Source organism: Pagrus pagrus (assembly GCF_965226575.1).
Source record: "Pagrus pagrus genome assembly, chromosome: 20".
In the NCBI taxonomy this organism is placed as follows: domain Eukaryota; kingdom Metazoa; phylum Chordata; class Actinopteri; order Spariformes; family Sparidae; genus Pagrus; species Pagrus pagrus.
The window spans coordinates 2,469,649-2,610,173 of record NC_140207.1 but is presented as its reverse complement, the minus strand read 5'-3'; the positions used below and the strand labels follow the sequence as shown (position 1 = coordinate 2,610,173).

The 140,525-nt window shown below is 44.2% G+C and overlaps 10 protein-coding genes and 1 long non-coding RNA gene across 15 annotated transcripts in view; 6 read left to right on the top strand and 5 right to left on the bottom strand.

The window, feature by feature from the left end:
• LOC311249126 overlaps positions 1-1,898 on the bottom strand; it is a 4,229-nt gene extending 2,331 nt beyond the window's left edge. The window contains exon 1 of the long non-coding RNA XR_014621120.1: positions 468-1,898. This is a non-coding gene — a long non-coding RNA (uncharacterized lncRNA). The remainder of the gene's footprint in view (positions 1-467) is intronic.
• eif5a (eukaryotic translation initiation factor 5A) overlaps positions 1-4,988 on the top strand; it is a 5,285-nt gene extending 297 nt beyond the window's left edge. For both annotated transcript variants that reach the window (XM_084339882.1, XM_084339883.1), the window contains exons 2-5: positions 1,908-2,095; positions 3,180-3,284; positions 4,142-4,273; positions 4,648-4,988. In XM_084339882.1, coding sequence (XP_084196008.1) covers positions 1,928-2,095; positions 3,180-3,284; positions 4,142-4,273; positions 4,648-4,713 — 471 coding nt within the window. In that variant the 5' untranslated portion in view covers positions 1,908-1,927 and the 3' untranslated portion in view covers positions 4,714-4,988. The remainder of the gene's footprint in view (positions 1-1,907; positions 2,096-3,179; positions 3,285-4,141; positions 4,274-4,647) is intronic.
• Positions 4,989-8,316: 3,328 nt separating this feature from the next.
• rpl22l1 (ribosomal protein L22-like 1) lies at positions 8,317-10,405 on the top strand. The gene is made up of 4 exons (XM_084340545.1): positions 8,317-8,418; positions 9,557-9,670; positions 9,933-10,054; positions 10,199-10,405. The coding sequence occupies exons 1-4, from the start codon at positions 8,410-8,412 to the stop codon at positions 10,341-10,343; spliced, it is 390 nt and encodes a 129-aa protein (XP_084196671.1). The 5' UTR covers positions 8,317-8,409; the 3' UTR covers positions 10,344-10,405.
• Positions 10,406-16,109: 5,704 nt separating this feature from the next.
• On the top strand, positions 16,110-19,720 carry slc7a14b (solute carrier family 7 member 14b; the record flags this gene model as incomplete). Its single annotated transcript, XM_084340534.1, has 7 exons — positions 16,110-16,410; positions 16,495-16,731; positions 17,142-17,359; positions 17,444-17,590; positions 17,760-17,968; positions 18,054-18,835; positions 19,329-19,720. The coding sequence occupies 7 exons, from the start codon at positions 16,110-16,112 to the stop codon at positions 19,718-19,720; spliced, it is 2,286 nt and encodes a 761-aa protein (XP_084196660.1).
• Positions 19,721-21,198: 1,478 nt separating this feature from the next.
• cldn11b (claudin 11b) lies at positions 21,199-24,111 on the bottom strand. Its single transcript, XM_084340706.1, has 3 exons — positions 23,112-24,111; positions 22,724-22,888; positions 21,199-22,152 (listed from the first exon to the last, which is right to left on the bottom strand). The coding sequence occupies exons 1-3, from the start codon at positions 23,335-23,337 to the stop codon at positions 21,893-21,895; spliced, it is 651 nt and encodes a 216-aa protein (XP_084196832.1). The 5' UTR covers positions 23,338-24,111; the 3' UTR covers positions 21,199-21,892.
• Positions 24,112-24,734: 623 nt separating this feature from the next.
• LOC311249568 (polyhomeotic homolog 3) lies at positions 24,735-40,841 on the bottom strand. Of its 3 annotated transcripts, none has more exons than XM_084340704.1 (12): positions 40,626-40,841; positions 35,806-36,518; positions 34,395-34,547; positions 33,234-33,338; positions 31,888-32,095; positions 29,150-30,259; positions 28,639-28,982; positions 28,394-28,559; positions 27,752-27,863; positions 27,336-27,456; positions 25,971-26,274; positions 24,735-24,899 (listed from the first exon to the last, which is right to left on the bottom strand). In XM_084340704.1, the coding sequence occupies exons 2-12, from the start codon at positions 36,481-36,483 to the stop codon at positions 24,745-24,747; spliced, it is 3,456 nt and encodes a 1,151-aa protein (XP_084196830.1). In that variant the 5' UTR covers positions 36,484-36,518; positions 40,626-40,841; the 3' UTR covers positions 24,735-24,744. The 3 variants fall into 3 exon arrangements, with proteins under 3 accessions (XP_084196830.1, XP_084196829.1, XP_084196831.1); XM_084340703.1 differs by having other exon boundaries at positions 35,806-36,502; XM_084340705.1 differs by lacking the exon at positions 33,234-33,338 and having other exon boundaries at positions 35,806-36,502.
• Positions 40,842-43,677: 2,836 nt separating this feature from the next.
• On the top strand, positions 43,678-46,712 carry LOC311249321 (uncharacterized protein). The gene is made up of 5 exons (XM_084340265.1): positions 43,678-44,244; positions 45,302-45,360; positions 45,458-45,541; positions 45,661-45,737; positions 45,865-46,712. The coding sequence occupies exons 1-5, from the start codon at positions 43,865-43,867 to the stop codon at positions 45,901-45,903; spliced, it is 639 nt and encodes a 212-aa protein (XP_084196391.1). The 5' UTR covers positions 43,678-43,864; the 3' UTR covers positions 45,904-46,712.
• A 2,503-nt stretch (positions 46,713-49,215) lies between these two features.
• On the top strand, positions 49,216-72,136 carry LOC311249755 (cullin-1). Its single transcript, XM_084341056.1, has 22 exons — positions 49,216-49,374; positions 59,677-60,089; positions 62,057-62,231; positions 62,870-63,037; positions 63,751-63,801; positions 63,978-64,068; positions 64,899-65,062; positions 65,151-65,313; positions 65,501-65,631; positions 66,249-66,356; positions 66,444-66,550; positions 67,361-67,409; positions 67,501-67,632; positions 67,741-67,858; positions 68,382-68,458; positions 68,696-68,814; positions 69,640-69,745; positions 69,867-69,914; positions 70,360-70,442; positions 70,535-70,640; positions 71,042-71,155; positions 71,265-72,136. Exons 2-22 carry the CDS (start codon positions 59,950-59,952, stop codon positions 71,343-71,345), a joined length of 2,331 nt encoding a protein of 776 aa, XP_084197182.1. The 5' UTR covers positions 49,216-49,374; positions 59,677-59,949; the 3' UTR covers positions 71,346-72,136.
• A 1,257-nt stretch (positions 72,137-73,393) lies between these two features.
• ezh2 (enhancer of zeste 2 polycomb repressive complex 2 subunit) lies at positions 73,394-88,595 on the bottom strand. The gene is made up of 19 exons (XM_084341057.1): positions 88,235-88,595; positions 85,767-85,890; positions 83,819-83,947; positions 83,626-83,745; positions 83,388-83,508; positions 82,606-82,785; positions 82,405-82,510; positions 81,488-81,651; positions 81,020-81,117; positions 80,628-80,865; positions 80,365-80,531; positions 80,124-80,259; positions 79,293-79,418; positions 78,950-79,128; positions 78,761-78,856; positions 78,334-78,415; positions 78,116-78,196; positions 77,913-77,997; positions 73,394-77,675 (listed from the first exon to the last, which is right to left on the bottom strand). The coding sequence occupies exons 2-19, from the start codon at positions 85,881-85,883 to the stop codon at positions 77,615-77,617; spliced, it is 2,286 nt and encodes a 761-aa protein (XP_084197183.1). The 5' UTR covers positions 85,884-85,890; positions 88,235-88,595; the 3' UTR covers positions 73,394-77,614.
• Positions 88,596-90,330: 1,735 nt separating this feature from the next.
• On the bottom strand, positions 90,331-99,588 carry LOC311249628 (caspase recruitment domain-containing protein 8-like). 2 transcript variants are annotated; one of them, XM_084340820.1, is made up of 2 exons: positions 99,541-99,588; positions 90,331-92,573 (listed from the first exon to the last, which is right to left on the bottom strand). In XM_084340820.1, exon 2 carries the CDS (start codon positions 92,430-92,432, stop codon positions 90,807-90,809), a length of 1,626 nt encoding a protein of 541 aa, XP_084196946.1. In that variant the 5' UTR covers positions 92,433-92,573; positions 99,541-99,588; the 3' UTR covers positions 90,331-90,806. The 2 variants fall into 2 exon arrangements, with proteins under 2 accessions (XP_084196946.1, XP_084196945.1); XM_084340819.1 differs by lacking the exon at positions 99,541-99,588 and adding an exon at positions 93,304-93,379.
• Positions 99,589-104,665: 5,077 nt separating this feature from the next.
• LOC311249308 (uncharacterized protein) lies at positions 104,666-110,214 on the top strand. Its single transcript, XM_084340238.1, has 2 exons — positions 104,666-105,085; positions 107,487-110,214. The coding sequence occupies exon 2, from the start codon at positions 107,572-107,574 to the stop codon at positions 109,723-109,725; it is 2,154 nt and encodes a 717-aa protein (XP_084196364.1). The 5' UTR covers positions 104,666-105,085; positions 107,487-107,571; the 3' UTR covers positions 109,726-110,214.
• The last annotated feature ends 30,311 nt before the right edge of the window (positions 110,215-140,525 follow it).

The window sequence follows — 140,525 nt, the reverse complement described above, 5'->3', positions numbered from 1 at the left end:
GCTAACACTATCGGGTTGAATCAAAGGGACATGCGGCCTTCGGCGGCGCGGTCGGTGGAAGTCGCTTGTCATTCTCTCGGCTAATTTCTGCCCTTTTCCGCCGCGCGTTCAGGATCCGTCGTCTGCGTGTCTTCCGTCTTTTTAACGATTATCGCCTAAAATAACGAGCTTACACCGCCGCCGCTGTCGACCGAGCGTCAATCCCTGCCTTTATTTGGACGGAGCTGAATGGGCTGCTAGCATGACTAGCCGCTGTTAGCATCGCGTTAGCCACCGCCAGTCGTATAACGGTATCCGCTGTTGGTGAAGCGGCGGCGCACGTTGGTCGGATAATAACCACCGCGGCTGTAAAAGCGTCTTTCTACAACGCGAGTTCAGGTAATGCAGTTCGTTCAAACGGAAAATGTAAGCTAGCACGAGCTAATGTTTGCGTAACACATCGGTATTAGCTGGCCGGGTAACGTTACCGTTATCTGGCGCAGCTGCACTTGTAAACTCCAGGCCAGCTAACGCTAACTTCTGACGGCTCGCGTTAGCTACTGTGTTCGTGTGAGACCGCTGAAATCACCGCTGCAGTTCCCCTCGGAGTTCATTTTCTTATCTGAAAATAATTAACACATCTTGGCTGCTAATTAGCCGATGTTAGTTTTTTGGCGAGTTATGAAGTTTAGCTGAAGTTGCAGTTAGCAACACACCAAAAAAAAAAAAAAAAAAAACTGCTGGTAGAGCTGAAGTGGCGCAGCCGTCCACCCTCGTGTCGAGCCGGGTTAATTGTCCGCACTTCCACATTTTGGTGTCGCTTTGTGTTTTTTTTAGTTTGACTTTAATTACTCACAGCGGACTCAATTAAATCGGCGGAGCAGATCATGAGGATGCCACTTTTCTCGAGATCTCGCGATATCGATTAGCAAGGCAGCGCTCGAACCGCACAGTGGGGCCCTGAAAAGGCTGCAGTGGTTCCGAGCTCAACCCGGGCAGGGACCGGGCCATAAAAATGTCATTTAACCCGCTGCGAACCTAAAATGGGGTGATTGCCAATCAGGTGTTCACACACAGGGAGTTTACCTTTTTGTGTTTCAGGTGCAGACTAATCAAAGTTCACAATATGAGAAAATAATATTTAAAAGTCTAGAGTGAAATAAAAGAGCCGCTCATAAATGTAGTTTAATTAAAAAAAGTGCAGTTTAATCAGAAAAAGATCTTCATTGACTGAACAAAACTAAATAAACAAACTTTGATTTAATGACTGAATAAACAAACTGCTCTTAAAAGACGACACAATTTCATGTTTTACTTGGTTTAAATATGTGGCGGACCCTGCCACCTTTCTAGCTTCAAATGGTGTCATTTTCCTGAGAACCGCTTGTTTATTCACTTACAGAAACAACGTATACTTCTGAGTTTGTATCATTACCTCAATAATATTGTAAATATAGAAATTATGAGTTTTTTCTCTCCAAATCTAGTGTCCTTTTTAACAATGAAAAAAATGGGCATATTAAAGTCGGCTTCATCAATATAAAACAATAATTTGGCCATAAATAGTGTTTTGTGAGTTAGTGTGTTTGCTACGTCTCTCTGGAGGTTTTAATTGTAGATTAAGGGGAAGTAGCTGGTGTCACGTTACTTCACACACTGGTGCGATTATGGCAGCCGTCATGTAAAAACCTCAAACTGCTGATCTTTAAAAAAAAACACAAAGGTAAAGCTCTTGCAGAACCGGCAATGGGCTCGTCCATCACTGCGCTCGTTGACCTTCTCACCCTGTCTGTGCCTCTCAGCTCTGAGTGTATTGGTTTCTAGCCTAGGTGCAAACTTAAAAACAGCTCGTAAATGGTTAGTTGACATGTGTTTGACTCTTAATCAGTGCAGAGACAAATGTATTGATGTGTGAATATCTTTTGCAGCGCCCCTGACCCATCGCACCATGGCAGATCCCGATCTTGATTTCACGACCGGCGAGTCTGGCGCCTCCGCCACTTACCCCATGCAGTGCTCTGCTCTGCGAAAGAACGGCTATGTGGTGCTGAAGGGACGTCCCTGCAAAATTGTGGAGATGTCCACTTCCAAGACCGGCAAGCACGGACATGCCAAGGTAAAATCATCCTCAAACCGTGGTTAATGTAGCCCCTTTAAACTGACAGCAGCTGAGAGGCGGCAGTGCAATGTTAAAAGGGAAAAAACTCAACCGGCGTCAAAGATGTTTGGCAGAGACGGGAGGCTCAGCTTGGGTTTAATGGTCTCAGATTTCACATCAGTCTGAGCCAAGCTGCCTGAAGTGCTGCTCTTGTAATGCACAGTCTGCTTATCTTTTTCTTCAAACACCAGGGTGCTCCCACGTGGACTTTAACCTCCGGTGGGACTTGGTCACGTTAAATGTAAAAAAAAAATAAGATTCTGGTTGAACATTTTTAAAAGTTAACATCACTTATTTAGTGATTTAAAAATGGTAGGAATACTTTGTACCTTGAAATCCCCGTGCACCTGCCTCCTAAACTGGGGGAAACATTTTCATCCATCATGTCATGACTCGTGGTCTGTACACGGACCGCAGATCAAAAATGACCAAAAACCAGAGATTCAAACATCAACAAGTATCAAGGTGGAGCGCCTGGGTTGCTTCTGGTTTTTTAATTGGTCTTTTTCACGCTTTCCAAGAGCACCGGACACAATTTATCTACATTGTGTTACAGCAGTATGTGTTCATATGTACTCTCCCTGCTAAAGGTGCAATATGTAAGAATTGTCCACCTGTCAAATTCGTACTCTAACAAATGGGGGGCAACATATCACCAAGGTAGCCACCAACTGTAGCTGCTGTTTGGTAGTGAGCATAGTTAACCGTGCAGCTAGCAGTCGTGACTCTACCACCTGAGCAGTGCTGGTGTTTACTATCGGAGTGTCACCTCTTGAGGTACAAAATGGCTCGGGCCAACTGGTTACTTCAGTAGTTATATCTGGGACACCATACAAAGATGTCCTCGACATGTCAAAACTGTTACCCCTTCAAATTAAGTTGATTTTTGTTTTAAAGGAATTCTTACACAACCTTTTTAAATAAACAGGGATTTTAGGGCCTTGTGTAAATCAATGTGTTTAGTTGAACAGCGCAGATTCACTGGGACATGATTCTTAAATACTTCACATCACTGTGAAATAATAAACATTTTCTTCTGCAGGTTAACCTGGTTGGTATCGACATCTTCACCAACAAGAAGCATGAAGATATGTGCCCCTCCACCCACAACATGGAAGTTCCCTCCATCAAGAGGATAGACTACCAGGTAAACGGCTTCATACCGTCTCTCACAAGTGTCACAGCAGTTTACCAAAGAATGTGTAACTCAGTAAGAAATGTTGGGTGTTTATTAAAGCATGTTCAGCTCTTTGTGGTCAGATTGGGACTGAGTTGTAGCGGTTGACCATTTTTTTCAGGGTTGATATTGATTATTATTAATCGAGGAGACCGATAACTGGGACCAACATACATTTACAGGAAAAAATAATCAAAATAAAATGTAATGAACTAAAATGTACTCGAGCACTGCACATACAAATTTGAGATACTTTGCTTTAACTTCACTTCATTTATTTGATCAATTCAGCTGCTGGTTACTTTGCAAATACAGATAATTCAGTGCTGATCAGCTGTTACACTGATATCAGATAGTGCTGTGGACACTGAGACAACAGAGTGCTGACCACATACTGAGGCTGCTGCACCAGAGCTAAAGTTGTGCGTTCTTTAAATAAATGTGTTTTATCGGCAATTCGACACGTGCTGAATATCTGTTGATTATCTGTCTATCCCAACTCAGTAACTTCAGGTTGCTCGCTCAATTTACATCGAGAAAACTTACTTGCTCGCTTAATTTGACCAGGAGTACATCTATCAAACAGCTAAACATTTTCAACACATCAAGAATTGGCTTGACGACTGCAGTAATTCTGCTTGTGATCCAGTTTCCCCTCCAACTCTGAGCATCATCTTCTAATATGAACAAGAAAATAGAAGTAACCAACACTTCAGTGTAATTGTAAGCACAATGCAGTCAGGACGTGTGCTGTGAGTTTGACAGTCAAGTCTTTATTGTTGCAGTAAATGTGGTCACTGACAGTTTAATGTGTCCTCACCTTCCAGTTGGTTAACATCAATGAGGGCTACATGTCCTTGATGAGCGACAACGGCGACATCAGGGAGGACCTGCGTGTCCCCGACAACGACATCGGCAAGGAAATCGAAGCAAAGTTCGATGCGGGTGATGAATTCATGGTGAGTGTAAACAGATCCACAGCACAAATGTACCAGATTATTCAGGGGTCACAAGGTAACTGATGGATCTGTGTAATTCCTGACCTGCTCGGCAGGAAGACGCCCGACACCAGAAACTAAAAGACGTAAATGACGACATGGCAAATATTTGACATTGTCGACACTGACAGCAGTGAGAACACGACACGTCTTGATGTGTCTGCCATGTGTTTATGATTGTGACATTTTTAATTTTCACTCCTGAAAGCAGACGGGGTTCAGTCCTGAATTGAAGCAGAAAGTCGTGGCTCGGGGGAAATGTGAGGCGTGCGAGCCGCATGTGTAAAGTTTCAGATGATTGACTCGAACATGTTGTGTGTGCTCACTCTCCGCAGGTCACCGTGATTTCTGCCATGGGGGATGAATGTGCTGTCGCTACCAAGGTCTTGGCCCAGAAATAGGGAGACGGACTTTGCTGCCCAGGCAACAAGCACCACCCACAACCAGTCTCTTGCATTCTCATTGGTTCTGTCACCAAAGCGTCGGCCTTCACAGACAACCTCAATCATTCTGTTGTGATTTCTCATCATTGATCTTTTTTTTTCTCCCCTTTTCGTTTCTCTTTTCCATTTGCTGTTGGGAAAGTTCCACTGCAGCTCGCTGCGTGGTCCTCCGCCTGATCGCTGAGGTTTTGTTTGGTAACAATCTACTTTATATAAAACAACTTCAAAAATAATGATCAGTTGCTCATTCCTGCTTATTTTTGCCTTCAAGTGTTGGTTTCACCACTCACATTCCTGAATGTTTAAATAACAACGGGATTCAGCTTTTGTATGATTATTTTTTTATATTCTTGAATATAGCAGGTCTAGCCTTTTAGAGGGAAGGGGAGGGGGGCAGTTTTTGAGTTGTTAAAGCAGTGGGAGGGAGGGGTTGCCCCTGTAGATACTAAATTCTGGTTTAGGTTGTCCCTCTAGCAGCCATATCGCTTTCCAGCATGGCCTTTTGCTCTGGTTCCTGAGTGGATTAGGTGCGACAAGGTCCATTTTTCTCCTAATTGCTGGTAATGGTGGTGGCTAGCACTTAGAGCACTTGAGGTCCACCCCAGCATGTCAAAGCTCTAAAACCAAGAAAAGAGAAGTTTTTTTTTTTTTCTTCCCCCAAGAAGACCAGAAACAAGCTTCAGTGATTTACCCTCGTGATGCCAGTCTCTTGTCTGTGTAGAAGTTTGAGGGGCGTGAGGGTCCTGTGCACTCACACCTCTCGTCCACCGGGGCAGTCGAGGGCTCACCCCGCTGCCCCGGTCATCCCCCAATACAAAAGGAGTGTTATATCTTGTTTTGAGAGGCATGAGTGTGTAGCGGTGTGGGCCTCCGAAATGTGGGAGGCGGTTTGCAGTGAGGCGTGTGGTTCTTTTGAGGGACTCGATCGGGTTGGGGAGGGTGGTAGAGTTGCAAAATTTTTGTTCATTCGAGGCCTTTGTCACCTGACTGGAGATGGCAAAAATAAAACGATGAAACAAATGGACAAAAACTGCAAACTATGTCTGGCTTTCTGTCTCCAATACACCCAGTAATTTGAAGTCGTTGTGGTAACGTGACGGTGTGGCTCGCACAATGGTGGATTTCTTTCTAAAGTGCTCAAATCCTAACAAACCTAATCCCAAAATGTGTAGTTTACAAGCTCAGAACTGTCAGGGTTGTAGAGGTGAAGTGTGGTGAAAGGTGTGGTTGTGAATGGCAAGACACTTTTTTCTGGTTTGACTTGTGCCACGGGATGTTTTTCAATCTAAAAGATCACACTTGAACTCTAAAATTGCAGTTTGTCAGAAAACTAATCAAGTATAAGACACTGCAAGTACATAATTTGAAAGTCGACATACCCAACAATCACGTAATTGGTGTCTGATGTAACACTGACCAAAGCCTATTCTGAGCTGCTGCTGTGAATTGGCTTTCTTAAAACTAACTTCTTCTGGGATGACTGGCTGCAATATGTCCAGACTTCTTTGGGTTTTTCACCGTTTTTTAATACTTGTCCAGGTGATTGTGAGTTGATGTTCGTGAGGAGGGTTTTACACTAAACTAAATGGTGATTTACCACTTTAAAGCTGTATTGAACTGCAAAGTGATCTTTTAAATTCAAACATGTGGTCTGTGGTACGGTTCAAACAATCAAAACAATTGTCTCGCCATTAACTTCTGTTCAAAGAGGGTTTCGCCTCTGTGTGTTTACAAGCTCAAAACATTTTTTTCAAAACTTTATTGCCATTTATGCACAGTAACAGACAATTAACATAGAAGAAAATCACCTTGAGATTGGGTTTCACTTGTCATAAAGATAAAATTGCACCATTATAGGGGTAGATCATACTTGCAGTTACCTGATGTATACCTGCAAAGACTGTACATAAAAAATAAAATGGATGAAAATAAAAAATTACGGTACAAGAATCCTAACCAATAGTCAATAACTGGTGTCCTTTTCCTTCTAAAAAAAAAAATAATGGGCACTGTTAGTTGCAGCTGTCTTCCATCATGTAAACATGTCTGACTTCTGTGTTGTGGAAGCGTTAGGTTTCATCCATTTAATCATTTTCACCAGAATATGCAACATAACACTATTCAGGTGGGCAGGTAATACTTGGTATCAGAACTTCAGTGGGTCCGGGCGGGTGCAGAAGTTGTCAGTGGCGTCTTAAAGCCTGGGCTCCCTCCAACACGGACCAGGAGGTGGACTTTAAAGCCTCACTAGCTAGCTTTCCCCCCTCACACCACAGACCAGGGGTTTGGAGCATTTGCATCCCCAAATTTCATGTAGCTGTGGCCATGTTTTTGATTGTATTTAGCTTTTTTCTGCTCACTGTCAGTGGGCCTTTTTTCAGTCCGGGTCCTGGTTTCAGTCTGACCCACAGGTGTTTTCACTGTCATTTAAACATTTAAACTTGTGTTGGCATTTCCAACATCACAAAACACAGTCCATAAATCATAAATGGCTTGGGAACCCCTGTCCTAAATGACTCAAAACTATTGTTGGTTCATTCAGCTGAAGATGTTTTCATAAACTTCAGTTTGGATACAAGTATAACCTGCTTAACCAGCAGGAGCACTCTGATAGTGAAAGGAGCCTATGCAGGGTGCACTAGTAGGTGGTGATCATGAAAAGAGCTTTATTCTTTAACAAGTTTAGAGTAGTGAAGGTGATTAAAGGGGCAGTATGTAGATTTGGAGAAAAAACTCAGAATTTTAACATTTACAATAATGAGGTGATAATACAAACTCAAAAAGTATCTTTCTATAAGTGAATAAACAAGCTGCACTCAGAGGAGAGTAAGGTCCTCATGATGGTAATAATGTGATAGAGGGCTCGAGAACTGAAAAAGCTGAAGGCAACAAGAAAAAAAGTTGTGGTTTTTCTACAAATACAAACACGACTGAAACTACGAGAGGAAAAAAAAAGCCTGTGCTTCAACATTTCCTGGATCTGTGCTGTATTTCCTTCTGTTGTGTGTCTGCACATGTAGTCATGGCAGCACATAACGTGTCTTCAGTTGCAGAGCGGAGACACGCCCGGCCTAAATGTCCTCCATGGTGGTGTGATGATGAACAGTCATGTGAGCCTCCCTGCACGCCGAGCCACACAAACCACCACAATGGAAAGAAGGGTGCGCGTCTGTCATGGCTGCTCTGACTCATCTGGATGGATTCTTGTTTTCTCTCTGCAAGTTCATACAAATGCAGCTGACTGATGTTAGCAGGTCTGAGGCCCTGGTGTGTGTGTGTGTGTGTGAGGAGGGTGTGAATGATTAACCAGGCTCAGCAGGTTTATTATCAGGGTGTTTTTGGGCTGTGGTTGACCTTTGGACTGGTCACCTGACACAGACAGCTGCTGAAACAACAGGTAAAACTTAAATTGTGAAGTTTTCAGGTTAACCCTGGTGAAGTGCAGCGGTGGCTGTTGTGTGTCCAGCACATAACAGACACATGTCCCTGCTGTGAGCTGCTCCTGGTCTCCACTCGAGCCATTTTCTCAGATTCATGTGTGGAAATGTTTATTTCTGCTGTCTTCACCATATTTGGTAAGGGCGTTCCACGCGGCGCTAACTACGTCACAGCTGCGTCACCTCCGGTTCGCTCTTTCCCTTCCGAGCTCTTAACATGGCACCGGTAAGTCCGGCCAGCTCCTCCCGACTTTACGCTTTTCGTTACTAATTCCTTCGCCTTTTTGATTTAATCCGCTCAATATCGTGTAAACCGAAGTGAAGCTTTGACTTTAGAGCTGTGTGTCGAACAATGAGCGGGTTTAAAGGGAAGCAAACCAGCAAGCTAGCAGGGTTAGCATTAGCTCGTGGTATTCTTGACGTTTGCGTACACGTGTCCCATTCATCAGCCCGTAACAGGGGGCCGATCTCCACTGGAAAACATAGCTTTTGTTTTATATCAGTGTTTTTCCTCCTCTTAACTGAATAACTTGATCCGTACATGTAAGTCTACATGTAGTATCTGACCCGCTAGTTAATTCGGCATGGCATAAATATTAGCTATCCTAATTATTAATCTTAAAATGAGTTGAGGCAGCTATATTTACATCCAATTTTCATTTTTTTTTCTATTGAAATCACGTTTTTTCATCGAGTTGTTAATTAAATCCGCATGAAACCTTTTAAGTAACAAGTGACTAAAGCTATCAAATAAATGTGGTGGAGTAAAAGTACAATATTTACCTTGAAACTATCAGAGTGGAAGTTTAAAGTGACAAAAATGTAAATATACTTGAGTAGAGTACTGTACTTGAGTAAATGTTTCACTACTTGTTGGCGTTATTATTTATTGACAAATGTTTTTACATGTCAGTAAAATTCAGGTAGTTGCTTCCTGTCACTGTTAATTTGTATCGATACTTATTATATCATGAATATAATATATTTCATGTTGGCACTTTATGTTGTGAATTAAAAGTGAGCACTAAACTGATATTTCTTGGTGTGGGTCACAAGTCGAAAAGGTTGAGAAACACTGTACTTCAACGCTGAGACGAGTCCAGAAAGATAATAGAATAGAGGGAGGAAACAATAATTAGACTACAGGTAGCTTACAGCTTTATGGTGATGAAGAATATGGTGCATTCACAGATGTCTATAAATTTACTATCAGCGAAAATGAATCTAGTGTCTAAATAGTAAGTTAACTGGTGTAAGCGGAGCAGTAAAAGTAAGAATAGTGACTTTAAAGAGGAGCAGGATCAGATCTGTGCTGCTGCTGATATCGAAGTTTCTGATCTTGTTCCCTGTTTTTAACCTGTCAGATCAAACAGAGGAGGCCGACTGTCGGCAAGAAATCCAAAAAGGGAGCTTCATGGAAGTTCACCTTGGACCTGACCCACCCTGTGGAGGACGGGATCCTGGATTCTGCAAACTTTGTAAGTCTACCTGCAAAAGTTACTGTGCTTTAAGTGTTCGACGCTGTGAATTTTGGTAAAAAAAAACCCAGTACATTTCCTTTGCATCCATGATCCTCATTATTTTCTCACACCTTAACTGTATCCATAATGTAGTCATGAAAGGGTTAATGTAGTGACCTCTGCAAGCAGCTAACCCCGTGTCTGGACTAGGGTTCCCTTCCCTAGCTCCTAATTTACTAGGGTTCTCTTCCCTAGTGTGTCACTGTGCTCTGTCCCACAGGAAATCTTCCTCAAAGAGAGGATAAAGGTCAACGGAAAGACGGGGAATCTGGGTAACATCGTCCAGGTCGGCCGCATGAAGAACAAGATCAACGTCACGTCTGAGAAGCAGTTCTCCAAAAGGTGAGATGAGATGTGTTGGAGCAAACCTCAGGAAACCTTGTGGGAAATCAGAACACTGCTGCTTCAAAAGAGAAACCAGACCAATTCATATTTTATTGCACTTCACATATCTTGGGTCTAACAATACTCCCCTTTCCCCTCCAGGTATCTGAAGTACCTCACGAAGAAGTACCTGAAGAAGAACAACCTCCGTGACTGGCTCAGAGTGGTGGCGTCTGACAAGGAGACGTACGAGCTGCGTTACTTCCAGATCAGCCAGGACGACGAGGAGTCGGAGGCAGACGAGTAGACGGTCGCAGCAGAGCTCACAGCTGTCTGTGTGTGTGTCAGGAGAATAAACGTGGAAAAACATTTCTGTCTTGTTTTCATTTTTATTGTTACTAAAACAAAATCTCTGCACATCGAAACGTGTGACGGGTGTTGAGAGCAAACACACCTCCAGTTCAACCTGAATTTTTCTGTTTTATGACGCCGTTATAGTTCATTACAGCCAAGTGTTCTGACAAAGCAAGACCGGAATGAAATGGGAATTATTTAAGAGACGCTGAACTAATTATTATATATAATAAAAACATGAAATCACTGTTATCGTCACTACCCGTATATCTCCACTGCTGTACACTGATCTGCGTTTTTACTCACCAGTCAGAATGAAACGCATTCAGAAGACTTCACCACCTTGTGATTTAATAAAGATATCTTCATTTAAAATCTATGAAACTTTACATAAGCAGGAGATTTTAAAAAAGGACAAAGGTAGAAAAAGTCACCGTTAATGAAAGGTTTATAAAAAACGGAGAAATTCAGGATGTTTTTATAACTGTAGGTCTGAGAATGAAATGTAGTCCAGGTGCATTGATCAGCAACTCGTATGTTTGAAGGTGTCTGATGGATCATTTTACAGTACTGTGATAGATGTTTCCATTATTTAGTCCACCTCATTTATATTAATTTGGACAGGCTAAATATCACCGATCCAGTTCAGCAGCACCTCAAACTACATCCTCTAAAATGAACCAACACCTGTAATCAGTTCATTTAGGATCAATTACAGACTGTTGTGTTAGACTAGTTTAAGGAAGCGTGAATGTAAACACAACATGTCGCCCTGCAGCTGACACCACTGTGCACCTGAAGATGGCTGAAGCAGTACACTCAGTGCACACTAGGTGGTGCCACAGATGTCGACATACTTACATGGAGTTTATCACCAGCATCATTCAGACCAGACTGATGCAGCTTAATGTCAAAACTGAAAAAACATAAAAAGTAATGCACATAAATCAAAATCAAGACATTAAACTTGTGATGTTGCCAAGTTAAAGTTCAAATTAATGCAGTTCAGATCAGGCAACAGCTTGACAGAAGTCTGGATGATTAACAGGCTGTTTCTTTTGTCAGTGTTATAATTTATTCTTAATTTAATGCGTAACAGTTATTAAGGGGCTTTTCACTTCATCTGTAGTTCATCTGAAAGCTCTGGAAAATGTCTGAAACCCAAAGTTCAGGTCGTAAAAGTGATTAAGTTGTATGAATCTGACATTCTCATTGCAATATAAATCACAAGGCTTGTTTATTCACTCGTTTGTACAAACGTTTGTATTATTACCGCAATAATATTGTAAATATTAAAATTCAGAGTTTTAATTTCTTGTCCAAAACTTCACAGTGCCCATCTGTGTTATACTTGAAACTTTGTAAATCAGAAGGTAAGTTTATTTGTAACGCACAATTCAGACACAAGGCAACTCAAAGTGCTTAACAGGGGCATAAAAATAACATTAAAAGACTTTATTTACGTTTTAAAACATTATTACAGAGGACAAATAACTGTCGACATCAATTAAACTGAATTCAGAGTGTAAAAATCAACCGTGTGTCCTCAGGAGCCTTCTCAGCTCGTTACTCTCCAGTTAAAACAATAAACAGGTGAATGTAACCAGAGGAGTGAGTCACACAAAATACACAACATATCAACACTTTCTATGTTGAGAAGTCACCAGAATATATTTCCCACAACTCCCATCAGACACTGTCTGGTGGGAGTTGTAGCTGCTGTCTCAGGGGGTTTCCAGTTCATTAGTACAGACAGATGAAAGAAACTGAACAACAGAACCAGAACCTTTTCCCTCTTCATGAACTATAACTGCGATGAGCCGGTGCTCTCTGCCTCCGTCCTGCATGGATCATCTCAGGCTGCCAACGAAAAACCTTTATTCCCTTAAACAGAAAAGGATGTTTTGCTTCATTGTGTGTGTGTGTGTGTGTGTGTGTGTGTGTGTGTGTGTGTGTGTGTGTGTGTGTGTGTGTGTGTGTCTGGATTCACTCCCATCCGCTCATCTGTTGCGTATAAAGCACGCAGCCTCAGGAATGCATCCACCTTCAGCTGCTCTGCGGCTGATGGCGTCTCCAATCCTTATGTGAGGAGTCACAGTTTCTAACGTACAGACGCTCGGACTGTTGAGTTCACAGTTTACAGTCAGAGTCCGTATTTAGTCAGCCTGCAGAACAGTTACTTAACTATGGGAAAGGATAAAGAAATACAATAGATGAGGAGGTGGAAGTGAAGTGCAAGAAGGTGCTCTGAACTGTCCTTGAAGCCCACGGTCTTTAGATTCGGTTTCTTTGGCTGCTCACTGTCGCTATAACAAAAAACTAAAGATGAAGGTCTTCTATGACGCTGGTATCTTGGCAATACAAGCTTTTCATGTGCCTCCAGCAGAGAGGTCCCGTCTCTGACTGATGATTTTTCAGGTATTTTCGAGTTTGGCTTGAAGTCTCCTCGAGAGAAGCTCTAAAAATGAGTTAATTACATAAAACTCAGGTCGCCTCACTGTCCATAAACGTGCTGACAACAAAATCAGCTGCCTTCTTTTCCCCTAAAGGTTCTGGCTTTAAATTTAGAAGTAGAAGACGGAGAGGTGAGGATGTAACCATGTAGGAAGGACGTGGTTCAGACCAGAGAAATCCACTTCAGGAGAGAGTCAGAGAGGAAGGGAGTCGGAGAACGAGAAACATAACATGAAAAAACTTTTAAACTGTACCTCACGTCAGATACTGCAAGATAATTTATCCCAAACATCCAGATTACTTCACCGTACATCAGCCGTGAGCGAGCGAGCAACAACAGGCTTTTTGTCTTCAGGTGAGCCTCTGACTACGCTCAGCACTCAGCAGAGACTCTGGTTCTGGTTCTGGTTCTCTCTCTCCTCTCTGTAACGTTACGTTCATGAAGTAAAGTCCATTTCCCCTCCAGCTCCAGTCAGCAGTCAACATTACAGAACAGAACCACCTCTGGATCACTGCTGCAGTCAGGCTGATAAACAGGAGTGAAGATAAATCCACTTTTAATCCCACAAGATAAAAAGTAACTCTGAGCTCTCTTCCCGTCGGATCAGAGCAGAACCTGATGAGACTGATGAGGTGTTTATTCCTCCAGAAGGTCCGGATCTGCACCTGACTCCACTCAGTAACGGCAGAAATAACATATCGTGTGTTGAACAGATCATGTTTGAGATGATGTCACCAGGATTCGTTATTTGGCTGATAATCAACCAATCAGAAAAGCCAGCAGCCTGATATCAGCATGACTGCTTCCCAGACTGGTGATGAATAATGCACCGGATTACACTGGTACACTGGTCCAGTTCTGAGCACTGGACGAAATGCTTCAAACTGGATCTGATTATCAGACCAAAACAACTCAGACGGACACGATGAAAGCTTCATGTGAACCAGCGGAGACACAGCAGAGTGGACCGACGCTCAGCTCTGATCCGGCGGGAAGGATTCACCGTTTCTCCCACAGCTGTCCTGTAACCAAGAACAACTTGTGGACAGTGTTAGTGTCTTGTTTCTCCTGTTTCAGACCATCATGTTACAACGTCTGCAGGTAACGCTGTAATCTGACTCTGTGTATCAGTTTACCAGCAGATAACTGCAACAAGACAACACATACTATACGTTCAGAAGACTCATCCACTCGCTGAACGAGTGCAGCAGCGCTGAAATGTGACTGTGTTTTGCTGCGTGATGGACAAAATGACCTCTGAAGACTGATCATGACAAAATAAATGTCCCCTTACACCAGATGTAGTGAGTGTGTTGTCGTTTAGTGTCGTCAGTGACGTCGTCTCCTAACTGAAACAGCTGCTCCTGTATATCAGCAGCTCACAGAACTGAACCAGAACCAGCTCTCCTTTCACACAACTGCAGTTGTCAATATGAGCAGATTTATTGTGATGTTCATCTTTTTTACGACCTTTTCTGAGCCCAGTCGGCTCCATGTTGGTGTTGGAGAATGTAGTTTGGAGTAAGGTCCCATGAGGTCCACCTGAAGTGGCCTGACTTCAGCTCTCTGTGACAGAAAGTCAAACAGAAGTTGTGAAGTTTGAAAGATGTGGCTCTTTATCTGGTTAAGAGGATCGTGATGCTTGAATTGCATTCTGGGAAATGTAGGATCCATACTAGGGACTATAAATCAGGATATATGGACTTCTGCTGCTTCCAGTTTGAGCCTCATCATCAACAAAACATTTTTTCATTTGCTTGTCTCTTGTGAGTCCACCAACTTTAGTGAAGTTCGTCCAGACGAGACGTTATTAACACTCGTCTCTAAGCTGAATTTTTAGCTACTAAGCTAAAAGTGTTAGCCCACCTCGACCACAGATGTAAATAACATCTTTTCAAATCAATGTGAGATCTTCAGGAGACTTATATTATGCTTGTGCGCTGTTTGGAGCCATTTTAGGTTTAAAAGGGATCAAACTCCTCCTGCAGGTAGAAAGTTGGAAAACTGATACAACTTTCCATTACACAGCTGGCAGCCAAACACACACACACACACACACACACACACACCTGGTCAGTTCCCAGCTCTGCATACAAAAACTAAAGAAGCGTCACTGTTGGCAGCAGCAGCACAAAGTCAACTCACACACACCTTCTCAGCAGCTCATCTCCTCTCTCCTATGAATGACAGACAGACAGACAGACACACACACACACACACACACACACACACACACCTGCTCAGTCTCAGGTGTTCAATAATGTATCAGCTGATCACATGCTGTCAGCTCTGAATGACTAACGCTGCCGTCTCCTCTTGTCACCATTTCCTGCAGGTCTGCAGAGGAACGTGCACTGAACCACACGCCTCCCGCACTTCTTCAGGGAAACACGACAGGTGAGTGTGTTACCTGTCTGCTCAGGTGTGCATCTTTACACTGCATGTTCTTATCAGTCACAAGTAGGAAGCTCTCTGTGCTCTTCACTGCCTTCAGTCCAACCTGCTGATGTTGGTCAGGTTCTGAGTTCAGGTGTTGATTCGAGTGTGACACAGTCGTTTCACGTTTGTAAGAGTCGTTCAGGTCTGTGTGGTTCAGTTTGAGCTTCCACAGTCGTACCTTTCCGTTGTGAAAGAAGATCCTCGGTGTTCATTAATGTTTCAGAGAGGGAGTCTCGCTCTAGTGAGTGAGGAGAGCAGCTGATGGTTTCATCATCATCAGGGCTGGACAGGTACACCTGCCTGATACTCACCTTTTATTCAAATAATCCGGTGTTAGTGAGGCTGTGTTTGGTTAATTACACTCTCACCTCTTGAGGCATTGAGCCAGAATCAGTGGGATTTGTCCCAGCTGTTCCTAAACGTACCACAAAGACAGTTTATTGTTGAGTCTCGTTCCCAGGACGTCAAATAGAGTGGACAAATGATGAAATGTAAAGAAAAGATGTTTCTAGTTATTTTCAGGAGGTTGCATTGAGGGAATTTCCTGTTTCTAAAAGCTACGAAGCCTCTTACAGAAGAGCCAATCTTCTGGTTGATGGTCTTGTCTGCTCGTGTAAGTCATATAGAGAGAAGTTCCTTGTAGTCCTCTGAACACATCTCCCATCTCTGTGTTTCCAGTCTCATCTCTCCATGTGGATCTGCGGCTCTTGAAGAACGAACCTAACAGAAGAACGATGATGAAGAGAATTAAAGAATGATAGAAACAGTGTCAGAGAACAGAAGGAGTCGCACACAAACATAGACAGGTATCAGACAGGTGCAGCAATGGCGGCGTGGCTCGGCCGGCTGTCTCTGGGCGACGCCTGGTACAACATGTATTCCCGCCTCCTGAGGACCAAACCCATGGGCTCCATGGCTCACAGCTCCGACGACCTCACCGAGCTCAACGAGGGGTCGGCGGTCGGGCTCGCCAAGGTCCTGACCACCGTGGACCTGGTGTCGCTCGGGGTGGGCAGCTGCGTCGGCACCGGGATGTACGTGGTGGCCGGGTTGGTTGCCAAAGCGATGGCGGGGCCTGGGGTCATCCTGTCGTTTATTATCGCAGCGGTGGCCTCGATACTGTCAGGTGAGAACACAGAACAGTTTAATCACAGTCTAATCTGACATGACGCCTCTTGTATCCTCTAACTGTGTATATTTTGTTGTTAAGGCGTGTGCTACGCAGAGTTTGGTGTCCGGGTCCCAAAGACGACCGGCTCGGCGTACACCTACAGCTACGTGACGGTCGGAGAGTTTGTGGCGTTTTTCATTGGCTGGAACTTGATCCTGGAGTATCTGATTGGCACGGCGGCGGGGGCGTCAGCTCTCAGCAGCATGTTCGACTCGCTGGCCAATCACAGCATCAGTAACTACATGATAACACACCTGGGCACGCTCAGAGGACTCGGTCAGTACGATCAGTACGCCCGCCCTAGAGCCTATCATGTAGACATGTGACCGCCTTTCTCTTCTTCCTCCTCTCTTCTTAGCCACTTACACACCAGCCTCCAGATGACTGACGCATCATGTAGCCAATGATATTTCAAATCCAGTAATATATAGTTTATATCAGTTTTTAAAGTCCTACACTTGGAAATTATGCACGTTTATGTTGTTTTATGCATTTTGCTCTTTTTATAGTCTGTTTTTCCACCTCAGCTCTTGTTTCTGACTCTTTTATCTGCACAGTTAAGTGTGAATAAGGAAATAAAGTGTCCCAGTGTTTTATTGATCCTTCCTCATCTCAACACAAACTTACAGTCTCTTTCTCACGTCGACGAAATATTTTAAAAGCACTGCTGTGTCTGTTTGTCTCAGGTAAGGGTGAGGACACGTACCCCGACCTGCTGGCGCTGTTTATCGCCCTGCTGGTCACAGTGGTCATTGCTCTCGGTGTGCGTAACTCGGTGGGCTTCAACAACGTCCTCAACGTGGTCAACCTGGTGGTCTGGGTCTTCATGATCATCGCCGGACTCTTCTTCCTCTCCGCCAGCAACTGGGAGAATGGCAACTTCCTGCCCTACGGCTGGTCAGGGGTGAGACTGTGGTTGTTTAAGTCACTTGTTTAAAATCCCCAAAATGACAGAAAAGAGAATAAATGATGTCTTGTTGCTGATCAGGTGATGCAAGGTGCAGCGACTTGCTTCTACGCCTTCATCGGCTTCGACATCATCGCAACGACGGGAGAGGAGGCGAAAAACCCAAACACCTCCATCCCGTACGCCATCACCGCCTCGCTGGTCACCTGCCTCACTGCCTACGTGTCGGTCAGAGTTGTTTATTCTTATAACATGAAGGAAACAAATGACTGAAAATGATTGTGGTGAATTTGGATTGTGGGTTTCCTCCTTGTAGCTACAGCAAAGAGTAAAGTGAGCAGCAGTTAGCGGCCTTTGAATTCTCGCCATCTCCCTCCCCGACCTTCCCTCTCTACAGGTGAGTGTGATCCTGACTCTCATGGTTCCCTACGACCTGATCGACGGCTCGGCTCCTCTCATGGAGATGTTTGCGGTGCACGGCTTCCTGTGGGGGAAATACACCGTGGCTGTGGGCTCCATAGCCGGACTCACCGTGTCTCTGCTGGGCTCTTTGTTCCCCATGCCCAGAGTCATCTACGCCATGTCCCGGGACGGACTGCTGTTCAGGTGAGGAGGCACGAGACAAACACACTTACGGGTAGGACGAGGTCTCCTGGTGTTAATGATTGTCTGTGGTGATGTGTGTCTGCAGGTTCTTGTCTCATGTGTCTGCGTTCACACACACTCCCGCGGTGGCCTGCGTGGTGTCGGGTAGCTTCGCCGCCATCCTCGCCCTGCTGGTGAGCCTCAGAGACCTGATCGAGATGATGTCCATCGGCACGCTGCTGGCCTACACTCTGGTCAGCGTGTGTGTGCTGTTACTGCGCTACCAGCCTGACGAACAGACCGACACACACCAGTTCAACTCCGAGGACAACGTGGACGGGTTGAAGCACCTGGACGACGGGGCTGTCCCCACCAAAGATGACCAGATGCTGATCGGAGACGACGGCGACGGTTCGTCGTCCTACCACGCCAGCGGGACTGAAGGAGAGGGGGACGACTCTGATTTCCACACAGGCCACGCCTCGCTGCTGAAAAGGCTGCTGGGAGGTCATTACTACACCCTGCGGCTGCGGCTGGGATTGCCCGATGCTTCGGCCAAACCCACTCCTGCCACCGGCCGCATAGTGACCCGCTGCACCCTCCTCCTCTTCCTCATGTCCTTCCTCCTCTGGTCCACCGTTATATTTGGCGTTGAGCAGGGAACCGGTGCCGGGGCCGTGTTTTCAGGACTCATGGCCACGATGATGGCGGGGTCCATGGTGAAGCTTTTAATTCTGATTATACAGCAGCCAGAGAGCGGGAGGAGGCTGCCCTACATGGCGCCCTGCGTGCCCTTCATCCCTGCGGCGGCCATATTGGTCAACAGCTACCTCATGCTTAAACTGTCTCCACTCACCTGGGCCAGGTTCACCATCTGGTGCTTCATAGGTGAGATGACACATGCTTCAGTATTGATTTCAAAAATAGATAATAAGAGCAACAACTGCAGGGGGAGTGTGTATCAGCTGGGTGTTTTTCATTCAGGACAATTGTTACAATTGTTGTACGAATGTTTGTACAAGATTTTGCAACACTACGCCCATGTTAATGTTTCTGAAAGTGTAAATATGAGATGTTAAAAAGCCTTTTTATTGAGGAACGATTACAGGAAAATGTAAGCTGGAAAGTAAGACTTGGACGTAGTTTTAGAAAACAGAACTTCCTCTTTGATTTTGTTGAGGCGCAGCAGAGAGAAGCACACACATCCAGACTTTGTTCTGTCAGACCTGCAGTTGGTTGACAGATGACGCAGTGAGGGAAGAGTTTCACACCTTCTGGATTTCATGAAGGTTGCTAACACGTCCCAGCTGCTCAGTTTCTCTACCTGCTGCTCTGCTCTCTGACGTCCTGTGTTTAACCGGTACCGTCTGTGCGTCCTCAGGTCTGTTGATCTACGGTTGCTACGGAGTGTGGCACAGCACGCTGGAGCTGAACGCCCGGGAGCAGCAGGCGCACGCCAGCTCCTACCAGCGCTACGACGACCACCTCGACGACACGTTCTCCCCCGACGACAACCTTTACCCCCAGGAACAGGACGAGAGACCCTACCAGGGCTGGTCTGCCGAGAGGGGGCACGACTACCAGCAGCACGTCCAGCACCAGCAGGAGAACCACTACGACGACCTAGAAGGAGAGCAGTATCAGAGCCAGTATGAGGATAATGGTGAGCAGCACGGATACCAGTCTGGACCAGGAGGCCAGTATACGAGCAGAGGCAGCAGGGCCGGAGGAAGGACCAATCATGGCTTTGATGTGGGGGAAGAGGAGGACTGAACAGAGGACGTTTCCTCTTCCTCCAAACTGAAAAATCTGATTATAACATGAAGGAAAAAGTGCCTTCTGCATGAGACACTGAATCAAATCATCTCCAAGACAAGCAAGGTCGCATCACCACAGTTTACTTTAGTATTTACCAGTGAACGCCTCCCTTTGTCTGCTCGGTGTGAAAACTTGGATATGATCGGGGGAGGCAGTGGAGCGGATTAGGGCACCTCCCATCACAGATGTTTCATTGAGTGAGACACGCACCTACCCACCTTTTATCCATCAATACCAGTGAATCTCCACCGACATCTGCACTCCATCCTGGTTCTTACCTTCAGCCTCAGTTTGCATGTTTGTGTGACGCAGGGGAGCTGCGATACAAAACTCCCTCTGGAAAAGGGAAGATTTTGTGTTTCTCCGCTCACTCCAAATTTTTAAACACCACACTGGCTACCCACAAAAGGCCGGGACAGTTAGGCCGGGATCACACTACAGGAGTTTCCGGTTAATTTGAGCCTGATTCCCTCCGTCCCACTCGGAGGAGAAATCTGTACAGAAGTTCAGCCAAGATTATCTGGTGTTGTGAGTCGTCTTAAACCTCCCGAACGAGTCCCAGATTTACTTAAAGTCTGGATTAAAATCGGTTAAAATCTCAAGTTAAAGAATAGACAGCTGTAGTGTGTGATGCTCCATTTTTTTAACAATCGTGTAGTGTTTGAGATTAAAGGTAGAGTCAGTAGGATTTGTCCCAGCTGTTCCTAACGCACCACAAACATAGTTGATAGTTGAGTCTCATTCCCAGGACGTCAAATAGCCACATGTTGGGTTGGTAAAGCGTCCGAGCAGCAACAAAGAGAGAAAATAAGAAACTCTCTGCAGATACGAGACACTAACACGCCTTTTCTCCCCATTCCAGCCTCCCTCTCTGTCTGTTCACGTCTTTTACGTCTTTGTTTCGTCTCCCTGCGTCTGCCGTGCGTGATGTGCTCTGATAGGTCGACATCAGTCTCGTGATGTTGGGAAGGCGGCGTGCGATGACGCCAAAAAAAAATTACCCATAGTTCCACTCAAATGCATCAAACTAAAGTAACAAGGCTGTTTTGAAGCTGTGAGGAGGAGAAAGTTCAGATGTTTGTGTTCAGATGTAGAGAGGGAAAGTCACAGAGATACTCAAGTAAAGAAGTAATTGTACTTCTCCGTATGTGTGATACAACCTGATTTCAAAATCATTTAGGATTTTATATCTCCTGTAGTGTGAGTCCGGCCTGACTGTGTTCAGACTGTCATCAGCTCCTCTCTACTCTTTAACTCACCATTGTTGCAACAAAAGAGAAGAATTGTTAAACTGTAAATCTGGTTTCCTGTCACCGTTCACATTATTGCTGAAGCCCTGAGAGTTACTTCCATGTTTGTTTTTCTTGTTTGAGTGAATGGTGTTTGAGCGTTGTATATTTCTTTGTGTTGCAGGATTAAATGTCTCATTTTGAGTGAAAGACTGAGACTGTTTATTTAAAAACTTTTATTATCTGTAGCATCACACAACAATTTAACAATACAGAAACACAGCTGATAGATTTTGATTATAATGTTAAAATGAAGTCAGAAATTGCAACAAAAAAAAAGTGACAGATATTGTTACATAAAATCACCTTCGAAGAATCTGTGTGGGATTAAATGAGAGCAGGTAATCTCAGTCTTCTAACAGGTAATGTGTAGGAAACATGTTCATGCTATTCAAAGAATAATAATCATTAAAAGAACATTAAAGTTACAAAATCTAAAATGACAGAAGATCAACTCATAAAAGAAAGTTTGCTATTTTCAAGCCACAGAAAAGCACAAGAAAAGCACATTTAAGAACAAAGTTATGTCCGTACACTGTCTGACTGCAGAGCCTACAGGGTGTTAACGCTGCAAATCAATGAAACTGCATTCATTCCCTCAATGTTGGACACTTTTATGGCCCTAAACACTTAATATGTTGTTTAATTTGTCGAAACATTGTCAGATTTTGTTGAATTAAAGGCAAAAAGTCACTAAATTTCAGTCCAATTTTTAAATTACGAGGCAAAAATATAAAATCAGACCTAATAATGAGCTTTCAAAGTTGTTTCAGCTAAATGTAAAAGGAGAAATACAAGAACTCTTCAGTCTATAAAATGAGGAACTGATTCTGACTCTTCACACTCGTGCACTCTTGGCGTGGTTGGCGGGGGGGTCCAGCGGCATGGCGGTGCCGCCCTGCCTGGAGTAGTAGAAGCTGTTCTCCCTTCTCGGGGTGCCGGGGTCGGTGCCATGGCAACACAAGATCATGGAGCCACCCAGGAGGCAGAGAGCGGCGCCGACCCAGCCGGCGTACAGGGAGAAGCCAAACGACATCAGACCGTCGCTTTGGTGGGCGCCGATGGGGAACCAGATGGTCGATACGATGCCACAGATGGCTGGAAGATACAGAGAAGGAAACATGAAGTTATATCTGGACCTGCAGTCGCCATCTAAAGCTTTCATGTGTATAAGTCTCTGTACAGTGTCTGTATCCATCTGGCTGTCTGTCCCTGAGGCTGTTTCCAGGAAGTACCGGCCTCTACACAGGAAGCAGGCCCGTCTGACAGAGGAACCCGGGCAGGATGAGACCTGGTCTGACAAACACTGACCCTCCTTCCACAGCTGGGAAAGACCCGAAACTGTACATCCTCAAACCAAAACCACCATCTTCAGAGAGCTTTAAAAACTCTTTTAGTCTGTTGTGAGACTGAAACAGTTCTTGGTAGACTCTGACTTTAACACACAATATGTAATTTCTGCCACTAGGGGTCTCTCTTCCAGCTCCGGAGGAGACAGTCAGGTGCAGATCCAGACCTCCTGGAGAAATAAACACCTGGAGTCTCAACAGTCTCATCAGATTCTGCTCTGATCCGGAGCCTTTACCGACGGGAGGAGAGCTCAGAGATTACTTTTTAACTGTGTGTGTGTGTGTGTGTGTGTGTGTGTGTGTTTGGGAGGTCTCCTCACCCATGATGATGAAGAGGACGCCTCCCACTCGGGCGCGGCGCTGCTTTATGGCGGAGGTGTCGTTCTGCAGCCGGACGCAGGGCATGGACATGAGGACCAGCAGCATCCCGGGGAGGCCGAGCAGGCTCGCGCAGATCATCAGAGCGCGAGACGTCTGGATGTAGGCTGAGAGAGAGAGGGGAGGGGGGGGGTTGGGGGTTATAACTGAAGCATGTGTTGGCTCACCTCTGGCACTCACTCAGACAGTTACAGTCAGGAATGCGCGCACACACATTGGATCAGAATGAGCTTTACGCGCAAACTTTACGCACACAGCAATTTGTATTTTTAAACAATACAGTCAGTTATGTGATATGATAATTATAACCCATCCCTCCCTGTGTCTCACCGGGCAGAGTGAGGATCTGGTTGAGGGCCTGACAGTGATAAAGCGCCGGGGAGATGACGCACTCCGCCCAGAGTCCCCGGGAGCCCAGCTCGTCCATGCGCACGCAGGTGGCCACCGTGTAGTCGCAGGTCCGTACCCAGTCGTTGGTGGCCGTGGCGACGATGAGCCCGACCCAGCCCGCACAGCTCGCCGCGCTGCCGGTGATCTGCCTGCACATGTGCGCCATGGAGCCGCCGTGCGTTTTTACGCGCTGATCTCCGACAACAAAAATCAAATAGTCTTCAAAAGGCGTGACAGATTAAAGTGTTAAGATATTTTTCTTTTTTTTCTGCTGTAGTATAATTTAGAAATGTCTTGTTTGATGCTCCAGAAGCTGAAAAACGAATATTTTTAAAGGATTCAGACGCAGATTTTTTAAAAAACTGTTTAGTCTTAGTACGCCGATGGATCCCTGAAGTCCTCACTTGTAACAATATTGAACAATATTTATCCAAATGTGATTTTAAGTATTTTAAATCCAAATCCTTTAAAAAATAGTAGAAATGAAAAAGTAATCCTGCTGCGTCCCGTTAGTGCGCCCAAGGCTGATCCGCAGAAAAATGCCTAGAGAAAGATTTATCACAGGGTATGGTGAAAAACGCACCCTCAGCCCAAACTTTTAGCCAATCAGAGCGCATGAGATGCGAGACCCTAACCTAAACCAGACCTGGAGACAGACAGACAGAAAAACAAAACTCCATCAGACATCAGCAGACACACATGACCTGCAGTATGTTAAAGTTTTTGGATCTGGAAACGCATCCGGAGGCGACTCTGTGACATGAATCCAGATCAGTTTGGTTAATAAAACACAGATCTCTCTCACCTGTCTCTCTGTGGCCCTCTGCTGGCCACTCCTCCGCCCTCACACATCCAAAAAATCTTCTCATTTCACCCCAAGCAACAAGATAAATCAGCCGTTTTGATTAATTATTCATTTATTAAATAATTTCAAGCAGGATACCATAAAAATGTGACGATTAAAGACACCAGTCTCTACCCTGATAGTGACTTTTTTTTTAATCCACAGACATGTTTTTGTCCAGAATATAGTGATATAAAACATTAAACTTTCATTAATCACTTACAAAGTCTACGTATCATCATCGTTATTGTTATTTTTTTTTTTTTTTTTTACACACACCGGTTATGTTAGCTACTGGATAGATTTGTCATTGACGTCACGTTCTAAAAAAACTAAATAGACAAATTTTATATATTAAATGTTCAAAATCCTTCATGAAATAGCTTCAAATTTACACTCTCCAGCTGCATGTAAAATGTACACAAAGTTACAAAAACCCCCCCAGCTCTCCTGCTACAGTCAGAGGGCCCAAAACGGATGAAATTTCTTCTGGACTCTGGTGTCTCCTGCACAGCTCCTCTGCTCCCGTCTAAGGCCACACCTCGATTTATAATCTCATAAATTACCGTGAATCTCTTTTTGTGACTTTGTTCTGTCATCCTTGGTGTCAGCTTTTGTTTTCTCTGTAACCTCTCCGTGATCTTCCAACGTTTCTCTGTTTTCTCTCACTTCTTTATTGCCTGTCTTCCTCGTTGCTCTTCACGTCTGTCGTCCGTCTGTTCTTCGCTCTCATTGGTTCTTCAGGGAGTTGATGTGAGCGCAGATCTTGAGCGCCGGCCCCAGTTTGATGTTCATGCTGGTCATCAGGTGGTCCTCGGTCAGCAGCAGCAGAGCCTGGCCGTCGATCTCCTGCAGCCGGAAAGCCTCCGCCACGTCACTGCAGCCTGAGACACAACCACACCGAGAAGGTTAAAGGAGCAGTCTTTGTTTTCATGTCTGAATGAACTGAATGCCATCTTTCTAGCTTCAAACTGTGTTGTGGGACCTTATTTTAAACGTACCAATATACAAAACACGAGCAAATTAAGACGACATACGTGTAATTTACTAAATTAACTGCAAATACACAACACAGTCCTGCAGCAGCCCGAAACATTTATATTAGGAAAAACCTGCAAAAACAGAAACGATGCAAAGTCAAAAACACACAAAACACAGAAACTAATTCAACAGAAGAACGCAGCACATCGAGTCGCCACATCAGAACTGCCCTCTCCATCGACTGCATGAACCAGGACCGGGCCAGAACACGTCGTGTGGCTGATGGTGACGTTTAGTCTGCTCACCTCATTCAGACCACTGAGGTGAAGTAAAACTTTAATTCTGAACTGAAATTCTGAAATGACACTTTAGTTTTGAACCCTGTGAGGACGTCAAAAAGACTGGTTCTGCCTCTCCAGGCGTCGTCAAAGACGGTGAAAAGACGTCTTCAGGACATGTTTCTGCTCAGGGGGACATCATGAGGAGCTCTGTGGAGGCTAATCTGAAGCATCATACATCTCTGAACTTTTTCTGTCATTCTGTGAAGATGCAGGTTCAGTAAAACACTCTGATGATTGTTTTGTGACTAATAATCCTCCTAAAACCTTCACGAACGTTCACAATAGACTCATCTACGTTTTTCTGAAAAGCGCTTTTGGGTTTTGACAGATTTGAGTTTGGGAACGACACCAAAGTTTCTCTGTGTTTTGTTTTTCTTCCAGATGTTTCACAGCGATGACAGATGGCGGTTAAAAGTATGCACGTTACCTCACCCAGCGGTTAATTTCAGCGCTTTGCGAAACACTTAATTAGATGAGCGGAGCCGTGCTCGACCCCCCGTCATCTGCTGACGATTAAGACACTCAGCGTTTCTATAAATCAAGCTGACGCGTTAACCCGGGCTGCCAGCTCCAACGAGGCTGAACGGCGTCTTTGTTTATCACCTCCTCGTGTGCGGTAGCGTTCGGGTTCACCTGGCAGTGTGTGTATGAAGGCGGTCACTTCCTCCACGCTCCACTGGGACGGGGCGGGTTTGAAGGTGGTCGTGGGCATGGAGGTGGTCAAAGCGGGAGCCGACGCCCTCCTCGCTCTCCGTGCAGCCCGTCGCTCCATCCTGGCTGTCATGGCAACGGCGGGATCCTCCTCTCCACCATCATCGTCTTCCTCCTCTCCTCCTCCCTCCATGTCCTCCTCTTCCTCCTCCTCCTCATCCTCCGCCGCCGCCACCTTCTCCTTCCCCTCCTTCTCTCGCCGACCGGCACTCCAGAGATCACGAGGCTGCGGGGAGAAGAAAGACGGACTGAGCTCTGAATCGTGGACAGAAGAGGTGAGTTAGGAGGACAGGTGAGTTCATCCCTCATTACTTTAATACTTCAGGATGCAGCCTCGTGAATGTTTGATTCTTAAAGGGCAACGCCACCAATTTTACACATTAAAGCGTGTTTAAAATATGTGAAAAAAGAAGTATAAAGCCTTTTGTAGCCCCAGGAGAAGCTGCATGCACACTGCCTTCAGTGATGTCACTCAGTGTGTTGCATTGTGGGTAATGTAGGCACTTTAGACACAGAAGCAGACAGGCTGGTACAGCCATGCTGCCACAAACTGACACTTTTTACAAGGAAACAAACAACTTACTGTTTTCATTTCATGCTGAATTTAAAGAAGGAGACAACGATTCAGAATTTGCTTTGGCAAAGTTTCACAGAGTTTGTTGAGTTTCTCTTCACTCATCAACTCTTAAAATCACGTAATTTGTTGAGGGAGTCTGGTGATGGCGTAGCTAGATAATGACAGTGTGTTCACAGACATCTGCTGCTAACACTGGCAGGTTAACAGAGCACAAACATGTCATTTACAACACAGACGGTGTGTAATTTATTCTGCCTGATGGCTTCCAAACAACCCTCCAAACTTCACATCCCATGAGCCACCGGTGCTCGTTAACACCTGTGTAAGAGGATGGAGGCGTAATCAGTGTGATCAGCTCCAGTTTGGTAAAAATATGACTTGTTGTAATATACTGAGCCGGCAGGTGGACGACAGAAGAGTGGAGTAAGAAGTCTTCAGCAGGTGAGTGTTGAACAGTCAGGGGACATATCTGGGATAATCAATTATACATTTAAACACGCTTAAAAAAGACTTTTAGTTGTTTCTGTGGGTGGAACCTGATCTTGTGCATCCTCAGTTTAAGAGGAGATGCAGATGTGGTGAATTTAATATCTTCAGACTGTCGGTTGGACAAGCTGAGCAGTTCGAAGGCAGTTTGAATTAAATCACTCGAGCGAGTAGTGAGGTTTCTTATCAGTGTTTTCAGCGTGTGGTTAGTTCACTGTCCCTACCAGCCGCAGTAACAGAGGTTTCCCAGGAACAGACTCCGCCCTGTTCAGAGCTGGGCGGGGCCTCTCCGAGCGACTGCCCGCGCTCAGGGCCCGCAGACGCTTCGTCAGGCGAACGTTAAACCTGCCAGAGGGAGAGGAAGGACAGACAGACAGACAGAGATGTTTGATGTTGTGTTTCCTCTTTCTGCTGCTTTGATTCACACTCGTATCTGTTTCTAGCACCTGTGTCTCCACACACACACACACACCCACACAAACACACACCCACACACACACACACACACACACACACACAAACACACACACACCCACACAAACACACACACACACCACATCCTGTCAGCACGGCTGCTGCATTTCAGAAACAGTGTCTTAAGGTCACACAGTGCGATCGAGCCAATGAGATCAGGCCTCACCCGCGAGCACAGGAAGTGGAGCAGAAGCGTTTGGACCGCATGAAGTTGTGTGCGTGGCCTCTCTTCCCACAGAACTGACAGTGCAGCACCGTCCGGTCCCTGTGGGCCGACCCTGTACCAGAGACACAACACAAGGCGTTAGTCTTTTTCTGATGCACAAAGTGAAGCTGCAACAGAGACGAACATGTTAGTTTATCTGGGAGGACGAGGAGAAACCAGTGAGACTGAGAGACATGACGAGATCCAACAGAGAGGAAAGCTCTTTGTGTGTAAATATTAAAACATTTTGTTTTTAATAATCTAGATATTTGGACTGCTGTCCGGCTCGTCCAAATCCCCCAAAAATATCAGTTTTATGTGGAAGACTGAAACCACCAAAATCAACTTAAATAAAAAAATGATTAATGGCTCAATTAATAAATGTTGTGCCTTTTTAAAAGCACCAAACGGACATTTAAACAATATATTTTAGCGTTAATTGATGTAGAAAATGCAACAGAAATTCATATTCCTGTTTTCATTTCATGTATTCATTTTTAAATTGATTCATGTTTAAGTAAACGTAGATAAACGTGTGTGTTCGTGACCAGGTGGTTTTCAGCGTCACTTTCTGTCGATGACATCGTCTCGTGAGGCTCTTACTGTTCCCGGGGTCGTCGGTGTCTCCGGCCTCCTCCTGCTCCGAGTCTGTCGAGTGCTCGGCTTGTTTCGGCGTCTCCGTCACGGGCAGCGCTGCCTTCCCATTGGTCCCGTTGACTTGCTGCGGTTTGGTCACCTGCTCTGGAACCAGCAGGGACGAGCGGTTCACCTGCACGGTGAAAAGGTACGTTAATAAATAATCTGACACTGTCTTGTAAGTCTGTGTGTGTGTGTGTGTGTGTTCGTACAGGAAACGGTTGCAGCCCCTCCTGGATGACGAATCCCTCCACCAGGTGAGTCAGAACCTGCCGTCCCTCAGGCCACGCCCTCGGCTCCCAGTGGCTGATCAGCGATTGGCCGAAGCTCTCTAAATCGTCTTCCGATTGGCCGAGGGGCTCCGTCTCCGTCTCGACCCCGTCCAGGTGCTGCGGCTCGCCCGCCGCCGTTTTGTCGACCTTCTCCGTCTCGTGCTGCGACAGGCTGAGGTCGGTCGGGTGGGCGCTCTGAGCCGGCAGGAGGGGAGGAGGGTTTTCTGCCGAGGGGGTGATGAAGGGCGAGGAGGGGGGAGACTGAGAGGAGAGGCTGGACAAGGCTGGCAGGAGGAGAGAGAGCGGTCAATACGTTTTGTTAAACACATGCGTGTCCACATACTTTTTACATACGAAGGCTTAACGACTTTACAAGATAACTGTGCTGTCGGTCTGTGTTCATGTGTGTGTGAGGGAGCACAGGTGCGTGCACAGGTGTGGCTGGCGGTACCTGACTGGTTGTCAGACTGTGTGGACATGTTCTCACAGAAGTCCTCCTGGCTGACCGGCTGCAGGTCCCGATGAGACTCCGGTAGCCTCTGACTGTGGACAGAGACGTCCGGGACCGGAGCTGGTACTGGGACAGTTACTGGGACAGTTACTGGGACAGTTACTGGGGCTGAAATGAGACCCAGGACTGGTTTTGGTTCCACGGTGGAGTCTTTAACGGTCTCAGGTGACGGGGTGGGATCCTTGTTCCGGTACTGGTGGAGAATCTGACCGGTCAGGTTCTCAGACTGGTCCATAGCGGTCTCTCCTTCCTCCTCGTCCTCCATCTTCTTCTCCTCCGCCCTCTCTCTGTTGGTCTGGCCCTCCTCCATCACCTCCATCTGTTCTTCTTCTCTGACTGTTTCCACTTCCTGTTCCTTCTGACTGACGAGGCTTCCTTCTCTCTCCGGCGAGAGCTTCTCCTCCTTCACCTTCTCTCTTTGGTCATCTTTCTCCGGCGTCGTGTCTTTACCCACACTCCCCTCCTCTCTGACTCCTTGTCTCAGCCCTCGTCCTCTGTCCCGCTGCTCCTCGCTCTCCTTCGCGTCTCCTTTCTGTGTCACAGTCTGAGTTTGAGGACCAGCCTGACTCGGAGGGGATGTCGGACTCAGGAGAGACGGAGGCGACTGCAGAGGGGAGGTGGTTTTTGGCAATGTGGGGTTGAGAGGAAGAGGAAGTGCGTCTTCGCTGCTCCGCTTTGATTGGCTGGACAGCTCGGGCGGCTCTAAAACCGGACGCGCCGGCTGCACGGCGTGGGTGAACGTGCCAGATTGCGGCTGGCGGCCCGACGAGAGGGCGATGATCTGCAGCTGCCTCGCTGCCGAAGGCGAGCGCTCCAGATGCGAGGAAACGGACATGGGGTTGGTCACAGATAAAGAGCCGTGCTGCGATTGGCTGGGCCCGAGCATCGTCTTCAGTCCGGCCAGCGGCCTGCTGATGGGACAGGCGTGACTGCCGGGAGCAGCGGCGATCGGTTGGAGGGTGGAGGTCTGCCTCGGCGACGCCGCTCTGTGCCCGTTTGGAGAGTGAAGTCTGGGCCTCAGAGGGACGGCTCGGACCGGAGAGTAAAGAGCTGAGGGAGGAGAAGATGGAGAGAGAGGAAGACGATGAATGAAGCTGCAGGAGACACTTAAACCCAAATGTTTCCCTTTAAATAAAAGTGAGAAAACAGCTTTCTGATCACTACATCCAGCTGATACTCGAGTTTACAGGCTCATATTAGCTGTTTACATGGAGCCCAGTATATTTAATAATCAGATAAACGGCTCGACAGAACCAGAGCCAGTCTACGGGAGCCCTGAGGGGCCAGTCGTCCATTCGTCGTCTGATCTGAACTGTTTTCTCTCCTGTTTTTATGACTTGTGATCTGGTGGAGGGAAAAATAAGTTTTGCCAGGAAAATCTTTGAGTTCCTTAATTTTTTTTCCATCTGTGAAAACATGTGGGGAGAAAAAATGTTCAGGAGGGAAAAGAAAAGGTTTCCATGCATCCGTGTTCCTCCAGGTGAGTCTGAGTTTCTCTCTGCGTCTGAACACGAGGTGAATCTGTTACGTGATGCAGGTTATGTAACGTGACCGTCGTGTCTTTGTTTTGGCGAGGAGTGTGTTACGTTTGGTGCTGATCTGCCGTCAGTGTCACGGGGGGAATATTGTGTATTATCACTAGTCAGATGAAGGATTAACATTTATAGCCTCACATGTCGTATTATTCAATATTCTGATATATGAGCACATCAGGTCACAAACACAGGAGGGAAAATAATTGAGATCAGATTTAGAAAATGGATCGGCACAAAAAAATTATTCTCCCTCTGCCCCTCAGGGCTTCTGTATCGTAATCTGGCTGATAAAACTTTGAATATCAAATATAAAACAAATTTTAAGGATTGTTGAACGCCTTTGTTTATATGTGGCGGACCCTGCCACCTCTCCAGCTTCAAACAGTGTTCTGGGACCTTATTTTCCTCTGAGAGCAGTTTGTGTTATCACCTCATTAATATTGTACATTTTAACTTCCTGAGCTTGAATTTCTTTTCCAAAACTGCATAATGCCCCTTTTTTTCACAACTTCTGACCAACATACTGATCAGAGGGAAACGTTTCAACGTGCTAACTACAACAATAAACTGTATTACAGTACCCCAGTTTGACTTTATACATTTCTTCCTCATCTGCTCATTACTGTCTTTACAGTATTTTGGCCTATAACTGCAGAAATGCTCCAAAATAATCACAAAAACAAGAAAAATCTGAAAACGTCACATTACTCGCAGCTTACTGCACGTTTTCTTCTCCTTGTTCTTGTGACTGGATGAGATTAAAGATAATTGCTGCACAAACTGACAAACCAATTATGACTCGGCTCGCTGCACAACACGAACACCCGGAGGAGCACTGTACGAGTGGATCGGGTTACCTGAGGAGGAAGTCTGACCGTCCTACCATCAACATCTCTGCTTGTTTATATTGGTTTATATATCCAGTTTTATTTTGAAGGTGGGACTGAAGTGTTGTTTGAGCTGACTTTAAATATTTTCAGCTTTTTGGTAAATTCATGTTCAAGTATAACAACAACAATAATAATAATAAAGTAATTTTTTTTAGTTAGTAGCCCAACGATGGGAATAAAAGTAATTCGCTCCGACAGTGACGAGCACCATCTCCCACCATCATCACACCCTGGGACTTCCTCTGGGACCTACTTGGAGGTGGGACGGAGAGGTGGCGGCTGGGCGTGGTCGGGCTCTCCGTTGCCGTGGTGCTGGGCTGCGGTCGCGGCCTGAGAGGCGGGAAGAGGGGGGCGTGAGGGCGAGAGAGGGGGGGCGGGACCGAGGAGGAGGGCTTGAGGCGGAGGGAGGGGGGGATGGTGAGGGCTCCTGGGGGAGGAGGCCTCAGGGTGAGACTCTGGAGCTGGAGGGGAGACAGAGGAAGATGTTCAGTTAGAGCTCAAACACATCGTTACACCTCCAGGCTTTGATTCAAGGTGTTCCCTAAACTCCTCCCCCAAACATCGCCTGTCCAATAAGAGCCAAGCATCTGGAGCAAGCAGGTTTATCAAGCTTTGGATCTCTGGACATGTTGAAGCAGCAGACATGGAGCTGAAGACAGAGACAGTCATTTAAAAAGAGTCGCGTCCTGTTTCTTTAGTGCACGTAATGGATTTAACAGTTTATCTGCTCTAACGTGAGCTGCAATCATTAGCATGTCTACAAACAGAGAGTTTAACATTAACAGCTTTGTCTTTCTGTTGGATTTGAAGAAGTTTACTCTAGTTGGCACGAAGGTGCAGAAGACAGCCAGCCTGTCTGCTGCCTGGGACCAGCGTTTTCCACGATAACAGGGCGACTTGTGCTGCGTATGTTTCATCAGTGAAGGTCTAGGTTAGCGACTTTATCGAGTGAATACTACTAACACCATTATTACAGCTTAGCCTACTTAGCTAACGCCTGTAAGGGCTTGTAAGTCCATGAATGTTTCAGTAGAGCAGGAAAAAAACTCTTCTGCCTGTTCGTATTTCTTTAAATCAATGGCAGTCGTCTCGGGTGGTGCAAACCCCAGGATGCAGCGTGGGTGACCCTGCAAAGTGGTGTCAGGGGGGGGCCTGGCATTAAAAATGCTAAATTGCGGCAAAAGAAAAGGTAACAGTAGCTAGCTTGCTTGGGTTCGTACTCTCCGTGACCAGGTTAGGGTCACTCGCTATTTCCAGTGTGTAGGCTGCGAGCTCGGAGGGGGTTGTTTCCTGTAAAGACGGGGATTTTGAAACACGCATCGCTTTCCCCTTAAATAGCAGCTCACCGACACTATAGACGTCACTGGAAATGTAGAAATGATACGTTAGCTCAAGCATCTTTTTCTGCATCATCTTCTTAATTGCATTATGCAAAATAGACATCTGTTATAGGCTAATACCAGCCGCCCGACGTTTCTGTCAGGCTCAACAACTGTTTCTAAACTTAGTGACAGTTGTGCGACAGTAACTGAGGGGGAGGAGCTTAGCGAACAGTCATACGTGCACACAGGAAAAAGTCCGATTAGCTCGGCTGCTCACCTGAGCGGAGGCAGGGTTAGAGGAAGTGGGAGAGGAGGAGGAGGAGGAGGAGGAAGAGGAGGAAGAGGAGGACAAGGCAGGTCGCATAGCAGACGTAAGAATCAGCTGCAGGAAGGAAGACGAGAGAATAAACAGAGGAGGAGACAAACAGGAGAGCACGGTGTAATCATGTTCAGGCACCGCAGACGACTCAAAACCACCTCGACTCTGAATCTGGTCCCTTCAGATCTACAACACGTTTTTTAAAAACTGTTTCACGTGTTTTTAATGTTTTCCAGCTGCTCATCTGTGAATCAGTAACGAGGATTTTAACTGTCTTCCTCACTGTGTCACTCGTCGGTCGGGTCAGCTGGATTAAACTTTCCTCTCTGCTCATTTCACTCAGCCGCACTTCTGAAGACAGATTATCAAGTATTTTATTGAGTGTTAAAGGAGCAGTCTGTAGTTTTGGTGAAACATGTTAATGAGCAGAGAAAGATCCTCATTGGCTGATTCCTTTCTGCCTGAAAAAAAAAACTAAATAAACAAACTCTCTTAGTTGAAACAAACTGACCTTAGAGGACAACACAATGTCATTACTTTGTTTACATGTGGCGGACCCTGCCACCTTTCTAGCTTCAAACAGTGTTCTGGGACCTTATTTTCCTCTGAAAATAGTTTGTGTTGTTGTCCTCATTAATATTGCAAATATTAAAATTCAGAGTTTGAATTTCTTCTATAAAACTACACAGAGCTCCTTTAATCTTTATATTTAAAAATAGCTTCTGTTTGAAATGTAAAATAATTGTTGAGCTGCTAATATTAACTTTAAAAAGTCATGTAAAGAGGAGTTTCAGTGGTATCGCACGCCTTGTTTGAACCTTCAGGGGCTCCGTAGTGAACGTGATTACGCCATCTTGTTCTGCAGGATCGCAGTCTACATACTGTCTTTAAATACCAAATATTATATTATCATACACTGATGTACAACGATGTTTCCGAGCTTTAAACACTGACATAAGGCTGACAGCGTCTGTATTCCCTACAGACCCTGAATGCATCATGCCTCTGACCTTCACTCTCCCAGCTGCTCATTTTAATACTGCTGCTCTCTGAGCCGGCCGTTGCTCGCAGCAGATTAAGCCTATAAATCTATGTAAATGTGAGTGTATCTGTGTTTACCATCTGAGCTCGGAGCAGCACCTGGTCCTGGCCCGACCCTTTGAGACCTTTCCCCAGGAGCAATGTCTGCTGGGACACCCTCTGCCTGATGGGGGAGAGGCTCTGATTGGCTCGCACAAGACCAGGTGTGCCAGCAGGATGAGCCTGTGATACCTGGAACAGAAAGGAGGAGACATCAGGAAGAGGCTCAGAGCGAGAACATCGTCCTAACAAAATCCACATTCACGTTAAAGTTCATTAATGTAACTGCAAACCTCCCGCTCCTCTTCACTGATTGGCTGGCAGTGTCGCTGACCACGCCTCTTGCATATCTTAGATAGCATCTAGGCAAAGCATCCCCATTTACATATCCTGTTTCATTAGAAGCAGGATGTAAAACGAGCAGGAACCAACTGGATTCAGAACAAATACTGAATAATCATCGTTTTCCCGCTCTGCTCCGGTTCAGCCTGTTTTTAACTCGACTCACCGTCACGTGGTCGGTCGGCCTCCTTACCCTCATCACAGAGGAGGTGGTTTCCTTTATACAGTTCACCAATCAGCCATGTGACTTACAGAATAACATCATCTTTTTAAACTGTTTTGTTAAATTTATCGAGCGTCACACTCGAGGTGACTCCAGAAAAAAACGCCTGAAAACCAGTTAAACCAGATTAGAGAGGGCTATTGTTGACAGTGCCAGCTGATAACCGTGCATGACGCTGGATTTCTGCGCATACACAGATGGATTATTGGACAAAACTGTGTGTAAGACTGATTTAAAGTGTATTTTTTAATCATATTTCTTATTTCCTGTCCTTTCCTGAACACGTTGATGAGCCACACTGTGAATAACATTTTGACAAACGGCTAGCTGCACGCCGCCTGAAGTGGGTGTACAAGCCCGACCGCACATCAGGTCGAGGGTGTAAATGATGTCTTTGTGAGTCAGTTTGGGATCTCTGGGCTTCATCAGACTTTCATTACAGCAGACGTTGTTGTTGTTTTCAGCTGCTTCAGTTGTTTAGCAGAACGCTGCAGAGCTGTTTTGCTGTGAAGCTCCAGAAATGTTTGGTGGAAACGGGAGGAGATACTGACTGAATGTTTGGGTGAACTTTTCCTTTAAGTTCAGCTCTTTGACTCTGACCCAGTGTGACAGGACTTTAACATGTTCCCTCTAAGAGTCTGAAGACAATCCATCCAGAAACACAGACGGTGAAGGATACAAACTTCTTCCCTTCTTGGAAAATGATTCAGTGTTTTGTTTTGTTATCTTTCAACAGAGCCAGGCTAGCAGTTTCCCTCTGTTTCCAGTCTTTGTGCTAAGCTAAGCTAACTGTTTTCGTTTAATCAGACCGGTGTGTGTGTCTTGAGTTAAACTCCTGTTGCGTGTGTGTGTGTGTGTGTGTGTGTGTGTGTGTGTGTCTGTTACCTGTCTGCCAGGTGGACTGGCTGGTGTGTGGAAGGGCGTGATGGGCGTGGAGGTCGGCGCTGATACAGGCCTTGTGTTCCCGTTGGTCAGGCTGGTGGAGGTCTTGGTTGATGTGGTGGTGCTGCTGTGCATTGCAGAAGAAGAAGAGGAGGAGGAGGAGGAGGAGGAGGAGGAGAGGAGGGACGAGGTGGTGCTGGCTACAACAGGAGAAGAAGAAGAAGAGGAGGAGGAGGAGGAGGAGGAGGAGGAGGAGGAGGAAGGAGGGAGAAGAGAGGTGGAGGTGGAGGTTTGCGTGGGAGGAGATGTTTTGGAGATGCCCGTCGGGGAGGGAAGGATCGGGCGAGAGTACGTGCGGAGGGCGGGGGTTGCGGTGGAGGTGAGTTTAGGTGGAGTGGGGACGAGGATGTGAGGAGACGGAGCGCCAGCCGTCGCCGCCGCCACCTTTGGCCCGTGGGCCGCTGAGACGGAGGGAGCAGGGGTGAGAGGGGGAGGAGGGGAGGAGGTGGTGGGCGTCAGCGTGGGCGCTGGGGAGTCCAGGAGCATGGGGTTGGGGGTGAGCCGAGGAGGGGTGGGGGCGGTGGGGGTGGTGGCGTCCGGCGTGGTGGAAGCCTGAGGGCTGGTCCCATTGGTGGCCTCGCCGTGCTCTGATTGGCTCTGACGAAGCAGCTCCCTGTCCATCCTTCAACACTGTAACACACTGAAACACACACAGACTGATCACAACACAGCTGATCACAACACAGCTGATCACAACACAGACTGATCACAGCACAGCTGATCACAACACAGACTGATCACAACACAGCTGATCATAACACAGCTGATCACAACACAGACTGATCACAACACAGCTGATCACAACACAGCTGATCACAACACAGACTGATCGCAACACAGCTGATCACAACACAGACTGATCACAACACAGCTGATCGCAACACAGACTGATCACAACACAGCTGATCATAACACAGCTGATCATAACACAGACTGATCACAACACAGCTGATCATAACACAGCTGATCACAACACAGCTGATCACAACACAGCTGATCACAACACAGACTGATCACAACACAGCTGATCACAACACAGCTGATCACAGCACAGACTGATCACAACACAGCTGATCATAACACAGCTGATCACAACACAGCTGATCACAACACAGCTGATCACAACACAGACTGATCACAACACAGCTGATCACAACACAGACTGATCACAACACAGACTGATCACAACACAGACTGATCACAACACAGCTGATCACAACACAAACTGATCACAACACAGCTGATCACAACACAGCTGATCAGTGAGGAGGAACAGCTGTAGGATCAGAACCAGTGTTTTTTTACTGATTTCCTACAAAATACATTAATTTAAAAATGAGATACTTTGGATCTGATGCAGCATGTAATCTGCAAAGTAACTAGTAACTAAAGTAAGAGTAAAAGTACAATATTTGCCTCTACAATGTAGTGGAGTGGAAGTATGAAGTAGCAGAAAATGGAAATACTCAAGTAAAGTACAGGCACCTGAAAGTGTTCTTTAGTATAGTACTTGAGTAAATGTACTTAGTTACATTCCATCACTGTGTACTATGGGTCCACTGAGTATCGGATCCAATATTCAGCGTGTGTTTTATTAAAGGAGTCAGTGTTTTTATCTGATGGTCGATAAAATAGATTACTTTACTCTACTTTGGCTCTGATGCAACATGTAATCTGTACTTCAGATGTACTTTACTTGAGTATTTTCATTTTCTGCGACTTCACACTTTCACTCGTCAACATTCTGAAAGCAAATCTTGTACTTTTTAACTCGACAACATCACAATTCTACTTAAGTACTTGAGTAAATGTATTTAATTACATTTTCATCACTGCGTATACGTTAAAAAAGAACGAAGAAGAAATGTTTGTACAAGACAGGGCCGAGCCTTTGGTCCGCTCAGGTTAGCGTTAGCAGTTAGCGCTCTCGTGTGAGTGGTATCGACCAATCACATCGTTGAGTCTTTGTTTTTGTGGCAGTTAGTCTCCTTCCCGACTCCCTCTCTCTCTCTCTGACTCTCCTGGAAGTTAGAGCGACAGGTGAGCAAATGAAATGCACCTTTACCTCGAGGAAACTTGTGGATTTCTCTGAGTTTGAACAAGTTCACAACTCAACAACGTATAAAACAAAGGTCTAGCTGATTTCAGACATTTGAATGCAGAACACGTTATATCTTAAAGTCAATTAATTGAGCAGTTAACTGTCAAAAAGACAAATAATTAAAACGTGAGGCTTTTTTCTGGGTGGGCGACTTTCTAACATCAGCCAGCTTACAAATATTATCTTACACCTGTCGTCGAGGAGCAAAGACACATGTTGACTGAGTCCACACCTGAGGATAAAATCCACACTGAGCTCAGAGAAACCACATCAGCGTTTGTCGACGGCGGTGGACTGAACGTGCTGTTTGGAGGTCACGACGGGGAGACGGATCCTCTGATGGTAACACGTTAAAGACGGGCTGACACACGAGACGTCACCGTTGCCTTCAGACGAGTGTTTTGGGTCGGAGCCATGGCAGCGGCTAATGTGAGCCGACACCTGAAACATCATCCCACAGGGACTTTAATCATGATTTATAATGATGTGAGCTCACGTTTTACCTCCTGATGTCACTGCAGCAGTCTGAGCTGTGACTGAATGTGGAGTTTATGCAGTTTATTATTTATTTTAGAGCAGTTACAGGGCTGAGAAATATATTAATACTATATCGTTATTGTGATGTAACGTAAGCGTTGTGTTTTCCTGGTTTTAAAGGCTCATTACAGTAAAAAGACGTCATTTTCTAACTGCTGTACTTATTCTCACACTTGTCTTTACACACTAAGTCATTAAATCCACATTACTGATGATTATTGATCAGAAATCTCATTGTGTTTATATTTTATTTAAGTTCCAATAATCATCTCGACAATATTGTTGCCAAAAATATTGTGATATTTGATATTTGGCTCAGTCTAAACATGTATTTCAAAATATCGAGGTATATATCGTGTATCGTGATATGTCCTAAAAATATTGGGATATTATTCTAAGGCCATACAGCCCAGCCATATCTGAAACTGATGATTATTTTCATTATTGATTAATCTAACGCTTATTTTCACAGTTAATCGATGGGGATCTGGTTCGATCTGTAAACGAGAGCAATCACAAGTTCTCAAAGCTCACGGAGACGTTTTAAAAGTTAGATACTTGATTTTAGGGCTGATACTAAAATCAGAAGGTAAAAAAATCCCAATATATTGATAAGTATCATCTTATTTATTGCAATGATCCCTCAGATTCAGTTATCAAACACTTGTTGTAGTTTTGGGGTCGACTCTTAGTATAAAGTTTAAATGTGTAATTTGCGTTAACTTTTAATACTTAAGTACATTTAATATCAGATACTTTAAGACTTTTGACTGTAATATAACACATTATCTTTACTTAAGTATGACTTTCAGTACTTTTACAACACTGATAACCAACACAAGTGCAAATATTACAGCAATTAAAGCTGAAACTATCACTTATTTTCAAGTTCTCAAAGCCGATATCGATATTAGGAAGTCAAAAAATATCAGATTTACACACATTTCTTACAATCATCCCTCTGATGCGGTTATCGAACACTTGACAGAGGATATTTTACAGCTTAAACCTCGAAAAGCAGCATCTTCTCCTGCACAGTAATCTCTAAAAACATTCGTTTTCATATCTGGTGACACCTAAACCGACACCCAGATATCTGCCACCGCCCGACATCGACTGACAGACGATCAATCAGTCGGACTCGACTGTTTTTATCTGAGCAACAATCAGAAACCTGTTGACAAAACATGAGAAAGACAAAATGAACCCAGCGATTCTTTGTCATTTCTGCACAAAAAAAAAGCCTTGAATTATTGATCGTACGCAAAATTGTTGCCAAATTATTTCTGTGCATCAACGAGTCAGTTAATCGATCATGTTTCTGTACAAATGTTGTAAAGTTTGTCCGTTAATCGTCAACAGAAAAGCTTTGGGAGTCGACCTGTAGTATAAAGTTTATATATACATTAGTTTTCTTATCTGGTGACACGCAAACTGATGTCTATACATCTGTAATACGCCGATATCAGATGATAATATCAGTCAGATGATAAATCGATTATAGTCTATCTGATCAACAATCCAAACCTGTTGATAAAAACATGAGAAATCATAAAATCGTCACATTTGACGAACTAAACCAGCGATTATTTGACATTTCTGCACTAAAAACGCCTCAAACTGTTGATTTTAAGCTAAATTATTTCTGTGCATCAACAAATCAGTTAATCGATCATGTTTCTGTGTGAATTTGTCCTTAAATAATCGATAGAAAGCAGTTAAACTGAGGAATATCCAGACGTGACACAGTGTAACTCCCTCTGAGTTGTCTCTGCACCGCAAGTCTTCAGGAATCCTCATCAAACGCAGGTTCCGTGGTTTGATCGGGGGCTAAAATTCACGCAACATCACCACGCAAGCAGGTGCCACTCCACGCGTGGCGGGCAGATGCTGACATCTGGCCCGCAGCTCGCTCACTGACTGCGGCGGCGTCACTTCACTCTCATGAGTCACAATACACGTCGGTGACAGTTAGGCCAGAGATCATGCATGTGACTATCAAAAAAAAAAAAAAAAAAAAAAAAAAAAGATGGAGCCAGGCCTTCTCAGAGGAGAAGTCTCACGATCACAACATTTCGGGGGATCGTCACGGACGCGCTGTGCGTAAAGCTCTGCGGTCACCTACCCTCTGAGATCGGCGTCGTCCTGCAGCTTAGCCCCGGTGAGGTCCATCCGACAGCGGCCGCATGTTGGCGAAGTGTGCTGCTGTTATCTGATGAGCGGCTCTGGGCTTTTTCAGCAGGGTCGACAGGCTGAAATGGGCGTGTGTGAAGCCTCACTTCCTCGTCTGACAGCGCAGGAGCTGTGGTGGAGTGCGCGTCGCCCTCCCCCCTCCCTCCCCCCTCCCTCCCCCCAGACAATAACCCGGCAGCCTCCCCTCCGCTCGGAGCCTTCAGCCCCTGCAGGGACGCACAAACGCAAAGTTGCGGTGCGAGACGGGCCCGGTTATGATGCGCACGGGCTGCTGCGTGTGTCGCACTTTGATTCGGAGATCATCGCACACACCCCGGGCTTTCCCCGCGGAGCGCACCGTGAATCCAGCAGCCAGGTGCGGGGAGGGGAGGGGGGCTCCTGTCGGCCGCCGGTCTCCGGTGAACCACCGCCGTCACACCTGCCGGCTCTGCGGTGGGAATCAGCCCGGCTCGGGGCCACCGTGCAGCGGCTGCGAGGGGCCTGGTTAGTCCGCTGCTGGAGAAATGCAATGGAAGGCAGTTTTCATAAGAGGGCAGAGGCGAGACAGCACCACTCAGAGCTCAGGAGGACCGAGCCCGGCGCCACAGCTGCTGCAGCCGCTGCGCGCGTTACATGTGTACTCGAGTACCACAGCATACAAATACTGCGTTACAGCGACAACAGTTAGTGTGTGTCAGGTTTAAAGATCAGTATCTGCTCTTTATGCAGACTGGCTCCTTCACAGTGTAACGGACAGTGGTGGAATGTAACTGAGTACATTTATTTAAGTACTTAAGTACAATTTTGATGTATTTTACTTAAGTATTTCCATTTTCTGCTGCTTTATACTTCCACTTTATTACACTTTAGAGGCAAATATTGTACTTAGTTAGATGTAGTGGAGTAAAAGGAACAATATTTGCCTCTAAAATGTTATAAAGTGGAAGTGTAAAGCAGCAGAAAATGGAAATACTCAAGTACAAATGTACTTAGTAACATTCCATACTCCCTCTCCACTACATTTATTTGATTACTATAGTTAGTTACTTTGCAGATTACATGCTGCATCAGAGCCAAAGTAGTGCCACTTTAAATTCATTTAAACAATAAAATAAAATATCAGTCTACCATAAACACTGTGGAATGTAACGAAGTACATTTACTAAAGTAGTGTATTTTTTTAAAATTGTATTTATTTTATCAGCAATAAAATAAAGAAAGCACTGATTCTGATATTAAAAACGATCAATTTGGGATGTAAAAATCAAGCAAGTGGATAATCAGTCGGTATATATGTATAATTTACTTTTACTTGTACTTAAGTACACTAAGAAAATGATTTTTGACACCTAGGTACAGTTAATATCTGATACTTTAAGACTTAATTTAATATTTTAACACAATATCTTTACTCAATATGACTTTTGGGTACTTTTTACAACACTATATTATATACAATCGTATATATTATATATAATGTCAGTTGTTACTGTCCTTACTAACTGGTGTAACAATAATATTCCCCAAATAGTTAGTGGTTGTTTCCATCTCAGATACACAACACTTGATTTAAAAGCTTTAAATAACTTAAATTATTCATCTTTTTATTATTTTTTAATGTTCTGTTGTTTTTATTTCTTTGAAGCACTTTGAAACTTCCATATAACCAAAGTTTATTAATTCTTCTCACTGGTTGTTTTTTATTAAACGTGTTTGGAGTCAGAAGTTTATTTTTGTGTTATTTTATAATTAATTAAAATATGAATGATATATTTCGGCGCATCGTGTGACAGGATGTGGTCATGTGACCTGCGGACGGTCTCGTGTCAGTAATCGGATGAGCTGCGGTCATTGGACAGACTGAACCTCCGCTGCGTCACTCACGTTAATCTGCGGCTGCGTCAAGTCAGCACAGACAGGAAGCGCCGCACCGGAAACCAGGCGGCGCAGCCTTCAAAATAAAATACAGGTAATACAGGTGATCAGATAGTTTAAACGTTCATGTTGTATCCGGTTCACAGCACAGTCAGTGCTGTTGCTGCAGGTGGAGGTGATGGTTTCCTGGTTATCTGAGCGATTTTATTACGGTTGCTGAAGAATGACGCTCTTACCATGTTGTGGATTTATCATGTAGTGTAGAAGAAGTGTGTTCGAGGCACAAAATGGTAGAAATAGTCTGAATAATTGATGTTGCATAAAACAGGAACGACATGTTTATGATGTAACTTTCATATCTGGAGGTGGAGGGATGTGTTTCAAAATGTGTGAGCGTCACACCACTTGATACTTTTAAAAAGACCTTGAGGCAATTTTCAGCTTGTTTGTGGCAACAAAAACTTTATATTTTTATGTCTCCAGCTGTGACAAAACCAGGTGTTTTTATCAAGACCCCGAGATATCACAGACCATGTTTGTGTGGACCAAACCAGGTGTTTGAAGCCAAAATGTGTTTTATTTCTAACCCTAACCACGTGGGTTTTCTTTATTCACTAGTTGACTGATTAATCACTTATGGACAGTTTGTTGTCAGGGTGGGTTTTGATGCTGTCCAGAATAGTTCATAGAGTCAATTTTGATATTGAGCCAGAAATAAATGAAGGCTGAGCAACTGAAACCAAAAGTGCACGAAGGCACCATCTTCCCATAAATCAGCAATCAACTGTTTTGGATTTCTTTCCTCATTTTATTGATATTCTTGACATTTACAATCATCAAACAGTTTATTGTTTATTAACTGTTACACTGTCTGTGTATTTTATTTTTCTTAACCAAAACAAAAACACAAAAAATATCAAAAGAGAAGTTTAGTAATGACCTCATATAACCAGACATCACTGACGTCCTTGACGAATATGAATCACGTAACAACATGGCGATTCGTACAAATATAAAACATAAATCACAATCGCCTCCAAACAATCCAAAATACATAAACAAATACATAAGAAGTTGTGTTGTCATCACTAAACGTTTCAATAGTGCTTTTATTTTGAAAGTTCGGACCGGAAGTCCGTCCCTGATCGGTGTGGTCTGACACTCCAGTTGCTAGGGCACACGCTCCATAGCAACCGAGTGACTGAAAGTAAAGTTGAGATTTCACGTTTTTTGTCTTTTAATCGGAGTTAATTACAGAAGATGACGTCACTCCTCCACGACCTGAGACCGGAAACAGAAGCGTGTCCCTGAATTAAGATGCCAGCCACACGAGTCATCAAACCAAAACCAGTGGAGGCTCCGGGGAAAACCCTCGAGAGGAGCAGACCGGTGAAGGTGAGAGCGGTGACCGGCGCTCGGGCGGAGCTGCAGCCGCCCGCTGTGCGTAAAAGCCGCGCGTCGAGCTGCCCGAGGTGTCCGCAGCAGAGGGGCAGGTGCGAGCGGAGCACCGGGCCGCAGCGCACCGCCCTCAGAACAAGCTGCGAGAGGAGAGCCAGGTCCAGCTCCGTCGCTCCCAAAACCACCGCCAACTGGTCCAGAACTAACCCGGTTGGTTCAAAATGCCGGGAGACGAGCGCCGGACCGGCTCAGAGGGAGCAGAGGAGCGTCAGAGCTGAGACCAAACACACCGGCCACAGGTGAGACAGGGACAGACAGACCTCCTGATGATCTGTGACATCACAGGTTTTATGGTTATTAGACCTTCCAGCTCCAGTCTCCATGTGGAAGATGTTCACAGAGGTCACCTGCAGGTGTTTCCTCAGCGTGTTAATGAGATAATAATAATGATAAACCTTATTTATAGTCACAGCGTCCGGTACAACACAGATCCAGACACTTTGGGGGGTTTTGCACGATGACTTCACACTGAAGCATCAGTGTGTGTGTGTGTGTGTGTGTGTGTGTGTGTGTGTGTGAACAAACATGTGAGGCAGGTAAAGTGTCCTGAAGTGTCTCCCTGCTGCTGTCTGTGACCATCTGTTGCAGTGGATTACTCCCACACGCTTTACCTCCCACTGTCACCACAGACCTGCAGGTGAACCTGCTGCCTGCCGCTCACCGTAAACATCCACAGCAGCAGAGGCTCGTCTGTCTGGTCACGTCAGCAGCAGCGAGCCACATGCACTGTGGACACGCAGGCACCAGGATTCATGTTAACGGCAATATACGTTTGTGCAAACCACAAACAGGCCGAATCTTCTCATTCTGTGTCAAGACAACACACTGCTGATGCTCTAACAGTTTGGTTAGGGTTCGGATAGACCATGTTTTGGCTTAAAATACCTGTTTTGGTCGCCACACACAGCTGGAGAAGTACGGTCTTTTCGTCAGAGATATCCATTTTCTTAAAGGTTTTGTCACCACAAACGCGTCCAGAGACGAATCATCTTCTCATCGAAAATATCTGTCTCGTGGTGCCACAAAAACGGCTCGAGATCAACGGTCATCTGGTCAAAAATATCTGTTTTTGATGCCACAAACACGACTGGAGGTGTCAGACTTGGGATCAAAAATGTCTAGTTTTGTTGCCACAGACTGCTGCTGCTTCTGTCCCGACGTCTTAAACATATCCAGTGGTGTGACGCTTACAAATATTGAAACAGCCTTCTCACCTGTACCTATGTACCTGCATATGACACGTCCACGTCGCCGTGCTGCAGCGACAGTAAACCACAGTGTGTTTGTCTGTTCCAGTCACAAAGCTTTCACCGTCATCCCCCCGAACCCCAAGAAGAGACGCGAGATCCAGAGAAGTGAGTCGCCATGTTTCGTCTGGGTCAGTCATACAGCATCTATATCACTGTTATATCACTGTGGTAATTGTGGTGTGACGTGTGATTGGTTGAGCAGAGGCGGAGGCGGAGCTCGCCGCTTTAGAGGAGCTGCGACTGAGCAGAGCGATGGCGTACGTCTCCATCAACCCCAGCACTGTTGGTGAGACGCACACACACACACACACACACACACACACAGGAAGATTTTAATGTTGATTGATTAATATGTTTACATTAATCTGTGTGTGTGTGTGTGTGTGTGTGTGTGTGTGTTGACAGGTGGCTGTATGAGTCTGGAGGAGGTCCGGTTGAAGCAGCAGCAGGAGATGATGCAGGCGAAGAGGAAACAGAAACCGGTATTATTTGTGCACCGAGTATTTAAAGGTTTTATCGAGCCATGAACAAACTGACCCCAGCACACAGGAGGTCTAATGTGTATTCTGTTTAATATCAAAGTAACTCCGTGTTTGTTCCTCGTCTCAGATGAAGACGCAGCTGATGGAGCAAACATCCGTCCTTTAAAGACGAGCGTCCCCTCTCGTCCCGTCTCGGCCGGCAGCTCGACTCTCCTCCCTGCAGCTGCTGATCGCTCAGCTTCAACCTGGATTCAGCTCTACGGAAGCCCGGAGGGACAAGTGAGGACGTGTTTTCATGGTGATCCATTCTCTGCGTCTGGTCTAAGGTTTTGTGTCTCCCGTCAGCAAAAACACACGCCTTCACTTGTCCCTCCGGGCTTCCGTACAACTCACATGTTTAGATACAAAACTTGAATTAGAAACGTGTTCTCATTCAGCTCTACACTTCATGTTTTGTACGTAGTCGTTGAGTTTGTCACGTGTTGTGTGTTTTTTATATGTCCTGTACAGATCGTACACTTTAAAGGGTCAGTTCACCAAAAATCACAACATAAAGCTTTTCACTCGTACCACTGAGAGAGTCAAAAGCTGTTTTTATTCATCTTTGGATCGATCCAGAAAGCACCAACAATGATTAATAAACTCTTAACGAGGCCTGAACTCGAGTCTCATCAAGCCTTATGAGAACGGTCCCACATCAGACTTAAATAATTATTTCAAGACTGAAATCAGAACTTTTTTGTGAATGTTTTGAGATGTTTGTCTTTAAGATGCTCATTTCTGCTGCAGCTGAAATTATTTTTTTATTATGATTATCGATAAACTTGACAGCAGTGAGTCTTCCCAGAAGGGTCCATTTGTCATATCATTGCTATTAAACGAGCCACAGAGACGAACGGGCTCATACTCTGATCACTTCCACAGTTTTCTTGTGAATTTTGTTCTTTGTTGGGAAAATAAAACATTTGATCCACACCAGAGGTCTGATGTCCCGTCTGTGGTCGGAGCTGACTGTGATTAAAACAGGAAGTAGGAAGAGGAAGAAGAAGGAGAAGAAGAAGAAATGTATTCAGTTTATTTCTATGATAAAAATAACTTATTAAAAGTAAATTCGATTTAGTTCAATAATTTCACTGTTACAAAACAATGAAACTCTTCATGAAACATTTATTAATTGTAAAACCATCCAAATAATGTTTATAAACAAAACACACAGTATTTATTTGTTTATTTTTTTTACCATTTATAAAGTATTGTAAACATCAAAAGCAACTTTCCAATAAACAATTAAAGGTTTATGAAGCATTTCATTGCTTGGTAACAGTGAAATAACTGTTAACTGAAGTTTAATTAACTATTTGCCATTGTTATCATATATAATTGTTGATTTTAATGACGTGACAAATGTTATAAAGTGTTATTATATATGTGTATTAAGGTCAAAGACCCCACCTGAACACCTGTGGACACACTTTAATGTGTAAAACTGGTGGAGTTGCCCTTTAAGCCCATTCTTTGTGTGTTCCTGTCGTTCTCTGATCCACCAGCAGAGGTCGTGTTCTGCCTGGTTCTGGTTCGGAGGCTGTGTAGGTGCGCAGGGTGGGAGACGAGAGACACGAGACACAGCAGCGTGTTTAATGATGATGTCCTGTGAGTGAATATTATAGAGAGATGATCGATATCATAATCAGAGGGTATCAATTAAAATAAGGTCAGAGCCAAACTGCATGCAGGGAACACACACACACACACACACACACACACACACAGATAAATGTCAGCATCGTGCCTCTGTCTCGCGCGTGCATAATTAAGGTGTCATATTAGGTGACTGAAACGGCCAAACGCGCATGCGCAAGAGATATTGCAATATCTGTAGTCCGAGTAGCTGTAATTGTTTTGTGCGGCCATGATTGTAGTCCAATGGAGACGCCATTCTGTGACGCGGATGCTGCATTCAATGGATCCTCGTCAGCTCCGACGTTTCAGTGTCGAGTACCTGGAGGTGAAGAGGTGAGTCCAGCAGACAGGGAGTGTAATGAGTTTTAAGTTTTTGATCCTCTACATATCTGGAATTATATCAGAAAATACCCAGAGTTTATTACACCAAAATATTACAGATTATATCATAAAAGACACAATTTTAATTACACATTAACATGAGACTATAGTGAGGTAATATGAGAACAAAACAAACATGTAGATCAGAAAAAAATGTTTTAAAAAGTGTAAATACTTCTTTATTGAAGGTTCATAATAACATGTAAGATCTCCAATGAAGAATATCATTTTTGGTTCATGAATCATCCTTGAATAAAGTAAAATATGTAAAACATTTCCACGATGAATAAAGACGTTGATTTTATTTATCGACAGAAAAACAAAACAAAACCAAATTCATATGGACATAAAGCAGTGAAGCTGGAAACTATAGCAGAAACTTCAAACTTAAAGGGATAATCTGGAGTTATTCTTTCATTTTTAAAAACATGAATCAGAAAAAATCTTGGTTGATTCCCAACAGATACACACTATAACCCTAATTTCATAATACATATCTTTACAACTCCCACTTGTTTATATCTGTGTCTTCTGCATAAAAGAAAAAGAACCTGACAGGAAGATTTTTAAAGAACGCAGCACTTTTATTAATAATAATTTAAGACATTTTAAATCACATTCTTTATCAATTTTATGGCTGTGGTTGTGATGTAATGTGTCAGTCTACTATGAAATAAAAAAACGATTTTATTTATTTTATTTTTCATAAAAACTTGTAAAATCTCCAAAAAGCTGCTCTGAATCTTTTTGTGTTGACATGTTCCTGATATTAACCCTACACTGTGTATTCTATATCATCTTATTTTTATATTCTTTGTTTTTCCTACTATTATCATTATTAACATCTTGTAATTTACTGAAGCAGACCTCTGATGTGATGCTATATTACAGGGACACTGTGTTCAAACTCAGAATGAAGGTCAGAAATATGTATTTAGTTTAATAGTGACTCAACAAGCTGTTCTCAGAGGACAATAAGGTCCCAGAACCCTGTTTGAAGCTAGTAAGGTGGCAGGGTCCGCCACATATAAACACAGGAAAACAGTATAAATTGTGTTGTCCTTTAAGGTCAGTTTGTTTATTCAGTTTATTCAGTTTATTTAGTCATGAAAACAAATAGAGTTTGATTTTTCAGTTTGTTTGGCAGAAAAAAAAAAACATTCGTCAAAACTACAGAATGCTCCTTTAAACTTCCATACTATCTGTTGTTCTGTATTGTTTGTTTTTTCTGTATTCTTGAAGAAAAGAGAAGCTAAACGTCAAACGTGCCACAGATTAATTTTCTCCAGCACAACTCAGTTGTTTGTGAGGAAACTATGAATCATTTCCGACCTGAGGACGTTTCCAGCTGCATCGTGCGGCTCTTGCTGTGATGCCCATATTTCCGACGGCGCCTGAAGGCGGCATGATTCGGTGGCTGCTGAGCTGATCTTTGTGCGAACGAAGCAGAGCGGTCGCAGTTAGCAACGGACAGCAAACACACACACAGGGACGAAAGACGGCCGAGGAGACAGCTTCTGGACCCGAAAACCCATTCATACAACGACTACACGGCGACAGCGACGGCCTTAAAATGGTAAGAAGACACTTGTGGGTGGTGAACGTAGGCTGGTGGCGCTATTTTCTTCCTGACAATCAATCTAGCCGAGAGCTAGCTGGCTAATGCTAAACGGCTAGCGAACTGTTTTCCTGACTCATTATTGAGCAGCTCGAGAAGCTAGGCTGCCATTTTACACCAACAACACAGCCGCTCCGTCTGTCCCGGGCACTGCGGTTAGCTCGGCCGGGACAGCGTCTACCTGAAATATAACCCAAACACTTACTCTGTGTTTAAATTGATTAAGAGTGTGGCTCAAATGGAGGTTGTACTTTGATTGAAAGCTAATCCACCCAGCGCCAAGCAGCCAAGCTAACGTTACCTACAAGCTAACAGGCTAATCGAGCCTGAGAGGCTAATGTTAGCTAGCAGCATTGCGTAGCAGTGTCTGACACCATTCGCAGCTCAGCGTTGGATAATCTCAGCAAATATTTCCAAAAGCGGTTAATGAGTAGCTCGCTCGTATTATGTGGGATGATTACAGTGAATTTGCGGAGCTGGAGCTCCCGCAGCTCGACATTAAACAGAGCAGATCGGCCCTCTGTGGAGTGAAGGAGAGTGATTTGAACCTGACACAGGAGTCCTGGAGCACCTGGAACAGACCTGGTGGGCACCACTTCCTAGGCCTGGAGGTGTTTGATTGAAAAGGAAAAAAGAGGACAAGTTTCTCATGAGACTGAAGGCTCAGGACCCCTCTGCTGGAGGAAGATGTTGTTGTCTCTGACTGACTCCTTCTCCTTGATTTTGATGGAAAGCAAACAGTTTGGTGTTCCTGGATGCTAAATCTAAATCTACATCTGTTACTGTTTTGTCAGGGAGGCTTGTGAATGGTTAACATTGATGTGTCTGAGATGATGAATCACACCAAGTTTGCTCTATAGTGGACCCCTTGTTTGCTCAGAGATGCTGTTGTTATTTTTATACTTAAATTGGCTGATATAAATGTGCATTTATGGAGGATCTGGTTGTTTTGAACCTGACACACACTCAGAAGAAATACCTGGAAGAGCCATGGTGTGTTGAAATAGTTATTAACTCATCAGGACATGTTCAGAAACAGCTTATCTATGGATTGTATTTGTACTTTTATGTTGTGTTTCCCTTATAATGATCGGGATCTCTCTGTTGGAGGAAGATATCCTAAATCTTAAAGGGGCACCCTGTAGTTTGGGGGGAAGAAATTCAAACTTGAATAAACAAGCTGTTCTCAGAGGAAAATAAGGTCCCAGAACACAGTTTGAAGCTTGAAAGGTGGCAGGGTCCGCCACATAAACAAACTAAAACGGTATAAACTGTGTTGTCCTTTATGATCAGTTTGTTTATTCAGTCACGACAACAAAGAGAGTTTAGGCAGAAAACAAAGTGAGTCAGTGAAGATCTTTCTCTTCTCATTAACATTTCTTTCCTCAAACTACAGACTGCTCCTTTAACGCTGATGGAGAAGTTGTCTCTGGGATGATGAGGTGCACAAACCTGCAATCACACCAACTTATATTTTATCTTCTGTAGTTTTTGAGCAGGGTTTTCTCTGTAGTGCATCCTGTGTTTGCTCAGAGATGCTGTTTTTTATTTTCATACCAACATTGGCTGATATAAATGTGCATTTATGGAGGATCTGGTTGTTCTGAGCCTGACACGGGGCTCCCACACTCAAAGGAATACCTGAAATAGTCACTGACAGGCCTGGAGATGTTCGCAAACAGCTTATCTCTCTGTTGGAAGAAAATATTGATGGTCGCTCAATTTCTTTTTCTCAACTAAAAGCACATCTTTAATGTTTAAGTGAAGGAAACACTCACGGTTGTCATAGGTGGTTGTGCTGTCTGTCTTGGTTCACAAAGCGTAGGAGCTCAGCAGTCTGTCAGATGATTTATCTTTCTTTGTCTTACTGATCTTTATTTTTGTTTTTAATTATTGTATATTGGCAGATAAAGTAATATTTATGGAAGAGGTTTAGTATAAACACTGGAACAAAGGAGGTGAAACTTAACAGAAATGCCTATCTGTCCTTCAGAGGACTGTGGGAGATGATTTATTTTTAATTTTTAAATTTTTATGCAGTCAAATAGTGTAATAAAAATCATACTGTGTGTAGTATTGCTTTCTGAAGCTGTTGAAGCCTAATACTGATTATATGTTGACACATCAGTCTGTTTCTACAACAATACTGGTAATAAGAGGAAAATTCATGCCAGGAAATATCTTTTCATGGTCTTTATGGGGACTAAATGTGAATCATGTTCATATTGTTAGCTTGCAGCCCTTCAGATATCATCCAGTTTTTATTCTGAGGCCACGTCTGATTGGTTTTAAAGCGGCGTCTTTATGAGGGCGCTACAGTTTTCTTTCAGTGTTTATTTTGAGTGATGAGGTTTAATTGTACACGTGCAGACGCGTCGTATTCCCTCAGCATCAACATGTTTGAGTGGGAGGACCGTAGGGTGGGCGTATGTTGGTGTTCAGAGTTGTGAAGAACATCTACTGTTGGATGATGATTTTGCATGTGTGCCATGTTAAACAGCTGCAGACTCATCCTTCCTCACATACACGGTTATTCAGTGATGCTCGTATCCTCACTTACATTTGCTCTACCATATCTTGTGGAGTAGGATCACGTATATTCAGTCAAATGACCCCAAAATACTCATTGCACTGCGAGATGTCTTGACAGTTAGAGGTGTAAAGATGCACTGACAGGAATCTGAAATCAGTTTCAACATTAAGGATGTGAATACACTGTTGCATGGGCACATACTTCGATCTAATTGTAGTGTGAACCGGGCGATACCCGGATCCTGATGTTGCAAAGGAAAACAAGTGGGTTTTTTAAGAAAGAAGACTAAAGTCTGGCCATCTGTGAGGTTTGTAGGACAGCTGTATGTACACCGCTAGCTGTTAACATTCACCTGGTGCAGGCTACAAGTAGTCTGGATGCTAATACAGCTTGTACACGAAGACAAGAAAACACAAGACAAAGATTCAGATATCAAACACTTTGTCCAGCTACAGCTCAGCGAGGTCTGAGATAATCATACAGAAATAATTTCACATTTCTCCAGCTGACTGCCAGAGTGAGGCACCTGGGCCTCGCCGTGTGAGTTTATGAAGATCTTTCTCCTCTGATTAACATTTAATCCCCAAAAACCTACAGAGTGCACCTTTACTACAGCGAGCTCATTATTAAGTTTACATCTGCTTCCCCGTGAGACCACATGTGAGCCCAGCTTCAGTCTGCAGAGCCGTGAAGCCGAACCCCTCGCTGCTCCACAGAGCGGTGTTTATTCAAAATGTATTAATATTGAATGAGTCGCTTGTCCAGATTGCACCACGTTCGACACTGCACTTCCCTGAGTGTGAAGTGTGAAGTAGATTACATGAAGGGTTCCCGAGATATGTGAATAACATTCAGACAGACGGTCCTTGCTTTATAATTAGATGTTGCATCTTCACATGTAATGTAAATGGATCTGTTTGTGTTGTCTTCACTGATGTTTGGTTACATGTTGCACCTGATCTGCTCCTTCACAACAGCTCACTCACACCCGCCGACTTCAGTGGACTGATGCTCGCTCTGCTCAACTTCATGCTGGCACGCGTGACTGGAATCCGTCCGCATTAGTGTTTGGCAGCAGAAAATGACCGGTGCTCCTTCTGGGGCAGCACTATTGGCTAATCAGCAGTATGTAAACATGCTGGTGTCATTAGAAACAGCGCGCTGGATGATATTGTGTTCAAACATGCAGCGAAATCCAGTTTTCAAGTCGTGTCAGTCACGATCGGGGCCGTCCTACCTCCACCTCTACCCGGCCTGACCCGTCCAGGTCCGTCTGCTTAATATGTACAAGGTGCTGCGAAGTGACGGCGCTCGGGGCAGCAGAGTAAAGTCAATCCAACGGGGCTGAGAGTCTCTGCTTGGCTGCTCTGCTGAATGCTGAGCAGAGCAACAGAAATCAAAAGCTGCTTACGCTAATGAAATGTCCTCCTCCGCTGCCTAACCCGGCACATGATCAGTTGCGTGCACGCACACACACACACACACACACACACACACACACACACACACACACACTTTACAAGCATGTCAGTGTTGAAGAAGGGCTCATCAGTGTGATTCAGATTCAGCTGTGGCTTCACTGCTCCCCATGACTCACCCTCAGTTTTGATGTCTTTGTTTTGGTCACTACGACTCAGATTTGAGGAAGGCGACCAAATGCTGAAATCAGAGTTTGATATCTGTGGTCCGACTCTGCGCTCCGTCATCAGTGACGGCAGGTTCTGATGTGTGCGTTTGTGTATTTTGCATTGTTGATGTTTCAGATGTGGGGTATTGGGTTGTTGAGTCTGGCCAGGACACACGGTGACCAGAGTAATCAGATTTACCGGGCTGAGCTTTTTTTCCCACGAGCGCCGCGCTCCCTCTGTTTCTCCACCACTCCCTGCATCCTTCCCGTTCAGCAAATCCCTCTCACACACTCCGGTCTGGCTCCTGAGTTGTGATTATACCCACTGCTGCTGCACTATGAGGGCAGTTCAGACATATTCATTGTGGGAGAGTAGAAACCAGCAGCTGGATGCAGGTGAAGTTTGGCTCGGTTTGTCTGCCAGACATCTACTACAAGTCTTAATATGAAGGTGGACGGCAGATAGCAGGGTAAGAACCTCATTTATTTTAAAGGTGCAGTCTGTAGTTTTGGGGAAGACGTTTTAATCGGAAGAGGACGATCTTCTTTAACCTGTTTGTCCGTGCTGCAGACTGACGGCAGCTTCTACACAACAGGATCGTATCCTGTTTTCCCGCTCTGTCCCCAGTTAGTCTCATCCGACCCCCCGTGGAGAGCTTTTTTTTTGGCGGTGCCAGACACTTTTAGTGCCTCAGGCTGTGTAATCAGTCATATTAATACTTTCCTTCTCCTCCAACAATGAAGTGTAAGAAACCATCTTGATGATGTTAACCGTGAAGCCCCCGGGGGACATTAGTCACAAAAATGTGGGCCTGGGTCATATCGCCTTATTATACATGATACATATGTCACAGGGAGGCAACATGTGGATATTTCTTTTAGCCGTAATGGTTACAGATAATTATCTGCTTGTCAGGGCCGATTCGATACTGATGTGGCTTTTTCAGGGCTGATACTGAAATCGATTATAAGAAAACTGATATTTGAGACTGATGTTCATTTGCAGTAAAAATTAAACTCTGTATCAAAAGTGGTGAAATAAACCAAAGTACAATTAACTCAAGTACTGTTCTTAAGGACAATTTTAAGGTACTTTACTTCAGTATGTCCATTTTCTGCTACTTCTCCTCTCCATTACATGTATTTGATACATTTAGTTACGTTGCAGATTCAGATTATCAGTGTTTATAGACTGTTAAGTGAGACACTTTACTAGTAAGATGTTGTTGTGGGACAGAGAAACACATTTTAAAATTAGTTTATCAGCAATCTGAAAGAAAAATCACAGATACCGATAATCAGAAACTTGCTGAATAGTGGCCCAGATAACTGGTCACCTTCAGATGATTAATAACTTCACATTTTTGTACTCAGCTGTTTGTCGGTCAGCGCAGCTTCAGTGTTATTATTGCTTGTGACATGAAACCAGTCGGATAGAAACATGGACGGGCTTTCAAATACTGATTTGGACGTTGAATATCATGACAGCGGTAGAAGCTTTGAAACTTGTAAGCATTCGGTCAGTTGTATCACTGATTGATCTGCTGATTAGTTTCTATATTAGTTAATGAATCTTTTTGACTTTACAGTGTCAGAAAATGAAAAAATATATAATTTTGCATCGACCAACAACCATAAAAACCTAAAGATGTTCAATTATTATTTAAGCTGGAACATGTGATTGTGTTATACATGTTATATTCCTGCTCCTGGCTCCTTCGTAACATCAACCGTCCCAGTAGACGGTCAACAGCACTTGTTGACAGACACATTTAGGCACGTTGTTCCCTGAAACGAGTCACGACCTTTGAACTTTGCTGCCTTCCCGCCGTGAGTGAAGTAGAAACGCGGCGACCGTGGCGCCGTTGTTGACGATCCGGTATGGGATTCCTCTTTCACAACAAACTTTCTAGAAACTGTTGTCACTCTACCAGCTCTCGACATCTTGTTACTCCTGGTCACGTGGTCGTGGAACTGATTATAGGTCAGATACTGTAGCGACACGTATCCATCGCTGTCTGGTGTGGGAATCTGAAATCTGATCCCAGCGCTGCCGTGAAGGGCACCTTTCTTCACCACCAGTGAACACGAGCACCGGAGACGGAGAGAATGAATGCTCTACCTTGTGTTGTCGAATGGCTACCGGGAGGTATTGTCTGCCCTAGTTGCCATGGCAACTGCAGGAGCACCTCAGGTAGGGCTGCCTTCCCGAGTTCGGCGAGGATCTGCTGAAGAGGAGCGGAGGATGAAACGGGTCTGGAGTCTGGGCCGAGCTGTGTGGGCTCGCTGCCGACTGGCCCAGCTCTGCGTCCATCAGCTAACGCACCACCCAGCATCCTGATCCAGTATGAGCCAATACTGGTGAGGATCGGGGAGTGGGCATCACTAGTGGGAAGTTTTTAAGTGTAGGTAAAAGTTTTTTCTTTGGTAATAATATTACCCAGTCAGAGGGTAATATTACACCCTGTCTGAATGTATTAAGCGGTTACGATGCAAAATATACAGATGGGTGACAAATTAAAGGTCTTAGTAAGATGTTTGCCCGCTACATGCTGCCAGAATAGCTTCAGTACGCCTTGGCATTGGTTCTCTGGACTCCACTGGAGGGATGAACAACATTTATCCAAAAGATATTCCCTCATTTGGTGTTTTGATGATGGTGGTGGAGAGTGCTGTCCTGCCGGATCTTGAATGTCGCAGCAGGTTGTGAAGAAATGTAGTTTTGTGTAGAGATATTACAGGGGCAGCAGGCAGCAGGCTGCAGCTGCAGTGCTGTGGTCAGTCTGTGGCGGCGGGGGGAAGGGATGCTGGAGACGGAGGTTGGGCGTGGAGTGGACGGCAGATCTCAGTGACTGATGAAGACCGAATCCAGGTCTTGATGGGCCTGGAGCTTACTGCTGCGTCAGGGCTTTTTGTCTGCCTCAGTGCTGCTCTTGATCATCTTTCCCACCGTGTTCCTCAGATAACTGGAAGTACAAAATGTACTACAGTATCTGAATTTAAGAAAATGTACTGCTTAATTTTTTGGAGTCTCCGAGAAATTGTTTCCACAATAGATCTTATTATTTCTGTCGATGGAAAACAGGGAAATGTCTTCTGCCTTAATACAAATGAGGTAAAATGTCTCTCAGATAGAGCTGATGAGATAAAAAAGGTCATATTGCGATTTTTTTTGACAGATATTACGATTGTGATGTGATTCATGACGAGTACAACGATCATTTTTGCATCACAAATTGTATTTTCACCAAAAATTGTATTTTATTTGTTGGTCTGGACCAAAACAAACATGTTTTCTGAAAAAACTTCTTATCAGTTGTTGTTGTTGTTTACAATGAATTGACTTCTTCTGTTGTGATATTAGAGTTGTTTTCAAACTGGAACTGTGATACTGAAGACACAGCTGGTCCTCACATCTAATTTAAGGAGTCGTGGTTTCTGGACCATGTTCTGCTTTGTATTTTGGGACGAGTCCTAGAGCTGAAATGATTAGTCGGCGGTTGGTTGACAAAAAGTTACACAGCTTTTGTGATAGTCGAATAGATTAGAAATAGAAATAATAATCAGTTTTCTGTGCAGCATAATGACCCAAAACCATATTCCAGTGTTTTGTTCTCCCACGTCCTGAGCAGCAGCAGCAGCAGCGTGTTTGCAGCTCCGTATGACTGAAGCTGCTCAGACGTCAAGCGCTCTGTCGTTGTCCGGAGGCAGCAGCCAGGACTCGTCAACAGGGACAGGAAGTAAACAGCAGGTCAATCAGCTTCCTCCCCTCTTCCACTAACAGCCCATTGCACTTGGATCACGTCCTGAGTCCCCGGCCCTAATAGCTGTGAATGGTCAGTGATGGGCAGCGCTGCATGCCTGCTCCTTCTAAATATAGCAGCGCTGCCTACATGTACACAGCAGTTTCTACCCAAACACCCTCCCTGTGGGCTCTCTCATACTCGCAGGCTGCGTTTGCACAGCAAGGCCCAAACACTTGTTTTCTTTTTCAATGGCTGTTCTCAGATGTCCTGAGATATCAGTAATAACAACGATGTCCTGTCTTGGTTTACGTAACTGTGTATATTTTAACACAAGACGGCCACTTAAATATTTGTGCTTAATTTGTAATAAATGTGCAGAATTTTAGTTAAAACATCCAAAAATGATCACCAGAGTATGAAGAAACAAGTGTTGACGTTCTGTGAAAGACGTCTATGTACCGTGTTGCAGAGAGGTCTTCTAAAGTTAGCATGCTAACCAGCTAGCCCCGGCCCGTCCTGTCTCCTAACACCACTTTGTACCTCAAGAGGTGATAGTCTGATAGCAACCCTGGTTTCAGCTGGGAGATGTAAAAGCAGCCACTTCACTACTTAGTCAACAAAAAGGAAATATCACTAACAAACTAAAACGAGCTTAATCTCCGCGTTAACCCACCTGAAAACACGCTTCATTCAAACTGGACGGAAACTGAATCAAACTCGCCAACAGTCTTTGTGTGCGATGTGAAAGTATTCTGGGTCTACGTGCTGTTTTCACCTGCTGCTGCAGCGAATCCTCACCGTCGAGAAAAAACTGTCTGATAGTCTAACTATCCAAATGTCATCTCTAATTTAGATCGGAGCAATCCTTCTCAAGTTGCATGTCGGCTGTATGACTTTGGATTTGATGTGGACCAAGAATCCTCGTGTGACCTTTTGGAAATTGAATTATGTCTGAATGCTGTTATTTCATAACAATGTGTCACATGACAGAAAAAATAACTCTGGATCTCTGTCATGTTTAATATGAACTTAACATTTAAACATGCAAACTTTTCCCACAGCAGTTAATTTTCAGATTTTTTAGGTTCATATCAGAAGCCGAGTAGATTTTAGTGAATTCAGTGCGTTTCCCTGAGTCGTGAGTGATATTAAGCTTTTATCTCCTCATTTAATTTGACTTTTTGTTCCATTTGTTTGTTGAATCAGTGCAGACGCTGTTCTCTCGCTGTCTGCTTCCTAATTTATACCAGATTTTAGATTTTCACTGTGACTCTTGACTTCGCTTCCACTCTGCTTCAATTTACGAGCCGATGATCTGCACAGATATTCATGTCTGCAGTTAAAAGTCTTCCTTTTGTCACCCAGCCTGTGTGTCTCCTCTCTGTCTCTTTGGCGTGAAAGATGTTGAAGCAGCAAACTCGGGTGTTGATTTAGCGTCTCCTCTTGTCCCGACTGTGGGGATGAAATTACAGCTTTAGGTTCGTCACTTAGCTTTAATGATGTGGCCTTTTTGGACCGTCATCAGCGCCACTGTTCAACCAGCTGCCTTTACTCATGACCTGACCTCATAATAATTGTCATTTTTACCCTCTGTGACTCAGATAGGGGTCTACTCCAACTCACGTAGGCCATCCCAGGTCATGTCATGAATTATCTTGAGAAAATTAATGTAACAACTTCTATTAAATTAAGGGAACCTTGTCAGATCCTGTAGTTGTTCTCCAGATGTTTTTTTAGAGACTAGCTAACCTGAGTGGAGCTGAGCACCGAACTCCAGCTTCAGGTTCAGCAGCTGACCTACTCAACGCATTTCAAATCTGGTCTGGTGAAGAAGCTCGGTGCAGTGAGGCTTTTCTCCACGCTGGAGACATAATGTTAGTAATAAGACGGTGGAGTGCTCTGCTCTCATCTCAAGCAGTCGGTGGTGTCGACGTGTCTTTTAGCAACATGTTAAAACACTGTGCTGGATGAGGCGTTCAGACGAATGCCTGAGAGTAGAAATTGGCTCGCAGTGGCCTGAAATGAACGTGGTAGACTGGGCACCGTCTTGACTGGACTGGTGAAGGAAATCAGGGAGGCGTTGAAGTGGACTAATCTGTCATTAGCTGAGTGACGTCAGGGTCTGGTCAGCACTGTGTCTACGGGGATCAGGGCCAGGTGTCAGCAGATAAATCCATATAACCTACCTGACTAACTGCTAACGCAGTGCTGTTGAAACTGAGTTTGCTCTAATTGCTTTTTGATTCTGGGATTCACCAGATTTCTCATCACACTTTGTGCTTTTTGTGTAGCTTGTTTCCTGACAATAACAAAGCTAAAACAAAGATGGCTAATGAAAATGTTTTTCTTTGCAGGTCATCTGGTGAGGAGTGCCAAAGCTTTTAGGTGGAGGAGTGGCAGACAGCGCCACCCAGGCGTGCAGAGTGGGACTGCATCCCGCTCACAACCGACGACCAGCTTCCTGAAGCGCTGCTGCCGCTGCCAGATGGACTGCACACTCTGAGAGCAGAGCGAGTCAGGACAGAAATCAACTGAGGAGAGGAGCCGGGGGAGCAACGCTCACCGGAGCAGGAAAGGGAGGGCATTGTTCGGTAGGGAGAGGAGAGGAGAGGACGAGGGCCTCTACGATGTCGTCAAACAGGACCCAGAACCCCCACGGACTGAGACAGATAGGCCTGGACCAGATATGGGACGACCTGCGGGCTGGCATCCAGCAGGTGTACACACGGCAAAGCATGGCCAAGTCACGCTACATGGAACTCTACACGTATCCTGAGAGGGGAGATTATTATTATATTTACCTGTAGAGCTGAAACGAGCACTTGGTTCATCCCAACAGAAAATGAAAGGGAACAGTTCACCCAAACATGAAAGTCAGTCACCATCTTCTCCCTCCACACTGATGGAAAGTCAGCTGAAGTGTCGTAGTCCACAAAACATCTCTGGAGCTTCACAGCAAAACAGCAGCATTCTCCTAAACAACAAGCAGCTGGAGACTTGCACATAAAATGGCTCCATACAGCTCGTCTGGTGAAATCCAAATCTACAGAAGCCCGGAGATCATAGATTGATTTTTAAAAAGACATTATTCACACCCTCCATGCATGGTCGAGCTCATGAACCCACTTATGACGGGGGGAGGCTAACTATTTGAGCTTAGCAACTACAGTGAAGATTCAGGCTTTAAAATAAAAGTGTACATAAGGTCTTTTCAGATCAATGCTGCAACTCTGTTTTGCTGTGAAGCTCCAGAAATGTTTTGTGGATGACGAGACTTCACCTGACTGTCCATCAGCATGGAGGGAGGAGATAAGTGAACTGTCATGATAAGTAATTCTCTGGTTATAACGTCATAAATGTCTTAATATAATAGTGAAGTGAAGATATTTGTGTTTTTGAATGTTGGTCAGACAAAACAAGCCATTTGATTTCTGTCAGCAGTGCAGGATTTAGACATTTTATAGAAACGAGCAACTGAGAATGTGACCACACACAAGTGTAAGTGTTGAGAAGAAAAAAGCAGCGCTGCCTCTAATAGAGCGCTGCAGGGATGGTGCGTTTTTGTCGGCTAACCTGGAAGTTGGCATCGGCCCGGTTCCCTCGACAAAAAGCCTTTTGGATTTTTCAAGCTCTGTGGCAAACGTACGTTCATGATGCTTTGTTGTTTTAGGCTATAAATGTAATACATCGCAGTCGTATGACTTCCTGCACTATATAATACACACTTAATACAATACTCATACTCAATACTCATAACAGATCAATGTACAAGTTGTAGAGTTAGAGTTGGAGTCGGCCTGTAAAGAAGGACTAGTTAGTCTCTGTGTTCGCTGTGATGATGTTTAATGTTCCAGGTGTTTTTTATGTCGGAACAAAACTTGAAGATCTATTCGGCTTGTGTTAACTACAGACCTTATTTTAGACATTTAAACAAAACCCACTGACTTCAAGACGAGGTACGAGGGTACTCTATATCTGATGAGTCCTAGAGTTTATCTGCAAGACTCATCTCACCTAAAGCTCTGAGAACTAAGTGCTGGTCACCCTACAGTGGCAAATAATACTATACCAGTATTTTACCAGTCGTTTAGTCAGTAGCTACCCTTACTGTGTGTTTGTTGTAGTGTACTTGGTGGCACTGGCTCGCTACTTTCTTCGTTCTCTAACCTGTTTCATAGCTCTTTGCTCAGGTAACGAGTTACAACAAAGCAGGCCGGACTGAAGAGAACAGGAAACACGCAGCTGCTTTACATGATCACTGATCTGATTCACAGATTGTCTGTCAAAGGAAGTCTTCTTTTTTTAAAAAACCCTTCAGATTGTCATCAACCGTGTTTTAAGGGAAGTGCAGTTTGTGAACAATCTTGCAAACATGACATGCACAGTGTGCGCGATGCGAGTGTAAAGCACAGAGACGATTTTCTCTGATGGCGCGTTTTGTTGTTTGACACCTCACTTCCTCTCACACACCTTCCCAGCACTGAAGGAAAGCAGCCAGCCGTGTACTGTAATCCTGCCGCGCCAGGCAGAAGGAGCAGCTCTCATTTTAACTTAACACAGGCTCAAACCTGTGAATGACATGCTGGTCACATCGCTGGTCACCGATTATAACGAGCTTTGTTGTTGTAGAGAGAAGTTCTGGATGGAGGAATGAGAAGTTTACTCCTCGTGACAATGAGAGCAAGATGAGTGGATGTGTAGCGTCTCTGTGTTTGTTCCTTAACCTTCCCTCAGACATGTATATAACTATTGTACCAGCGTCCACCAGTCCAGCCAGGGCAGGGGCTCTGTGCCTCCAGCCAAGCCCTCCAAAAAGTCCACCACTCCGGGTGGGGCTCAGTTTGTAGGCCTGGAGCTCTACAAGCGACTCAAGGAGTTCCTGAAGAACTATCTGACCAGCCTGCTCAAGGTGAGCACACACACACTCCAGAAGACCTCATCACTGGATCTTAACACGTCTGTGTTTGTATGAGTTTGTAGACACGCGTCACATGGGGCTTTTCCACCGGCACTTTTGGCTGCGCTGTGTCAAACTGTGCAAAGTTGATTTGCTGAGACAAGCTTGAGATGGACCTCGCAAACATGTTCAACCCATGACGACCCTCTTTCTCTTCACACGTGTTGCAATACTTAAATACAAAACCGGAGAGAAAGACACTTTTAAAACTCTTAACTCACAGTAATTTTCTCTGAGTCTCTTTAGTGTTTCTCCTGAATCTACTTCATAATAAAAGCTTTTAAATAATTAAATAACGGGGGGCTTTTATTGTGAAGAAGTTATATTAAATGAAACGTAACTGAATTAGCAGAGCCACTTTGTTAGCGGCGGTTCTTAGATAGTACTGCATGGGTTGGGACCAGCGCGTCATTGGTTTAAGACAGCCAGCCCAGCCGTGGTGGAAATGCGAATCCCTGCTGCGCCGAGTCAAACCGAGCCGAGCCAGCACGTGTATGGAAAAGCCCCAACAGATACTGATGCACCCTCTGCATATAACTAATATCCTCCTCCTGTGTGTGTTTTGTCCTTCTCTGTTGTTTTCTCTCCAGGATGGCGAGGATCTAATGGATGAGTGTGTGTTGAAGTTTTACACCCAGCAGTGGGAGGATTACCGTTTCTCTAGTAAGGTCCTCAACGGGATCTGTGCCTACCTCAACCGCCACTGGGTCAGACGAGAGTGTGATGAGGGACGCAAGGGAATCTACGAGATTTACTCGGTACGTCTAATATCTGCACAGGCTTCTGTTCTGTTATCAGCACTCAACAGATACATGTTTTGGACCATGTAAAGTTTTATTTACATCTGATCTAAGCAAGTTACAGCCATTTATTATAACGTCATCCTCAGAGGTTTTCAGTGCTTAACAGGTGTAATCCTACATGTTATTTACCATGGAGATGTGAGATCCAGAAAGTAAATAGAAAGGTTATTAAATCATAACAAAGGACACTGAAGCAAAAGTGACAAAACTTGAACAACCAAAGCACCTCGGCTACAAACATCGCCTGTGGACCCAGAGGATGAAACTACATTTCTCAGAGCGCCAAACAAGACGTGTGATACCACTGAAAAGCTGAGAAACTCCACTTTACATTAGTTTTCAAAGCATATGGAGAAGAAGAGTGGTTCATAAGTTACTCACCGTTTTAAAACGAAGGATATTTTCAGCCATTTGCTGCCTGTCGACGTCTTTGAGGGAAGAGTTGGTGATTCTTAGTTCTGGTTTGTCCGAATGAAGATTTTAAGACCTTGAAACTGATTATACAAAACCTTTAAAGTCATTTATGTCCACGCACGCTGGTGTGATGGGGTCATACCGGTCTGCAGGAGCTGAGACAACTAACAGACATGCAGACTGAAGTCTTGACCTTGTGTTAACCTTCTCACTCTTGTCCCCCTCCCCTCTCCTACACTGCTGTTTCCTCCCAGCTGGCACTTGTGACCTGGAGGGAGTGTTTATTCCGACCCCTCAACAAACAGGTGTGTTGAGTTTCTTTTCATAAGAGTGGAGTGAGAGAAGTGGCACAACAGTGACTAACAGTCGTCAGTGTTATCTTGTTTATCCGCCTCAACCTTACCTGCAACATTCAGTATATTCTTAATGAGTCACCTTTTATTTTTTGTTGGTGCAAATAATCCTAATCTTTATTTTTCAGGTAACAAACGCTGTGCTGAAGCTGATAGAGCGAGAGAGGAATGGCGAGACCATTAACACCAGACTGATCAGCGGTGTGGTCCAGTCTTATGGTAGGTCAATAAGAAATGAAGACAAACAACCAGATAGAAGAAGCAGAGAGGACTAGAAGGAGGGAGCGTTTAGCAAGTGTCTCATGGCAGTAAAAGTACCGAACAGGTTCCAGTTCGATCATGAATAAACTGTGCAGCTCCTCAGCTGATCACTATCACTATACTGAAGAAGGTTAACCATTAAACAGGAAGTTACAGTGGCAGCTCACCTGACTGTTTAGTAAAACTAGCTTTTAAAAAGAGTAAATCCAGATTTACAGTTAGACGGAGCTCCGATGCAGAATTGAAAATGGGTCTCTGCTTAGTAAAGCAAAGTTTATTGATGTAAACCGAACTGAAACAGAGTTTTCTCTGTGTGGAGCTGCTGCCCAAATTGAAATAAGTACATTAAAATCAATTTGTGTGCCGTCAGGACCTGGACAATATAAAGGAGGGAAACATAAACTTTCAGCTGCTCTGTATTTCTTCATAAAATGTTGTGTTGTTAGCTTAACTGTTAGTCATGTTAAGTTTCTGCTGATGAAAAAACAACTGATTCTGCTGCTTCATAATAAAAGCTTGTAAAATACCTAAATAATGGGCGACTTTTATTGTGAAGAATTTATTGGAAATTAAATGTGCGTTTTACTGAATTAGCTGAGTTTTGTTGTCTCAGATTCTTGTATAATACAGCCGCGAGGAAGAGTGTTTACTTCTCCTCAGTGACATGAACGTATGAGACCCAGCCTATTAAGAGATTGAATAGTGATCACTGACTGTTGATGTGACGTCCAGCAGACTGACGGTGTTAGTTCACCTGCTCTTGTGTCTCACCTGTTCTCCCCCTGCAGTCGAGCTGGGTCTGAACGAGGAGGACGCCTTCGCCAAAGGCCCGACGCTGTCCGTGTACAAAGAGTACTTTGAATGTCAGTTCCTCACTGACACAGAACGTTTCTACACGCGTGAGAGCACAGAGTTCCTGCAGCAGAACCCCGTCACCGAGTACATGAAGAAGGTAGACGGTCCTCACTCGGTCTGCACACAGTTCATGGCAGGTTTTTATTAAAGAGCTGCTTTTAATACCGTGTCCTTCCCTTCGTCAGGCGGAGGCCCGTCTGCTGGAGGAGCAGCGGCGTGTGCAAGTTTACCTCCATGAATCCACCCAGGACGAGCTGGCCAGGAAGTGTGAGCAGGTCCTCATAGAGAAACACCTGGAGATCTTCCACACCGAGTTTCAGAACCTTCTGGACGCCGACAAGAACGAAGGTAAACCTGCAGTTTGATTTTAGTGTGTCGTCACATTTTGGCCTTTTTCACCTGCAGCAGTTTTAAACATCGTTGCTCCAACTTTCCCCATTGTTCAAAATCTGAATCATCTCACGTCTCTGACTAGATCTGATCAGATCTACTGTCCAAGTTAGAAATATCTCTCTCTCTCTCCGTATCTCCTCAGACTTGGGTCGGATGTACAACCTGGTGTCGCGGATCACAGACGGTCTTGGCGAACTGAAGAAACTTCTAGAGACTCACATCCACAACCAGGGCCTGGCCGCCATCGAGAAGTGTGGAGAGGCTGCGCTCAACGTACGGACCAGTTTTCACCTCCGTTAACGATTCTGACTAGTTCACTTCAACATGTCGACTAAGACAAAGATGCCAAACCTCCTTCAGTGTGTTCGGCTTGTTTGTAGCCACTGAACAATAAGAAGAGGCTGTAGACTGAGACGTCAGGAGGCTGTTTGCTGTTTTGAATCTGTTTTGTTTCTGGGTGTTTTTTTTACATTACAATACCCAAGTCCTGCACCTCTCGGGGAACGAGAGGTGCTTGATCTTTTAAAACGCAGCATGTTGTCGTGCTCAGAGGGTCAAACGTTCATGTAGATGGATCATTTCAAATAGTTTCTGTGCCTTCAGCTGCGAGAGCTGCATGTTACAGCTGAATAAAACAAATATGAGCTCAGTGTCGTCTCATCTTCACCTCTCACCAGAGGGAATACGATTTTTCTTATTGAGATCATTTTAACATTTTTAGTTTAAATCTAGGAGGTCAGGAGAGCTGAGGGGAAAATAACTTGGCTGTTTTTTTAAATAAGCTGATCAGCCACATAAACTGTCTGAGAGTAGTAACGGGGTAAAATAAACTTAAAGAGAAAAAAGAAATTCATCCATGATGGAACCAAAGACGTGTGTGTTTCTTCCAGGACCCTAAAGTTTACGTCCAGACCACCCTGGACGTCCATAAGAAGTACAACGCCTTGGTCATGTCTGCCTTCAACAACGACGCCGGCTTCGTGGCAGCGCTCGACAAGGTCGGTAACCTGTCAGCTCTCGAGCTATCAGGGCAGTCAGAATAACTTCAGGTGCGACTCTAACGCGGTCCGTCTGTCTTTTCTCAGGCATGTGGTCGATTCATCAACAACAACGCCGTCACCAGGATGGCTCAGTCGTCCAGCAAGTCTCCAGAGCTGCTGGCCAGATACTGCGATTCTTTACTGAAGAAGAGGTGGGTGTCAGTTAACACAAACATTAAGAGAACGTTCGAATCGATCTTCATTTGATTTGATCCTACTGATTCATAAAACCCTGATATTAATCTTCAAATATACCTTTTCTTGTCGATGTGGGGCAGAAATTAACACCCAAATTCAGCGAGTAAATCTCTGAAGGCTAACACAGTCATGTGATTAAAAACTAGTCTAATACATTTTGGTATCATTTATGGACGAGCTGCTTCCGTCTTCTGCTGTTTGTCTGTTCATGGTGCATTCAAGTGCACCTCATAAAGTCAGAAATCTATAATTGAATGACCACGAAAGTTATTTAAGACAGGAATGCTTGTTTTTGACATACATCGGCCCACATCTGTCATTACTTTCATCTTCTGTCACTGCAGCATTTTTGATAATTAGCTGCTGAAATCATGATATCAATTTCATTTCTCTTTCATATTCAAGAAAAATTGGTTGTAACTGAAATATCCCGAAATCAGTAGTGGCACTCGGCTCTGTGAGGCTCAGTGTTGGAGTTTTATCTCCAAGATATTTAAACATTTATGACTTTATTCAGTCTTGTACAAGTTAAATCGGATGAAACGTATCGATATGTAGAAATCTTAGAAATAACATCCTGCAGCTGACAGGAGAATAATATCTGCTCCGGATCAGAAGCTCGTCATCGACCTGATGTTTTCAGGATCAATAATAAACAGGAAGTCCTAAAGTTGTTAGGATGATATAAAGTTTGAACACCAGACGCAACATGAAACTGTGTTTTCACCAACTGAAGCAAATAAACACTGTTTTTTTCTCTTCAGCTCTAAAAACCCAGAGGAGGCAGAACTGGAGGACACACTCAACCAAGTGGTGAGATACTCAACATGCACCGCTCCAGTGCATCGAGTACAAACAGAGGTCAGAGGTTCATTCATGTGGGTTTTTGTCTTTCCTCCTCCAGATGGTTGTGTTCAAGTACATCGAGGACAAAGATGTCTTCCAGAAGTTTTATGCGAAGATGTTGGCCAAACGTCTGGTCCACCAGAACAGCGCCAGCGACGACGCGGAGGCCAGCATGATCTCCAAACTCAAGGTGTGACATCACGCAGTCTGTCTGCATTAAAAACACCCGCAGCAACTCCAAACTGTCCGGTTTCTACCGACGCCGACTGAATCTGCTTTTGTTGTTGTTGTCGTGCAGCAAGCGTGCGGCTTCGAGTACACGTCCAAACTGCAGCGAATGTTCCAGGACATCGGCGTCAGTAAAGACCTGAACGAGCAGTTCAAGAAACACCTGACCAACTCTGAGCCTCTGGACTGTAAGTACACTCTCAGACACCTGTCAAGGTTTGTAAAATGCTTCATTTTAACTGTGTTACGTAATTTTCAACACTATCTGGTGTGTTTTTTTGTTGTTGACACAATCACTCGTGAACCAAAAACCTTTAATATCTGAAGTGAACCGAGCCCGTCGTCATGTTTGTTCGTCTCCTGGCGTCTCACAGCAGACCGACTGAGCCGTAAATTGGCTCCTCATAAAATAAAAGTCAAGAAAAGCAATTAATTGATGATCAAAATAGTTATTTTCTCGACAAAAACATGAACTGACTAATCGTTATAGCTTCGGTAGTGTTGGCTAAACTAAGTTGGTCTAATCTTGCGGTGGAACAAAGTAGATAATGATTTGTTTTATTGTTTTGGAGCTTTTTATGTCAAAGCAGCTCGTCGTACTCGTCACACGTCGTCTCAGACTACACAAAGAACCAGCTGAACTCTGTTGTGTTAAAGCACATAAACCCACATATCTGTATTAAAACTGATTTCTTTGTGTGTGTCTTGCAGTGGACTTCAGTATCCAGGTCCTGAGCTCTGGGTCGTGGCCTTTCCAGCAGTCCTGCACCTTCGCTCTGCCCTCTGAGGTAAAAACTAATTAGACCTTTAAACGGCAAAATGTTGAACCCAGGTTTTAAACTCAGTCTCACTTTACATCGTGTGCAGTTTGAACAGCAGTCCTGTCGGGGGGACACACAAACATCACAACCCCTCTTTTAGCTCGAGGCCTCACTCAGACCTTCTCCACGGCCCCTGCAGGTCCCCGGACCTCAGGTTGAGAAGCGCTGCTCTGACCTCTCCTCTTTGTCTCCGTCTCTGTGCAGCTGGAGCGAAGCTATCAGCGCTTCACGGCGTTTTACGCCAGCAGACACAGCGGCAGGAAGCTGACCTGGCTCTATCACCTGTCCAAAGGAGAGCTGGTCACCAACTGCTTCAAGAACAGGTGCGCAGTGTTGTGACAGTGTTGGAGCCGACAGGTAGAGGGCGCTCTCTGCTCTCTGTGGTCTCGTCAGCTTATATGTGACTGGATGAAACAGACTGAAGGATGTTTAATGGCCTCATGATGTGCTTTTATTCTCCTATTAACCACAAACCTGTCCTGATCACTTGGAGCTGTAACCAGCTGATTACGTATCAATACTTCTTCCATAAAAACAGCTCCAGCAGACGTCATTCTCCTCCAACGCTCAGTGTTTTGTTGATTGATTGATTGATCATTATTTCTGTCCAGTTCAGGATATTTCAGTTACAACACCAGTTTTTATTGGATATTAAAGACTTTAAAAGTATTAATGCTCACATTGACAATTTCATTAAAAAACACCCATGAAGGAAAGAACGATGAAGATACTTTTTGGATTGTTTTTCTGCAGCATTTTTAATAATCAGGTGCTACAGTGTTTCATAAAAGAAAAAAATTAAAAAGAAGAAAAATGTTGCTGTTTAAAACAGTTTAAGGTATAGATTTCAGAGTTTACAAGGTGTACTTGAACGCACCATGAAGGACAGAAGATATTTAAAGGTGGTTTCTTCTTCTTCGATACTTGACGTAGTGAACAGCTGTTAGAGCTGCAACAAGAAACAATCTGAAGTCGTCACTTTGGGCTCTGGGAAATTGTGACGAGCATTTTTAACAATTTCTTAACATTTTATCGACTAAGCGATTAATCGATAATGAAAATAATGGTCGGTTTCAGCCGCAGCTGTGAGGAACGGGCTGTGCAGCTTGAGTCTTTTTCACACTGACCCTGTTGGTTGTGGTTTACAGGTACACGCTGCAGGCCTCCACCTTCCAGATGGCCATCCTGCTGCAGTACAACACAGAGGACAGTTACACCGTCCAGCAGCTCACCGACAGCACACAGATCAAAACTGTGAGTACCAATAAACATCCTCACAAACTCTAATGAAGCTTTAAACCACGACAACACGACACGAAATTCATAGAAATGTTTGATTTTCTTTACTAACTGAAACTTTCGTCTTTAATTTCAGGACATTCTGGTTCAAGTTCTTCAGATTTTGTTAAAATCAAAGCTGCTGGTGAGTAAAATAAACTCTTCTTCCTTCTCTCAGTCAGACTTTACACAAGTCTTCACATCAGAGTCAGTTCAGCTCGACAATCATTTACATGTCCACGTCGAGTCTCATGGAGCACCCAGCTGCTCGCCTTAAATTCTCAGTCTTCGTTCCTGCCGGCGCCTGTACAATGCATGAAAATGACACCTGAACCTGCAGGTGTCTGCAGGTCCTTAAAAGTCTGAGAAGACAGAAACATGTTATTCTCATTCTGAACACCAGAGGGTGCCAAATAAAAAGTTGAATGTGTTTACAGGCTGAAAATTCTCATTTTACTCTCAGTGATAGATTACCTTCATTCAAGATGTTGTCATCCAGCAGAGCATGTTATAAAATCACAGTCTGTCTCTTACTGATGGTTTGGGTTCAGCTGCCTCCCTCATACGACGTCTGTCCGTCTGTCTCTCAGGTGATGGAGGACGAGAACGCCAACGTGGACGAGATGGATTTCAAACCCGACACCGTCATCAAACTTTTCCTCGGATACAAGAAGTGAGAAACTCGTCTGATTCCAGTCAAAGTGTCGTACAGACGCGACGCAGGACGTTCATTAACCTCACGTTGTTCTCGTCTCTGCCCCACAGTAAGAAGCTGAGGGTGAACATCAACGTCCCGATGAAGACGGAGCAGAAACAGGAGCAGGAGACGACCCACAAGAACATCGAGGAGGACCGAAAGCTCCTCATTCAGGTCCGTTTGAACTCTTCACCTCCTTTCGTTCAGTCTAGAAAGTGGATCTTCTGCTGGTCACTGTGAAATGTGCAGTTTCATCACAGAGCTGCAGACTCACAGGGTTTGAGGGTGTCAGGTTGGCTGCAGGAACATCTGCCACAGCTTTTACCTGAGCTGATGGTTTCTGACCCACCTGCACCTCTAAAATCTGCTAGTGAGCACACTGAAGTTGTGTCTGATGTGCTTTAACTGATTTGTTGTCAAAATCTGAGAGAAAGATTCTTCTGTGTGCTCAAAGTCTTAAATCTTTTACTTCAACTCGTGAAAAAATGGCAGTAAGAAGAGTTTGAGTTTGAAGACCAAACAGGAAGTCTGCTGTGTTGAATCAGGACTGATTGTGTGTGTATGTGTGTGCGCAGGCTGCCATAGTGAGGATCATGAAGATGAGGAAGGTCCTGAAGCATCAGCAGCTCCTGGCTGAAGTCCTGAACCAGCTGTCGTCTCGATTCAAACCCAGAGTCCCCGTCATCAAGGTAACACACACACAAACACGCACACACACGTGAGCGTCAGGTGTTGGTTTGTGTTCCTGGTTTGTGTTCCTGTCCTCATGTGTGTGTTTTGTCTCCCTCTTGTGGACAGAAATGCATCGACATCCTGATAGAGAAGGAGTACCTGGAGCGAGTGGACGGGGAGAAGGACACGTACAGCTACCTGGCCTGAACGCCTCCCGCCCGCCGGCTCTCCTCAGTTTTATTTTTATTTGTTCTCTTCTTCATTTTTTTTTTTTTTTTTTAAGTTTTATGTCTGAGTAATAAAGTGAGGATCCCTCTGAGCGGCGGACATGTTGTGAGTGTGTCGCCGACCACGTGACCGCCCTGATGTGACAACCAACCACCGACCTGAGGGGCCGAACTGTCTGCTCTCCCTTCAGCCATGAAGGAACTAAACCCCTCCTGTTGAGACCGGGAAACCCCGTCTACACGCTCGCCTGTCCCGTCCCATCTGTAGGACTCAAACACACACACACAGACACACACACACACACTTCCTTGTTGTCATATTGTAAATAACAACCACAGACTCTAAGAGGAAAAAACAATCCCTACTCCCTTCTTTACATAGCGTAATGAATTAGCCTACAGCCAATCAGAGGAGAGCCGCATCCAAAGGTTTCTGCATGCTACTGCCTACCTGCACCACAGTGACCACGAAAAGATTAAAAAGTAAAAATAAAAGTCGAGTCACTGGGCAGCCGACGCAGTCCACCGTACGACGACGCGAAATCGACGCCGGTCCTGTTTTAAATTAAAGTCTGCGACTGATCCGGAGGAGGAGGTGGTGAGTTCAGAGCCGCCATGACGCTTCTTTATCTGCTGAAGTTGTCTCTGTTTTGGTTTGAGGTCGGTTGGGTTCATGCAGGAGGCCTGTTTCATTACTGAACGGTGGACATTTGTATAGTGTGGTTCATTTTCTAAATGTGTGATAAATAAAATAAGGAAAGATTTCTCTAACGCTCGCCTCCACGAGACTCTGTTCACACCCGAGACACTGACACACCTTCACCTCCGCTGGAGTCGCGCCTCTTCTGGTCCACGGGGGACCCGATACACAACACTTGAGCTCACCAAGTCAGTGAAGTCAGTTTGTCATTAAACTTTACTTCCTTCTCTGAGCTCAGTCGGCTCCGTGTTGGTGACGTGTGTTGAGTGAGACGATGTCGTTCACTGAGCGCTTTAACACAAAACTACATGAGATTTTACTTTAATTATGCCAAAATGTGACTTTCTTGACTTGGAAAATTATCTTGAGGAACATCAAACGATCAAACGTTTATTTTTCTCTCCTCGTTGACTTGTGAGTGAAGATCCCAGGAGGGAAACGGGAAGAGGCGTGACTTCAGCTCTGTGTAGTTTTATTTTGGAGAGTAGAAAGAGGAAGTGGGATTCCCTCTGGTATCTGCTTCATATTGAAGAGTTTAACATCTTTAAAATGGAAACATCAGAGGAGAGGCTTGAAATGAGTCATCTTTAAAGGGACAGTTCACCTGAAGTGTAAATCCAGTCGTCTCCTCCCTCCATGCTGATGGGGTCCACCAAACATTTCTGGAGCAGATGTGCAGAACTTGCCTTAAAAAAATCATGTTTTTAAGTTTCTTTTGGTATCAAAGTAATCTGGTGATAGTCGTCTGTATATCCATGAGCGCACAGCAAACAGGAAGCGCTAACCGCTAATTCGGCTAACTTTAAATGGAGTTTGATTTTTAATTTTTGGTAGTTTTTTTCTGTTTTAAATCAAGACTCCAGCTACTTCAGTTGTTTAGGAGAACGCTGCAACGCTGTTTTACTGTGAAGCTCCAGAAATAGTTTCATTTTTAGGTGAATTGTTCCTTTAATAGCAAACTCAAATGCATATTTTACCCATTTTATCCCCTTTTCTCATGATTTTTTTTTTCTTTGACTTCTCAAAAATGTCAACTTTCCAACTCAGCTTAAAAACGGGTGTAAATAACATCTTTTCAAATCGGTGTGGGATCCTGGGGGCCTCTGGAGCCATCTTATGTTTTGTTTTTCTGTGTGAGACTTTGGTTACAAAGTTGTTTCTCCAATGTGATCGATTGGGATAAGATGTGACGAGCTGATCGATCATTAAGTGTAGCCGCAGTCGGAGTTCCCCCTGAACTTTAAATGATGCATTAAACAGCAGCGGTCTGTACTCACCTCAGCTTCCTGTTGAAAGTGTTAGTTTGAATAAAAACAGAAAAACGAATCAACCATTTATAATATTTTAATCTGCATCACTTTGAACAACAAAATCCCTGTAAACATTACAAAATCAGCACCTGTGTCATCGGAGGAAAGAAGTGGTCCTGGTTTGACGAGAAGAGGAGTGAACAGTTAACGCAGGCGGACGTCTGAAACCATAAATAACCCGCAGCTCAGACTGCGGTCGGGTCGGGAGACTCTGCTCGAGTGGTTCTGACCGTTCAAGACTCGACTCGTGAATCTGTTTCACTTTAACTGATGTTCAGACTCTTCAGAGCTCGCGGGTCGGGCTGTTCCTGTCAGCCAGCCCGCTGATCTCTGTGGAAGTCTTAGTGCCAGAAAGAAGAAATCAAGGAGTAAATAAAGTGTCGACAGTAAAAACATGATGAAATTATCAGAGAAGAGTCGACTTTATCGTGTTTTTATTTTTATTTCCTCTCACGACTTTCTGAAAGTTTCAACCTTTATCTTGATTTTGACTTTTCATCTCATGATTGAACTTTTATCATAACTTCAACTTTTTATCTAATAATTACAAACGTTCATCTTATTTTCAGGAACAAAAATGAGCTTTTTATCATTTCAACCTTTTCTTTTATACTTTCGTTGGTAATTATGACTTTGTCACAAAATCATTTTAACTTTTTATCCAAACATTTTTCTGTTTTTCATCCTTTAATTACAACCTGTTATTTCATCATTTCAGGAGCTTTTTAACTCAACATTTAAATTCTCTCAATTTGGACTTTTTTCCTCAAAATGGTTACTTTCTCTGATAATTTCAACTTTTTCTAATTTTGCCTTTTTATCCAATTTAATGACTTTTAACGTCACAATTATGAACTCTTAGCTCATATTTACAGCAGGAACTTCTTCTGAGGTTAAGTTTTTATCTTGGCTTGTTTTTACTGGCAGAAATGATCTTCCACAGATCGGATACATGAACATGAATGTTGAAGAGCTGCTGGTTGTCGATCATCCAGCGGTCACAGCTGAAGTTACGTCTGAGTTTTAAACATCAGTGAATTTTCACAGGAGCCGATTTCACTGATTGACACGTCGGTTAATCAATGAAAACAGCTGCTGGAGAGTTTGTTTGAGTGGAAACAGGTTCAGAATCACTGGTTCACATGAGGTCTTTAAATGCATCGATCAGGAACATCAGGAGGCTCAAAAATCAGCAGTTGAAGGTTTGTGACCTTTTCTTAAACAAAGTGAGGGTTTCTACACATTTGTGTTTGGGATCAGAGCTGCAGCCAACGATCAGTCGATCAATCGATCGATTCAGTCCCTTTTCAAGCAGAAATATCTGCTGCTGTTCTTAAACGTGAGGATCTGCTGCTTTTCTTTGTCCTTTATGACGGTGAAGTCTTTGGGCTGTGGACTGTTGGTTGGACAGAAAAAGCAATTTTAAGATTTTGGAAAAATCGCTGAGCGTCTGAATCTTAAATGATTAATCGATTGATCATCAGTTGCAGCCCTCTTTCAAATATTCACCAGATGTGTCAGAACATCATATTTGCTATTTTCATGCACATAAATTTGACTAAATCTGACAAGTCAGAGTGAAAGTCTCTTCTCCCAACCTGGAAACTTCCCAGAGTTGATTTTCCAAACAGCTGAGGACGTGTAGGGACCCCACGAGTGAAGCACCAGGTGTCAGAGCCCCTGAAGTCTTTTATCTATCGACCAGACGTCACAGCAGCACGAGACGTCCGTCTGTCTAATAAATTACAGGTGTAAGGTAAGAAAGTGGAGCTCAAACAGGAACATCTCCTCAGCAGGAGGATGAAAATCTAAATACAGAGGCTGGTATTGCTTCAAGTCGGTCAGACGTCGGGCCAAGAGCACCAGAATTCACATCAGAAAAGATAAAGAGTCAAAGTGATTGTTGGTACGTTATTAAAAGGCTTATTTAACAAGAGGGACTCCGGAAACCATCAAGATTATATGATACTGATTGGACATCACGTGGAGGCGGCAGTACGAGGTCCTCTGAAGGGAGCACCAGACAGACGAGGACCAAAACTTCTTCATCATGCAGGAAGTTAAAAATCAGACAGGACTGGATTGAAGGCACGGCAGAGAGCGGGACGCTGCAGGTTAGACGTCTACGAACGCCTCACGACGAGTTCACGGTTTGAAGTTTCCCTTCACGCTCTCACTGTGCTCGACTCGTACTCGGTCTGTTTGTCGACGCGACAGAAAACTGTTGAAGCTACGACAAGAAACTTTCATTTGTTCTACAAAAGATGAGGACGGTGATCTGTCCGCTGTGATCCACGTCTCCAAGATCCCACCCGCTCTGAACAGACCATATTTACACCTTTTTAACTGTAGCTGCTGAGCTAAATGTGTTAGAGTGGGATCTCAGGTACGTTCTAGTTTTAAATTTAATCTCTTCTGGTTTTGGACTGTTGGGACAAAATGAGACACCTGGAAACACCCGACTCTTCTGTACGTCCCGACTACTGAAGCTAACTCGCTGCAGCTCTGCACCAGCTGATGGTGAAACAGTGAAACAGCTGTGTTGACGTGGATCTGTGTGAGTATGAGTGGAGCACAGTGCTGCTGGGAAACCTTCAGCAGGCGGCGGAGCGTCAGAGGAGAACATGAATAAAAGCCTCCGTCAGTGTCGGAGGGGGGTTCAGGTTGAGTTTGGTAAAAGCAGCGCTGCTCAGTCAGGAGAGCGGCACGAGATCACGACAAGAAGACGAAACGTCAGCCGGACTGAAAGGTTCAGAGTGAGTTCCCAGTGGTGGTGAAGTAGTGCTGGTTCAGTGTGTTCACGTTAGCACCTGACGCTGAGGCGGCGTCACAAAGCAGCGTCAGCGCCCAAAACAAACATGGCGGCTTGTGTCCGCCCACAGTGTTGATAAGATGTTAGTCAACCAGCCTGATGACGCGTCTGCTGCTGTTTTTAGTGGCAGGAGATCACGTTACCTGAACTGAAAACAATAACAGATTTTTCCTGTAGGCCCTGAAGGCATCATAAGGTTTTCAAAATAAAAGCCTGACTGGAACTTTTCTAAATTATTTTTTCACACTAAACTGATCAGCAACACATTTAATATTCAATTAACTGTTTAGATATTTTGATTCATTCTAACTTCTCAAATTGTCTCAAAGTTTTTGATCTTAACTGAAGATCTTTGGATTTTAGACGGTTGGTCGGGCAAAACGAGACGCTGAAGAAGTCTAGAAGAATTATTTTGAGAACAATTACAGAAAGCAGCAAAAAATGAAATGATTATTTGATCAAAAGAAAGTTGATCATTTCAGACTTTTTTCAAATAAAACTAGAATTTTCCTGGTTTTTACTTCTGAAATGTAGTTTTCACTGAATTAGCACATTTTCTCCATTAATCTCTTAATGTTTTCGTCTATAAAACGTCCAAAAATAATGTTTTCAAACGATTGTTATCGTCCACCAACAGTTTAAAACCTAAAAATATTAAATTAATGACAATATAAGGCCAAGAAAAATAGAAATACTCACATAGAGGATGTGAGTATCCTGCAGTTTTAACTGCAGGTAAACTTAAGTGACAGATGCTCTCAGCTCCGTGTTGAACTACAAGTCGAGACGTTTTCGCTCTAAACACTGAAATCTGTGAGAAACTGAGTTGAGTCTGGTGTGACGCTGCTTGGTGAGCGGCCTCGTGTTTTACAGACAGACAGTGATGTGGCACTCGGAGGAGTGTGTGGCTGGTTCAGTTCACACTGTAGAAAAACACACAACATGACACCTGAGCCACATGTGGCACACAGTACAGAGTCCAGAGAGCGGCTGGTGGAGGATTTTGGTCCCTGAAGCTCGAATTGAAAAAGCAGAAAAGTGTTGGGTTCGTCTCCTCTCACCTCTAAAAAAACCACTTGTCGTTTAGAAAGTCAGTGTGTCGGTGATCGGCACCTTCAGCTGAGGAAGATTCACGAATCCGAGACTCCCGCCTCGACAGAAGAGGAAGATTTTTTTTGTCGACAGAAGAAAAAAACCACAAGAAGAAAAATGACAAACGGATATGAAAAGTATTTTTTAAAAAAGACTACGGTGGCAAAAAACAGAAAGAAGAAAAAACAGCATCAAAATTCGGCTTCAAATATTCCCAGTTTTCCTGAAGCTTTCTAACATTTTGACGAGTCGTCTTGATTTCCTGAAGTGAACGTGTGTTTGTGTTTGAGTGTAAGGCCTTTGTGTCGTCGATCCACAGGAGGTAGAAGTCCGAGTCAGGCGATCTCCAACTCCCGCTCGATCCCGACGTACTTCAGAGCGTCAGCCTGGCTGTACCTGAAGCACAGACACGCAGAGAAACGTTAGCTCGGGAGGCTTCAGTGGGTTTGTTCACTCAGACGAAGCCTCTGACTGAACTCGCTGCACTTTTTAGATTTGAAACTACGGAGCAGATTCATGGATAATTAAAGCAGTTGCTCTTTGCAGCCCAACATGCAAACTATTATTGGTTATTGTTTTCTTGAATAATCTTTGAGTCAATAAATAACAAATCAAACTGCGGCCGTTTCTGACCTGTAGTCAAAGAAGAGCTCCTCTCCGGTCTGGATGGCTCTCTTAGCAAAGATTCCTATTCTGTGATCTCCGTTCACCATCATCACTGCAGAGAGAAGAAGAGTCAGCACAGATCCACAGAGCACCAACAGGTGTGCTAACATCCAGGTGTTCATATATACAGTCTGTCACGAGGCTGCAGCTCATCAGTCACAGCTTCTTACCTTTTGCATAGCAGTTCGGGTTCACTGAATGGTTTGCAAAGCGGATCTTGTTGCCTTTCCTCGTGGCGTCAACAACGAAGTCTGTCGGGAACAGAAAACAAAATCAGTTTTTGTTGTCGTTAGTAATCTAAACTGATGTTATATCAGAAAATATCACTTCATTAAAAGCTTTTCAGGCCTCAGCGTGAACATAAGAAAACCAGACGTGTGAGTTTCACCGTTGTTGAGGTTGAAGAGGAAGCTGCACATGTATTTGTCGTAGACTTTCCCTCTGCGATCTGCTTCATCCTGAGAGATGATCTGCAAAGACAAAGTCACATTTTCCACTTTAATCCTTCGTCTTTGGTACAACATGTATTAAAGTTATTTGTTTATTGCAGCACACTTTGAGGATTAGCGTCAGATGTCTTTAAAGCCCAAACAGAATAAAAACAGCTCCATCTCAACACAAACAGAATAAACAGGCCCAACCTGAACTACATTTTAAATCAGCTGCAGAGGGAAGTTTAAACTTTTTCATAACACAGACTTTAACGTAGACGATGACAGATATCCATCTTCAGGAGAGGAAGCTGATCAAACACGCGCCAGAAGAGATAAAATATCCGACGAGGAAGAAGAACGTCTCTTCATCATCTGTCTTACCTCTCCACAGTACTCAGAGATGAACTCGTTTTTCTGGACCGGCTCTTTGATGAAGATGCCCCAACCTGCCACGTCTGACGGGGCCAGCAGCAGATGCTGAGACACAACAAGAACCGGAACGTCACGTCTGAGCTTCAGATCAGTAATAAACTGAAACACAGATGGTTGGTGTGTGTGTGTGTGCGTTACCTTCTTGGCTCCTCTCTGGATGGAGCAGTTCTTGCAGGACACGTTCTTGCTGTCCCAGTGGTCTGCAGCGCCGCAGGTCAGGCAGAGGTCGGGGTCACACTCCCTCACTGCCAGGTAGCACGGACACTGCTTGGTGTTGCACTGAGCTTTGCACCGACAACCCGGGAAACGGTTCTGACCTGAGTCCACACAGCAGCGCCGGAAAGAGGAAATGCACACGAGCAGAGTTCAGTTTCAATCTGAAGTTTTACTGCAGAAACTCGTGAGGAGTGTGTGTGTGTGTGTGTGTGTGTGTGTGTGTGTGTGTGTGTGTGTGTGTGTGTGTGTGTGCGCGCGCGCTTACACTCAGAGCTGCACTGGCAGAACTTCTCGCAGAAGTTCTGGGCGGTGACGCAGGGACAGGAGGAGTCACAGGGCTGCCGCGGGTGGTCACACGGCTGGTAGTTGTAGACGTGATTGGACGAGCCGTCTGCATGAGAAGAGACGCAGCGGTCAGACAGGATGTTCACGGATCAATCAAGTGTGACAGTTTACATACTGATCAAGTGACTGTCGGCCATTTTGTACCGCCCCTGATAAAGGCTGAGACGCGTAGGCGTGTTTTTAATGATGTTGTGATTAATTAAAGGCTTTTTAACTCATCACCGTCATTAAGTGCCTCAGATCTCCAACCTGACGAGCACCAGAGGGACACGGTTTTCCACAGCCGAGCAGCAAATCCTGTTTCATGACTGAAGTGTGAGCTGCAACAGTCTCAGCGTAAAGAGTGAATGTAAAGGCTTTAAATGTCTTAGTCTGGAGGCAATGTGTACGGAAATTCATGATTCTCAGGCGTTTCACAAACATGTGGACGGTGAACAAAGCACCATAATTTCTCAGCTGTCGTCTGGAAGAACCAACACTTCATCTCCTCCCACCATCAGAGAACGTGAAGACCAAGCGGATTAACTTGAAGCTGATTATTAACCACAGCCGTACATTAGATGTGGGAAACTGTTTCCTTGTTGCTCTTTGTGGAGCCAATGTTAACGTTCTTCTTTCGTGGTGTTACGCCTTATGTTTGGTTATTTCGTGTGTGTCAATAAAAACAGGACTGTGATGACATGTTTGGGTTTTTTCTGGACCCACATTAATGAACCCTCCCACATTACAGTTTGTTGCAGTGACCTCTGACCTTTCTTCAGCTGGATCTTCCTGCAGTGAGTGGCCCACAGTCTGTGTTTCCTCTTCTTCTTCCTGGGCGGCGTGTCCTCGTCCTCAGTAGGAGCCCGAGCGATGATGCTCGACTCCTTCACCCTGAACTCGTAAACCTGCACGACACGATGCTCGTTAAGTCCATGTGTTCAGAGTTTCTTTTGCCTTTACCTCTAACACATTGTGAGTAAATGTTAAACTAGTCATGACTGTTGGCTCACCTGTCTGCAGGTCTTGGTGCCGATGAGCCGGGCGATGGCGCAGAAGTTGTCGTAATACGTCCCGATGAGAACCCTGAACAGAGAGGCTTCGGCCCCGCTCCAGTCCACCGCTTCAGCCTCACCGGTCAGCTTCATCTTCACTGGAGTCTGACACCGAGAGTTTCCCTCTGCACACACAGGAGATAATCGTTTCATTTCAAATTAATCAGTTCGTGTTTTACACAGCGTCACAGCTTCTTTGGATAATGAGCGAGCGGTTGTACCCGAGCTGCTGGTGTTCTCGTCCTTCTTGTCCTCGTCGTCTTTGTCGTTGTCCCGCTCGTCTTCTTTGCTGCCCTCGCGGTCGCTGTCCGTGTCTTTGGTTTCTGAGGAAACGGTGGGGGTGCTGGGCCGGCTGTTGCTGTTCGGCAGCCGTCCGCGGCGACGGCCCACCGTGCGTTTGGAGGGCGTCTTCGCCCGCTCTGCAACCACGCCTGCCGGGAACTCGTTGACCATCCCGTCCTGAGCAATCACAGCATGACAACAGTGATGTACAACCTGCTGGTGCTGCAGTTTAATCTAAGAAGACTGTGAAGACTTTGAAATCAACACTACTATGTTATTAAATGAATGTTTCAGAAGTTTGACCCTTTAATCTGAGAACCTGCTGACTCACCTGTACCAGGTACATGTAGCAGTCAATGCCGCAGGGTTTAGTGTCCACCAGGTTCTCCAGGTTCTTGCGCTTGTAGGTGTTTGGAGTAGCATGAAAAGCTAAAGGAGGAGATGTGAGATGGAAGAGATGTGTCCTGTGAGTCAGGTGGGAACTTTAAGGACATTAGACATTTTTTTGGTATTTTCTCAACTTTACTAACAAATCATTGAACAAATATTGGCCAAACACTTCTGTTCAATACTCAGCTCTAAGATCAACAGCCTCTTTCTGAAAGTCATAATAGTTCAGACCATCGACCCTGAAGTCTCTTAAAACTCTCATTTATGTAGAGCGATATCTGAGTGGTGCCTCTTTACTTTTGTAAGCTAGTAAGATGGCGTGTGTGTGTGTGTGTGTGTGTGTGTGTGTGTGTGTGTGTGTGTGTGTGTGTGTGTGTGTGTGTGTGTGTGTGTGTGTGCGTGTACTGACGGTGGAGGAAGCAGTCGTATTTGAAGCAGCGTCTGCAGAACAGAGTGTGGAAGGAGTGCAGGCTCTGCTCGCGCTGCACGGAGCGAGCGTTCGGACCGTCGATGTTCGGGGTGCATTCTGGGGGCAGCGCGCCGGGCAGCTGCTGCTCCGTCAGCTCCTTGTACCTGAAACACAGCCACAGAAATTAAAGTCGCTCATAGTCTCGAACTGAAGGAAAGAAATGTCCTGAGACAAACATGCACACACACACACAGCAGAGTTTCTACCGACTCTCCCTGTCAGAAATATTCTTCATCCCGTCAGTCGAGCCTTTGCTCTGTTTTGCGTGAAAGTATTAAATCAATTTATCAAAGATGAAAAGACTCATCGTGTTGATAATATCGACCTTCTGATGACGAAATAAGATTTTATTTATACAACAGAGTAAACAGTCTCACTTCCTCACCAGGGGAAACATCTGCCGTCTCCAAACAATGGAATTATGGGAGTCACACGTTGTCGTAAACAATTTGCCGCCAAATAAAAAGATTTAGCATCATCAAAGGATATTTCAACGTAAATATCAACCGCAGTTTGAATAAACAACTGTCAAAATTAGGTGTGCGACTGTTTTGTCTTTTCACAGCCGTGTAGAAACTCTGATACGTGCACTGAAACATTTTCACAAGGATTCCTACAGTTACGGCTGCTAGAGAGACACGATCAAGGCAAACTTCTGCAGGACACTTTACAAAACATGTTATTCTGAAGAAAAGTTAAAATTGGACATTTAACAATACTGGAGTTTAAAAGTTGTATGGACAACATGACAGAAATAAATTAATTAAGAGTATTAACTTTCTCTGGAGACGCTTTAGTTAAGTTGTCCTTCTGTTATTGTCACAACACCAACACGCTCTCACACAACAAACACTCACTTCTCTTTGAGCTCCTCTGTGGAGCCCTTGTCGGGGAACATGGAGGAGATGGCTTCAAAGATCTTGTCGGAGGGAAACTTCTTGGTGCTGTCGCTGCTGGTTCGGCCTGGAGACGACACACGCACGCTTTCCATCAGAGCACAACACTAAACAGCAGCAGCGTGCGGGCAGCAGAAAACACGTCAGTCAAAAGGGACTTACTCTCATTGTTGATGAGCCCGTCCTTGCGGGGGTCCTCTGGATGCTCCTTGCTGTCACACAACTCCATCTTGTCTACCTTGAAGTCCTGTTCTTCCTCCTCCTCATCATCCTCGTTGTCACTGTACTGAGACAGAGCGCTGACCAGCTCCACGAATATCTCGTCGTTGATGAAGCCGCACTCTGAAACACAAGACGTGATATTATAAACTGCTGTGCAGAGTTTTGTTGACTGATCAGCTTTAATGAATTACTTGAACTGAACATCCTGAATCACATTTCATCTCCACGCCAGCTGTTTGTTTTCTGAATGAAACTCCATCACAGATTTTAAACGCAGTGCTATTTTCAGTCTCAACACCAGCTAAGACACTGATCCGTTCTGTGTCAGTACATAGGAGGGGTTTCCTGGGTGTCAACATCTTTCCAGCACTGACGGCTCGGTCATTGTTCGACTATCTATCACTTCTAGATGTGTGAAGATCAACAGATCGTTGGTTTCATGTCCTGACATCCTTCATTTACAGTTTTAAATTCTTCTTTTCTGAATCAGACTTAATCCTGCCCACTTTTTGCAGGTTACAGCTCATTTATGCTTTTCAAACCTCAATTTGAATGATTATAGATTCAGAATCAGAACCATGTCGGCCCTGATCGTCAGCTGGTGCAGAAGAAAATATTTTGTTCCGTAAAACAAAAGGAAAATTACTACGATGAGAAGTTGTCGTCATAATATTTAGTCCGGGAACTGGCCTTGTGCACCACCATTAATCTCTGACTCTCACCTCTGTCTCCGTGGACTTTGCCGTCATAGTTCTTGATCAGCTCTTCTATGAAGGTACCATCCTGGTCCAGGATCTCGTCTCCCATGTAGGGGATGTTATGGAGCACCGTCTCATCCTCCACCTGATGCAACAAATGCAAAGCAGACGAGATTATAAATGTCCAATGCACTGATGCTACTTCTACAACGAGACACAAAGAACTTTAAAGTGCATTTCACACAGATTTCCACACACACACCATGAAGTTCTGCTGCAGCGGCGACCACGAGTACATGACCGGGACCGAGGCCACAGCGTTGAGGGTCTTCAGGGGGATGACCTGCCGGGGGAACTCAGAGAAGCCGCTGTCCACCGTGCACTGTGGAGAAAAGCAACAGTCAAAACACTTTCTCCACGCGTCTGTGCACGATGGAAGATGTTCAGCTGCTCACCTCTCGGGTGCCTCTCAAAGAGCCTACCGACGTCATGATGTGAACTGGCTGGATTCGCCTGGTCTTCCACTCCTGGTTCAAAATGTCCGTCCGGTCATTGATTTTCTGACGGTTGGTGTTGAACATGCTCTGGAGGGTTGACCAGAAATTTAAATTAACCATAAAGTACAAAAGATGAGAAACGTACCAGACAAAACTGAGCACTTACCACTGTAAAACACACGGACAGAAAAATTATGCACCAAGCGAGTGATGAAAAGTTTACTTTAGTGCCGTTATGCGACCCTGTAACCTTATGTAGCTGTAAGGTGTCCTGAGAGACTACAAACATGTGAACACATCACAGAAACTCATTGCTGCTGACTAGAGAGGAAATGAGAGTGTGAGCATTGCTGAAATGCAAACTTGATATTTCCTGTTGCTACTTTGCATGATTAAATACCTCCAGTGAGAAAACAGTAGATTTTATTGTCAAGTCTCCACATCGCTGATCGACACTTGCAGCAGCTTGGCTACGCTTGCTGTTAACCAAGGTTAGAGGCAGGTCTAAATGTAAATCAAGGTCGACAGAGAACATCCGCTCTTTGAACCTTTGCTCTTGAGCCAACATGAACAAGAAGTCCTTTAAATGCTCAGAGTACAACGGACAGTTAAAAATCTACCATTAATGTCAACTGTGCAAACTCCAGGGCTCGACCGTGTGAGCATTTCACTCACATCTGCAACTTAAGATAGACGTGTGCAGACAAAAAAACTAAATAAAACCTCACTGTGCTCGGTCAGTGTTTTCCAATTCACCACAAAACAAGTTATGAAATAATGTACCGACACGCTTTGCGCTCTGAGCTAGAGGAAGTTATTAAGCATGTTACGACCACTCCCTTTCTGCTCGCCATGACGCAGTTGATCACTTCCTGCAGGAGCTGGCAGTCAGGGAGGGTCGTTAGGGCAAGGTGCCGACACCTGGCCAGACCTCTACCGAGGTTATAAATGCCAGCTTGGTCTCATTGTCTCTCTCTCTCTCCTGGGCTCCACACCGCTACAGGTTCTGGGTTCGTTTTGGTGTCAGCAGCACACACACGCCTCACTCATCCACACACTACACTCACTACTGATGCCGCTACTCTCACAACTCAAGCTTTTTGTAGATAGTTATGTGTTTAAGTTAAGTTGGCACTTAAATCCTGACTTGTCTCCCCTCTTTGTCACATACATTGAGCCAGTTTGTGACAAGTGGGGGCTCGTCCGGGATCCAGAATTAGTTTTAAAATCGGCTGAAATGTAATTTGGTCTTTACTGGTAAATTGGTCCGTTTTAGGTTGGTGTGTGTTTCCTCCTGTTGCAGACAACGGTCTTTGGTTTGCCTTGTTGGAGTGCACACTAGTTGTTTTTGGACACAGCTGTCTGTGCTGTGGTTATTCACCAACTGTTTTGGGAGGGGAAATGTCAGGTTGTTAGTACTTCCTGTAAGAAGGTTGTAGGAGATTTAGGAGAGGTTTTTGGTCCCTTTGTTTGTCGTGAGCTTGATTGGACTTGACTGGGGTTTTGTGGTGGTGGTATTTTGGTGTCTGTTTGAGCAGGAGTTCCTTCTCCCCTGTTAGGCTTGGCAGCAGGTTCCTCTAGGGGACTCGTGGTGACTACTTTAGGCAGCGAAGGTGAAGGTGGGTAGAGCTTTTAGCTCGGGAGCATCTCCGTGGTTGTGAGAGGGTTGCCAGTCTTCTGGCAACCCTAATCTTTATTTCACGAGTGTGACAGTGAGAAGGAGACGGACGGGGAAGGCACCAAAGGATTTTTAACAGAAGAAGTTTCCGGCAGCAACTTCCAGCACTGGTAGGAAATAGAAATATAACCCACAGCGGCAGAAAACATTTTGGAGAAAGTTGAAGCGGCTTGAAATAACAACTTCTGTGAACATCTGCTCAGTGTGAAGGTCGGCGTGTGGACAAACCTTGACCTCGTCAGCACGTCTGAAGCGTTTGAGCTGCCGAAGCCGCATGTACTCAGACTTCACCCTCCTCTTCCAGCAGGCAGGACCTTTCTCCGAGCGCTTCCCTGTCAGCACCATGTTCAACCTGCAGACAAGCAGGAGGAGGATGAGGTTACTAAACACTGAAAGCCTTCACAATTTACATTTTCACTCTTTGCTTGGACTTCTTGACTGGATTGGGGGGCTGAAACATAAATAAACCAACATTATGACCACATGAAGGCCTGCTGTTGACCAGCTCCAGTTCCACCAGCCTTTCATGTATTCATCGCTTCCACATTTCAGACTTTAACATAAGTTATTATCTTCCCCCCACTGATATAAACCAGTCCTCTGTACAGGTGCAGTCAGTATGTCTGCTACACAGAAATATATTTTTAGCTCATTTCACAAAACCAGTCCTTTTTCTTAAACTAAAAAACAATGGAAGCCTGAAAATAAATATCCACTTTGTTTTTATTTACGACAAAACAGAAAACAGACATATATCTCTGTGACTTGAATATAATGAAATAATGCCCGGGTTTAAAATGCAAAAACAATATTTACACGAAGCATCAACTGGCCTTGATACCAGGTTGGTAAGGTGAATTGAAACATCTGTTCTATAAAATGTTTCCTGAATCTGTAAAACCTTGAGAAACGGTTGAAGGATGACTTTAAATGACTTTCTGCATTAAAAAGTAAATGTAGTTTTCTCTAACTACTTGTATTAAATGATGAAGAGTAGCTATGTGCAGTAATATAGAAAACAGCCTCCGCTCAGTTCTCACTTCTGTGTTCAGGCGTGAACGTCAAAGATACTTCAAACGCAGGTGACGGGATTTTTCTGTCCCTCCTATCGAATCCTCTCTTCACTGGAGGAAGTTAAACAGGAAATCCATGTGTTCACTTTTTTGTTCTTTCATAACTCTGCGAACTACAACAGTTGTGTGTTCACTTGTAGCAACAAGATCCGTTTGCCAGCTCGACAGGCGGCGTCAGTCGCTGCCTACCAGCCTGGCTGGTCTGACTGAAATCTCACACTTTCGATTAGACATGTCAGACGGCTGTCATGGAGACATGCTGGTAAGCCATGTGTCAGATTGTGAGAAATGTGGAGGAATGTGGTGGTACGACACACTTTGACATACTTAATCTTCAAACTACAGACCGAGTTGAGATTACAAGCAGCCAGTATGCAAATATAATGGAGAGTTTTAGTAAATGTTTCAGAGTCTAGCACCTAGGTTATCTCACAGGACACTCAGTTGCCGGTTTGTGAGTATCTAGACTAGTTTTACTGATATAAATGGTGTAAACAGTATCAGAACCATGTATATTAGATATAGATGACTCTCTGTTCGGATCATATGATGTTGTGAGTTTAGCGTGAGCAAAGTGGCTGAATATGGAGTTACGTCGACAAACGAAAGCAGGGTAGAGCTTTTACTTCCTCTCGGTTACAAATCCTTAGCTGGCACAGATCGATGATGACATTAATCACTTTTATTTAAGTTCAATAATCACCCTGGATTCATGAATACTCTCCCCAGGGATGGTTTCTGTCTGTCTCTCACGCGCCATCTAACTAAACACTTGTAAAATGTAACAGCAATGAAAATGGTTAAAGGGGAACTATTTCGTTTTGGAGAAGAAATTTAAATTCAGAATTGTAATATTTACAATATTAATGAGGTAATAATACAAAGTCAGGAAATTTTTTTTCCCCCATGAGTGAATAAACAGGCTGTTCTCAGAGGATAATGAGGTCCCAGAACACTGTTAGAAGCTAGCGAGGTGGCAGGGTCCGCCACATATAAACAAAGTAAAACAGTATAAATCGTGTTGTCCTTTTAAGGTCAGTTTGTTTATTCAGTCATGAAAACAAAGAGTTTGATAATTCAGTTTGTTTCGGGATTAAAGATATCAGTCAGTGAAGATCTTTCTCTTCCGATTAAAATGTCTTCGCCCAAACGACAGAGTGCTCCTTTAAAGCTGTGTATCAACATCAACTAGTCCGGGTCAGAACCGCTCAAAACCAGCATTCTGGACGAGCACAGGACGAGCTAGCTAAGCTACAAATAACAAGCAAGCTTCAAGCTAACGATAGCTTGGCAATGTCGTGCCAAGTTTGTATCCCCTCAAACTGTGTTTCACCTAGCATGTAAACCGTTTCACCGTGATCCGAGATATTAAAGGCTCGGTTTACACTCCGTCACGAAGGTTTCCTTCCCGACACCGACGATAAGAAAGTTGGTGTCTTTTTTACGAGGGAATCAATTCTGACAGGGACACACAATTTGGCACGACACCCCGGCGAGCTAGCTAACAGTTGGTTAGTTAACAAAGATTGAGGCATCCACAAAGCATTAAGAGCAGACCCGGGTCATTTGAACCGCAACGAACGTGCTGGACACAAAGACAGCAGCTCTGACAGCTTCTCTTACCTGCGCAGGAGGCTCAGTCCTCATTCAACGGAGTGATTCGGGATGAATATGACAAACACGGGCAAAGTCGTCCTTTGTGTTGGGGATTAGCTCGCTCCGTGTTCCGGCTAGCTGTAACGTTAGCTCGGCGGCTAGCTAGCTGTTAGCTCAGTAGGAGGGAGCGATTCACTTTGCGCGACACCGGCTTTACGTATCCAGAGTCGGCAAACAGAAAAGCCGCCGTCGTCCCCACTCTGGCGCTGGCGTTGGCACAGAAGACGCAGTGTTTGTGGGTAAATCACGCCGTTTAATTTCACTCTGCCTATAAACAATTTGACCGATTTCAATGTTTCCGCCTCAGCACGGCTGCGGTTCAAACTGCTCACCGTCTCGCACTCACCGCCCACTACGGCTGCAGCAGATTCAAGAGGCGCCAAACGTTTGGACCAATCACAGAAGCCGACGTTCGGGCTTCTCAGTATGGCGTCACGCGATAGGTCGGATCGTGTTACGATGCTGGCCAATGAGAGTTAGAGCTGCGCCGGGGGGCCTGCAACGGGGACATGTGGACAGGTTCCCTTTGTTCTCTCATGTGTCAACGGAATAAAAACACTCAACATGTCGTCTGACAGCTCAAATATGAACCATCGTGCTTTACTTTTCGTTTTCAAACAGAGCCGATGACGCGCGTGAGCTGTCACATTCATGTCGGCGAGATAAAAGCATGTGAAAGACGGATTGTGAGTTTGTTTTACGGACACCTGAAGGCACAATGTTGCATTTACTGTCGTTCAACCCTGTGGAAATTTACACCGCCACCTCGGCAGCGTCTCAACAAAGAGATGCTGTCTCCTCCACCTGCTGACAGCTCAGGTGAGAGCAGCAGCAGCGGTGTCAGCTATTCGCCTCGAGCCGGACAGCTCCGAGTTCAGCCGCCATGTAAGTGGTTAAACGACAAACAGCGTCAGTTTGTTCAGAAAATACACGCGAAGGCTGCAAAGCAACGAGTTCACTGATTTAATTGTGTGTCCGCAGCAGCAGCAGGGCAGGGGTCGGCAAGTTTGTTTAGCCCCGCCCCTTCCCAACAGCCATTGGCTGACGTTCGACGCTGTCTACATGCTGCGTTCACAGCCGTTGGACATACAAGACACGGCGAAATCAAAGTGTATTCATGAGGTGAGGACTGAACATTTATTCACCGCAGCCCAGGCAGACTGTGGAGGAGATGCGGGTGTCACAAAGGACTTTAACTAAGTGAAGTGTATCTGCTATGTGTGTAAGTGGACATGTCTTTTAAATGATATGTGGTTATAGTGATGTTTAAGATACATTTTGTGTTGTTGTATTCAGGAGACCCTCATTGCCTGTTTATTACCTGGTGGATACCCATAATATCAGCTATGGCAAAACAACCTTGTTAAAGGTGAAATATGTAAGAATAAGTCACCAGTCAAATTCATACTCAAAACAAACAGGGGGGAGCACATCACCAGATTAACTGTTAAATATCTGTAGCTGCCATTAGCTAGTTAGCTGGATTAGCTGTGCATCTAGTGGTCCAGGGTGGGAGCTTGGAGCACAGGAGTGCTGGTACACAGTACATACAGTAGATTTCTTCACATTCTCCTGATAATTTTAGGTATTTCTTGAATGTTTCCAACTAAAATTCATACATATTGCACCTTCAAGTTCAATAATTAGGCCATATGTAAATTCTGGACGAGAGCGTGCTTCAGTTTATTTGTAATTTCACCGACTGCTGCAGTTTTAGACCACATACCCACATGTGCAACCCTACATTGTGGCAATACAGATGGCTGAGATGATAAAGAATTGCACCTGATGCTTAAACCAATTACTGAAGCATGTCCTGACCCCAAATGACATATTATTGAACACTGCCAAAGCCTCCAATACGTTTACTTTCTTTAATAAGACTCCTACTACACATGTTCCTAGACTAAATATCTGATAGTCTGATGTGGTTTTTCCACAAAACAATGTCAACTTTGCTTTGCAGAGAAAGATTGAAAACACATGAAACAGTAACGCACTGATGAATAGAAGCAATCGATACTGACAGCGATAAAAGTACAAACAGATGAAGCCCAAAATAGAAACACAGTTAAAAACCTTGAACCGTAAAACAGATTAAATTGTGTTGTCCTTTATTCAGTCATGAAAACAAAGCAAGTAAATTAGAAAAATGGAAATTTAAAACTCAAAGTCCATCAGCTGAGGAGATTATTCGACACAACTCGAGAACAGCCTCTAAAAGGACCTTGTGGTGAGATTGTTTTGTAGAGCAGATGGCTCTAAAGCTCCTCAAGGTTTCCTCTCATGTTCAGTCTATGAACAGGAGATTCCCCTGAAGCACATGAACTAGTTCACACGGCCTCAACAACAGGAAACTCAATTGAACCAACCAGCTGCAGTCTGCTCTCATTAGCTCTCATATTTTCCATTTACTAAACATTTCATAAGGAACAATTCTTACATTTACAAACACATTTTTACGAAAGCACCGTTCATGGTACGATCTCTGAAACTGTGTGAACCTCCTACACTTTGTGTTCTGGTCCTTCATTCAGCTTCAGACCAGCCCGAGATGTTCACAGAGGAAGGGGTCGAGCTCACAGAGGAACTCAATCATCTCTGAACCGGCAGCGTCACCTTTCCTCCTCACTGTGTCAATAACAAAACGAGCTTTGTCTCTTTTGTTTTGCATCTCGTCCGCTGACTCCCTCTCAGAATCAGTCAGCACCTTTTTCTCAAACAGTTTGTCCAGCAGACTTTTGAGAACAGGTCCTGATATCCCCTCGATGAAGCTGCTCCGTATCTCAAACAGCCTCTTGTTTGGAGGCAGATTCAGAGCGCTCTGCCCACAGGACTTCTTTAGTCCAGCAGATGAAAGACAGACTCGTCTCTCCCAGACACTGTGTCTGTTGGTGTCTCTCAAAAACAGTTTAATATGTTTCAGGATTTTCTCCAAATCCACCTGGAATGATGGGATGTAGTTGTCATAGTTGTCACAGTCAAATTCTGCTGTTGTTGGTTGAACCAGAACTGAGTCGTCTTCAGGACAAGTGGACAGTGTGTATTCCTGCTTTGGCAGCAGTTTACAGTGTGAGGATGTCTCTATGTAGAGCTCATCTCCAACTAAGTTCTTCCTGGTCCGCCGCACATTTTGGAGCACAACGTTACCTGGTAGCATCAACACATTGAGGAGAGATTCAAGATCTTGATCATCTGGAGACCTGTAGAACAGCAGAACCAGCGCTTGGACCGGCTCAGGAGGTGAGTCTTCATCCTTGACGTTACCATAACCAGAAAACCCTGTGATGTTGATGATCACATGAGTTTCTGTTATCTTATGAGGGGGGATGAACTCGACGCCCTCATCCTTCACGTGAGCAACTGACAAGAATCCACATCCAGCTGTGGAGCGGATCTCACAGTGTGGGAGATGAAGCCGACACACAGACTGCTGCAGACACGTGATGTCAAACAGGGGTCCTGCAGGCTTCTTGTGATGTTGGGCCAGTAGCCTCCTGTCCCAAGAGACAATCCTGTAAACCACGTGTCCTCCTCCCTCCATGTGGAACACCAGGCCTGTCACACTGCACTGGTACAGGCCTGGGCAGGAGCACAGGAACCGGTAGGTTTCATCGTTCTCATCAACAGTGATATCAGGTGTAAACTCCTCAAAGCTGCTTGTTAACAGCAGGTCAGGTAAGCTCTCTGATGTTCTGAAGGTCTTGTTCTCTGCAGAGCTGATCTGACTCAGTGAGGGAACGCTGTGAGAACGAGGCAAACAGCTGGAGCCTCTTTGACTCCGACCAGGATCTGAGGACTTTACAGCTGTAACAGGTGCCTCCATTTTAACCAGGGGGTCAACGTAATCTCCTGGCATGCTGTCAAACCCCAGAGACAGCTCAGACAGCCCAAATGCTTCTTGACAGCCAGAAAGGCCCTGGGGAATTAAGAGGTTACCACGAACAGTGGAAGAAGCAGATTTACGTGTGCATAAGAATATAGGACGCTCTTCTAAATAATTCTCTCCATAGAAGGGACTCATGAGCATAGTTCCACCATAAACAGGGGAAGAAGCAGAACAACATCTGCACATCCTGGACAGGGCCCTCCTGATCCTTCTGGCTGCCCTGCTGAAACATGATGCTCGTCTTTTTCTTCTTCTATGTTCCACAGTTGACGCCATTTTGCTGCATTCACAGTCTGAGTCGTCGGGCTGAATAAGCAACAGAAGCAGGAAACGGCTGAGTTTCTTCTATCTCGTTCTGACTCCCTTTTTCAGCCCCAGCTCTCCATTTGTGTGTCTCCTTTGTGTTTCTTCTGCTCCCTGAAATAAAATGACAAAAATTAAAAAAATTTCCCCGCAAATCTTTCAGTTCATTTATTCAACAAAATACATTTCCGTCCAGATGTTTAACCCCAAATACCACGATGGATAACCTAGTTTACTAGTATACAGTATGTTTCCAGGAAATTAAAATCTACAAGGTTTATAACAAAAACATGAATGTCAAATTGTGACTCTATGAGAAAATCTGAAATAAACTTGAATAAACCAGGAGGAGTCTATTAAATCACAGTTGTTCATTCACCAGTTTCTTGTCAGCTCATGATTTATTCACCTTCTTTAAGACTCAAAAAACACAGAGTCCGTAAAATCCAACTATCAGATCAATTCTGCTAAGTTTAATTAGACAATAACATCTGCACAGATGATCCTGATGTCACGCTGCTAAATGTAAAAAGACGAGAAGAAGCTGATAAACGTCACTGCATCAAATGCTGCTGAGAAAACAACTACAGTCTGAAACTTCCTCAGAGAGGTTTTCTTAATACAGCAGGATACACACATGATGTACACATTGGACAGTATTACAATTCATATCAAATAAATAAACCATAATGTTAACAAACAGTGTTTTCCAGCCAGCTAAGCCTTTCTTTGTGTGATGTGAATAAAACTGAACCTTCCAGACAAATGACTACAAACACATCTCTGATTGTAGATTTTAGCTGTTAATTAAGACGTTAAAACATCAGTTTTGTGTCCGACTCACCGGTGAGCTGCACTCGATCAGATCACTCTTCAAACAATGAAAAGAAAAATCAGGCCAGAGAAGGTTTGTGGTTGGTTTTTATACTTCTGATTCAGTACGTTCTTCCTGTTCTGATTTCACAACAACAAGCTTAACAGGCTGAACGTTTAACACCTCTCAAATACTTTTCTGTAATGATTCAGTTCAGTTTGACAAATTGACTAAATCCTGGAAAACATACGCTGGAAGATGCTAGAAGCAGAAATACTTGTGTTGACTGGTGAACTAAATATTGAGATCTAGTGAGCTGTCGCTTTGTTTTTTGTTTTACTTCTTATCCTCAGGACCCCTTTTTCCACTTTTTGCCCTTTTCTTTTTTGCAAATCATTCGGTTTTTGTATTTTACATTTAACAATCTTACAATTATCATACATCTGTAAAACTTGAATAAAAATTGACCTTCTTTTATACATTTCAACCAAAGATAGTCTTGCTCTTCTCAGAGGTCACCTGACCAAATCTGCCTAACATTCATCTTTGTAGAGACAACAGTGCTGAGAGAAGATGACTGAGCTGAAATCAGCAAACATTCTGATGTAGGTGTTGTTTCTTGGTCAGGGTCTGTGACGACTGGATGGAGGGCAGTGGATATGGATCTGTGGAGAACCAGTCCTTAAGACTGTCCCCTGCAGACTTTTTAGGTACAAGGACGATGGTGGCTGTCTCGAAATAAGTGAGAACAGTCTCATGTGAGAATGAGACGTTTAAAATATCAGTAAAAACATCGACTAGCTGATTGGCATATTTTTAGTGAACTGCTAGGGATGTTATCAGGTCCAGCAGCTTTACTCATACTTACTCTGAACAACATTTCTCTCATATCAGCTGTGGTTACTGTCGGTGGAGGCAGAGTAGACTTCACAGCTGAGTCTTTGTTGAGGAAATCAAAGCGAGCATAAAATGTGATCAGCTAATCCGGCGGCGTGGCCTCATACATGGTGGGGCTGCTCCTGATTTGTAGCCTGTGATGATCTGGATTGCCTGCCGCATATCTTTAGTACTACTCGTGTTGAGGTCCCTCTCCACTCTCCACTGATATCTCCTCTTTTCCTCCTCGATACCAGTTGTGGGTCTTACTCTTGTGGTCAGGGGTGGACTTACCATTAGGCAAAACTAGGCGGTTGCCTAGGGCCCCAAGTTCCTGAGGGCCCCATACAAATCCTCATACACTTATGGTTAATACAGTTATTACTTATTTGCGCACATTGATTATGTTTTTGATTAAAATCCTCTGCCAGCAGAATGCTAATCGTATTATGTGTGTGTCCGGGCCCCCCCTTCAGTCTCCACTACATTGGAAAAGAAGCTACCCCAGCCGTGCTGAAAAGAGGAGAAAGAAGGAAGAAAACAGAAAGCTGATCTCCAAGTTACAGAAAGTGACGACTGTCTTCACTGCGGCTGCTAGCAGCGGCAGTAGCAGCGGCAGTGGCAGTGGCTAGCAGCATGTATGTAAATATTAGCATTTTAGCTCAATAGCTTCCAGGTCATGTGATCAATTGATTCAAAATCATGTTGGGATCATGTAACTACACTGGCTGCATGAGATACGCCTCTTGTTTTTACGTTTTACATCTCTAAATATTTTTTATTAATTTTTATATGTAAATATTAGCATGTTAGCTCAATAGCTTCCAGGTCATGTGATCAATTGATTCAAAATCATGTTGGGATCATGTAACTACACTGGCTGCATGAGATACGCCTCTTGTTTTTACGTTTTACATCTCTAAATATTTTTTATTAATTTTTTAATGTTTTATTAATTTTTATATGTAAATATTAGCATGTTAGCTCAATAGCTCCCAGGTCATGTGATCAATTGACTCAAAATCAGTGTGGGATCATGTAACTACACTGGCTGCATGAGATACGCCTCTTGTTTTTACGTTTTACATCTTTTCATATTTTTTATTAATTTTTAGGCGATATTTAAATATTAGCATTTTAGCTCAATAGCTTTAAACACAGTATCTCTGCTTTAAATATCCCACATTTTTATTTTGAAAACAGGAAGTCGGTACACGCTGTAGCCGTCTTCTCCGTGTGTTTACTGTAAAGTCTGCGATACGGGTGCACTTGAAATGTGTGAGTGGCTGCGAATGTCTGTCGAATATCCAACTTAATACTAACTACACTGACGTAGAAAGTCAGGCTACCTGGTAAGTTTTGGAAATATGTCTCAGCACAGCATGGCTCTGATCGATCCGAACTCCATCCAGGGAACAAGCATTTAAAAGTTGTTTGCTTGTCGTCTGGCCAACAGACCTGACCAAGCATGAATTCAGACTTTTACAAGACGTCATTATGATGTTGTTATTTCAGCGTCCTTCTGATCCACTTATTGCAGTCAGATCACAGAGAAAGCGTCATTTACAGATGAATCCAGTCTTCGTCTACTTGCTGGTCACAGTTTATTGATTTTAACACACCTATTTAGAAATTGCCACTCGGCGGGGACAGATGGACAGGCTGAGAACTGGGTACCAGTCGGCCTGAGGTAGCGCTGGAAGCTGCTGTCATCCAGATGCTGAAATTCACTGAGTTGGGTGCCATGACCATGAGGTCAAACAGTCTGAGACCACTAGTCAAAATACTTTTATTTTGAATTTTAGCTTTTTAGTGAAAAGTTGAATCTTTAAAAAATGTCCTTGAATGTCAGAATATCTTTGTGGTTTGTCCCCCTTTTGCTTTAACGACAACATTCACTCAAGCTGGCATGGACTCCACAAGTTAGTGTTAAGAGTCATGATATCCCAGCATGACTTTGTGTTGCACAAAGCTTCTTGTGATGTCAAAGAACGCTTGACTGATGTTGAGGAAATACGGTGAAGGGAAGTCCATGAAAGTCCTCGGTCCTCTTTAGTCTTCAGGTAGTTCTGTCGAAGCCTTGAGGTGTGTTTGGGCTCATTATCCTGTGACATCTTGAATACAGTCTGTTGCACTTCTTATGATGTTTGTCGCCTGATTGTTATCGATCACTGAAGCTTCCCACGTTTGATTTCAGCACTTTTGTCTGTTTATTTTGCTTACAATTTGTATTTTTGCCGTTGTATTTCTTGATAATAACGTGATATTGTTTTGAGGGATAAACACAAAGTCAGAACTCTGAGAGAAAAAGCCAGAATTGTAGATATGGACGGTTTTGTTGAGTCTATTTAATATTTTTTAACTAATGAATCTTTATAACATTTTTAACCAGATATGTTGAATACAGTCTGTTGCACTGTTTTTATGACGTCTATCAGCTGATTCTTAATGATCACTGACGCTTTGTATGTTTGATTTCAGCACTTTTGTCTGTTTATTTTCTTACATTCTGTGTTTGTTGCTGTCGTGTTGTTTTCTGTAAAGTCACCAACAAGAACCAGGTGTCATGATGATGTCACTTATTGTCAGTGGTGTCAGTAACACTGTGACTCTGCAGCTGACGCACATTTATTCCAGGTGAGATCATGACCTCATGTGGGTGAAGAGAAACAACACTTTCCAGCCTGGTGTGAATCTTTCAATTAATCTTAGAGGCACTTAGTTTCCCTCCTCTTATTTTATTGTACAGTAAATGATCTCATCTTACTGTATCTCAAAATAACACCTGTCTTTAGTTGATGTTGTACCTTCATCAGCCAGCAGGGGGAGGCACCTTATTAATAATGTGAGCGAGCTGTTGGGACTCAAGTCACAACTTTACTGTCATGAAACAAGATGAGAAGCTTCTGTTTAAAACGCTGCTCTGACAAATAATCACACGTTTCTGGTTTTATATCATGTATTTGTAAAGTCATGTCTCGTTCTTGTTTATGTTAAAACTGAGTATCATTTGGTATAATGATTTTTTTTAACTGTCAGGTGTTGAGTGCTTTGTTTCCAGTGAGGAATGTGTTTGTACTGTTTATCATTGTTACTGTATTATTGAATATTCATGTGAATAAAATACTCTCTAATACTGATATTGATCTGTGAAGTGTGATATTGTTGGACTGTCAGGTTGAGGTTTTCCCTCATTGGTATTATTGAATGATTTACATTTAATTTAAAATCAAATATTTGTAAACTTGAAGACATTTTAGACTTTTAAAATGAAGAAAACTTTACCTCGAGGATTAATTTTCTTCAATCAAGGTGATCCATCTTTTAGCCTCGCAGTAAGACAGCATCTAAGACTGATGACGTGTCAAAGTGTTTGTTTTTCCTTCTGATTTACGACTTAAAACAAGATGTTTTAAAAACTCTTTCACTTAACAAGATATTCTAGATGCATTGTCTCAAAACAAGTTCATACATCTCACTGACACGTAACCTGCGAGGTGATGGTGTCTACGTGTACCTGCCCTTTTTATTCTGCACATTATTCAGATGAATGCTTGTAAAACCGAAAGCGGAAACAGGGGCTCACTCCTCCAGACACATCACCGGTCTAAGCCTGCTGGCTGTGGGAACATGCACTGATGGAGATATTCTGCCCTCTGACTTCATCCCATGAAGGACCACAGCTGTCCAGAGAGGATCCGACAGACCAGCTCTCGACTTGGTGAGTGTGCGTCACCGACACCGAGGTCATGTCCTCTGTCTGTCTCTGTCTGTCCTCTTCTCTGGATCTTCGTTAACAATGTTAATATATAGTTAATATATAACTGAACACCGTGTTTTGAATGAAGGTTGCCATCATCATCTCGCCAGCCGAGCTGAACACCACATACTGTAAATGTGACCAGTTGCGCGCACAGTCTTTTCATTCAGGAAATTAAGGGAGCGGCTGAACTGTGCCTGTCCCACAAAACACTGAGGCTACAGAGTTACTCCACAGGAGCAGAAGCAGCACAGCACCTCCGCTCAGGTTCTGACTGAGCTCACACATGTTTAATCTGTATGAATTTAAAACCCGACGTGTCCAAACTTTTGCGCACAGACTCAGCTGGAAGTATCAGCGACGATCGTCCAGTTCGGTAAAGTTGGAAAGTCACAGATTCGATCAATAATTCATGCGCGAAATTAAAACACAAACGACGACTCTTTCCTACCGTAGTGAGGTAGACAACGAGCTACAACCGTATTTTCATCAAAACGAGCGGGCTGGACAAATTAACATTGGTCTCTGTGGTCAGCCGTCTATGAGACGAGGGCGCAGGGACCGTCTGCAAAGTGCAACACCGAAAAGAGATGCTCCAAAAAATATTCAATAACTTCACTATTATTCACTGTAGTGTCACCAAAATCACTCCGCACATCAATAGTCTCCTGCTGATTATACTACAACTACAAGGACATTGTTTCAAGAAGTCCTTGTTTTACTAAAGAAAAGGTTCAAATCAAACCGTTCAAAGTTCATCTTTCTTACCTGTGCCCTCCAAAATCAACAAAATATCAAAGTTCCTTTCAGCAGCTTTAAGATAAATTTGGAAAGAAACAATATTGTATACTGGAAAAAGTTTCATGGCTCAAGTGATGTGTTAATCCAGCTGTAACATTTAAGAAGTAATGTGTAATTTATGCAATATCGAAATAATGACTTTGAATTTGACACATTTTAATTTTACAGTGTCTGTAGTTAAGTACTCTTCTTCTTCTTCTTCTTCTTCTTCTTCTTCTTCTTCTTCTTCTTTGTAAGCACTAGTGTAGAATTTTGTTTTTAAACAACTTTATACTTTACACTTTTAAAAGGATTTCCATTTTTCATTTTCCGTTTTATTTTAGTGCCTGGGACCAGATGAAAAACAGGACAAGCTGTTTTAAAAGTGTCTATTTAAGATCAAGTTGAAGAAGAGAATAGATGGAGCAACAAAGGGCAAAACCTTCACCTCCCCTCTCTGATGGCGACGACACAGACAGTTATAAGAAGGCAGCTGACACACCACAGGCTGAGGAGGGAGGGCTGAAAAAAGATGGAGATCAACATCTGTCGTTCTACAAATTTCATGGAGGTCAAACTCTGCCTCTTCATCATTATCAAAGCGGGCTTCAATCAGGAATACATTCTGTCCATCATCTCAGACCTCAGACATTGAGACATTCACTTGAACCGTCAGACTTCTCATACGACCCGCCACTGAGCTGGAGCCCTGTTGGCAGCAGCCGGATGGAAGGTGAGACTGTCGAGAAAAGAGACGAGGCTGCACTCACATCAACAGTCCATAACGACCCAGACAGAGGACGTCCTGCCATGTTGGGTCATTCTGGTAAAACTGCTCGCCCGTTACTCACCATGCTGCAACGAAGCATGCCCCTTCATCCTTCTGTCACTGATCCTCCATGTCCAGAAAACAGCGCCAGGAATCTGCAAGACTCCACAACTGGAGAAAAACAGAAAGAACAAGCAATTCCCAATGTACTGACTCAACCAAACCTGTTACATTTTTCATCATTATCACAGTGGGATGACCGAAGTCCTTATGAACTTCCATTTTCCTTTAGAGGAGCAACACCAGACCATGACTTACCTTCTTGTAGCACATCCTCACCAAGTCAAATGCCCTCTGCAGAGAACAGGACCTTAACACAAGTTGATTTATCTGACATTACCCTGGAGTGCTCTGCTGATATGACTGCTGATACTGACTCCTCTGACTCTGATTGTGACGTCAATGAACAAAGCGAATTGAAGTCAGCTGTGAAACATAAAAGACAATTCTTTGGCCACAGCTCCAGAAGAGAGAAACATTTGAAGAAATCGTCGCCTACTGTTGCTTCTACAGTTGATTCCTCTGACTACACATTAGATCAACCTTCACCTGGTACCTTCAGAAAAACAGGACTGATAAAGACTACCTTCACTGGAGCAGGTGCTACACAAAGACACAGGCATGATAACATATCTAATGCCAGGGCAATTAAGCGGCGGCTCACCTCGGATTCTCCCAGTTTCCTCTCTTATGAATCTAGGATACGTCCTGACCTCCCGCTTCTTTCTCCTGAACTACAACAACAACGAAACAAGCACATCACCTCAACTCAGTCTGGACATAACTATGTCAGACCTCAACATCAACAATCACTTGAACCACCTGGCCTCTCATACAACCAGTTGTCATACATGTTCCCCTGTTCATATCAGAGTGCGCTCACCACAATGCCAGGAAGCATGGCCCTCAATTCTACAATCTCTAGATCTCAGTCTTCTGTAGAGGGAACTCCACATCCAGAAAAAAACCCATGGGTTGGTGGGAGCTTCAGTTTGACTGGTGAAAGCCAAAAACATGGCTTGGTGGGACAGGAACACAACGAGCCTGGAGGAGACGGTAGTGCCCAAGAAGAAAGGTTTCCACCTGTAACTGCTGGGCACTACTCAACTGAAAACCCTTTGTATTTCGATTCTCCCAATAATCTAACCCACCCGTCCGTTTCTTTCTCCCCTTCATCTAACTGGAATGTAAGAAGTTCATATGACCCATCAAATGAAATGTCAGGCAGAGGACATTTTCTGCCTGGCTCCAGTTCAACACAAAACCCTTACGTGCAAAGGTCAGGGGTGTACTTGCTACGTCAGAGGCCCGGCATTGCTTATTGTCTACCATCTCAAATCCTGGCTACCTCCCCTCAGTTTCCACCTGTTATTGGCGTGAAACATGAAAAACAACTCAAAAGCCACAGCTCCAGATGGAAGAAGAAAACTGAGGAATCTTCCCATAGTGTTGCTTCTACTGCTGATTCCTCTGACTACACGTTAGATCGACCTTCACCTGGTCCACTCAGAGAAACAGTGATAAAGACTCCCTCCACTGCAGCAGATGCTCCACCAGGACACAGTCATGATAATACCAGGGAAACTCAGCTGCATGCAACAGCTGGTCCATACAAACTTCAACACTTCACCAAAGACAACAAAGATTCAGACTCTGCTGCATTTTATGAAGATGAGTTATCTGGTAGCACAGTGGGCTTTCACGATACACTGCCAGGAAGGATCACCTTGCATTCTCCCAGTCTCCGCTCTTATGGACCTTGGATACATCCTGACCTCCCGCTTCTTTCTCCTGAACTACAACAACAACGAAACAAGCACATCACCTCAACTCAGTCTGCACATGACTATGTCAGACCTCAACATCAACAATCACTTGAACCACCTGACCTCTCATACAACCAGTTGTCAAACATGTTCCCTGTCTACAGCAGCAGAAAGGAAGGTGAGATTGTGGATAAAATGGATCAGACTGAACACACACCAACAGTCCATCGTCCTCACAGACGATATTCTGCTTGGTCTGACCCCCTTTCCTCTCATTGTTCATATCAGAGTGCGCTCACCACAATGCCAGGAAGCATGGCCCTCAATTCTACGACCTCTGGATCTCAGACTTCTGTAGAGGGAACTCCACATCCAGAAAAAAACCCATGGGTTGGTAGGAGCTTCAGGTGGACTGGTGAAAGCAAAACACGTGGCTTGGCGGGACAGGAACAAAGCGAATCTGGAGGAGACAGTAGTGCCCAAGAAGAAAGGTTTGCACCTGTTATTGCTGGGCACTACTCAACTGAAAGCCCTTTGTATTTCGATTCTCCCAATAAGCTGACTCACCTAAACCTGTCAGATTTTTCCTCTTCTGTCCCGCCTTCATCTAACTGGAATGTAAGAAGTACATATGACCCATCAAATGAAATGTCAGGCAGAGGACATTTTCTGCCACTACTACTGGCACTACAAAGACCTTTGGTGCAAAGGTCAAGAAGAAAAGCTAAGGAATCTTCCCATAGTGTTGCTTCTACTGCTGATTCCTCTGACTACACGTTAGATCGACCTTCACCTGGTCCACTCAGAGAAACAGTGATAAAGACTCCCTCCACTGCAGCAGATGCTACACCAGGACACAGTCATGATAATACCAGGGCAATTGACCTGCATGCAACAGCTGGTCCATCCACCTTTCAACACTTCATGGATCTTGATGACTCTCTTTCTGATTCTCAAGAAAAAGTAGACCTGGTCTTTGCTCTTCAGGACACAGATTATCATCACCTCTACTTCGACAACTGTAGCTACAGCTCTGCTTTCCACACTGCAGGAAGTGGAGAAAATTTAAATGACAAGCCTCAGCCGTCTGAATGTGAGGCAGGAGGTGACTCAGATCCTGGTCGGAGTCAAAGAGGCTCCAGCTGTTTGCCTCGTTCTCACAGCGTTCCCTCACTGAGTCAGATCAGCTCTGCGGAGAACAAGACCTTCAGACCATCAGAGAGCTTACCTGACCTGCTGTTAAAAAGCAGCTTTGAGGAGTTTACACCTGATATCACTGTTGATGAGAACGATGAAACCTACCGGTTCCTGTGCTCCTGCCCAGGCCTGTACCAGTGCAGTGTGACAGGCCTGGTGTTCCACATGGAGGGAGAAGGAGACGTGGTTTACAGGATTGTCTCTTGGGACAGGAGGCTACTGGCCCAACATCACAAGAAGCCTGCAGGACCCCTGTTTGACATCAAGTGTCTGCAGCAGTCTGTGTGTCGGCTTCATCTCCCACACTGTGAGATCCGCTCCACAGCTGGATGTGGATTCTTGTCAGTTGCTCACGTGAAGGATGAGAGCGTCGAGTTCATCCCCCCTCATAAGATAACAGAAACTCATGTGATCATCAACATCACAGGGTTTTCTGGTTTCGGTAACGTCAAGGATGAAGACTCACCTCCTGAGCCGGTCCGAGCGCTGGTTCTGCTGTTCTACAGGCCTCCGGATGATCAAGATCTTGAATCTCTCCTCAATGTGTTGATGCTACCAGGTAACGCTGTGCTCCAAAATGTGCGGCGCACCAGGAAGATAAATGTTGGAGATGAGCTCTACATAGAGACATCCCCACACTGTAAACTGCTGCCAAAGCAGGAATACACACTGTCCACTTGTCCTGAAGACGACTCAGTTCTGGTTCAACCAACAACAGCAGAATTTGACTGTGACAACTATGACAACTACATCCCATCATTCCAGGTGGATTTGGAGAAAATCCTGAAACATATTAAACTGTTTTTGAGAGACACCAACAGACACAGTGTCTGGGAGAGACGAGTCTGTCTTTCATCTGCTGGACTAAAAAAGTCCTGTGGGCAGAGCGCTCTGAATCTGCCTCCAAACAAGAGGCTGTTTGACGTCCGGAGCAGCTTCATCGAGGGGATATCAGGACCTGTTCTCAAAAGTCTGCTGGACAAACTGTTTGAGAAAAAGGTGCTGACTGATCCTGAGAGGGAGTCAGCGGACGAGATGCAAAACAAAAGAGACAAAGCTCGTTTTGTTATCGACACAGTGAGGAGGAAAGGTGACGCTGCCGGTTCAGAGATGATTGAGTTCCTCTGTGAGCTCGACCCCTTCCTCTGTGAACATCTCGGGCTGCTCTGAAGCTGAATGAAGGACCAGGACACAAAGTGTAGGAGGTTCACACAGTTTACGAGATCGTACCATCACCAGTGCTTTCATAAAAATGTGTATGTAAATGTAAGAATTGTTCCTTATGAAATGTTTAGTAAATGGAAAATATGCGAGCTAATGAGAGCAGAGTGCAGCTGGTTGGTTAAATTGAGTTTCCTGTTGTTGAGGCCGTGTGAACTAGTTCATGTGCTTCAGGGGAATCTCCTGTTCATAGACTGAACATGAGAGGAAACCTTGAGGAGCTTTAGAGCCATCTGCTCTACAAAACAATCTCACCACAAGGTCCTTTTAGAGGCTGTTCTCGAGTTGTGTCGAATAATCTCCTCAGCTGATGGACTTTTGTCATGGAAATGTAGAGTTTTAAATTTCCATTTTTCCAATTTCATTACGCACTTACGAGACACAACGGGGGCTAATCTTTATCCTGGTATGTTCATTATTATCATAGATTTGACTTTGTTAGCACCAACCTGAGTGATGCTGTGTCCTGTGGTATCTCTGTGGCTAAATGAAGAATATTCATGATGTGTGTGTTTGATTAAAGGGGCAGTCTGTAGTTTTAAGAAAGAATTGTTAATCAGAAGAGATTTTTGCTGCCTAAACAAACTAAATAATCAAACTCTCTTTGTTTTCATGACTGAATAAAGGACAACACAGTGTATACTGTTTTACTGTGTTTATATGTGGCGGACCCTGCCACCTTTCTAGCTTCAAACAGTGTTCTGGGACCTTATTTTCCTGTTGAGAACAGCTTGTTTATTCACTTATGGAGAAAAGTCTGTATTATTACCTCATTAATATTGTAAATATGAAATTTCTGTGTGAATTTCTTCTCCAAAATAGGGCTGCAGGATATGGTCAACAAGTTATATTGCGTTTATTTTGACAGATATTGTGATATAATTCATGAATATTATGGATGATTACATTTTACTTCGCAAATTTCATTGTCATTGAAAAACGGGCATCTCTGCTGGTCTCTGCCAAACAAACACGTGTTATTACATCTGGAGAACAAGCTTTATAAACCAGAGCATCTCTGCAGCACTAACCTTCACTAACAGACACGTTTTACAGAATGCACTTCAGTCATATTTCGATTAATTATGCAGCCCTGCTCCTAAACCACAAGGTGCCACTTTAAAAGTAAATGGACACACAAAAATGTGACATGCGCACACGTCGCTGCTCAACCTCCCCCGCTCCTCTCACTCCAGGGTTTTTTGAAAGTCGCTTGTGAAACCGAAAGTAAACTTCAGTGGAAACCTGAAGCCGACTGCGGACACCAGGACGATCCGGCAGAGGTGGAGAAATGTCCAGCTGTGTCCTCCGACCAGATCCAGCGAGGGACTACATCTGTGAAGACAACACGCCGATGCTGAAGACATCTCTCGTCCTCACTCGGTAAGAGACAACACTGACGTCAACACACACTGAAGTCCACAACTTCCTCCGGCCGCAGCCACCGGGGAGGACTCCTCTGTTTATTATCCGGGTCCTGTTCACATCTTTAACACAGAAACTCCCAGAAGTGTCAAATTAAACTGAAGAAATGCTGAAATCACTGACTTTAACGACTTGTTCAGAACAAAGACGGTCGTCATCGCGCCGGTAAAAGAAAACAGCTGTGCACGAGCAACACGTCACACTTCTAACGGTCAATCTAACGGTCCCTTCGTACTGTGATGCGTTCACTGTCACCACGTGTTTGCAAGACAGACAAAAGACACTAATGCCGCTTTTCCACCGACATCAGCGGGTCTACGCGGGGTGTTTAAACGCGGGTCAACCAGTTAAAAATCACCCGTTGACCCCATTCCCACTTCCCGCTGTCCGTCTGTGATGTTTACCTGAAACCAGTGGCGGATTTAAGAAATGTGGGGCCCAAGGCAAAGGCAGGCATGGGGCCCTCTGAAATGAAGAGACAACACACAAAACAACAGGTCAATTATACAGATAGATACATTTTAACAGAATACACATGTATTATGTGTTTTACCTGGTGTCCCTCTCTTCCTGTCCCTTTTTCACGTTGTCTCTCTCCCTCATTCTGAAAACAAACAGTATATTTACTCAAGTGCTGACGTAGACATTTTAGGATTTCATGCAACTTCAGTTTTGTCTGCTCCGCTGTATCTCAGAGGCAAATACTGCACTTTCTACTCCACATCATTTACGTTGCTGGTTACATATTTCAAACTCTTCCTGCCCAGTGAAAACCATGTACCCTCAAAATGAGGATTTAATGCTAAAACTGTGATAAACTGAAAGAGTCTTCCTTTGTGGGGCGACTTCTTCAGCCAAAACTCTTTAAAAAATCGTCTTGGGCCAGCTGGAAAATACATCATGACAAGACTTCAGTGAAGTTGGTTTTAAGTTGGATATTCGACATTCGCAGCCACTCCAACATTTCAAGTGCACCCGTATTGCAGACTTTACAGTAAACACACGGAGAAGACGGCTACAGCGTGTACCGACTTCCTGTTTTCAAAATAAAAATGTGGGATATTCAAAGCAGAGATACTGTGTTTAAAGCTATTGAGAAGCTATTGAGCTAAAATGCTAATATTTACATATAGCCTAAAAATTAATAAAAAATTATGAACAGATGAAAAATGTAAAAACAAGAGGCGTATCTCATGCAGCCAGTGTAGTTACATGATCCCAACATGATTTTGAGTCAATTGATCACATGACCTGGAAGCTATTGAGCTAACATGCTAATATTTACATATAAAAATTAATAAAAAATATGTACAGATGTAAAATGTAAAAACAAGAGGCGTATCTCATGCAGCCAGTGTAGTTACATGATCCCAACATGATTTTGAGTCAATTGATCACATGACCTGGAAGCTATTGAGCTAACATGCTAATATTTACATATAAAAATTAATAAAAAATATGAACAGATGTAAAATGTAAAAACAAGAGGTTTATCTCATGCAGCCAGTGGAACTGCACTCTATCCTTAACAAGTTAATTTTAATTTCATTTAGATTTGAATACAGTTCCTAAAATTGAACAGTGTATCTCCATCTTGGGGGTAGTAGTTGTTAATAACTTCCTTAAGTTACATAGTTTCTGATGTTTTCTCAGCCTCTGTAGCAAATAGAAACAAAATTCAAAGCTTACTTCAAAATGACTCATACGCTTCCGCCTTCAAGGAATACTTATCGATATAGGGGGAAAAATCACCCCTTGGACAGTTTTGATACTCACTAGTTTATCTCTACACGACGGACCCTCCCCAACAGGTGTCGACGTCCTCGTTGTTGTACCTGCCGGGTGTGGGTTGCATGCCGCTGCTACTGCTGCTGCCGCTGCTACTGCTGCTAGCCGCTGCTACTGCTGCTGCTACTGCCACTGCTACTGCTGCTGCTACTGCCGCTGCTACTGCTGCTAGCCACTGCTACTGCTACTGCTTTATGGGGGTGTGTTGCATTGACGCAAAACTGAACCATAATGGTAAGTAATGAAAAAAGAAAGTTATTGTTTCAAATTTGAACAAAAAGTATTTACAAAGCCTCAACAGGTTACAATGCATACCATTTGAAATCTAAAAACATTTTTAATAAAAACTATTTTCATAACCATATTCATAAAGCCATTTAATAACTATCATAACCTGTTAAATAAGAAAGTTATGTCAGATTCCAGTGTTCTGTTGAAAGCATCCCAGTCATCGTCATACATTTGAAGTTAGTTGTAATAAAGTAAAGTTCAGGCTGTCACTGTTCACTGTAGCTATAATCTGAAACAGCTTAACAAAGGTTTTAATTTTCCATCCCCTGCTTTGTTTTAGGGTCTGGGTCCAGAAGAAAGTCACAGAGAAGCTGGTTTTAAAGGTTTCTACTTGAGATTGAGTTGAACACAGAAGAAAAGAAAAGATGGGACAAAAAATGGGAAAATATGGAGATGTGTCGTTTTATAAAAATCGAGGATGTCTCTCAGGAAAACAGAGGACTCCAAATAAGACGTTCTCAGAGGAGGGTGTTCACGACATCAGCCCCCCTTCTTCTCCCTCCATCTTGGGACCTCATAATTATAATCGGCGGCATAAATTGAGGATACATCTTCACGGCTCGCGACCACCTCCTCTTACAAGACGCCGGAAAAAGACCATCAGCTCAGCCCAGTCCAGACGTACTACCACCAGAATTAAACGTCAGCTGTGTCTTGAGCTATCAGGCCTCTCTTACAAGCAGTCGCTCAACAGCTGGAGCCCTGTCTGCAGCAGCATAAGTGAAGTTGAGGTGGTGGAGAAAGAAAACAGGAGTACCCCGGAGAGAGTGTCAGAACATGGCAGCTCATCTACCAGCTCTCCTCTCTTTGCATTGGATAAGCTGCCAAACAGAAATGTCAGCAGAAATCCTGGAGATTCCCCCTCTTCCATCTTGAGTGCAAATGATGATGAAAGTTCTTCTGAGTCTAGGATACGTCCTGACCGCCTGAACAAACCGACTCAACTGACAGATAACTTAGATTCCTTCTCTTACCCCGGACAACGAGGCGAGCAGAGCTTGAGCCCCGTCTGCAGCAGCAAAACCAAAGTTGAGACTGAGGTTTTATCAGCATCCCGGTGTGACACCGACAGAGAAGATCCTGTTTTGTTAGTCCCTCTTTCAGAGGAACCTCTCTCAGCTGATGACTTGAATCTCATGTTTGAGCTGTTGTCTGTGCAGCCTGAAAGCACATCAGCAGGTGACAGTGACGCCCTGGTTAAAATGGAGGCACCTGTTACAGCTGTGAAGTCCTCAGTCACAAACACCCAGCCAACCCGTCCTCACCTCCAACTGTCCTCAGATCCTGGTCGGAGTCAAAGAGGCTCCAGCTGTTTGCCTCGTTCTCACAGCGTTCCCTCACTGAGTCAGATCAGCTCTGCAGAGAACAAGACCTTCAGACCATCAGAGAGCTTACCTGACCTGCTGTTGAAAAGCAGCTTTGAGGAGTTTACACCTGATATCACTGTTGATGAGAACAATGAAACCTACCGGTTCCTGTGCTCCTGCCCAGGCCTGTACCAGTGCAGTGTGACAGGCCTGGTGTTCCACATGGAGGGAGAAGGAGACGTGGTCTACAGGATTGTCTCTTGGGACAGGAGGCTACTGGCCCAACATCACAAGAAGCCTGCAGGACCCCTGTTTGACATCAAGTGTCTGCAGCAGTCTGTGTGTCGGCTTCATCTCCCACACTGTGAGATCCGCTCCACAGCTGGATGTGGATTCTTGTCAGTTGCTCACGTGAAGGATGAGAGCGTCGAGTTCATCCCCCCTCATAAGATAACAGAAACTCATGTGATCATCAACATCACAGGGTTTTCTGGTTTTGGTAACGTCAAGGATGAAGACTCACCACTTGTCCCGGTCCAAGCGCTGGTTCTGCTGTTCTACAGGCCTCTGAATGAGCTGACATCCCTTCTGAATGTGTTGATGCTACCGAGGAACGTTGTGCTCCGGGATGTGCGACGCACCAGGAAGAAATTAGTTGGAGATGAGCTCTACATAGAGACATCCCCACATTGTAAACTACTGCCAAAGCAGGAATACACACTGTCCACTTGTCCTGAAGACGACTCAGTTCTAGTTCAACCAAAAGAAGCTGAATTTGATGAGGAGTCCTCTGATAATTATTTCCCATCATTCCAGGTGAGATTGAAAACAATCATGTTAAATATGAAGACGCTTCTGAGAGACACCAACAGCTCTCACATTGTTTGGGAAAGAGAGGTTTGTCTTCCGTCTGCTGGAGTAAAAAGACCCTGTGTGCAGGGCAGTTCAGACCAGATTCTGAAGGACGTACGGAGCAGCTTCATCGAGGGGATATCAGGACCTGTTCTCAAAAGTCTGCTGGACAAACTGTTTGAGAAAAAGGTGCTGACTGATGCTGAGAGGGAGTCAGCGGACGAGGAGCACAACAGAGGAGATAAAGCTCGTTTTGTTATCGACACAGTGAGGAGGAAAGGTGACGCTGCCAGTTCAGAGATGATTGAGTTCCTCTGTGAGCTCGACCCCTTCCTCTGTGAACATCTTGGGCTGCTCTGATCATGATCATGTTGACCTGGTGGTTAGAAACTGATCTGAGCTCAAACCCTGAACTCTGACTTCAATCCCTAAACTCTGAGATCAAACCCAGATCTGTGATGAAGTGTAGATATGGACAGTTTTTAAATGTTGAATCTATTTCAGTTCATTTTTTTATATGAATGAATCATTTTATAACCTTTTAAACCAAATATCTTGAATGCAGTCTGTGTTTTTATGACGTACATCACCTGATTCTGACCGATCACTGATGCGTCATATGTTTGATTTTAGCACACTGTTTGGTACTTGATGATGTCTACAGTTTGCGACCTACAAACAGGAAGCCTCAGTATTTGACAAGTTGAGAAAGAGACTCAGCCGTCAACCGTCCTTTAATGTGTCATCATAAATCATTAGATTGAAACTTGTCTGTCGATGTGAGAGTGAACTTGTTTGTGGAAAATGATCGTCGGTGTCAAATAAAGTATGAGCAGGTGATTACTGTCAGTGTTTGTTTGTGTCCTGACTGTGACCTGATATTCACAATGACGAGCAACATTCAAGTGCTGAAAAAGACCTTTTTGTCCATTTATCTGCCAAGATTTGCATCTAATGTCACAAATATGAACTTCTCAATTATGAGTCACATCAGCCCAGAACATGAACTGGAAACAGTGTTTACCCTGAAGGTTTTGAAAAGAAACTTAAGAGGTGCATCCGTGTGTTTTTCTGGCATATGTGAGTGTTACTGAATGTGAAATCCTCCATTTTCAGTCACAGCAGCCCAGAACGTGAGCTGGTAACTGTTTCACATTAAGGTTTATAAAGAAACTCACAAGGTGGATGCATTATTTGGCAAGAAAGATTTTGGACCTGCCGAGATTTGCATCCAGCTGTTGTCTGTTCAGACAAGCCAGTTTGAGCTGCAGACACTCAACAAGCACACCAGAGATTTTTAATAGAGATTGCTTTGTGTTAAAATCTGCTGTGATTTACTGAGTGCTGGAGTTACAGATGGTGTTACCACTTAATGACTTTAATGCACAGCTACAAATCTCTGAACACATTCATGATACACCAATAAATCCTCCTGTAGGTGTGACGACAGCAAAAGTCCTTTAAACAGCCTTAAAATGTCTTAAATTCAGTTTTAAGTCATGAATGTAAATTCTTCTGTATCCAAAATGAGACAAATCTCAAACTTACAGTCCAACAAATAATGCACTTTTAGACCACCGTGTCAATATTAGAGTATTTTATTGACATGAATATTCAATAATACAGTAACAATGATAAACAGTATAAAAACATGTTTTCCTTCTTTTTTTTTTGTGGTTCCTGTTTCACCCACTGGAAACAAATCATCCAACACCTGAGACTTAAACAACATCAAAGTACCAAATGATCTTAAGTTTTACATTCATACATAAACATTCATGATCTAAAACCAGAAACGTGTGATTATTTGTCAGAGCAGCGTTTTAAACAGAAGCTTCTCATCTTGTTTCATGACAGTAAAGTTGTGACTTGAGTCCCAACAGCTCGCTCACATTATTAATAAGGTGACTCCCCCTGCTGGCTGATGAAGGTACAACATCAACTAAAGACAGTTGTTATTTTGAGATACAGTAGGATGAGATCATTTTCTGTACAATAAAATAAGAGGAGGGAAACTAAGTGCCTCTAAGATTAATTCAAAGATTCACACCAGGCTGGAGGTCATGATCTCACCTGGAATAAATGTGCGTCAGCTGCAGAGTCACAGTGTTACTGACACCACTGACAATAAGTGACATCTAAACAAAAGGGCCACCTGAATACAGACACTCTACCTGCTGTACCTGAGAAGTGCCATTCATTTTTAGTTGGAGGTCGATTGAATGACACCTGGTTCTTGTTGGGGACTTTACAGAAAGCAACACGACAGCAACAAACACAGAATGTAAGAAAATAAACAGACAAAAGTGCTGAAATCAAACATACGAAGCGTCAGTGATCGATAAGAATCAGCTGATAGACGTCATAACAACTGTATTCAAGATATCTGGTTAAAAATGTTATAAAGATTCATGAGTTAAAAAATATTAAAGAGATTCAACATTTAAAAACTGTCCATATCTACAATTCTGCCTCTTTACTCAGAGTTCTGACTTTGAACTCAGGGTCCTGGGATTGGGGATGGAGTTCTGGGAACAAAGTTCTGGAAAAAGGGTCAGAGTTCAGACTTCTAGGAAAACGGGTTGGAGGTCTGGGATTGAAATGGGAGTTCTGGGTTTAAGTGCAGAGTTCAGGGAGGTGGGGGTCAGAGTTCTGAGTTTGAGGTCATAGTTCTGGCTTGGGTCTCAGAGTCCTGGATATGGGTTCAGGACGGTCAGAGTTCTGGGATAGAAGTTAGAGTTGTGGAGGAGCATGATATCTTTTTTTCTCTTTTTGTCTCTTTCGCTTTGATGATCAGTTTCTAACCTCCAGGTCAACATGTTCTGACAGTATCACCTGTTCATTCAGGTAACCATCAGGCCAAGATGTTTACAGAGGAAGGGGTCGAGCTCACAGAGGAACTCAATCATCTCTGAACTGGCAGCGTCACCTTTCCTCCTCACTGTGTCGATAACAAAACGAGCTTTATCTCCTCTGTTGTGCTCCTCGTCCGCTGACTCCCTCTCAGAATCAGTCAGCACTTTTTTCTCAAACAGTTTGTCCAGCAGACTTTTGAGAACAGGTCCTGATATCCCCTCGATGAAGCTGCTCCGGACTTCCTTCAGAATCTGGTCTGAACTGCCCTGCACACAGGGTCTTTTTAGTCCAGCAGACGGAAGACAAACCTCTCTTTCCCAAACAATGTGAGAGCTCTTGGTGTCTCTCAGAAGCGTCTTCATATTTAACATGACAGTTTTTAATGTCACCTGGAATGATGGGATGTAGTTGTCATAGGACTCCTCATCAAATTCTGCTGTTGTTGGTTGAACCAGAACTGAGTCGTCTTCAGGACAAGTGGACAGTGTGTATTCCTGCTTTGGCAGCAGTTTACAGTGTGAGGATGTCTCTATGTAGAGCTCATCTCCAACTAATTTCTTCCTGGTGCGTCGCACATCCCGGAGCACAACGTTCCTCGGTAGCATCAACACATTGAGGAAGGATGTGAGATTTTGATCAGACAGAGGCCTGTAGAACAGCAGAACCAGCGCTCGGACCAGCTCAGGAGGTGAGTCTTCATCCTTGACGTTACCATAACCAGAAAACCCTGTGATGTTGATGATCACATGAGTTTCTGTTATCTGATGAGGGGGGATGAACTCGACGCCCTCATCATTCACGTGAGCAACTGACAAGAATCCACATCCAGCTGTGGAGCGGATCTCACAGTGTGGGAGATGAAGCCGACACACAGACTGCTGCAGACACTTGATGTCAAACAGGGGTCCTGCAGGCTTCTTGTGATGTTGGGCCAGTAGCCTCCTGTCCCAAGAGACAATCCTGTAAACCACGTGTCCTTCTCCCTCCATGTGGAACACCAGGCCTGTCACACTGCACTGGTACAGGCCTGGGCAGGAGCACAGGAACCGGTAGGTTTCATCGTTCTCATCAACAGTGATATCAGGTGTAAACTCCTCAAAGCTGCTTTTTAACAGCAGGTCAGGTAAGCTCTCTGATGGTCTGAAGGTCTTGTTCTCTGCAGAGCTGATCTGACTCAGTGAGGGAACGCTGTGAGAACGAGACAAACAGCTGGAGCCTCTTTGACTCCGACCAGGATCTGAGGACAGTTGGAGGTGAGGACGGGTTGGCTGGGTGTTTGTGACTGAGGAGCTCACAGCTGTAACAGGTGCCTCCAATATTGCCAAGGCGTCGGCGTCACCTCCTGCCTCACATTCAGACGGCTGAGACTTGTCATTTATATTTTCTCCACTTCCTGCAGTGTGGACAGCAGAGCTGTAGTTCGAGAAGAGTTCATCCAGAAACTCCTGATATAAGTCGGATAATTCTGCAGGAGACTGAACCCTGAAGTCTGGTTGTTGATGGGGGGACAGACCAGCCGACTCAGTTGGCCAGGTGTTTGTGACTGAGGACTTCACACCTGTTCGAGATGTCTCCATTTCCAACTGTGCATCACTTTCAGCTCCTGACGCGTTTTCAGACTGCACAGATCTGCAGCTCCATCTGTCGTCTAATAATAAATCAGAATCAGAAGAGTCACTGAGATTCACCGTGAAGTATTGAAGGGTGGATGGACCAGCTGTTGCATGCAGCTGAGTTTCCCTGGTGTTATCCTGACTGTGTCCTGGTGGAGCATCTGCTGCAGTGGAGGGAGTCTTTATCACTGTTTCTCTGAGTGGACCAGGTGGAGGTTGATCTAACGTGTAGTCAGAGGAATCAGCAGTAGAAGCAACACCAGTGGAAGATTTCTTTGATTTCTTCTTCCTTCTGGAGCTGTGGCTTTGGGATTTTCTTTTTTGTTTCACAGCTGACTTCATTTTGCTGCGTTCAGAAGTGTCACAATCAGAGTCAGAGGTATCAGCAGTCATTTTAGGTATATGCTTCATAGATAAGTCTAATGGCATGTCAGACAAGTATGCAGCCTGTGTTAAGGCCCTTTCCTTTGCAGAGGGTATTTGACTCAGTGAGGATGTGCTATAAGAAGGAAAGCATTTCGCCATTGCTACAAAAGAGGAAAATGAAGGCTCTTGAGGGCGAGGATCAACAGACAGAGGGTTTTCAGTTGAGTAGTTCCCAGCTGTAACAGGTGGAAACATTTCTTCTCTGGCACTACTGCCAGCCTTTTGAGGGTCAGCGTGTATTTGTGTTGAACTGGAGCCGGGCAGAAAATATCCTCTGCCTGACGTTTCATGTAATGGCTTCTCTGGACTGGCTGTTTCCCTGGTATTATCCTGACTTTGACCTGGCCTAGCATATGCTGCAGTGACAGGATTTATTTCCCTACTCTTTCTACAGAATAACTCAAGAATAGATTTTTTTTTCTTTCTCCCAAAGCTGATCTTGTGTTTAGTGTCACAATCTGAGTCAGTATCAGCAGTCACATTAGGTGCACACTTTGCAGATTGTGCCGTGACCCGACCCCGGACAAGCGGAAGATGAGATGAGATGAAATGAGACTTTGCAGATTGTTCTGGCATCTCCGAACAACTTTCAGCTGGTGTAAAGGTCTCGCCATATCGTCGGGCCAATTGAGAAAGGACGATGGACTGAGACCTGGTAAGTGGATTGTCATATGATGGGAAATAAGGAGGAAAATATCCTGGGTCTAACGCTACACCTGCTCTCGGGTAAAAGGTGACACCAGATAACTTAACCCTCTTTTCTCTGTCATAAAATGCAGCAGGGTCTGAATCTTTGTCGTCTTTGGTGGAGAGCGGAACGGTGGACGGACCAGCTGTTGCATACAGCCCCGTTCCCCAGGTATTATCCTGACTGTGACCTGGTGTAGCATCTGCTGCAGTGGAGGAATACTTTCTCTTATTCTTTCTAATCATTAACTCTACAGAATCCAAACTAGAGGGAGCTCTCGTTACTGTTTTTTCTTTTGTCCAACCAGAAGTCGTATTAGGTATACACTTCGCAGATTGAAATGCTGGTGTTAAGGTCTTGCCATATCGGTTGGCCGAATGAGTATCAACGATGGACTCTGGAGAGCTGGTAGGTGGAGTGTCACTGAATGGGAGGTAAGTAGGAGGAAAATATGAGGGTAACCTTTCATGTGATGGTCGATATGGACTTTGGACAGTATTCCAGTTTGATGTAGGTGAGGAAAAAGGGGAAAAAAATGGGGGTCTGGGTAAGGTGGTATATTGTGAGTTGCTTGTTCTTTCGATTTTTCTCCAGTGCTGGATCCTTGGAAAACAGCTCTGTGCCCTTTTTGATGTTGTAGTGAAAGAGGAGAAAGATATTCACTTCTGTACCTAATCAGTGAACTGAAAACAGGGAGAGAGAAGGCAGATTTGGGAGGCAAACTGATGACTTTTTTTCTTGGCAGTTCATCTTGAACAACCTCCTCTGAACACTTCTCATCTGCAGTCTTCTGTTTTTCTGAGACGGAAGTTTGACCTCCTTGATTTTTGTGTAACGACTCCTCTCCCTCTTCATGCAGCTCTCTCTCCTCAGTCTCTGGTGAGTCATCTGCCTTCTGACTACAGTCTGCGTCGCGCTCAGCAGAGAGGGGAGGACGAGGTGTTCCCTCTGTTCGCTCCATATCCTCTTTTTTTGTTTGCCAACTTGATCTCAAGCAGAAACTTTGTGTTTTTCTTCTGGTCCCAGAGCCTAAAATAAAACACTGATTAAAATAATTTTAAAGTTGTTTTAAATTTTAAAAACATCTTACATGTTTACCACATATAACACAGTTGATAATCATAATAATATAATGATCATGGGCTAGACGTCTGAAAATGTACTCCTTTTTTAACATTTAAACTTTGACCACACTATTTGCTGTGTCAACGTTGCTGGTTGTTACGGAAGAAGTTGTAAACAGGAAAACCAATCACAACCACAGACACGTGCAACTGACGGTCACCAAAAGTCATCCTTTAAAAATAAGTCTGTGAGGTTATTTTGTCCTGTGTGTGTGTGTGTGTGTCTGTGTGTGTGTGTGTGTGTGTGTGTGTGTGTGTGTGTTGTAGCTGTGTGTGGTTCAGTGTGTGTAGACATCAGTGTTGTCTCTTACTGTCTTCAGGAGGGTCTCTGGGTCGGTGTGTTGTCAACACCGGTTGGTTCTGACAGCTGTAGTCCCTCGTTGGATCTGATCTGAGGACGCAGGCGGACTTTCACACCTTTATCTCTGTTGTTCCTGTGTCTGTGACTGTCACCTGTCCTCAGCTGACTTCTAACTGCGTTGTCACGGTGCTGTTGTGGGTTGTACCTCCGTCACTACATTCCAACTTTCGGTTCCACAAGTATTCACGTTAATTTGTCATTCCAGTTACACAGGTGTGTGCCCAGTGGGCCACACCTGTTTGGGCTGTGGGCCAAGTTTGTAGTTCTGTTCTGAAAGGTCTGACTCAGTTTGAGATATTACTTGATTAAGGGCTGGTCCTGGTTTGCTTGATGCAGTGGGAGAACTCAAACTGGTCAAACTGGTTATCAGCTGCAAGCTACCAGCATGCTGTATTTTCCAGTAGGGTGTGTTTCATCTGATGGTTTCAGCTGCCGTTCTTTAATCTGTCTTGTAACCACAGACAGAGTCATCTTTTAAAACAGATAAATAAATAAAAGTCTGTAGAGTTATTTTGTGTTTTATATTTCCATTGTCAAGCAGTCAGTGTGTGTGTGTGTGTGTGTGTGTGTGTGTGTGACATTAAGTTATGTATAGTTTAGTGTGTGTTGACACCACAATGTGTGTGATTGATACATATCACCATAAATAACATGTAGGCCTTTACAAGACTTCACAGACATCTTTGTCTAAAAGTCTATCAAGTCATCTTTTTCCTTTGAAAACAGTCAGTGTGTGTCTTATCTTTAAGATGTGTGTGTGTCTTTAAGCTGTGTGTGGTTCAGTGTGTGTGTCAGCTGTAGTCCCTCGTTGGATTTGATCTGAGGACGCAGGCGAAGATTTCTCCATCTCTGTTGTTCATGTGTGTCTGTGACTGTCACCGGTAGTTTTACTTTTTGTAATTAAATACTCATGTTAATAAAATACTCAAATATTGGTACTGACATTGCTGTATGAAGTGCGACACGGGTTGGGTTCAGAAGCTGTAGCAGATCTGTAGGATTTAAAGGTTTTCATAGGTGTTCATAGATCTTATCGGAGGAAAGCGATACTGTTATTATAGTTCCAGGTGAGATTTAATGAGTGAAAGTGAAATAAAGCTTTTCAGCTTTTTTTTTGAACATGTAAGACTTTTAAAATGATGTTTTAATGTTTATCATCATTATCATACTTGAGATTATGGATGTATTTTGGATCTGTATCCCACACCAGTCCAAACAGTAGTGTGTGCCAAGGGAAGTACCATGTGTTGAAATACCCTTCAGCACCGCGACACGGAAGCCTGAGGTAAATTGTGTAAGCTACAGGTGACAGTCACAGACACACATGAACAACAGAGATGGAGAAATCTTCGCCTGCGTCCTCAGATCAGATCCAACGAGGGACTCCAGCTGTCCAAACCCACCGGTGAAGACAACACACCGACCTGGAGAGACTCCTGAAGACAGTAAGAGACAACACTAATGTCTACACACACTGAAACACACACAGTTTAGAGAGACACACACATCTTAATGAAAAGACACACACTGACTGCTTGCTGGTGGAAATCAGGGGAAAAAGATGACTTGATAGACTTTTAGACAAAGATGGCAGTCACGTTTTGTGACGGCCTACATGTTATTTATGTTGATGTATTAATCACACAGATCATTGTGGTGTGCAGAACGATACTTCAGAGAGAGGAACTACCATCACCACTGTAGTCTCTAAAAATCCCCGGTGATGGGAAGTACTTCTTCTTCCACCTGTCGTAACATGCAAACTATAACTCTATAAAAGCTGCTACTGAAAGAGAGTTGACATTGATGATGACTGACCACAAAATCCAAATCTTACTTTCCATTTTACATTTCAATACATTACATTACATCATATATACATTCCATTTCAATCTTACATTTCTTCATTTCATCACACATGCCAGTGAATACTTTATATACTATTGGGTAGTGTAATGAGATGTAGCAGAGTAGAAGCAGAGGAGAAGTGCGACAGTACCTGGATGTGCAGTTCATTTAGGAGATGAGCATGTATGTTCATATGAGGCAGCTGTCACTCTGTTTGCTGTTGATGTAGAACCACGTCTGCAGTGTAGTCCTGACATTTTACTGATTAACTTAACGATTATACAGAGTTACATCAGGTTACATTCGTGTTTGTTTCATGTCCATAATCATGTTTTCTGTCAAACCTCAAAATGTTAGAGGAAGCTCTAGTTTGAGGAACTAGAGCTATAACCCAATCACACATCCTGTTGTGCTACTGGCCTATATGTTTCACTGCACAGTGGCAGTGATTGCAGTTAGCTAATGTCGTCTAGCTGTAGTTGGCTGGGTTGAACTCTCTGGGCCAGTCTGACAGAGTAATCAACGCCAGGGCACAAACAGGGACATTTCTGAATCAAGTAACCAAAGACAAATAAAGCAATTGTGATTCAGTGGGACACTTGAAATGAAACTCCCTAAAATACCTCAGTCTGCACCTGTGTGTGTGCTTTCTCAAACTTACAAATTGTAACCTGCACACTAACATAAATGTGAAAACAACAAACAACTTCATACATTTAAAAGGATTTGATTTTTTTTCATTGTCTGCTTTATTTTAGGGTCTGGCGCCAGATGAAAAACACAGGAGCCAACACGAAAAAAAAGGTGTTTCAAAGATTCTGGAAAGATGGAACAGAAAAGTGGAAAATCTGCCCGTGCCCTCGCTGCTGGGTATGAGGCAGGAGGTTGTGAGAGGACAGGTGACGCTCCAGAGACGCAAGAAGAGCTGAAGGAAAAGTCGTTATCCAAAAATCGAGCAGGTCAAAGTTCCATCTCAGAAAAACTGATGACTGCAGATGAGAAGTTTTCCGAGGAGGGTGTTCAGGATGAACTGTCAGGCACCAGTTTAATGTCAAAATTTGTCTTCAGACTTAGACAGCAATTATTTAAATCATTAAGACTCAACCAGTTACTCAACAGGAGCCGTGTCTACGACAGCAACACTAAAGATGAAGCTGTGGAGAGAGGATCTGGCAGGAATTTCAGAAGTCAATCTATACCATGGTATGTCACTGATCATTGCAGCCTCAGCTTTCCTAACCCTCCTTCTTTTTCCAAGATGTCTCCCCGCTATGACTTCATGGCTTCGTATCTAGATAAACACTGTCTGGCTGGTCACGGTTCCACCCTCAGGTCTGGAGAACGCTTAACACAAGGTGAATGTGGGATTCCATTGCAGTCAAAAAGAAAGCCTGGAGGTGACTTTAGTGCTGAAGAAGAGATGTTGCCACCTGGTCCTGCTAGGAACTACTCAACTGATGACTCTCTGCTTGTCAATTCTCACCTTCAGCAACCCTCAGATTCATTTAGGAGAGGAATAGGAGTCTGCTACTTGCCTTCTGATCAAGTACCCTCAATGAGACAAATAGCTCTTGCAAAGACCTTTACGCTATCTGAATTTTATAGGTATACATCTTTGCTTTGTAGAGGTAGTTCTACCTCTTCCCCTGTCCACACTAATACTTACCCTCAGCCCCTCTCTTTGGTTCTCCCTCCTCCCTCCCTATCTTATTTAAGTTCTCAACCCTGGGAGGGAAACTCCAGATGCCACAGAGTCAGAAGAAAGATAAAATGTGGGAAAGATTCCCCTGGTGTTGCTTCTACCATTGATTCTTCTGAATACATGTTGGCTCAACCTCGAGTCAGAGAAAAGGGCAGGAGAATAGATTGCTTGCTGGGAGTCGATCAGGATAATAACCCGGACTCGACTGTCTGCGCTGAGGAAAGTGGAGGACAAGATGCATTTGAGTTGTTGTCTTTGCAATGTGAAAGTGTGTCAGGAGGTGACAGTGGTGCCCTGATTGAAATGGAGAAAGAAAACAACATGAGAAAGAAAACAAATGACAAAGATTCTCCTGGTGTTGCTTCTACTGCTGATTCCTCTGACTACACGTTAGATCGACCTCCACCTGGTCCACTCAGAGAAACAGGACTGATAAAGACTCCCTCCACTGCAGCAGATGCTCCACCAGGACACAGTCAGGACAATACCAGGGAAACTCAGCTGCATGCAACAGCTGGTCCATCTGCCCTTCAACCCTTCACCAAAGGTGATGATGATTCAGACTCTGCTGAAGAAGAAAGGGTTGAGTCATCTGGTAGCACAGATCATGGATTATCAATGACGCCTGATCAGGAATATGGAGGCGATTTACCTCCCGAGGTTACTCAATTACTTCTTGACTCTGTGGCATTAAACCAGTTCTCACCTCCTCAGGACACAGATGCTGATTGCATCACCTGTAAAGACAGCTCTACTGTCTACACCGCAGGCAGGAGAGAAAATATAAATGAGCTGTCGTCTGTGCAGTCTGAATGTGAGGCAGGAGATGACGATGACGCCCTGGAACCAGGCTCCAGCTGTTTGCCTCGTTCTCACAGCGTTCCCTCACTGAGTCAGATCAGCTCTGCAGAGAACAAGATCTTTAGACCATCAGAGAGCTTACCTGACCTGCTGTTAAAAAGCAGCTTTGAGGAGTTTACACCTGATATCACTGTTGGTGAGAACGATGAAACCTACCGGTTCCTGTGCTCCTGCCCAGGCCTGTACCAGTGCAGTGTGACAGGCCTGGTGTTCCACATGGAGGGAGAAGCAGACGTGGTCTACAGGATTGTCTCTTGGGACAGGAGGCTACTGGCCCAACATCACAAGAAGCCTGCAGGACCCCTGTTTGACATCAAATGTCTGCAGCAGTCTGTGTGTCGGCTTCATCTCCCACACTGTGAGATCCGCTCCACAGCTGGATGTGGATTCTTGTCAGTTGCTCACGTGAAGGATGAGAGCGTCGAGTTCATCCCCCCTCATAAGATAACAGAAACTCATGTGATCATCAACATCACAGGGTTTTCTGGTTTCGGTAACGTCAAGGATGAAGACTCACCTCCTGAGCCGGTCCGAGCGCTGGTTCTGCTGTTCTACAGGCCTCCGGATGATCAAGATCTTGAATCTCTCCTCAATGTGTTGATGCTACCAAGTAACGTCGTGCTTCAAAATGTGCAGCGTACCAGGAAGATAAATGTTGGAGATGAGCTCTACATAGAGACATCCTCACACTGTAAACTGCTGCCAAAGCAGGAATACACACTGTCCACTTGTCCTGAAGACGACTCAGTTCTAGTTCAACCAACAACAGCAGAATTTGACTGTGGCAACTATGACAACTACTTTACATCATTCCAGGTGGATTTGGAGAAAATCCTGAAACATATTAAACTGTCTTTAAGAGACACCAACAGACACAGTTTCTGGGAGAGACGAGTTTGTCTTTCATCAGCTGGACTAAAAAAGTCCTGTGGGCAGAGCGCTCTGAATCTGCCTCCAAACAAGAGGCTGTTTGACGTACGGAGCAGCTTCATCGAGGGGATATCAGGACCTGTTCTCAAAAGTCTGCTGGACAAACTGTTTGAGAAAAAGGTGCTGACTGATGCTGAGAGGGAGTCAGCGGACGTGGAGCACAACAGAGGAGATAAAGCTCGTTTTGTTATCGACACAGTGAGGAGGAAAGGTGACGCTGCCAGTTCAGAGATGATTGAGTTCCTCTGTGAGCTCGACCCCTTCCTCTGTGAACATCTCGGGCTGATCTGATCATGATCATGCTGACCTGGTGGTTAGAAACTGATCTGAGCTCAAACCCTGAACTCTGACTTCAATCCCTAAACTCTGAGATCAAACCCAGATCTCTGATGAAGTGTAGATATGGACAGTTTTTAAATGTTGAATCTATTTCAGTTCATTTTTTTATATGAATGAATCATTTTATAACCTTTTAAACCAAATATCTTGAATGCAGTCTGTGTTTTTATGACGTTCATCACCTGATTCTGACCGATCACTGATGCTTCGTATGTTTGATTTTAGCACACTGTTTGATACTTGATGATGTCTACAGTTTGCGACCTACCAACAGGAAGCCTCAGTATTTGACAAGTTGAGAACGAGACTCGGCAGTCAACCGTCTTACAAATGGGACCTTTAATGTGTCATCATAAATCATTAGACTGAAACTTGTCTGTCGACGTGAGAGTGAACTTGTTTGTGGAAAATGACCGTCGGTGTCAAATAAAGTATGAGCAGGTGATTACTGTCAGTGTTTGTTTGTGTCCTGACTGTGACCTGATATTCACAATGACGAGCAACATTCAAGTGCTGAAAAAGACCTTTTTGTCCATTTATCTGCCAAGATTTGCATCTAATGTCACAAATATGAACTTCTCAATAATGAGTCACATCAGCCCAGAACATGAACTGGAAACAGTGTTTACCCTGAAGGTTTTGAAAAGAAACTTAAGAGGTGCATCCATGTGTTTTTCTGGCATATATGAGTGTTACTGAATGTGAAATCCTCCATTTTCAGTCACAACAGCCCAGAACGTGAACTGGTAACTATTTCACATTAAGGTTTATAAAGAAACTCACAAGGTGGCTGCATTATTTGGCAAGAAAGATTTTGGACCTGCCGAGATTTGCATCCAGCTGTTGTCTGTTCAGACAAGCCAGTTTGAGCTGCAGACACTCAACAAGCACACCAGAGATTTAATTAATATAATTACAGCAGACATTTCTCCTGAAGTATGAATTGAGATCGCTTTGTGTTCAAATCTGCTGTGATTTACTGAGCGCTGGAGTTACAGATGGTGTTACTGTGATGAGAATTTTGTACTACATGTAGAGGAATGTGAATTGATGTTACACAGCCCCCTTAAGAGAGACTGCTAAGTGTGAACTGTGACCTGTAGCTTGTGACCTCTCCTATGACCTTGTTTTATTACTTGTTTTGAAACTTTTTATGACCTAAGTAAGACACTGAAGGTAAACATCCTCCTCTCTGTAGGAAGGCTTGAATATAGTGATAACACACCCAGAGTGAGAGAGAGAGAGATAAATACCCTGACTCCCTCTTTAGACAGCAGTCTTCACTTTGTAACTGATCTGCGTGTTGCTCTGTGAATGCTCCTCTTGTACAAGATTAAAACCCTTGTTTGAACTTTGAGCTGACTCCGATCTCCTTCCTCCAGTTCTAAATGAACGCAGAATTATTTTAACAGTTACCACTTAATGACTTTAATGCACAGCTACAAATCTCTGAACACATCCATGATACACCAATAAATCCTCCTGAAGGTGTGACGACAGCAAAAGTCCTTTAAACAGCCTTAAAATGTCTTAAATTCAGTTTTAAGTCATGAATGTAAATTCTTCCGTATCCAAAATGAGACAAATCTCAAACTTACAGTCCAACAAATAATGCACTTTTAGACCAACGTCACTTTCAATATTAGAGTATTTTATTGATATGAATATTCAATGATACCGTAACAATGATAAACAGCATAAAAACATGTTTTCCTTCTTTTTCTTGCGGTTCCTTTTTCACCCACTGGAAACAAATCATCCAACACCTGAGACTTAAACAATGTCAAAGTACCAAATGATCTTAAGTTTTACATTCATACTGTACATAAACATTCATGATCTAAAACCATAAACATGTGATTATTTGTCAGAGCAGTATTTTAAACAGAAGCTTCTCATCTTGTTTCATGACAGTAAAGTTGTGACTTGAGTCCCAACAGCTCGCTCACATTATTAATAAGGTGCCTCCCCCTGCTGGCTGATGAAGGTACAACATCAACTAAAGACAGGTGTTATTTTGAGATACAGTAAGATGAGATCATCAAGATGAGATTGTTGGGGACTTTACAGAAAGCAACACGACAGCAACAAACACAGAATGTAAGAAAATAAACAGACAAAAGTGCTGAAATCAAACAAACGAAGCGTCAGTGATCGATAAGAATCAGCTGATAGACGTCATAAAAACTGTATTCAAGATATCTGGTTAAAAATGTCATAAAGATTCATGAGTTAAAAAATATTAAAGAGATTCAACATTTAAAAACTGTCCATATCTACAATTCTGCCTCTTTACTCAGAGTTCTGACTTTGAACTCAGGGTCCTGGGATTGGGGTCGGAGTTCTGGGAACAAAGTTCTGGAAAAAGGGTCAGAGTTCAGACTTCTAGGAAAACGGGTTGGAGGTCTGGGATTGAAATGGGAGTTCTGGGTTTAAGTGCAGAGTTCAGGGAGGTGGGGGTCAGAGTTCTGAGTTTGAGGTCATAGTTCTGGCTTGGGTCTCAGAGTCCTGGATATGGGTTCAGGACGGTCAGAGTTCTGGGTTAGAAGTTAGAGTTGTGGAGGAGCATGATATCTTTTTTTCTCATTCATGAGTTAAAAAATATTAAAGATATTAAACATTTAAAAACTGTCCATATCTACAATTCTGGCTTTTTACTCAGAGTTCTGACTTTGGACTCAGGGTTCTGGGATTGGGGTCGGAGTTCTGGGACGAAGATCAGGGTTCTGAAAAAAAAAGCTGGGGTTCTGGGTTTCAGGTCGAAATTCTGGGAAAGAAGTTGGAGGTCTGGAAAAAGGGTCAGAGTTCTGGTTATAGGCTTGGACTTATGACTTTTTCCTCCTAATTCTAACTTTTAAGTCAGAGTTCTGATTTTGGTTCTTATAGTTCTGGGTTTGGAGTCGGAGTTCTGGGATTGAGCTCCGAGTTTTGGGAGAGGGATCAGAGTTCTGGAAAATAAGTTGTGGAAAAGAGTTCTTGGGAAACTTTTCTCTGTAAACACCGGTCGACATGTTCTGCCTGAATCACTTGTTCATTTAGCTTCAGACCAGCCCAAGATGTTCACAGAGGAAGGGGTCGAGCTCACAGAGGAACTCAATCATCTCTGAACTGGCAGCGTCACCTTTCCTCCTCACTGTGTCGATAACAAAACGAGCTTTGTCTCTTTTGTTCTGCATCTCGTCCGCTGACTCCCTCTCAGGATCAGTCAGCACCTTTTTCTCAAACAGTTTGTCCAGCAGACTTTTGAGAACAGGTCCTGATATCCCCTCGATGAAGCTGCTCCGTACGTCAAACAGCCTCTTGTTTGGAGGCAGATTCAGAGCGCTCTGCCCACAGGACTTTTTTAGTCCAGCAGATGAAAGACAGACTCGTCTCTCCCAAACACTGTTTTTGTTGGTGTCTCTCAAAAACAGTTTAATATGTTTCAGGATTTTCTCCAAATCCACCTGGAATGATGGGATGTAGTTGTCATAGTTGTCACAGCGAAATTTTGCTGTTGTTGGTTGAACCAGAACTGAGTCGTCTTCAGGACAAGTGGACAGTGTATATTCCTGCTTTGGCAGAAGGTTACAGTGTGAGGATGTCTCTATGTAGAGCTCATCTCCAACTGAGTTCTTCCTGGTGCGTCGCACATCCCGGAGCACAACGTTACCTGGTAGCATCAACACATTGAGGCGAGATTCAAGATCTTGATCATCCGGAGGCCTGTAGAACAGCAGAACCAGCGCTTCAACTGGCTCAGGAGGTGAGTCTTCATCCTTGACGTTACCATAACCAGAAAACCCTGTGATGTTGATGATCACATGAGTTTCTGTTATCTTCTGAGGGGGGATGAACTCGACGCTCTCATCCTTCACGTGAGCAACTGACAAGAATCCACATCCAGCTGTGGAGCGGATCTCACAGTGTGGGAGATGAAGCCGACACACAGACTGCTGCAGACACTTGATGTCAAACAGGGGTCCTGCAGGCTTCTTGTGATGTTGGGCCAGTAGCCTCCTGTCCCAAGAGACAATCCTGTAAACCACGTGTCCTCCTCCCTCCATGTGGAACACCAGGCCTGTCACACTGCACTGGTACAGGCCTGGGCAGGAGCACAGGAACCGGTAGGTTTCATCGTTTTCACCAACAGTGATATCAGGTGTAAACTCCTCAAAGCTGCTTTTTAACAGCAGGTCAGGTAAGCTCTCTGATGGTCTGAAGGTCTTGTTCTCTGCAGAGCTGATCTGACTCAGTGAGGGAACGCTGTGAGAACGAGGCAAACAGCTGGAGCCTCTTTGACTCCGACCAGGATCTGAGGACAGTTGGAGGTGAGGACGGGTTGGCTGGGTGTTTGTGACTGAGGACTTCACAGCTGTAACAGGTGCCTCCATTTTAACCAGGGGGTCACTGTCACCTGCTGATGTGCTTTCAGGCTGCACAGACAACAGCTCAAACATGAGATTCAAGTCATCAGCTGAGAGAGGTTCCTCTGAAAGAGGGACTAACAAAACAGGATCTTCTCTGTCGGTGTCACACTGGGATGCTGATAAAACCTCAGTCTCATCTTTGGTTTTGCTGCTGCAGACAGGGCTCAAGCTCTGCTCACTTTCTTGTCCAAGGTAAGAGAAGGAATCTAACTCATCTTTCAGTTGAGTCGGTTTGTTCAGGCGGTCAGGACGTACCCTAGACTCAGAAGAACTTTCATCATCATTTGCACTCAAGATGGAAGAGGGGGAATCTCCAGGATTTCTGCTGACATTTCTGTTTGGCAGCTTATCCGATGCAAAGAGAGGAGAGCTGGTAGATGAGCTGCCATGTTCTGACACTCTCTCCGGGGTACTCCTGTTTTCTTTCTCCAACTCAACTTCACTTATGCTGCTGCAGACAGGGCTCCAGCTGTTGAGTGACTGCTTGTTAGAGAGGCCTGATAGTTCAAGACACAGCTGACGTTCAATTCTGGTAGTATGTCTGGACCAGACTGAGCTGATGGGCTTTTTCCATCGTTGGGTACAAGGAGGTGGTCGTGAGCCATGACGATGTATCCTCACTATATCCCGCCGATTATAATTATGAGGTCTCAAGATGGAAGAGGGAGAAGAAGGGGGAGGACTGGGAGCCGAAATGTTGTGAACACCCTCCTCTGAGAACGTCTTGTTTTTATAAAACGTCATACTGCACTTTTGCAGGCCTGGGCAGGAGCACAGGAACCAGTTGGTTTCATCGTTCTCATCAACAGTGCTATCAGGTGTAAACTCCTCAAAGCCGCTTCTCAATAGCAGGTCAGGTAAGCTCTCTGATGGTGTGAAGGTCTTGTTCTCTGCAGAGCTTATTTGACTCAGTGAGGGAACACTGGAAGAACGAGGCAAACAGCTGGAGCCTCTTTGATTCCGACCAGGATCTGAGGACAGTTGGAGGTGAGGACGGGTTGGCTGGGTGTTTGTGACTGAGGACTTCACAGCTGTTAGAGATGTGTCCATTTCTATCTGTGCGTCACTTTCAGCTCCTGATGCATTTTCAGACTGCACAGACATTGTGTCAGATCTATTTTCTCCACTTTCAGTGTAGAATGCAGAGCTGCAGCTACGGCTGTTGCAGTCCTGATCTCTGATCAGGTCTAGTAGTTTCTGAGAATCAGAAAGAGAGTCATCAAGATCCATGACGTGTTGAAGGGAGGATGGACCACCTGTTGGATGCAGCTCAGTTTCCCTGGTGTTATCCTGACTGTGTCCTGGTGTAGCATCTGCTGCAGTGGAGGGAGTCTCTATCAGTGTTTCTCTGAGTGGACCAGGTGGAGGTTGATCTAACATGTAGTCAGAGGAATCAACAGTAAAACCAACACTAGGGGAAGATTTCCTCCTTTTCTTATTCCTTGTGGAGCTGTGGCTTTTGGATTTTCTTTTATGTTTCACAGCTGACTTCATTTTGCTGCATTCATAAGTGTCATAATCAGAGTCAGAGGAGTCAGTATCAGAGTCAGAGGAGTCAGTATCAGCAGTCATTTTAGGTATACACTTCCTAGATAAGTCTAATTCATCCTCCTCAGTCTCTGGTGAGTCATCTGCCTTACTACAGTCTGCGTCATGCTCAGCAGAGAGGGGAGGACGAGGTGTTCCCTCTGTTCGCTCCATCTTCTCTTTTTTTGTTTTCCAGCTTGATCTCAAATAGAAACTTTGTGTTTTTCTTCTGGTCCCAGAACCTAAAATAAAACAGAGGACTGAAAATTAAAATCATTTCTAACTTGTTGATAACCAGTTGATAATCAATGATAATATAATGATCATGGGCACTTCTGAATGCAGAAAGAAGAGAGAAGAGAGAAGATGCGTCTCATACCATCGTGTCAGCATCTTAACGAGTGGAAACCTGCGATAAGACTTTAGGAAGCAGCTATTGTTCCTCAAAAACAGCTTTAATTACATTTATATAATTATATGTTTCGTTACATTACATTTATTTATGTCATTCTACAGAAACATCCACTTTAAAAAGGGCAAGACATCTGAAAATTTACTCCTTTTTTAAAATTTAAACTGAAATGTATTCAGTAGTCAGCTGACTACTGATATTACTGTCAGCTGAATGTGTCTGTGGTTGTCGTAGCCATAGACATATATACATAGACGCCTCACTGAGCACTGAATCGTACATCGACATCACGTTAAATTCTGTGCGATCATTAAAATGTTCTATAATGACATAAGTAGCTACATCTCTCTTAATCCAGGAATGACCCCTAAAATAAAAATTCATCAAGGAATTAGACAAGGGTGTCCCATATCACCCAAACTTTTCATTTTGTGTACTCAAATACTGGCACATTTGATTGTTGGAAATTAAAGGGTTTACCTTTTTTGACTATGAATTTCGTATCAGTCAGTTTGCTGATGATACAGTATTTTTTCTACAAGATAAATCTATAATTGAAAAAGCTTTAAACATAATCTCCATATTCTCCAGAGCATCTGGTTTGGGTTTAAATTTGAACAAATGAAGACCATATAATGTCCATTCCTGTGAAAAAAGAAGTAAAATACTTGGGTTTAAATATAATCAAAGATAGCAAATTAAGGGAAAGTAATAATTTTCATGAAAAACTAGAGATCATAAAGAAAACTCTAAATCATTGGCTAACTAGAGATCTCTCCATTTTTGGAAGAAACATATTGTCCAAAGCTGAGGGCATTTCAAAACTGGTTTATCCATGCCAGTCTTTATTTGTTGCTCCTCAAAACATTAAGAAAGCCAACTTAATTATATATAATTTTATATGGAGAAACAAAACACATTACATAACAAATGTACCATTACATAAAAAAGTCTCAATTAGTCAAAAATGTGAGCAAGGGAGGATTAAATACATTAGACTTTGAATCAATGATAGGAATGTTCAGAATAAATTTGATAAAAGCGTTTCTAGCACAAACTGAATCCATATGGTTTCATATCCCCAAAAATATATTTAAAAAAGCGGGAGGTTTGGATTTTTTGTTAAAATGTGATTATGAAATTACAAAACTGCCTGAAACTATCTGAATTTCATAAGCAAATATAACACTACTGAAAAATGTTATTTACACATAATTTTAGCCTGCATGGCTCCACCTTATGGAATAACAGAATAATCACAATAAATAGAAAAACTCTATTTACATAAACTTGGTATGACAAGAAAATAATATTAGTAGCTGACCTGATGGATAATCAAGGGCCAATCATGAAACTTGATTCCTTCAAAGAAAATTTTGATATACAGTGTTCTTATAGAGAATACAGTAAAATATGTCATGCAATACCAGCTCCCTCAATCCAGCAAATTCAAAACAAAACAAAGCTCCTCCTTGAACCGACACCTTACCGTGGTGGAGGGGTTTGAGCACCTGAATGATCCTAGGAGCTATGTTGTCCGGGGCTTAATGCCCCTGGTAGGGTCTCCCAAGGCAAACAGGTCCTAAGTGACAGGTCAGACTAAAAGCGGTTCCAAAGCCCCCTATGAAAGACATGACAACGAGGAAGTGTACGTCACCCGGAATGGTATCACCGGGGCCCCACCCTGGAGCCAGGCCCGGGGTTGGGGCTCGCAGGCTAGCGCCTGGTGGCCGGGTCTTTGCCCACGGGACCTGGCTGGGCACAGCCCGAAGGAGCGACGTGGGCCCGCCCTCCAGTAGGCTCACCCTCCGCAGGAGCGTTCAGAAGGGGCTGGTGCGGTGTGATTTGGGTGGCTGTCCTGGGCGGGTGTCCTGGGCGGGTGCCCCGGCGACCCAATCCCCGGACTGTGACTCTAGTCATGGGGACATGGAATGTCACCTCGCTGGGGGGGAAAGAGCCTGAGCTAGTGCGGGAGGTTGAGCGTTACGGGCTAGAGATAGTTGGGCTCACCTCCACACACAGTCTGGGCTCTGGAACCCAACTCCTTGAGAGAGGATGGACTCTCTTCTACTCTGGAGTTGCCCGCGGTGAGAGGCGGCAAGCTGGTGTGGGCCTGCTCATATGTGTTGGAGTTTTCCCTGGTGAACGAGAGGGTCATCTCCCTGCGCCTTCAGGTCGGGGATAGGTCTCTCACTGTTGTTTCGGCCTACGGGCCAAACGGCAGTGCAGAGTACCCGGCCTTCTTGGAGTCCCTGGGAGGGGTACTGGAGAGTGCTCCAACCGGGGACTCCATCGTTCTACTGGGGGACTTCAACGCTCACGTGGGTGGCGACAATGTTACCTGGAGGGGTGTGATTGGGAGAAACGGCCTCCCAGATCTGAACCCGAGTGGTGTTCTGTTGTTGGACTTCTGTGCTAGTCACAGTTTGTCCATAATGAACACCATGTTCAAGCATAAGGGTGTCCATCAGTGCACATGGCACCAGGACGCCCTAGGCCGGAGGTCAATTATCAACTTTGTGGTCATGTCATCTGACCTCCGGTGATGAGTTGGATCAGCTGGCAGGGGAGGAAGCTGGACAGACTTGGCAGACCTAAACGTATTGTGAGGGTCTGCTGGGAACGTCTGGTGGAACCCTCTGTCGGGGAGGTCTTCAACTCCCACCTCCGGGAGAGCTTTGGGGGAGCCCTCGGGGGACTCCTGAGGCAGCTGACGGGTACCGGCAGGCCAAGCGTCTTGCAGCGCGGGCGGTCGCGGAAGCAAAGGTTATGGTCTGGGAAAAGTTCGGGGAGGCCATGGAGGAGGACTACCGGTCGGCCTCGAGGAAATTCTGGAAGGGGAAGCAGCCCTCCACCAACACTGTTTAAGGAGGAGGTGGGGAGCTGTTGACCTCGACTGGGGATATTGTCGGGCGGTGGAAGGAATACTTCGAGGATCTCCTCAATCCCACTGACACGCCTTCCATAGAGGAAGCAGAGGCTGGGGACTCGGAGGTTGATCCATTCATCACTCGGGCCAAAGTCACTGAGGTAGTTCGGAAGCTGCCCGATGTCAAAGCACCGGAGGTGGATGAGATCCGCCCTGAGTACTTCAAGTCTCTGGATGTTGTGGGGCTGTCTTGGCTGACACGTCTCTGCAACATCGCGTGGCAGTCGGGGACAGTGCCTCTGGACTGGCAGACCGGGGTGGTGGTCCCTCTATTCAAAAAGGGGGAACGGAGGGTGTGTTCCAACTATCGGGGGATCACACTCCTCAGCCTCCATGGTAAAGTCTATTCCAGGGTACTGGAGAGAAGAATTTGGCCGATAGTCGAACCTCAGATTCAGGAGGAACAATGCGGTTTTTGTCCTGGCCGTGGAACACTGGAACAGCTCTATACCCTCCGCAGGGTGCTCGAGGGTTCCTGGGAGTTTGCCCAACCAGTCCACATGTGTTTTGTGGACTTGGAGAAGGCATTCAACTGTGTCCCTCGTGGCATTCTGTGAGTGGTGCTTCTGGAGTACGGGGTGGGGGGCCCTGTGCTAAGGGCTGTACGGTCCCTGTACGACCGGAGCAGGAGCCTGGTTCGCATTGCCGGCAGTGAGTCAGACCTGTTCCCGGTGCATGTTGGACTCTGACCGGGCTGCCCTTTGTCACCAGTTCTGTTCATTATTTTTATGGACAGAATTTTTTGGGCGCAGTCATGGGCCAGAGGGGATCTGGTTCAGGAGGCACTGGATTTCATCCCTGCTTTTTGCGGATGATGTTGTCTTGTTGGCTCCTTCAAGCCAGGACCTCCAGCATGTCCTGGGACGGTTTGCAGCCGAGTGTGAAGCAGCTGGGATGAGAATCAACACCTCCAAGGAAAAAGGTGGCTTGCTCCCTCCGGGTTGGGGGAGAGTTCCTGCCTCAAGTGGAGGAGTTCAAGTAACTTGGGGTCTTGTTCACGAGTGAGGGAAGGATGGAGCGCGAGACTGACAGGTGGATCGGTGCGGCGACCGCAGTAATGTGGTCGTCGTATCGGTCTGTCATGGTGAAGAGAGAGCTGAGCCAAAAGGCGAAGCTCTCGATTTACCAGTCAATCTACGTTCCTACCTTCACCTATGGTCATGAACTTTGGGTCCTGACCAAAAGAATAAGATCCAGGATACAAGCGGCCAAAATGAGTTTCCTTCGCAGGGTGGCGGGGCGCTTCCTTAGAGATAGGGTGAGGAGCTCTGCCACACGGGAAGAGCTCGGAGTAGAGCCCCTGCTCCTCCACATCGAGAGGAGCCAGCTGAGGTGGCTCGGGCATCTATATCGGATGCCCCCTGGACGCCTCCCTCGGGAGGTGTTCCAGGCATGCCCCACTGGGAGGAGACCCCGAGGAAGACCCAGGACACGCTGGAGTGACTACGTTGCCCGGCTGGCCCGGGAACGCCTTGGGATCCTCCCGGAGGAGCTGGAGGAAGTGTCCGGGGAGAGGGAAGTCGGGGTGTCCCTGCTCAGACAGCTGCCCCCGCGACCCGACCCCGGATAAGCGGAAGAAAATGGATGGATGGATGGATGGCAATACCAGCTCCCTTAATCCAGCAAATTCAAAACACACTCGCACATTCAGAAGTAAGGAAAATCTTACCAGATTTTCGAATTGGACAAATCCAAATTGGAGATAAAAAATGCAGGAATAAAGTCATACGGAAAAGGTTTAAAGAAATTATTTTTCATGATCTTGCAAGACCTATAAATATTAAAACAAGCAAGAGCAACTCAAAAATCTCAAACAAGCATGTTAAATATATGAAATGGCCAATCTCCCCAAAAGCAAAAGAATGACAATTTAAGATTATCAATGGTTATTATTGAGCTGCAGACACATTAAAAAGAAGATTTGGTTTCGAGGTGGAGCCATGTGGCTTCTGTCAATCAGATAGTGAAACTATCAAGCATCTTTTTTATTCATGTCTGGTAGTGACCCAGTTTTGGCAATCTATGTATGACTGGGTAAAAAGTAAAACAGATAACATCACATCCTTTAAGGATCAAGTTTTGGTATACAATGAAAATGTCCCCCCAAAAATGTCTGATCTAATCAATATAATTATAGTTTTAGGCAAATATGACATACACACTTGTAAGTGGAAAGGTAGATCACCCTCATTGATGTGTTTTAAAAATGAGTTGAACAAGTACTTTGAAGCCTTTGGTCTACTGGCAGATGAATATGAAGGAATTTGTGGGCTGATAGAGGCTGCTGTGCGGTGCTGAGTGTCGGCCGTAGAGGAGTCTCAATTAGAGAGGATGCCTTGATTTGTAATCTTGCATTTATTTGTTTTTGGTTTTGCCTTGTTGTATTTGCTTTTGTTTTAATCTTATTATTATTAATCTCATCTATCTTTTTCTTTTTATTATTATTATATTTTTTGACAAAGCCTTGTAGATATTATTTTTGGTAATAGAGAGACGATAAATGTTTTGTTGAAAACATTTATCGAAAGAAATGCAATTTATGTTCCATTTGAGAGAATTTGTAAGTATTTTTGAAAAGTTAAATAAAGTTTTGGAAAAAAAAAAAGTACGTCGACGTCGCCGCCATATTGGATGTGGCAGATCTGCCCCAGTGAATGGAGTGAAGTTTATAAAGCTCCTTCTACAAAGTGCTGTAAGTTAATGTCTCTCATTAACACATTCACAAACGCACCAAAAACAACGTCTGTAACGTCCTCTGATGATTATAAACGTTACTCCTCCTGATATGTTTATGTGTGTTGAAGCTGTGTGTGTTTCAGTGTGTTGATGCTGTGTGTGTGTGTGTGTGTGTGTGTGTGTGTTGATGCTGTGTGTGTTTCAGTATGTGTGTGTTGAAGCTGTGTGTGGTTCAGTGTGTGTGTTGAAGCTGTGTGTGTGTGTGTGTGTGTGTGTGTGTGTTGATGCTGTGTGTGTTTCAGTATGTGTGTGTGTGTGTTGTCTCTTACTGTCTTCAGGAGTGTCTCCGGGTCGGTGTGTTGTCTTCACCGGTCGGTTCTGACAGCTGTTGTCCCTCGTTGGATCTGGCCGGAGGACGCAGGCGGACTTTTACGCACAGATCCGTCCATCATTGCTGTCCATTGTCTGTCGGGGACTGACACGTTTCCACAGAGGGAAAGTGGGTGTCTGTGAAGGGGGCGGGCCTGGTAACACTACATTTACCATTTCGTGTCGTTTTCCGGTCCGATTATTTTTGCTGTGAGTTTTCAGATGGACCACAATGATCAAACTTCTATGTGTTACAGTGAGACAGTGCTGAGGTTACACATGGTGTTATTATCTGTTATACCCATAAACCCTCCTTAATTTTAGATTATTACTTTTAAACGTCACTTAAAAAGCCTCAACATATTGTATAAGTATGGACTTGACAATATGAACACAGAGCCTCTAAAGTCCTGAAAGGTGATTAAATCAAAAATGTAAAAAAAAATCACAAATCACTTTTGTCTCAATCGCCCACACAGCACCAACAATACAACCAGGGCTGTAGCCAGAATCTGAGACATACTGAAATTTATAGTTAATTAGACTTAGTTAAATCATTTCCTGTTAAGAAACAATTAAATGATCCATAAAACATTTATTAAGTAATTGTAACAAGTAAAAACATCCACTGCAACTCATCCAAATCATGTTTATAAGACTTACACAGTATTTATTAACCATTCACAGTTTTATAAACATAAATTGCAACTTTCCAATAATTAATTGCAAATAAATGGTTTTTAAAGCATGTTGTTGCTCCTTAACAGTGAAATAACTGTTAACTAAAGTTTGATTAACTATAAATCTACCATTTATTAATGATGGTTATTATAAAGTGTTACTCATGTCGGTAAGTTCTTTTTAGCATAGAAATAAGTTTAAATAAGTTTAATACATTTAAATCAACATTGGCCATATTTGTAACTTCTTCTTTGTCTTCCGCCAGAATTTGAGTCCAATTTTCATCTATTTGCTGGCGCTGATAGTATTTCCTCATGGTTCATTGGTTCTGTCAAAAGCAGAGAAATGCATAGATTTATACTACAGTCCTCAACATGTTCTGATGGATGGGCCCTGTTGGTGCAGGTGTGTCAGCAGCAGGTGGGGCATTAACAGGAACAGGAAAGTGAGGAAGTCCGAGCCGGGCTGTAGCAGAACTCCAATCAGTATTTTATTGATATGAATATTCAATGATACAGTAACAATGATAAACAGTAACAATGATAAACAGTATAAAACATGTTTTCCTTCATTTTTTTGTGGTTCCTTTTTCACCCACTGGAAACAAATCATCCAACACCTGAGACTTAAACAACATCAAAGTACCAAATGATCTTAAGTTTTACATTCACACATAAACATTCATGATATAAAACCAGAAACATGTGATTATTTGTCAGAGCAGCGTTTTAAACAGAAGCTTCTCATCAGGGGCGGACTTACCATTAGGCAAAAATAGGCGGTTGCCTAGGGCCCCACGTTCCTGAGGGCCCCATAAAAATCCTCATACACTTATGGTTAATACAGTTATTACTTATTTGCGCACATTAATTATGTTTTTGATTAAAAGCCTCTCGCTGAAATGCCAGCAGAATGCTAATCATATTATGTGTGTGTCGGGCCCCCCCTTCAGTCTCCACTACATTGGATCAGTCCATCTTACTGCGCATGTGCAGAACGGATCCAGGAAGACAGCAGCAAAACGAAAACAAACGGCGCGAAGTGGCGAGAGAAGAAGAGGAGAGTATAGAAGAGAAAAGTAAAGAAAAGAGACAGATGAAAAGAAGCTACCCCAGCCGAGCTGACAAGAGGAGAGAGAAGGAGGAAAACAGAAAGCTGATCTCCAAGTTAAGAAAGTGACTACTGTCAGCAGAGGCTAGCAGCGGCAGCGGCAGCAGCCTCGGCAGCAGCAGTGGCTAGCAGCATGTATGTAAATATTAGCATTTTAGCTCAATAGCTTCCAGGTCATATGATCAATTGACTCAAAATCATGTTGGGATCATGTAACTACACTGGCTGCATGAGATACACCTCTTGTTTTTACGTTTTACATCTTTAAATATTTTAAATTTTATTTTATTAATTTATATTATTTTTTGTATGTACATATTAGCATGTTAGCTCAATAGCTCACAGGTCATGTGATCAATCGACTCAAAATCATGTTGGGATCATGTAACTACACTGGCTGCATGAGATACGCCTCTTGTTTTTACATTTTACATCTCCAAATATTTTTTAGTAATTTCTATTATTTTTTATTAATTTTTGTATGTAAATATTAGCATGTTAGCTCAATAGCTCCCAGGTCATGTGACCAATGGACTCAAAATCAGTGTGGGATCATGTAACTACACTGGCTGCATGAGATACGCCTCTTGTTTTTACATTTTTCATCTGTTCATAATTTTTTATTAATTTTTAGGCTATATGTAAATATTAGCATCTCAGCTCAATAGCTTCTCAATAGCTTTAAACACAGTATCTCTGCTTTAAATATCCCACATTTTTATTTTGAAAACAGGAAGTCGGTACACGCTGTAGCCGTCTTCTCCGTGTGTTTACTGTAAAGTCTGCAATACGGGTGCACTTAAAATGTTGGAGTGGCTGCGAATGTCGAATATCCAACTTAAAACTAACTTCACTGAAGTCTTGTCATGATGTATTTTCCAGCTGGCCCAAGACGATTTTTTAAAGAGTTTTGGCTGAAGAAGTCGCCCCACAAAGGAAGACTCTTTCAGTTTATCACAAATATTAGCATTAAATCATCATTTTGAGGGTACATGGTTTTCACTGGGCAGGAAGGGTTTGAAATATGTAACCAGCCACGTAAATGATGTACAGTAGTGGAGTAGAAAGTGCAGTATTTGCCTCTGAGATACAGCGGAGCAGACAAAACTGAAGTTGCATGAAATCCTAGTACTGTTTTCAGAATGAGGGAGAGAGACAACGTGAAAAAGGGACAGGAAGAGAGGGACAAAAGGTAAAACAAATAATACATGTGTATTCTGTTAAAACATATGTATCTGTGTAATTGACCTGTTGTTTTGTGTGTTGTCTTCTCATTTCAGAGGGCCCGATGCCTGCCTTTGCCTTGGGCCCCAAATTTCTTAAATCCGCCACTGCTTCTCATCTTGTTTCACGACAGTAAAGTTGTGACTTGAGTCCCAACAGCTCGCTCACATTATTAATAAGGTGACTCCCCCTGCTGGCTGATGAAGGTACAACATCAACTAAAGACAGTTGTTATTTTGAGATACAGTAAGATGAGATCATTTACTGTACAATAAAATAAGAGGAGGGAAACTAAGTGCCTCTAAGATTAATTGAAAGATTCACACCAGGCTGGAAAGTGTTGTTTCTCTTCACCCACATGAGGTCATGATCTCACCTGGAATAAATGTGAGTCAGCTGCAGAGTCACAGTGTTACCGACACTACTGACCATAAGTGACATCTAAACAAAAGGGCCACCTGAATACAGACACTCTACCTGCTGTACCTGAGAAGTGCCATTCATTTTTAGTTGGAGTTCAATTGAATGACACCTGGTTCTTGTTGGGGACTTTACAGAAAGCAACACGACAGCAACAAACACAGAATGTAAGAAAATAAACAGACAAAAGTGCTGAAATCAAACACACGAAGCGTCAGTGATCGATAAGAATCAGCTGATAGACGTCATAACAACTGTATTCAAGATATCTGGTTAAACATGTCATAAAGATTCAAGATGAGTTAAAAAATATTAAATAGATTCAACATTTAAAAACTGTCCATATCTACAATTCTGGCTTTTTACTCAGAGTTCTGACTTTGGACTCAGGGTTCTGGGATTGGGGTCGGAGTTCTGGGACGAAGATCAGAGTTCTGAAAAAAAAAGCTGGGGTTCTGGGTTTCAGGTCAAAATTCTGGGAAAGAAGTTGGAGGTCTGGAAAAAGGGTCAGAGTTCTGGTTATAGGCTTGGACTTATGACTTTTTCCTCCTAATTCTAACTTTTAAGTCAGAGTTCTGATTTTGGTTCTTATAGTTCTGGGTTTGGAGTCGGAGTTCTGGGATTGAGCTCCGAGTTTTGGGAGAGGGATCAGAGTTCTGGAAAATAAGTTGTGGAAAAGAGTTCTTGGGAAACTCTTCTCTGTAAACACCGGTCGACATGTTCTGCCTGAATCACTTGTTCATTTAGCTTCAGACCAGCCCAAGATGTTCACAGAGGAAGGGGTCGAGCTCACAGAGGAACTCAATCATCTCTGAACTGGCAGCGTCACCTTTCCTCCTCACTGTGTCGATAACAAAACGAGCTTTGTCTCTTTTGTTCTGCATCTCGTCCGCTGACTCCCTCTCAGAATCAGTCAGCACCTTTTTCTCAAACAGTTTGTCCAGCAGACTTTTGAGAACAGGTCCTGATATCCCCTCGATGAAGCTGCTCCGTATCTCAAACAGCCTCTTGTTTGGAGGCAGATTCAGAGCGCTCTGCCCACAGGACTTCTTTAGTCCAGCAGATGAAAGACAGACTCGTCTCTCCCAGACACTGTGTCTGTTGGTGTCTCTCAAAAACAGTTTAATATGTTTCAGGATTTTCTCCAAATCCACCTGGAATGATGTAAAGTAGTTGTCATAGTTGTCACAGTCAAATTCTGCTGTTGGTGGTTGAACCAGAACTGAGTCGTCTTCAGGACAAGTGGACAGTGTGTATTCCTGCTTTGGCAGCAGTTTACAATGTGGGGATGTCTCTATGTAGAGCTCATCTCCAACTAATTTCTTCCTGGTGCGCTGCACATCCCGGAGCATGACATTACCCGGTAGCATCAACACATTGAGGAGAGATTCAAGATCTTGATCATCCGGAGGCCTGTAGAACAGCAGAACCAGCGCTCGGACCGGGACAAGTGGTGAGTCTTCATCCTTGACGTTACCGAAACCAGAAAACCCTGTGATGTTGATGATCACGTGAGTTTCTGTTATCTTCTGAGGGGGGATGAACTCGATGCCCTCATCCTTCACGTGAGCAACTGACAAGAATCCACATCCAGCTGTGGAGCTGATCTCACAGTGTGGGAGATGAAGCCGACACACAGACTGCTGCAGACATTTGATGTCAAACAGGGGTCCTGCAGGCTTCTTGTGATGTTGGGCCAGTAGCCTCCTGTCCCAAGAGACAATCCTGTAAACCACGTGTCCTTCTCCCTCCATGTGGAACACCAGGCCTGTCACACTGCACTGGTACAGGCCTGGGCAGGAGCACAGGAACCGGTAGGTTTCATCGTTCTCATCAACAGTGATATCAGGTGTAAACTCCTCAAAGCTGCTTTTTAACAGCAGGTCAGGTAAGCTCTCTGATGGTCTGAAGGTCTTGTTCTCTGCAGAGCTGATCTGACTCAGTGAGGGAACGCTGTGAGAACGAGGCAAACAGCTGGAGCCTCTTTGACTCCGACCAGGATCTGAGGACAGTTGGAGGTGAGGACGGGTTGGCTGGGTGTTTGTGACTGAGGAGCTCACAGCTGTAACAGGTGCCTCCAATATTGCCAAGGCGTCAGCGTCACCTCCTGCCTCACATTCAGACGGCACAGACAACATCTGAAGGTTTATATCTTCTCCACTTCCTGCAGTGTGGACAGCAGAGCTGTAGCTCGAGAAGAAATCATCAAGAAGTTCAAAGTCTAGATGGAAGTCGGATAATTCTACAGGAGACTGAACCCTGAAGTCTGGTTGTTGAAGGTTGAACGGACCAGCCGACTCAGTTGGCCAGGTGTTTGTGACTGAGGACTTCACATCTGTTAGAGATGTCTCCATTTCCAACTGTGCATCACTTTCAGCTCCTGACGCGTTTTCAGACTGCACAGATCTATTTTCTCCACTTTCTGCAGTGTAGACAGGAGGGCTGCAGCTCCATCTGTCCTCTAATAATATATCAGAATCAGAAAGAGAGCCATCGAGAGCCGCGACGTGTTCGAGGATGGATGGACCAGCTGTAGCATGCAGCTCACTTTCCCTGGTATTATCCTGACTGTGTCCTGGTGGAGCATCTGCTGCAGTGGAGGGAGTCTTTATCACTGTTTCTCTGAGTGGACCAGGTGGAGGTCGATCTAACGTG

Coding starts and splice junctions, on each gene's coding strand:
- LOC311249321 (XM_084340265.1), top strand. CDS start 43,865: ATGCCAGCCACACGAGTCATCAAACCAAAACCAGTGGAGGCTCCGGGG. Junction 45,361..45,457: donor GAGACGCGAGATCCAGAGAA/GTGAGTCGCCAT, acceptor TTGGTTGAGCAG/AGGCGGAGGCGGAGCTCGCC. Junction 45,738..45,864: donor CGAAGAGGAAACAGAAACCG/GTATTATTTGTG, acceptor TCCTCGTCTCAG/ATGAAGACGCAGCTGATGGA.
- ezh2 (XM_084341057.1), bottom strand. CDS start 85,883: ATGGTGCTGACAGGGAAGCGCTCGGAGAAAGGTCCTGCCTGCTGGAAG. Junction 83,746..83,818: donor CTTTGAGAGGCACCCGAGAG/GTGAGCAGCTGA, acceptor TTTTCTCCACAG/TGCACGGTGGACAGCGGCTT. Junction 77,676..77,912: donor GAGCTCTTCTTTGACTACAG/GTCAGAAACGGC, acceptor TCTGTGCTTCAG/GTACAGCCAGGCTGACGCTC.
- LOC311249308 (XM_084340238.1), top strand. CDS start 107,572: ATGGGACAAAAAATGGGAAAATATGGAGATGTGTCGTTTTATAAAAAT.
- LOC311249568 (XM_084340704.1), bottom strand. CDS start 36,483: ATGGACAGGGAGCTGCTTCGTCAGAGCCAATCAGAGCACGGCGAGGCC. Junction 27,864..28,393: donor CACCGACGACCCCGGGAACA/GTAAGAGCCTCA, acceptor TCTCTGGTACAG/GGTCGGCCCACAGGGACCGG. Junction 26,275..27,335: donor AACCTCTGTTACTGCGGCTG/GTAGGGACAGTG, acceptor TTCTCCCCGCAG/CCTCGTGATCTCTGGAGTGC.
- rpl22l1 (XM_084340545.1), top strand. Junction 9,671..9,932: donor TCCTGGATTCTGCAAACTTT/GTAAGTCTACCT, acceptor TCTGTCCCACAG/GAAATCTTCCTCAAAGAGAG. Junction 10,055..10,198: donor GAGAAGCAGTTCTCCAAAAG/GTGAGATGAGAT, acceptor TTTCCCCTCCAG/GTATCTGAAGTACCTCACGA.
- LOC311249755 (XM_084341056.1), top strand. CDS start 59,950: ATGTCGTCAAACAGGACCCAGAACCCCCACGGACTGAGACAGATAGGC. Junction 63,802..63,977: donor TCCGACCCCTCAACAAACAG/GTGTGTTGAGTT, acceptor TTTATTTTTCAG/GTAACAAACGCTGTGCTGAA. Junction 69,915..70,359: donor TGTTAAAATCAAAGCTGCTG/GTGAGTAAAATA, acceptor TCTGTCTCTCAG/GTGATGGAGGACGAGAACGC.
- LOC311249628 (XM_084340820.1), bottom strand. CDS start 92,432: ATGGCGTCAACTGTGGAACATAGAAGAAGAAAAAGACGAGCATCATGT.
- cldn11b (XM_084340706.1), bottom strand. CDS start 23,337: ATGGCGCACATGTGCAGGCAGATCACCGGCAGCGCGGCGAGCTGTGCG. Junction 22,889..23,111: donor CCAGATCCTCACTCTGCCCG/GTGAGACACAGG, acceptor TCTCTCTCTCAG/CCTACATCCAGACGTCTCGC. Junction 22,153..22,723: donor CGTCCTCTTCATCATCATGG/GTGAGGAGACCT, acceptor TGTATCTTCCAG/CCATCTGTGGCATCGTATCG.